The 144179-nt window shown below is 42.2% G+C and overlaps 2 protein-coding genes across 8 annotated transcripts; one reads left to right on the forward strand and one right to left on the reverse strand.

Annotated features, from left to right (window-relative positions):
* Nucleotides 1-6251: 6251 nt before the first annotated feature.
* LOC112214450 (lysine-specific demethylase 5A) lies at nt 6252-97896 on the reverse strand. 7 transcript variants are annotated; one of them, XR_002948114.2, is made up of 31 exons: nt 96464-97896; nt 95237-95314; nt 93687-93809; nt 93272-93442; nt 84404-84595; nt 80145-80223; nt 61325-61419; nt 60916-61074; nt 59213-59332; nt 57183-57341; nt 56728-56909; nt 53657-53819; nt 52792-52911; nt 51593-51787; nt 51119-51300; nt 45031-45155; nt 44754-44904; nt 44333-44453; nt 43953-44129; nt 43645-43823; nt 34785-34941; nt 26331-26510; nt 25457-26020; nt 19068-19226; nt 18633-18752; nt 17984-18128; nt 17517-17737; nt 15685-16140; nt 11604-11994; nt 9796-9951; nt 6252-6370 (listed from the first exon to the last, which is right to left on the reverse strand). XR_002948114.2 is itself a non-coding variant. In XM_042298176.1 (29 exons), exons 1-29 carry the CDS (start codon nt 96692-96694, stop codon nt 11662-11664), a joined length of 5322 nt encoding a protein of 1773 aa, XP_042154110.1. In that variant the 5' UTR covers nt 96695-97896; the 3' UTR covers nt 10587-11661. The 7 variants fall into 7 exon arrangements, 5 of the variants coding, with proteins under 5 accessions (XP_042154110.1, XP_024228965.1, XP_024228964.1 ...); XR_002948116.2 differs by lacking the exon at nt 9796-9951; XM_042298176.1 differs by lacking the exons at nt 6252-6370; nt 9796-9951 and having other exon boundaries at nt 10587-11994; nt 61325-61416; nt 84416-84595.
* A 15940-nt stretch (nt 97897-113836) lies between these two features.
* Nucleotides 113837-129747, forward strand: LOC112214452 (transcription intermediary factor 1-alpha). The gene is made up of 17 exons (XM_024373199.2): nt 113837-114629; nt 114782-114900; nt 117356-117503; nt 117683-117815; nt 119467-119583; nt 119712-119826; nt 119969-120115; nt 120292-120406; nt 120544-120986; nt 124605-124736; nt 124870-124996; nt 125126-125180; nt 125340-125472; nt 125598-125971; nt 126559-126766; nt 126951-127106; nt 127552-129747. The coding sequence occupies exons 1-17, from the start codon at nt 114341-114343 to the stop codon at nt 128176-128178; spliced, it is 3438 nt and encodes a 1145-aa protein (XP_024228967.1). The 5' UTR covers nt 113837-114340; the 3' UTR covers nt 128179-129747.
* The last annotated feature ends 14432 nt before the right edge of the window (nt 129748-144179 follow it).

Consider the following 144179-nt stretch of genomic DNA (forward strand, 5'->3'; position numbering starts at 1 on the left):
ATGTTTGTTTCTGTCGGCGTGATGTTTGAAGGAACCGGGTGGCTGTACCGACTCTGATAACTTATGCAGAGTGAGCCATGTTTCCGTGAAATAGTGAATGTTACAATCTCTGATGTCTCACTGGAAGGCAACCCGTGATCAAATTTTATCTACCTTGTTGTCAAGAGACTGGACATTGGCGAGTAGTATACTTGGGAGCAGTGAGCGATGTGTCCATCTACGGAGTCTGACCAGAAGACCGCTCCGTCTGCCGTCTTCTAAGGTGCCGTTGTTTTGGGTCGCCTACTGGGATCTGCTCCATTGACCTGGGTGTTGGTCCAAACAGAGGATCAGCTTTGGGAAAGTCGTATTCCTGATCGTAATGTTGGTAAGTTGACATTGCTCTTATATCCAATAGTTCCTCCCGGCTGTATGTAATAAGACTTAAGATTTCCTGGGGTAACAATGTAAGAAATAATACATTAAAAAAACAAAATACTGCACAGTTTCCTAATGCGAAGCGAGGGGACCATCTCTGTTGGCACAATCAGTGGGGCACATCTGCAGCAGGCTACTGTGTCATGAGCATGATCTACACGTTATTAAACTCTCACAATCTGGATTCTTTGAACTCTCTTAACAACCAATGGGAAGAGGATTTAGGTGAACAACTTTCAGACTTAACTTGGCAGCGTATGCTTCAGAGAATACCTTTTCATCTATGTGTCTAAGACACGCTGTAATTCAATTTAAAATAGTTAATCAGCTGCATTAGTCAAAGGCAAAATTATCCAAGATCAGACCAGAAACATATCCCACTTGTGACCGATGTAAGCAGGCTTCTGCTACTTTATTACATGTTTTGGACATGCCCGAAATTGACACATTTCTGGATATCCATTTTTTTAATACGTTTTCTAAGATACTGGAGAGACCTATAGAACCTTCTGCGTTTATTGCATTATTCAGAGGGGCACCACAGCAGGCAGAAGGTCTAAACCGTTCTATGGGCAACATGCTGGCATTTTACTACTCTTCTAGCTAGTAGTGTTATCCTATTTCAAAGTGTATTTGTCAGGTGCGCCGAATACAACAGGTGTAGACCTTACAGTGAAGTGCTTACTTACAGGCTCTAACCAATAGTGCAAAAAAGGTATTAGGTGAACAATAGGTAGGTAAAGAAATAACACAACACTAAAAAGACAGGCTATATAAGTAGCAAGGCTACATACAGACACCGGTTAGTCAGGCTGATTGAGGTAGTATGTACATGTAGATATGGTTAAAATGACTGTGCATATATGATGAACAGAGAGTAGCAGTAGCGTAAAAGAGGGTGTTCCCGGGGTGGTGGGTTGGACACAATGCAGATAGCCCTGGTTAGCAAATGTGCGGGAGCACTGGTTGGTCGGCCCAATTCAGATAGTATGTATAGTTAAAGTGACTATGCATATATGATAAACAGACTAGCAGCAGCGTAAAAAGAGGGGTTGGGGGGGGAGGCACACAATGCAAATAGTCCGGGTAGCCATTTGATTACCTGTTCAGGAGTCTTATGGCTTGGGGGTATAAACTGTTGAGAAGCCTTTTCGTCCTAGACTTGGCACTCCGTTACCGCTTGGCATGCGGTAGTAGAGAGAACAGTCTATGACTGGGGTGGCTGGGGTCTTTGACAATTTTTAGGGCCTTCTTCTGACACCGCCTGGTGTAGAGGTCCTGGATGGCAGGCAGCTTAGCCCCACTGATGTACTGGGTCGTACGCACTACCCTCTGTAGTGCCTTGCGGTCAGAGGCCGAGCAATTGCCGAGCAATTGCCGCACCAGTCAGTGATGCAACCACGATGCTCTTGATGTTGCAGCTGTAGGACCTTTTGAGGATCTCAGGACCCATGCAAAATCTTTATCGTTTCCTGAAGAGGAATAGGCTTTGCCGTGCCCTCTTCACGACTGTCTTGGTGTGTTTGGACCATTCTAGTTTTTTATTGATGTGGACACTAAGGAACTTGAAGCTCTCAACCTGCTCCACTACAACCCTGTCGATGAGAATGGGGGCATGCTCGGTCCTCCTTTTCATGTAGTCCACAATAGTCTCCTTAGTCTTGGTTACGTTGAGGGATAGGTTGTTATTCTGTGTGGAGTGCAAAAGAGATTGCATCATCTGTGGATCTGTTTGGGCAGTATGCAAATTGGAGTGGGTCTAGGGTTTCTCAGATAATGGTGTTGATGTGGGCCATTACCAATCTTTCAAAGCACTAAGTGGAAGGATCGATTTCCTCCTACTTTTAACCATTGGATAATAGGAAGTTATGCAACATCTCAAGCTAGAGAAAATACGCTACTCTGTTTGGAGATCTGGCAACCTTTACCTATCCTTTGTAGAAGACAGGAACACAGGTAATTTCACAACTCCATTAACCAACCAACATTAGAATGTATCATTATTTTTACTCAAAATGTTTGTTCTATAATATCTTTGATTACTTGAATATATATCAAGCCTGCTTTAAGTATGGTTTTGGGGTGGGGCTCTGTTAGAGCATGGGGGGTTGGGGTTGGTTTGATTTGTCGAGATCGGTGTGGATGAACTTGACTGGCCTGCACAGAGCCCTGACCTCAACCCCATCGAACACCTTTGGGATGAATTGGATCTCCAACTGCGAGCCAGGCCTAATTGCCCCAACATCAGTGCCCGACCTCACTGATGTGCTTGTGGCTGAATGGAAGCAAGTCCCTGGAGCAATGTTCTAACATCTAGTGGAAAGCGTTCCCAGAAGAGTGGAGGCTGTTATAGCAGCAAAGGGGGGACCAGGGGTACACATACTCATTGTTGTACTTCAGAGGGGTGTACTTGATGAGGGAGAACGCAAAGGTGGCCTAGAGAAAACAACAAGTATTTGAGTTAGAAGTGGGCCTTGACTGGGGCCAACTGTAACTGGTGTTTGGGATCTGTCTAGGGCCCAGGAAAAAAAATCCTTTACTGTATACAATATTTTAAATGGGTTTGTAGGTCACTCACCATGCATGTGGCTGGGGTAACATACAGCCAGCAGTATTTAATGTAAGGTCCTGGATGGTAGCCAATCATAGAAGCGGTCAACACCTGGAACAACATACAACAGAGAGACAGGCTAACCATGCTGGGTGTGATCAGAAAGAGCTATGGACATGAATGTCAACAATTGAGACTATGAAGCAGTCTCTGAACAGTACTATCAAAAGGTGAGGAATATACAGTGCATTCAGAAACTATTCAGACTAGAGGTCGACTGATTAATTAGCAGACAGATTAATTAAGGCAGATTTCAAGTTTTCATAACAATCGGTAACCTGCCTTTTTGGATGCCGATTATGGCCGTTTGCATTGCAATCCACAAGGAGACTGCATGGCAGGCTGACCACCTATTAAGCGAGTGCAGCATCAAAATGACCTTGTGGCTGCAGGGAGCCAAGCTAAGTTGCTAGCTAGCATTAAGCTTAACTTATAAAAAAAACAATCAATAAATCTTCACATAATCACTAGTTAACTAGCTTGTTCTGGGTTGTATATAATCAATGCGGTGCCTGTCAATTTATCATCGAATCACAGCCTACTTCAACTTGATGATTTGAAAAAAGCACAATCGTTGCAATAATGTACCTAACCATAAACATCAATGCCTTTAAAATCAATACACAAGTATATTTTCTTAAACCTGCATATGTAGTTAAAATAAATTAATGTTAGCAGGCAATATTAACTAGGGAAAATGTGTCACTTCTCCTGCATTTAGTGCAAACAGAGTCTGGGTATATGCAACAGTTTGGGCCACCTGGCTTGTTGTGAACTGAGTGAAGACCGTAATTAATTTGCCAGAATTTTACATAATTATGACATAACATTGAATGTTGTGCAATGTAACAGCAATATTTAGACTTAGGGTTGCCACCCGTTCGATAAAATACAGAACGGTATTTCACTGAAAGAATAAACGTTTTGTTTTCGAAATTATAGTTTCCGGATTTGACCATATTAATGACCAAAGGCTCGTATTTCTGTGTGTTTATTATATTATCATTAAGTATATGATTTGATATTTGATAGAGCAGTCTGACTGAGCGGTGGTAGGCAGCAGCAGGCTCGTAAGCATTTATTCAACAGCAGCTCTTAGGAATGCTGGGATGCACAGCGCTGTTTGACTTCAAGCCTATCAACTCCCAAGATGAGGCTGGCAATATTAAATCAAGATAATTCCTTCGACCTCATGGCTTGGTTTTTTCTCTGACTTGCACTGTCAACTGTGGGACCTTATATAGACAGGTGTGTATCATGTCCAATCAATTGAATTTACCACAGGTGGACTCCAATCAAGTTGTAGAACCATATCAAGGATGATCAATGGAAACAGGATCCACCTGAGCTCAATTGCGAGTCTCATAGCAAAGGGTCAAAATACTTTTAATTTATTTTTGTTTAACCTTTATTTAACTAGGCAAGTCAGTTAAGAACAAATACTTATTTACAAAGACGGGCTTGGTTAACTGCCTTGTTCAGGGGCAGAAAGACAGATTTTTACCTTGTCAGCTCGGGGATTCGATCTAGCAACCTTTCGGTTACTGGTCCAATGCCCTAACCACTAGAAATACCAACCGCCCCAATGTACTTATGTAAATAAGGTCTCTGTTTTAATTTTTATATTAATTAGCAAACATTTTTAAAAAGAATCATTATGGGGTATTGTTTGATTGATGAGGGGAAAAAAACATTTTATCAATTTTAGAATAAGGCTGTAACGTAACAAAATGTGGAAAGGGTCTGAATACTTTCCGAATGCACTGTATTCTGGAATAAACCAGTGACCTTTCTGTCTTTGGGGTTTGATATGGTGTAACAATCTTTCGAACGGTTCCATCAGATTTTTTTTGTTGTAGAATTGGATACTAACTTACCATAGACCCATGCGATGGAGACCGTCTCAAAGATGGCCATGAAGAGAAGACACATGCCACTGGCAGCATAGTAGTCCATCAGCTGGAACACATACACCCCACCCTAAAGAGAGAGACAAAAAAAACAAACAATGGAGATCAGTGTGGAAGAACTTGACTGGCCTGCACAGAGCCCTGACCTCAACCCCATCGAATACTTTCAGAATGAATTGGAATGCTGAGTGCGAGCTAGGCCTAATTGCCCAAAATCAGTGCCCGACCTCACAAATGCTCGTCGCTGAACGGAAGCAAGTCCCCGCAGCAATGTTCCAACATTAGTGGAAAGCCTCAGATGAGTGGAGGACCAACACCATATTAATGCCCATGATTTTGGAAAAAGATGTTCGATGAGCAGGTTTTGTGATATCCAAATTGGTAGTTACGATCTTGTCTCATCGCTGCAATTCCCCAACGGGCTCGGGATAGGCAAAGTTCGTTACATGCGTCCTCCAAAACATGACCCGCTAAGCCGCGCTGCTTCTTAACACCTGCTCACTTAACCCGGAAGCCAGCCGCAACAATGTGTCGGAGGAAACACCGCTCAACTGACGACCAATGTCAACTTGCAGGCGCCCGTCCCGCCACAAGGAGCAAGAGCTCGATGAGCCAATGAAAGCCCCCCGGCCAAACCCTCCCCTAAACCGGACGACGCTGGGACAATTGTGCGCCGCCCTATGGGACTTCCAGTCACGGCCAGGTGTGACAGCCTGGGATCAAACACCCAGACAGTTGTGACACCTCAACACTGCAATGCAGTGCCTTAGACAGCTGCGCCACTCGGGAATCCCCTGGTGTCCACATACTTTTGGTCATGTAGTGAACAACAATGTGTTATGCTGTCCTGAATCACAGTGACGAGGCTGTTAACAACTCTGAAGTGGTTTTTTTCCGCAGAATGAAAATGTCCTAGCTAATAAAACGGAGCACAGGTGGACAGAGCAGAAAATAGCATTCCAGATAGCAGGGAACTCTGGGATATCTACACTCTCACCTGGAGAACCTTCACCCAAGGACCTTCTTCCAAACTTCAAATTCCCTAGTTTGGAAAGACTTTGGGTAATATTGAGATTACTATTACAGATGATTTCTTTGAAATCAAGCTAGTCCCAAGCCTACTTCATTATGTTCTGATAATCACCTTATTGTAAAATACTGAAAGTAGACACTTTGTTTGCTATTCGTAGTATAAAATGTCATTTCAGTCTGTCATACCATTGCTACCTGATGCGAGTGTGTGAGTCAGTCAACAGAACTTCTAATATGTAACAGCAGGGGCCAGGGGTTAATATTGTTGTTGTGGTACCTACCTGAGGGTCTGCTAGTCTTGACAGGTCAGGATATAGGTAGATCTTGATCCGTTGGTCCGCTCCAGGTAAAGTGACTCCTCGAATCAGCAGAATTATCAGCATCAGGTAGGGGAAGGTAGCTGTGAAGTACAACACCTGTAGATTAGATGGATCACTTAACTTTTCAATATGATTCCAACAGATCAGGGTCATGTTCATTAACCTGTCTAGGACCCCGTTCCGCTAGCGGAACCCCTCGCCAACAGCCAATGAAATTGCAGAGCGGCAAATACAAATCAACAGAAATCTCATAAATCAAATTTCTCAAACATACAAGTATTAGGCACCATTTTAAAGATAAAATTCTCATTAATCCAGCCACAGTGTCTGATTTACAAAATCCTTTACAGCGAAAGGTCACCACCAACTCACAGAAAAACACATCTATTTTTCCAGCCAAAGAGAGATAAAAATAGAGATAAAATGAATAATTTTCACTTTGACTTTGATGATCTTCATCCGATGACACTCATAGGACTTCATGTTACACAATACATGCATGTTTTGTTCGGTGAAGTTCATATTTATATCCAAAAATCATATTTTACATTGGCGTGTTACGTTCAGTAGTTCCAAAACATGCAGTGATATCACAGAAATAACCTTCGTCTCTCCCGAGCCCGTACGGGAGTTGTAGCAATGAGACAAGATAGATTCTACAACAATTGGAAACCACGAAATTGGGGAGAAAAAGGGGTAAAATAAATAAATAAAATAAATAAAAATCAACTTCGTCCAAACAAGTCAAACAACATTTCTAATCAATCCTCAGGTACCCTAATATGTAAATAAACTATAAACTTTAAGACGGAATGTAGTATGTTCAATACCGTAGATATAAATGAAGTGCGCGCCCTCATCCATGCCACCACAAGACCAGTCAAAATGAGAGCCAGCTTGAAAAACTACAACTACTAACTCATTTTTCAAATAACAAGCCTGGAACCCTTTCTAAAGACTTGACATCTAGTGGAAACCATAGGAACTGCAATCTGGGAAGAATTCCTTTTGAATAGCATTTGAATGGACTTTGACCACAACAAAAAAAATAACATACGGATGGATTCTCCTCGGGCTTTCGCCTGCCATATCAGTTTGGTTATTATACTCAGACATTTTAACCGTTTTAGAAACTTCAGAGTGTTTTCTATCCAATGCTACCAATTATATGCATATCTTCTGGGCCTGAGTAACAGGCAGTTTACTTTGGGCACGTCCGTCATCCGAACTTCCAAATTATGCCTCCTAGCCTTAAGGAGACTTTTGGACCAAGACTCTGGCACCGCTTGACATGCAAAGCAGAGACAACAGTCTTTGGTGACTGGAGTCTTTCACAATTTTTTGGGCTTTCCTCTGACACCGCCTAGTATATAGGTCCTGGATGGCAGGAACAAAGTGGCCACCGTGTTGAGGATCAGCATGACAGATGTGTTGTTGCCAACCCTTACCACCTGGGGGCGGCCAATCAGGAAGTCCAGGATCCAGTTGCAGAGGGAGGTGTTTAAGTCCCAGGGTACTTAGTTCAGTGATGAGCTGAGGGCACTATGGTGTTGAACACTAAGCTGTAGTCAATGAACAGCATTCTCACATACAGTTGAAGTCGGAAGTTTACATACACCAAAGCCAAATACATTAAAATCAGTTTCACAATCCCTGATATTTAATCCAAGTAAAAATTCCCTGTTTTAGGTCAGTTAGGATCATCACTTTATTTTAAGAAGGTGAAATGTCAAAATAAGAGTAGAGAGAATGGTTTTTCAGCGTTAATTTCTTTCATCACATTCCCAGTGGGTCAGAAGTTTACATACTAATTGAGTGCATTTGGTAGCATTACCTTTAAATTGTTTAACTTGGGTCAAATGTTTCAGGTAGCCTTCCACAATAAGTTGGTGAATTTTGGTTCATTCCTCCTGACAAAGCTGGTGTAACTGAGTCAGGTTTGTAGGCCTCCTTGCTCGCACACGCATTTTCAGTTCTGCCCACACATTTTCTATAGGACTGAGGGCAGGGCTTGGTGATGGCCACTCCAATACCTTGACTTTGTTGTCCTTAAGCCATTTTTCCACAAATTTGGAAGTATGCTTGGGGTCATTGTCCATTTGGAAAACCCATTTGCGACCAAGCTTTAACTTCCTGACTGATGTCTTGAGATGTTACTTCAATATATCCACATAATTTTCCTACCTCATGATGCCATTTATTTTGTGAAGTGCACCAGTCTCTCCTGCAGCAAAGCACCCCCACAACATGATGCTGCCACCCCCGTGCTTCACGGTTGGGATGGTGTTCTTCAGCTTGTGTCGTGGAGGATCGTTTCAAAATATAACACTTACAAGAACTTGTGAATTCAATATAGGCTTTTAATACAAACATATCAGAAGCCTAGATGGTCCGCAGAACACACACCTTCCCAGAGCACTGGCTCTGTATTTATACACACACAGTATATGAGTCCATTCCATATGTTAATGGAGTTACTTCCCTCAGGTCATCGGCCACCATTATCTTTCAGTCCAGGCTTCCAGCTTGTTCATGCCTAATAACGCCTGTATCCGCTCTTGATTAGATTACAATGGTGGCAGTACCCTCTCGTGTCCTAAAATTAATATATGTCTATCTTACCCTAAGCACTTATGTCCTTTACCCTAAGCACTTATGTTTGTTCCTCTCTATCTAATCTTTATAATGGTGTCCTGCTCTTTCCATAATAGATAATGTATTTAAGTGTCACCTCCTCCTCTTTGCCCTAAGCCCTTATGCACAGTAAAGCATGGCCATTACCACTTGTCTGTTTAATCTTTGGTTTCCTGTCCGCTTTCTGTTTGTGGTCTAATGTACACCTATCTTTGCTCAATAGTGTCATATCTGTCTCTATATGTAACAATAACTACAACACTTGCAAGCGTCCCCCTTTTTCCACCAAACATAATGATGGTCATTATGGCCAAACAGTTCTATTTTTGTTTCAACAGACCAGAGGACAATTCTTCAGAAAGTACAATCTTTGTCCCCATGTACAGTTGCAAACCGTAGTCTGGCTGTTTTGGAGCAGTGGCTTCTTCCTTGCTGGGCGGCCTTTCAGGTTATGTCGATATAGGTATTTGACAGCAGCCCTTTTCTACTATACACAAACTAATTCAGAGCAGAACATTGAAGTTCCGTTAAAGTAACCATTTTCTAAAATATAAAAAATGGAACAGTACGTATGTACACATTCAGTAATGGATTCAATGTATTTTAAAGATTTGTCTGTTTTTGCATGTAGATTGGCTGTCTACTTTTGTCACTTAAATTTATTGTGATACTTCTGCCTCAAAGTAACCTTTAAATTTTTTTTTTTTTTATCCATGTTCTGTCACTGAACTAGCCGGAACTTGTCACTGCTAAATGAACTCTTATTTTAGAAGCAGAGACAATTAAAATGTCTGCGACCTACTCTGGTCCCATCCTTAGAACTCACCTCTGCTACAAGAAAGGAGGAGGTAAGGAAAGTGCCACATGTTACCCAGGCCGATGATGGATCCCATCACAGGCGGGATGAACTCTAGTTTGTTGCTGCATTGGCCCCTCTCTTGCATCTTCTCCTCTGACTGGAGCTGAGGGACAGGGACCAGGTCCTTCAACATGCTGCTGTTCTTCCCATTTGAGAGGGCCGCTTTAACTATTTCAAGCAATAAAAAACAGTTTGGCTATTTTCAAGACAAGTAGCTACATGTAGTGATCCAAATATGTTATGCATATACACATGTATTTATTTAAAATATAAAGTAACATGTCAGTAGCCTGGGTACCCGCCCGTCCGTTTGAGTTATTATTCCACTCCATGTCATGCCACGTTTGCCAAGGAGTGGAAAGTTAGCAAAACAGGTTCTAGATTTGTAAGTAAATACATGCCAGGTACATTGATACTGCACCATATTATCTTTTGCCTAATGACTCCTCAAAAAAAAAAGTTTGTGGCTCTCTCAAACTGCCATCTGAAGAACTTAATGTACTCAAAAACAGGCAGAGCTTTACACAATCAGGTTCAGGCCTACCTTAATGGTTTAATGACCACCAGAAGTTGACAGACAGGCCTGAAGTCATAGATCCCACATTCAAAACCCACGGCTCCTAAAACAGTCAGGCCTCCTGATGACTCACCCCAAACTCAAATCTATCTATCTGAGGTAGTTGGGGAGTTTAGACATCTGATGCCAGACATTACTATTGACATTAAATGACATATCAAATCATCTCAAACAGGAAATTGTATAAAATGGTATTGAAAATAAAACCAAAAATTCTGCTCCTTACTCATTTCACTAGGAATTGTTTATTAAAGGTGAGAAAACAAAAACAGCCACATTCAATCACTTAATTGCTTAAAACCTATTTACACATTATAAATACGTATCACTACATACAACCATTGTTCCTAATCCTACATGGAGCTGTTATTTGTTTGGAGAAAGGCAGAGAGGAGAGGATACTGAATGTGCATCCCAAATTTTCACATTTACATTTTTGTCATTTATCAGACGCTCTTGTCCAGATCGACATACAGGAGCAATTAGGGTTAAGTACCTTAATATCGATACATTTTTTACCTAGTCAGCCCGCAGGTTTCGAAACAGAGACTTTTTGGTTACTGGCCCAACACTTAAAAAGTTAGGCTACCTGCCGACTCAGTACAGGTATCAAGAATATGTGGAGGTGTAACACCCCATCCCAAATGGCACCTTATTCCCTTTATAGTGCACTACATTTTACCAGATCCCATGTAGTGCACTACATATAGAAGAGGGTGCCATTTGGGACACCTATTTACACCTCCACAGATTCATAATGACTGTACTGAAGTTTCTGACTGTAGTAGAACTGAGGCAGATTGGCACCAAATAATTTTCAGACGGGGGTAGAGGACGTTACAGACCTAAAACTCAAGAAACAGACAAAACGGCCCATGGTCATTCCAAGTCGTGCAGTAAAAACCGCTCTGTGCACACAGTGTTCTCTGGATTATAAGGCCTTCTTTAACAGTTCTGAATTCGAGAGAAACAAATCCTAATCAACAATTGGTTCCCATGAGAGGAGAGAGTAGAGGAGAGGGGAACGGGAAAATAGTTAATCTGGAGTTTATCTGTGATGCAGAAAATACATCTCTCTCCTCCTCAAAGGAGCTGATGGTCTCATTTCTTTGTAGTATTATTCTCATGGGAGTATCATCATCTAGTCTTGAGGATACCCCTTAATTTGAAGCTCCTCTACCATTAAGTCAAGAGGGAAATATGTCAGTCAGAACCAGACTCAAATGGTCTGATGCGAGCTTACCAGGTGAATGGGTTTGTGTGTGGTGGCTGTGCATGTGCGTCTCTGTCCTGGGTCTGCGCTAGCTGCTCTCCCGAGTATCCGGCTGCTGCTGTTGCTGGGGGAGGGAGGTAGAGGGGGGCATCATGATCTGGCTCAGCCCACTGTAGACTGGTGCTTCCAGCACCACTGGCTCCTCACAAACACGCTCCAACTTCACCACTGCTGTCACCCCTCCTCCTCCTATGCCCATGCTTCTGCCCAAACTTCCAACTACGCCCCGACTCAAGATAGACGACTTGCGGGTGCAGTCGATACAGATGTAGTCCTCGTTCTCGGCCATCTCGCAGGTCACACCCACACACACCTGGTGGAACCACTCGTCACAGCCGCCGTCGCACTGAACCCAGTCCACCTGACAGAGGGAAGAGAGACGTAAACATACAGGCGATCACACCTTCTGCTTAAATAAGGATATAATATCATCAGCTAGTGCTCAGAAAAGGTCACTGCCCTTCAGATTCACAAGAGTCATATTTGTAGATAGTTTGTGTTTTTAAAAGGAATATACCATTACGTACTTGAGGTATAATAAGCATGATATTTATGTTGCATTTTATTATGGTGCATTTAAGCCTAATCCAATCCAGCCCCCCTTCAAGTTCTGTTAAAACCTCTTACGTCGACCCGAGACGCAATCGTCCCATCTAGCCATCAGCAAATGCAAATGCGCTACGCCAAATGCTAATAGCACTCGTTAAAACTCAAACGTTCATTAAAACACACATGCAGGGTACTGAATTAAAGCTACACTCGTTGTGAATCTAGCCAACAAGTCAGATTATTAAAATGCTTTTCGGCAAAAGCATGAGAAGCTATTATCTGATAGCATGCAACACCCCGAAATACCTGAATGCGACGTAAACAAAAGAATTTGCGTAGCCGGCGCTACACAAATAGCAGAAATAAAATATAAAACTTTCATTACCTTTGACGAGCTTCTTTGTTGGAACTCCTATATGTCCCATAAACATAACTATTGGGTCTTTTTTTCGAATAAATCGGTCCATATATACCCAAAATATCCATCTATGGAAACTATGTGATTCAGAAAAAAACAGTTTCAAAACGCTACATCACTTTTTAAAATTAAAAAAGTTGACGATAAACTTCCACAAAACACTTCGAAATACTTTTGTAATCCAACTTTAGGTATCAGTAAACGTTAATAATCTATCAAATTGATCACGGGGCGATGTGTATTCAATAGCTCCACGATTTCAAATCATGTTCTGAAATCTCTCTTCCAAAACTTCCTGTCGGAGACCGGATGGAAAGTGGTCTCTCTACCTCGTTTGACCAAGAAACAACGAGAAGGCAATTGACAAGACTGGCGACATCGTGTGGAAGCTGTAGGACTTGCAATCTCGGCCCCATTTAATTTTGGTGCCCCTTAAACAATACATGTGGCGCATGGATATTTTTTCCAGTTTTCAGTGATCAGTTTTTCTTGCGCTTTTCGATGAAACAGACGCTCTGTTATAGTCACAGCCGTGATTTAACCAGTTTTAGAAACGTGAGAGTGTTTTCTATCCACACATACTAATCATATGCATATACTATATTCCTGGTATGAGTAGCAGGACGCCGAAATGTTGCGCGATTTTTAACAGAATGTTCGAAAAAGTAGGGGGTCGACTTAAAGAGGTTTTAAGATGGAGGATATCCCCATGCCTCTGTTGTGCTCTGAGAGCACATGGCTGGGAAGAACTGGGAGGGTGGTTAGGCTACTCATTGACTTAGTGTCTAATTTACAGTCACGTCCAACAGCACATACAGTGGGGACAGTATTTGATACACTGCCGATTTTGCAGGTTTTCCTACTTACAAAGCATGTAGAGGTCTGTAATTTGTATCATAGGTACACTTCAACTGTGAGAGACGGAATCTAAAAGAAAAATCCAGAAAATCACATTGTATGATTTTTAAGTAAATCATTTGCATTTTATTGCATGACAAAAGTATTTGATACATCAGAAAAGCAGAACTTAATATTTGGTACAGAAACCTTAGTTTGCAATTACAGAGATCATACGTTTCCTGTAGTTCTTGACCAGGTTTGCACACACTGAAGCAGGAATTTTGGCCCACTCCTCCATACAGACCTTCTCCAGATCCTTCAGGTTTCGGGGCTGTCGCTGGGCAATACGGACTTTCAGCTCCCTCCGAAGATTTTCTATTGGGTTCAGGTCTGGAGACTGGCTAGGCCACTCCAGGACCTTGAGATGCTTCTTACGGAGCCACTCCTTAGTTGCCCTGACTGTGTTTCGGGTCGTTGTCATGTTGGAAGACCCAGCCATGACCCATCTTCAATGCTTTTACTGAGGGAAGGAGGTTGTTGCACCCCTCAATACGGTACAGTCGTCCTGTTCCCTTTGCAGAAAAGCATCCTCAAAGAATGTTTCCACCTCCATGCTTCACGGTTGGGATGGTGATCTTGGGATTGTACTCATCCTTCTTTCTCCAAACACGGCAAGTAGAGTTTAGACCAAAAAGCTATATTTGTGTCTCATAAGACCACATGACCTTCTCCCATTCCTCCTCTGGATCATCCAGATGGTCATTGGCAAACTTCAGATGGGCCTGGACTTGCGCTGGCTTGAGCAGGGGGACCTTGCGTGCACTGCAGGATTTTAATCCATGACGGCGTAGTGTGTTACTAATGGGTTTCTTTGAGACTGTGGTCCCAGTTCTCTTCAGGTCATTGACCAGGTCCTGCCGTGTAGTTCTGGGCTGATCCCTCACCTTCCTCATGATCATTGATGCCCCACGAGGTGAGATCTTGCATGGAGCCCCAGACTGAGGGTGATTGAACTTCTTCCATTTTCTAATAATTGCGCCAACAGTTGCCTTCTCACCAAGCTGCTTGCCTATTGTCCTGTGGCCCATCCCAGCCTTATGCAGGTCTACAATTTTATCCCCGATGTCCATACACAGCTCTCTGGTCTTGGCCATTGTGGAGAGGTTGGAGTCTGTTTGATTGAGTGTGTGGACAGGTGTCTTTTATACAGGTAACGAGTTCAAACAGGTGCAGTTAATACAGGTAGTGAGTGGAGAACAGGAGGGCTTCTTAAAGAAAAACTAACAGGTCTGTTAGAGCCGTAATTCTTACTGGTTGGTAGGTGATCAAATACATGTCATGCAATAAAATGCAAATGAATTACTTAAAAATCATACAATGTGATTTTCTGGATACTTGTTTTAGATTCCGTCTCTCACAGTTAAAGTGTACCTATGATAAATATTACAGACCTCTACATGCTTTGTAAGTAGGAAAACCTGCAAAATCAGCAGTGTATCAAATACTTGTTCTCCCCACTGTAGCTTGTCATGTTAATACGTTGTGTAACTCTGTGTTCCAGTGCTGTTATCAGCTGTTAATATTCAATTGTTCCATGATCCAAAGATGTTTGCTTCACAGTGTTCAATATTAACTCTGCATAATAGTCAGCAAACAAAAATACAAAGTGAGACAATCAGTTTTTGCTCTGAAGAGCTAATATCCTTAAACCTCCTAAAATGAAAGTATCCAAACTTCCAGAAATTGAAATTTTGCCTACGCATCTCTAGTTGTACTTAGGTCAAAACCTGACTTATGTTTTTGATAGGGCCCGCCCTCTCAGGCCACACACTGAACCGATCTCAGGCTCTCACTGAGCTCTGTTGCACCGTTAACCAAGAAACCCTCACACCTATCAATCATCTATGGAAATCATCTGTCAGAATGATTGAATGAGTCGCTACATCCTCTCTCAAATGAGCCCCTCTCCCCTAATCCAAAAACGCTTTTTTTATTCAAGGTCTGATGACAACTACAGAAGATGCACTGCCCTCTGCTGGCAAATTAATGGTCTCAATCAGTCAGTCTGGAATACCAGGGCAGAAGTCAATCCCTTGATTGAGGTTGTACCCATAGACACAATATTCCTTACACCCCTCCAATAATTTTGAAATGTGCATCAAGTAGTGTATACTGGAGAGAGGGTTGATTTTGGACTAAATACACACACACTAACTGTGTACATGCTTCTCGTGTCGCTCTCACCTTGTCCTTGCAGGGTCTCACACAGTTCTTGGACGCACAGACAGCGTTCTCATCATTGGAGTCCTCAGCTCCAGACCAGTCATATTTCGACGGTATATCCAGGATCTTCTTCTCTTTCCTCTTCTCCATCCCCTCCCTGACAGCCTCAGACTTGACCACAGCTTTATCCTTCCTCTTCCTCTCCTTATCCTCTTTAGCCAGGCGCTTGGCCAGCTGTTTCAGTTCACGGTTCTTATCCGGGTTCAGCTTCAGCTTCTTCTTCTTGGGTTTCCCCAGCGGGTCTAAGAGGCTCAGTTTCGGATCCTTTGAGGACTTGGGGGACCGCATCATGTCTCCGACCCCGGAGACAGCTGCCATGAGAAGCTGGTGCTCTGCCTTCTCCAGCTTCCTCTTCCTCTTCTTCTCAGAGTCCTTCATCTTGATCTTCATCGGCTTCTCAAACTGAGAATCTTCATGCTGGGAAGGGAAGACAGTAAAGAGGGATGGACACAATTGCTCAATTAATAATCCCTACTGAAAGTGCTTTTATGTCCATTAAGTAGACTTAATAAGGATGCAGGAAACCAGCCTTCGTATCACCCATGTTCAGTTCAGATCATACATGTGTTTTCAGCCAGTGACTGCGTATTCTTTACTAGAGCTGCCCTCTTGGCCATGTCCAAATAAAATAACATGCAATGAACAAAAATATAAAATGCTACATGCAAACATTTCAGTTAATTCATATAAGGAAATCAGTCAATTGAAATAAATAAATGAGGCCTTAAATCTACGGATTTCACACGAACGGGAATACACATATGCATAGAGCTGTGATTCCGAAAACCAGTCAGTATCTGGTATGACCACCATTTGCCTCATGCTTGCAGCGTGACATCTCCTTCACATAGTGTTGATCAGGCTGTTGATTGTGTCCTGTGGAATGTTGTCCCACTCATCTTCAATGGCTGTGCAAAGTCGCTGGATATTGGCGGGAACTGGAACACGCAATCGTCAATCCAGAGCATTCCAAACATGCTCAACGGGAGACATGTCAGGTGAGTATGCAGGCCATGGAAGATCTGGGACGTTTTCAGCTCCTAGGATGTGGACAGATCCTTGCAACATGGGGCTGTGCTGAAACATGAGGTGATGGTGGTGGATTAATTGTACAACAATGGGCCTAAGGATCTCGTCAGTCTCTCTGTGCATTCAAATTGCCATTGATAAAATGCAAGTGTGTTCATTGTCCGTAGCTTATGCCTGCCCATACCATAACCCCATCGCCACTATAGGGCACTCTGTTCACAATATTGACATCAGCTAACCGCTCACCCACACGAAACCATATTGTCATCTGCCTGGTACAGTTGAAACCGGGATTCATCAGCGAAAAGCACACTTCTCCAGCATGCCAGTGGCATTCGAAGGTGAGCATTTGACCATTGAAGTTGGTTACGACGCCAAACTGCAGTCAAGTCAAGACCCTTGTGAGGATGACAAGCATGCAGATGAGCTTCCCTGAGACGGCTTCTGACATTTTGTGCAGAAATTCTTTGGTTGTGCGGTTGTGGTAAAGAAATTAACATTACATTCTCTGGCACAGCTCTGGTGGACAGTCCTGCAGACATCATGCCAATTGCGCGCTCCCTCAAAACATCTGTGGCATTGTGTTGTGTGACAAAACTGCACATTATACTGGCCTTTTATTATCCCCAGCACTAGGTGCACCTGTGTAATGATCATGCTTTTTCAATCAGCTTCTTGGTATGCCACACCTGTCACTTTACATGTTGCATTTATATTTTTGTTCAGTATAAAAATATGTGTATAAACCAATGCCTCTCTCCTACCTCCATGACCTGTAGGAACCTCTCCTCAGAGGGAGGGTGTGTGGCCTCCAGGATCCTCCAGATGTGCTGGGTCTCGTCCAGGGACACCTCTAGCAGGTCCCCCACCATCATCAGCTCCTCCAACTGGGCCTTGGCTGGGGGGGACAGCTCCAGCACAGGGGGCTCCAGGGAGCGAGGCACCAGGGGCGTCTTCCTGGGCTGCTTCCTGGGGGTACTCTGGTCTGGAGGTTAGAGGGGGAGAATGATTCATCAATCAACCAATGAAAACACACATTTACTCAATATCTACATGTATAGTTTAATGTAAGTAACTTGAAATTCTCATTTCTAAATAAGGTCCCAAAGCCAATACACACAAGGAAACAATACTCCAGAACATAAAATTAATGACACATTTATAAATTACTATTTTTAAGTATAACAGGGAGAGAGAGTTTGCGTATCCATAGATAGATGCCATGTCTTACTCTGAGGGCAGGACTTGGATGCAGAGGAGTAGGCATGTTCAGCACAGAAAGAGGGTGTGGTGGGCCAGATGTGACTGACTACTTCCTCTGACTTGACAGGGATCTCCTCATCACAAAACAGGTACGGCTTCACTTCACCTGGGTCCTGACACACACACACACACACACACACACACACACACGAGGCAGAGAGCTCGAGTGACAGCGAGAAAGTGGGGCAGGTGAGGACAATGCTAGAAAAGCAGGATTTGCTAAGTGCTGTGTCTTTGCATGAGATGTATTGAATAGCAATGTTTTACTGGCTTTGTTACCACTTCTGTTGAAACATTGCCTATAGAATAATAGCAGCTATACAGTAGTATTTGGTTTTATTTTAATTGATTCAACAGGTGTTTTCGATATTTAAAACTTGAATACTTGAGAAAACTCTCCATTGGCCATGTTAACTTCATGTTTGAAGTATCCCTATATTTCTGTTATTACAGGCTATCACTCTGTTATTAGTGCGCCTGCGCAGGAGTCACAGGGTTGATGAACCTGGCCTGAGTGAAATGGCGACCATGTAGTGTGCTAATATGGTTTAGTAAACGCTGTTAAACTGGAAACTTGTCGTGGTGTAATTTCAAGTTAACAAGCCACACCACAGTACCTTCATGTCGTAGCCATATGTTTCCCTGACGTCCTCGTCAGAGTCCGTCTCCTCGTCATCGTAGTCGACAGACTGGCGTGGCGACGCTGCCCTGCTGAACCCTGCCGTCTGGATGTGACCCTATGGAGAACAGACGTCACAGTCATTCTGTTACTTCTCATCAGTAGTAATAACACTACCTTGGAACCAATCTCTGTTTTTCGCTCTCGAATGCACTGAACAAATATGGAAGAGAAGGAGATGACCTGGAAAAAAAACACTTCAGTCTGTTCATCTTACTTACCTTATCCCTGAGCATCTTGTTTAGAGGAATGACTGGCCACGAGAGCCATATAGAGAGATAACGGCCAACTTTTACTCTGGACGCCATGTTAGCGCCTACAAACTCTATACATGGATGGCTCTTAGTAGCATATGGCAGCAGTAATCTCTTACCTGCAGGTCAGGGTTTGCGGCAGCCTTCTGCAGCTCGGCGTTGATGATCTTCTCGGTCTTCTCCCGGGCAGCCTGTTCTACCATCCTCTGACTGAGCACCGACAGCTTGGCCAGGGCCGAGGACAGCTCGTTTGTAGCCAGGGCCTGCCTGGCGCGGTCCTGCAAATTAATCGATTCCATTAATGAATAGAGAGGAGTTTAAATAAACAAGACTTTTGTTCGACTCAGAATATGTGGCTTTTCACCCTTGCACATACACTTCTTACTATGTTTTGCAAAATTTGATTTATCGAACCTAGCAACCATCAAATAATTGATTCCGAAAACATCCCTACCTGTAGTGGTGCAAAGTACTTAAGTAAAAATACTTTAAAGTACATTTTAGTTGTTTGGGTTATCTGCACTTTACTGTTTATATTTTGGACAACTTTTACTTCACTACATTCCTAAAGCAAATAATGTACTTTTTACTCCATATATTTTCCTGACACCCAAAAGTACTTGTTTCATGTTGAATGATTAGTAGGACAGGAAAATTGTACAATTCACACACTTATCAAGAGAACATCCCTTGTCATCCCTACTGCCTCTGATCTGGCAGTCTCACTAAACACAAATGCTTTTTTGTAAATGAGTTGGAGTGTGCCCCTGGCTATCGGTAAATAACAACAAAAACAAGAAAATGATGCCGTCTGGTTTGCTTAATATAAGGAAAGTGAAATAATTTATACTTTTGATACTTAAGTACACTACCCGTCAAAGGTTTTATAACACGTACTCATTCAAGGGTTATTATTTTATTTTTGCTATTTTCTACATTGTACAATAATAGTGAAGAAATCCAAACTATGAAATAGCACATATGGAATCATGTAGTACCTAAAAAAAAGTATTAAATAAATAAAAACATATTTTACATTTGAGATTCTTCAAATAGCCACACTTTGCCTTGATGACAGCTTTGCACACTTGGCATTCTCTAGACCAGCTTCAACTGGAATTATTTTCCAACAGTCTTGAAGGAGTTCCCACATATGCTGAGCACTTGCTGGCTGCTTTTCCTTCACTCTGTGGTCCAACTCATCCCAAACCATCTCAATTGGGTTGAAGTCGGGTGATTGTGGAGGCCAGGTCATCTGATGAGGCACTCCATCATGCTCCTTCTTGGTCAAATAGCCTTTAAACAGCCTGGAAGTGTGTTGGGTCATTGAAAAATAAAAGGGCAGTCCCACTAAGTGCAAACCAGATGGGATGGCATATCGCTGCAAAATGCTGTGGTAGCCATGCTGGTTAAGTGTGCCTTGAATTCTAAATAAATCACTGACAGTGTCACCAGGAAAGCACCCCCACACCATAACACCTCCTAAATGCTTCACATGGGAAATACACATTCAGAGAGATCATCCTTTCACCCAGATCGCGTCTCACACGGCAGTGTGTGAGATACGGCAGTTGGAACCAAAAATCTCCAATTTGGACTCCAGACCAATTCGACCACGAAGGCCTGATTCACAGTCTCCTCGGAACAGTTGATGTGTCTGTTACTTGAACTCTGAAGCTGCAATTTCTGAGGCTGGTAACTCTAATGAACTTGTCCTCTGCAGCATAGGTCTTCCATTCCTGTGGCGTTCCTCATGAGAGCCAGTTTCATCATAGTGCTTGATGGTTTTTGAAACTGCACTTGAAGAAACTTCTTGTCTTCAAGTAATGGACTGTCATTTCTCTTTGCTTATTTGAGCTGTTCTTGCCATAGGGACTTTTTCTTTTACCAAATAGGGTCATCTTCTGTATACCCCCCCCTACCTTGCCACAACACAACTGATTGGCTCAAACGCATTAAGGAAAGAAATTCCTTTTAAGAAGTCACACCTGTTAATTGAAATGCATTCCAGGTGACTACCTCATGAAGCTGGTTGAGAGAATGCCAAGAGTGTGCAAAGCGGTCATCAAGGCTAAGGGAGGCTACTTTGAAGAATCTCAAATATATTTTGATTTGTTTAACCTCTTGGGAAGGGGGAGGTATTTTCACCTCCGGATGAAAAGCGTGCCCAAATTAAACTGCCTGCTACTCAGGCCCATAAGCTAGGATATGCATATAATTAGTAGCTTTGGATAGAAAACACTCTAAAGTTACCAAAACTGTTAAAATAATGTCTGTGAGTGTAACAGAACTGATATGGCAGGCGAAAACCTGAGGAAAATCCACCCAGGAAGTACTATTATTTTGAAAGGCTGTTTTTCCATTGAAAGCCTATCCACCATACAAAGACTTAGGACCCAGTTCATGATCTCTGTGGCTTCCTCTACTTGTGGCCAGTCTTTCGGCATTGTTTCAGGCTTTTACTCTGAAAAATTGAGGGAGATACAACACCTTCAATGAGTGAACATTGGAAATTTCCAGACATGAGCCAAGCGCATGATCGGGAGCCACCTTTGTTTACCTTTTCTATTGACGAAGCTTTTGACCAGTTGAAATATTCGATTATTTATGACAAAAACAACCTGAGAATTGATTTTAAACATCGTTTGACATGTTTCTGCTAACTTTTATTGTACTTAAAAATAAAAAAAGTGTCTGGACTTGTGCCCGCGCCTTGTGCATTTGAATTACTGGACTAAACGCGTGAACAAAAAGGAGGTTTTGGGTCATAAAGAGGGACATTTTCGAACAAAACAAACATTTATTGTCTAACATGGAGACCTGGGAGTGCCACCAGATGAAGATCAAAGGTAAGTGATTAACTTTAACGCTATTTCTGACACCTCTCCTTGGTTGGAAAATGGCTGTATGGTTTTCTATGGCTAGGCGCTGACCTAACATAATCGCAAAGTGTGCTTTCACCGTAAAGCCTTTTTGAAATCTGACAGCGGTTGCATTAAGGAGAAGTATATCTTTAATTGTATGTTTAACACTTGCATCTTTTATCAATGTTTATGATGAGTATTTCTGTAATTTGATGTGGTTCTCTGCACTTTCACCAGATGTTTGAGACAATGCATTTCTAAACATAACGCACCAATTTCAAATGAGGTCTTTGGACATAAAGATGAACAACATCGAACAAAACACAAATTTATTGTGTAACATGAAGTCCTGTGAGTGCCATCTGATGAAGATCAAAGGTTAGTGATTAATTTAATCGCTATTTCTGACTTTTGTGAGCCCTCTCCTTGGCTGGAAAATGGCTGTATGGTTTTCTGTGACTGACCTAACATAATCGTTTGGTGTGCTTTCGCCGTAAAGCCTATTTGAAATCGGACACTGTGGCTGGATTTACAAGAAGTTTATCTTTAAAATGGTGTAGAATACTTGTATGTTTGAGGAATTTGAATTATGGCATTTCTGTTGTTTTGAATTTGGCGCCCTGCAATTTCACTGGCTGTTGTCGAGGTGGGATGCTAGCTTGTACCAGACAGGTTGACACTTCTTTGGTTACTACATTTATTTATTTATTTTACCTTTATTTAACTTGGCAAGGGACTTAACCTCTCTGCGCATGGAACCTGCTAGCTGGCTGAAATTCCACAACATACGGTGATCGCTACATAAATAGTCATATTAAACATTCATGAAAATACAAGTGCCTCACATGTATCGAAAGCCTGGAATCTTGCTAATCCAACTGCGTTGTCAGATTTTAAAAAACGATTTACTGCGAAAGAATGCGATGCGATTATCTGAGCATAGAGCCCCATAAAAAATAAAATAAAATTAACCAGCACAGGGGTAACAATCACAAACTGCATTAAAATAAATCATTTACCTTTGACGATCTTCGTCTGTTTGCAATTCCAATGCTCATCGTTACACAATGAATTATCTTTTGTTTGATAAAATAGGCTATAAAAACTTAACACAAAACATTTTGTGAACCGCTTGTGTAGTGAATTCCGTCTCATTCCATTTTCGACGACACATTCCAGGTAAATCACCCACACAGAACGTGACTTTTCCAGTCATGTTTGGTTTCACTGCAATCAACTGGTTTGTTTGTAACACAATCAAACCTGATGGGCCTTTTCGCCGGACGTATTGACTGAAAGAAACCGATTTGAAGACAACAACTAATGACATCATTGTGCACCAATGATTTGCCCGCTGTTTCGTTGATTGACTGTCTTTTAACCCAATGACCACTGATCGTCTTGAAATCTAGCTGAGTAGATAGCCAATGAGCTGGGCTAAACGGCAATATGCCATGTTTATGTGTTGCAAGACCAACCCATGTAGTAAGCTCCAGCTTAAAGAGAGTCATGCGCTATTGAATTTTCATCCCGGAAGAAGCTACATATATTACGCACTGCATTGTTTGGTGAATGCGTAGATTCAGCTGTTTATCTATCAATCATTATGGTGACTAAGTCAGGGAAAGCTAAATCTAAGTCTAGATATACAGATGTACACACAACTTTAGAATAAATTGATTGGGAAGGTGAGACAGAGATTGTTGTAGGACGCTTCATTTAGCGATTGTGGAGGAATATTTTTTGAACGGGAGAGGACATCGTTTTGGACTGGTAAGTTCTTATCATGCTAATGCCCTTGTTTTAAATTAATAATATAAAATATTATTTGTGATTTTTTATTTATTTTAGAAGCAGTATATAAACATTTAATGTCATGAAATGTGAGATGGGTGTGTCTGCCGCCCCACCCCAACCCACATGAAATAGCCTATTTGAGGCTGTTGAGGAGAGGGCAGGACCACAACAATGGCCAAAGTGAAATGGAGACAGTAGATACAGCTGGTCTGTTGTAATATAAAAGAGACAGTAGATCTAGCAGGTAACAATAATATATTCAACCTTCAACTCTCTCGCTCTCTATATATATATATATATATATATATATATATGTTTATTTTACCTGTTGATACAGGGCTCATATGTGAAACTATTCTAACTGAACATTTTCTTTCACAGTGACACTAACTCCGAATGGGAGTCTTATCCGTTGTCCTGTGTGAATTTAAGTATGCTCTCTCTAATTCTCTCTTTCTCTCTCGGAGGACCTGAACCCTAGGACCATGTGTCAGGACTACCTGGCATGATGACTCCTTGCTGTCCCCAGTCCACCTGGCCTTGCCGCTGTTCCAGTTTCAACTGTTCTGCCTGCAGCTATGGAACCCTAAACTGTTCATTTTTACTCGAGGTGCTGTCCTGTTGCACCCTCTACAACCACTGTGATCTCCACCCGGCACAGCCAGAAGAGGACTGGCCACCCCTCATAGCCTGGTTCCTCTCTAGGTTTCTTCCTAGGGAGTTTTTCCTAGCCACCGTGTTTCTACACCTGCATTGCTTGCTGTTTGGGGTTTTAGGCTGGCGCAATATAAATGGATTTGATTTGATAGAGGACTGAGGGTCATCCAAATATTGAAAGTGTGTAAATAGTTACCTATGTTATTTTGTAAATGTATATATTAAAATGTTTCCATTTTTTTTAATGGGGGTGTTAGAATACCATTTTGGCATTTTGTATATAGTTATTTGTTTCAAAATGTATACCTTCACTAATTTGGCCACTTGGGTACATTTGGGCTATTTGTGTGGGACACCTGGGTGACTTCATGATAAATGTCATGTAGCACACTCATTTTGGAAGTTATAATTCTGAAACTTTGCACAAGTACTGTTGCCCTCTTATATTTTTCACTGAAATTGTCCCCATCATCCTATCTGAATGTTTGTTTTATCTTGTTCATTTTAAAGATGATACAAAAATAAAAAAACACGTGTTTTTTCCATTGTTTTATCTAAACCAGATCTATTGTGTGTTATTCTCCTACATTCAATTCAAAGTTACACAAACTTCAGAGTGTTTTCTTTCAAATAGTACCAAGGTTATGCATATCCTTGGTTCTGTGCCTGAGCTACAGGCTGTTAGATGTGGGTATGTCTTCAGGCGGAAATTGCACAAAGTAGGGGGGAGCTGCAAGAGGTTTTAAGAACAAATTCTTATTTTCAATGACGGCCTCGGAACAGTGGGTTAACAGCCTATTCAGGGGCAGAACGACAGATTTGTACCTTGTCAGCTAACCTTCCAGTTACTAGTCCAACACTAACCAATAGGCTACCCTGCCACTACATGATTACATATGTGTTATTTCATAGTTTTGATGTCTTCACTATTATTCTACAATGCAGAAACTAGTAAAAATAAAGAAAATGCTTGAATGAGCAGGTGTTCTAAAACTTTTGACAAGTAGTGTATATTTTAGCAATTCAAATATACTTTTGATACTTAAGTAAATGTCAAATTAAATACTTTCAGCCTTTTAATCAAGTAGTATTTTACTGGGTGACTCACTTTTACTTGAGTCATTATCTATTAAGGCATCTTTACTTTTACTCAAGTATAACAACTGAGTACTTTTTCCACAACTGCCTACCTGCCAGCCCATGGCCCTCTCCGTCAGGCACTGTAGGGCCTCCCCTTCAGGCAGACGCACCGGCAGCTTCTGGAGGGACACCAGGAGAGACAGGATGGTCTCCAGACGCGGGCGACGTGACCGCTGGCATAAAGGGCACAGGAATTTGGCCTCCTTGCTGTTGCCTTGGCACCCGGCCGAGCCCATGAGCCTCTTCTGCGAGCCCGCTTTCGGTAATGGCACGCAGGCTCCGTGGAACCAGTCCTTGCATAGTTCACACTGCAACATAAACCCGCTGGCAGTTTTACGACACAGACAGAACTTGACCTCCTCGATGCGGTCAGACATGGCCATCTTAGCCAGGTTGGCAGCTCGGAGGGAGTGGATGGCCTCAACTTCTTTCTGCTCCTTGGATTTGAATGCCGCTACGACGATGGCCGGGTCACAGGCATCTTCATAACTCTCGTCAAGGCCGCTGAGACCCTCCAGGTCCAGACCCCTCTCCTTCTCAAGGAGCTCCTTGACTCGTCTGCGTTTGCTCTTGCTGTTGCCGTAGATACCAATATCCACACGCGGACTAAGGACCTAAGGAGAGACAACACACAGAGAATAGAGAGTAGCACACATGCTATCTAACTACTAGTCCTATAATATTGGTCCTATTCTACCTACAGGATAGACAGATGGAATTCACAACAATCTGCATATGGTGGTCCGCCAACTTCTGCACCATTCTACATAGCTTAAGCAAATATATCATATTGCACTCGGGGGTCAGCATAGTCTGAAAGGGCTGCTTGGTTAGAAAAATCTTTCAAACCACCATCACAGCGACATACTCATCCATGATTTCCCAATGCCTAGGTACAACCCAACCCAGGGTATTATTTCTTACCTGTAGCAGGGTGTAGGTTGAGTTCTTCTTGAGGAAGGTGCGTGCAGTCCTCTCCCTCCAGGCACGGGCTGAGGCCACCTGGGATTCGACCTGAGGCAGAGGGTCCAGCCGGACGGGGATGGAGCGACCCCTCGCCAGCAGGCTCTCCAGCTGCTCCAGGTATGCATAGTTACTGCCACACTGAAGGCAGTGAGACATATGGGGGAAACAGACAAGGAAATGAATCATTATCATCAATTTAAAAAATAAAAAAAAGTAATGCATCGCACAGTATGACCCTTCCCATTCACATGTATCATTCATGTTCTGAAAACAAGATAAATGACAAACCTATCTAGTAACAATAACCATGTTCCCAACCAACTATTTAAATGCAAGTCAATTTCCGGTTGGATGAAAAATTAAAAACATTAATTAATTTATTAAAAACGACAGGCCTGATGGAAACAGTATCATTGCCTGTAAACTTTCCAAATGTCGACAGAACATAAATACACTAGACGGGATAATTGTTTTGTCGGTAAAATAGATAAATGGGACAAATTCAGTGGAAATGCTGTCACAGTAAATAATATGGTTCTGTGGTCCTCCCACTATGACTTGGAAAAGTATGCACACTGCAAAGTTAATTTATTTAATCTGTAGAATAATAATGAACTTTCAGAGGGTGGTGAAAGTGCACAGTGATGAGCTTGATGCTTCTTTCCAATAAATATTGAGGGTCTTAATTTTATGCTGGTGGCATGATCTGAGCTTGGCTGTCAATAAATAAAAATGATCTCGCTCTTATCCATAACCTCATCATAAAGCCTACCCTCTGCTCTGTATCTGCGAGCTGTTGACAAGAGAGCATGTGCCAAAAAACAGATGGGGCACATTTGCTGTTTCTCTCAGACTTTATGGCAAAACCATTGACAGCGTTAAAAATTGGGATGGAATTAGGTACAGTTGAAGTCGGAAGTTTACATACAGTTAGGTTGGATTCATTAAAACTCGTTTTTCAACCACTCCACAAATTTCTTGTTAAAACCTCGTGACTAGGGGGCAGTATTTTCATTTTTGGAAAAATAACATTCCCAAAGTAAACAGGATATTTTGTCAGGACAAGATGCTAGAATATGCATATAATTGACAGTTTAGGATAGAAAACTCTAAAGTTTCCAAAACTGTCAAAATATTGTCTGTGAGCATAACAGAACTGATATTGCAGGCGAAAGCCTGAGAAAAATCCAATCCGGAAGTGCCTCATGTTTTGAAAGCGCTGCGTTCCAATGCGTCGCTATTGAGCAGTGAATGGGCTATCAACCAGATTACTTTTTTGACATATTCCCCAAGGTGTCTACAGCACTGTGACAGTTTTACACCTATATGTTGAAGAATACCTGTAATCGGCTACATTGTGTAAGTGGTCACCTGATGGCTCTCAGAGTGATTCTCGCGTAAAATACAGGAGGTAGCCATTTTTCCAATCGGTCCTACTGAAAAACCAATTGTCCCGGTGGATATATTATCGAATAGATATTTGAAAAACACCTTGAGGGTTGATTATAAACAACGTTTGCCATGTTTCTGTTGATATTATGGAGCTAATTTGGAATATTTTTCGGCGTTGTCGTGACCGCAATTTCCGGTCGATTTCTCAGCCCAAACGTGAAGAACAAACGGAGCTATTTCGCCTACAAAAATCATTTTTCTGGAAAAAGGGAACATGTGCTATCTAACTGGGAGTCTCCTGAGTGAAAACATCCGAAGCTCATCAAAGGTAAACAATTTAATTTGATTGCTTTTCTGATTTCCGTGACCAAGTTACCTGCTGCTAGCTGGATAAAATGCTATGCTAGGCTATCGATAAACTTACAAATGCTTGTCTAGCTTTGGCTGTAAAGCATATTTTGAAAATCTGAGATGACAGGGTGATTAACAAAAGGCTTAGCTGTGTCTCAATATTTTTCACTTGTGATTTTCATGAATAGGAACATTTTCTAGTAATATTTATGTCCGTTGCGTTATGCTAATTAGTGTCAGTCGATGATTACGCTCCCGGATCCGGGATGGGGTGTCACTAGAGGTTAACAAACTATAGTTTTGGCAAGTCGGTTAGGACATCTACTTTGTGCATGACAAGTAATTCTTCCAACAATTGTTTACAGACAGATTATTTCACTGTATCACAATTCCAGTGGGTCAGAAGTTAACATTCACTAAGATGACTGTGCCTTTAAACAGCTTGGAACATTTCAGAAAATTATGTCATGGCTTTTGAAGCTTCTGATAGGCTAATTGACATCATTTGAGTCAATTGGAGGTGTACCTGTGGATGTATTTCAAGGCCTCCCTTCAAACTCAGTTTTTGCTTGACACCATGGGAAAATCTAAATAAATCAGCCAAGACCTCAGAAATATAATTGAATCCTACAGACGAAGAACCATATGTGACATTTAAAAAAAAGAGAGATATACATGAAAAATCATTATTGGACACCCTTTTTCTATAGTGAACCGGTTTCACAAGCTTTCCACACGCTAATTAACAATCATTTTGAATTTAAAAATAGGCTCTCGTGGAATAACCATTTATGTGCACCACTCAGAATGGATGGACAAGCGCACAACCTTTCTGTTGCTGATGAAAATCGCAGAAATGTGGGAAAGAAACGTAAAACAAAACTAAAAGAATGGAAAGATAGGCAAAGGAAGATCTTACGGGATGCGGGAAAACCCTATACAAATCGTAAGGGTCAAGAAAAAAACGGGGAAAAGCTGTCCACAAGAGGTATGTGGAAGAACCGTGTATGAAACAATCAAGCTAGCTAGCTATAGAGTACAGTAACTAACATGTATGTTCTGGGTTGTCTAATTTGTAACTATAGAGAAAACATATTAGCTAAAGTTCGTTGGCTACTAACTCATACATTATCTTTACAAATGTTATTGCTAGATTATAGAAGAAACATAGCTAGCTACTTTTTCTCCATCCACCGGATGATTCGACATGGCTACAGTAGCTAGCTAGTTACACTGTATCCTGCAGGGAAGAGCGTGTTCCACGACATGCAGAAAGGATTGTGGAAAGTTGACTGATGAGCGCAAGCTGCATCTGTTCAACAGTTTCTACACGGTCCCATAAGAGAAACAACAAGCGTTGATTCTCTCCGGCTTAGAACAGGTTAGAAATAAGACAAAACGCCTATTATTACAATAGCTATATTGAACACTTGCATAGTTTAACTTTGACAGTAATGATACGTACATTAACGTTAACTCTAAAAGTGCAGTGTTACACAATGGTGCAATACAAACTCATTCTGTGTATATATTGGGAGTGTGTGAAAGATGGAGGTCCTGATCAAGCAATATCTTGAATGTGCTACAGTATATTAAATTCTGAATTCATCATTGTCAATTTTTATTGCAGCATGAGGTGAAACGGAGACGTAAACCTGAGGAGAACAAACGACGGAAACAAACCTTCAAATACCATGTACAGCAAGCAAGCCAGAGATTGAATTTGTGCAAGGTAACTTTCATGTCTATGTTCCAGCTAACCAACAGCCGTCTTCAGGCAAGTGAAAATATAAATGAATGTCTATATAAATAATCTAATATCAAGCATTACTAGCAGGCCAACACTCTGGTTAAACCGGATGTCCTCAGATAACTCTGGGCCCAGTGTCCTCGGTCAAGTTTAGAGCCTACATGCAATAACATGATTATCCGAAGGACACACAGCTGCCATCACGCAAATATACTCCCCTGTAAACTACAAAGAACATCCTGCAACACTAACGAGCTTAGAGTGCCAAACTATCTCACTGACATTGACCCTTGCATGCACTCCTGCAAAGACAGGAAACACCTGAGCCTAAAGCAGACATTGCCAGTCCCTATATCCACGCTTCCTTGACACACAAACATCTCATGAGCACTGTACACTTTCACTCCACCCCCCCTACTGGTCGGGTGCCAAGAGCAGAGGACTCTGCTGTGCACCAATGGGGCCCCTGCTCTGGCTAGAGCAGGCCCGCCTCCAACTCTTCAGGACCAGTCAGAAGACCAACACGACGAGACTCCACCTACATTATTCTGTGTATACATTCTGCTGTAAACTCTGGCTGAGCAGCCTAATTATTCTGACTCCTCACAGAGTCATATTGCTTAGGTCCGTGCACGATGTAGAACAAAGATATCTTTGACTAAATAAACTGCCTTTTTGCTACACCTGATTCCACTCTGTCCAGCGTCCATGATTTGGTCTCGCCCTCCTGTATTTGAACATCAACAATTACAAACATATTGTATTCTCTGTACTTGTTTTTAATAACCTGCTAATTGAAATGTAATTGTTTTGGTCAGGTTATTCAGGAAAAGTTAGCTGAGGCAGGTGAGGTTGCAGGGTCTCCAAATCAGGCTACTGAGGCTAGGTCTCCTTTAGAAGATGGAAGAGGGAAGGCATAGCAATAGGTAATGCGCTATGGATTCCAGCCTGGATTATTTCACTATATCAGTACTCTAAACAATCTTCTAAACATTAACATAGAGTATCGAATTGATGAATAGCGAATTCTGAAACAAAAATATACAAATGTTTATTACTTTTAAACAAAATGATGGTAACTAAGCTGTCCAACTACCACCTGAGCATTGAGGACTGAGTGCCAATTACCTTCCCGGACAGCACTGGCCTAATTCTCGCCGCCCTACAGGACCCACCGGCTACAAACGGCAATGGCGTGACCGGGATTTGTACCCCGGTTATAGCGACACAGTTGCAGGTCCCTAGACCATTGAGAGAATACAAGTTTAACAACATCTTGTTGTCCCCTTACAGGCCACATCGGATACATGCTACAGTGAAAGAGGGCATCAAGGAGCACATTCTATCTTTCCCAAGAACCCAGAACCACTACTCTCGGATGAAGGGGGATGTACACAGAGAATACCCCAGCCCTGATCTGAATTTGTTGCTGATGATATTTGAAGCACAACCAGCAAAACCATTCAAGGTGATGAGAATGCAATGTGAAGACTTCAGGCACCTCCCTGATTCTGTCCTCAAGCGACCAGCTGGACTACAGATCACCTCAGTGAGGTGGTTAAAAGTCACAGGTATTGCACAGAGAATAGTTTACTAACATCCCATCAACATGCAACATGTTGTTCTAACAATAAAATATCCTAATGCTTGACTGTTTATTGATGTCAGGAACTTAAAATGTTTCTGTTCTAATTTCAGTTGAGGATCCTTGGAATCTGTACGCCAGACAGAGCCACAGTCTATTTGAGGGATTGAAATCGTGGCTGATCTCCAAACCAAAACAAGGAGCTACACCTCAACCTCCCTATTTTGCAAGCCACTACCCTAGAGCATATGAGAGTCCTCTGCCCATAAAAAAAAACAAGTACCAAGATCTGATGACCATGCTGAACTACTTGCCAGCTGCATCACGCTCTTTTTATAAATCACTGCAGAGTGAATAATTTGTTGTTAAACCAAGCTACATAATTAACCGTTTTTTTCTGTGAGTTTATGATCCCCTGAACCTGTATAGTGTGTTGAATCTGAATACATTTCAGAAGACATGTCACCCCTATTGTAGGAAATTAAATGTATAGTAGGTGTTTACTATGTGAATCAATTTGTGTATGATTTGAACCAGCACAATATATTGAATTAATTTAATTTTAAGATGTTGTTCCTAGTGTAGAAAATGTTATGTACAATGTGTTCTGTTGAGAATTATTGTGAGATCATTTGAACCTTTTTTAATCTGAATTAATTAAACAAATAAGTCATCACATACAGTATGTGAGTATTCATTTGATCTTGATTCCCTTTTTTTATTCAATACAATATACAGTACGTCTGTCACCACATTTAGCATAAACTCTAAAGCAGTTAATACTTATTTACTGCTGTCACCTCAGTACAGAAGGACATTTCTTGCCTTTAGCATGGGTTTAACGCAATTCAAAACATAATTGCTGATCTTAGTGTTAAACGCAAAGAGAATGGTTTTCTGAACGTTTTGTAATATTGACCTTAGGGACCTGCATATTGGTACATCACATTGATCCATATTTGATATTTACAAGTTGTGCTTGTTTTGATTGAATTAATTTAATTGTATTCTATGGTATGTTCACATTGAGGGCTTCATTTTAAATGAGACTAAGATTTCATGACTCAACTTTTAAGAAAAGTCAGTGCTAAAGTTTATAGAGCACCTTTAAATGAACCTCTATACAAATGAATTAACTACATATTGCATTTAAGTTATTTACATGAAGGGCATCTGTACTTGAAAGTACTTAAAACATCATATCAGGTGTTAAAAAAGGACATCTTACAAGAGTCGTGCAAAATGTCACACATACTGTTCTTCCACAAACTGAAATCATCACTGGAGATATACTGTTCTTCCACATTCTAAAAATTAAAACGGCAATAAAAAAGTATTTTTTGAAATAACAAAAAAATATCAATTCTTGTTGGAAGATATGGGTATGGTGAATTATTTGTCAACCATAAAACACCTAATGTGGTACACACAATTAATAATATAAAAATAACTGATTATCTTAAAATGGAAAAACTGTCACATATATGGTTCTTCATCTGTAGGATTCAATTGTAGACCTGCACAAGTCTGGTTCATTCTTGGTAGCAAATTCCAAACACCTGAAGGTACCACGTTCATCTGTACAAACAATAGTACACAGTACACAGTATAAACCCCATGGTACCATGCAGCGTTCATACCGCTCAGGAAGGAGACGCGTTCTGTCTCCTAGAGATGAACGTACTATGGTGCGAAAAGCTCAAATCAATCCCAGAACAGCAGCAAAGGACCTTGTGAAGATGCTGGAGGAAACAGGTACAAAGGTATCTATATCCACAGTAAAATGAGTCCTACATCGACATAACCTGAAAGGTCACTCAGCAAGGAAAAAGCCACTGCTCCAAAAACGCCATAAAAAAAGCCATACTACGGTTTGCCACTGCACATGGGGACGAAGACCATACTTTTTGGAGAATTATCCTCTGGTCTGATGAAACAAAAATAGAACTGTTTGGCCATAATGACCATCATTATGTTTGGAGGAAAAAGGGGGAGGCTTGCAAGCCAAAGAACACCATCCCAACCGTGAATCATGGGGTGTCAGCATCATGTTGTGGGGGTGCTTTGCTGCAGGAGGGACTGGTGCACTTCACAAAATAGATGGCATCATGAGGTAGGAAAATTATGTGGATTTCGTGAAGCTACATCTCAAGACATCAGTCAGGAAGCTTGATCGCAAATGGGTCTTCCAAATGGACAATGACCCCAAGCTTACTTCCAAAGTTGTGGCAAAATGGCTTAAGGACAACCAAGTCAAGGTGTTGGAGTGGACATCACAAAGCCCTGACCTCAATCCTATTGAAAATGTGTGGGCAGAACTGAAAAGGCGTGTATGAGCAAGGAGGCCTACAAACCTGACTCAGTTACCCCAGCTCGGTCAGGAGAAAAGGGCCAAAATTCACCCAGCTTATTGTGGGAAACTTCTGACCCACTGGGAATGTGATGAAAGAAATGAAAGCTGAAATAAATCATTCTCTACTCTTATTCTGACATTTCACATTCTTAAAATAAAAAGTGGTGATCCTAACTGACTTAAGACAGGGAATTTTTACTAGGATTAAATGTTAGGAATTGTGAAAAACTGAGTTTAAATGTATTTGGCTAAGGTGTGTGTAAACTTCTGACTTCAACTGTGAATGAAAAGTTGTGCTTTTTATTTGCACTACGTCATTAAGCACAGCTTTTGACTCCCAAGAAGCCAGTTTGCTAGAAACAGACCTTTGCTGGTAAAATGTGCATATATTTTGGTGTTCCAATATCAGAATATTAGTCGTCGTCCCCCAATTCCGTGATATCCAATTGGTAGTTACAGTCTTGTCTCATCGCTGCAACTCCTGTACGGACTTCGTACAGCTGGCGACCGAAGTCAGTCGCTAGAGTGCGATGGGACAAGGAAATCCCGGCCGGGCAAACTCTCCCCTAAACCCGACAATACTGGGCCAATTGTGTGCCGCCTCATGGTTCTCCCTGTCACGGGCAGCCGGCTTCGGTTGCTCGCACACCCCCATCGCTTCAGAGTATATTACTCGCACACCACCCACCACTTCAGAGTATATTACTCGCTAATGTCCAGTCCCTAGTTAACAAGGATCAAACCCGGGGCTGTAGTGAGGCCTCAAGAACTGCAACTGCAGTGCCACTAGGGATGCCCCCGCTGGAAAATCTTTCGATAAATTGATGGAAACATAGCTAATGTAATCTTCTAACAAATGATCAGGCCATTCCGTTGCGTATAAACAGAGCCGAGCGCATCAAAGACAAATATTGAGAGATGCCGTCTATCCTGTAGCTACATCTATATACATCACAAATTGAATCTATACTTAGTAATTACCGTGCGACGCGACACTACCTGAATGGCATCCACCTTGGCACTCCACTCCTTGGCCTTGTGCAGAGCCTCTCGGAGGGCCAGGACGTTGGGCAGGTAGGCTGGTATGTTCCTGGCCTCTATCATGATGCTCTCCAGGGTTAGCATGCTGTGCCGAGGCCTGGGGGAGGAAAGCGACAAGAAATAATGGATTTAGAGAAATTCATCATCTGACAGTTACAGGCATCCTTTGATGCAATATGCTAAACAGGAATTGGATTTGCCCAACATTTTTGCGAAGGTGTACCCTACTGAACACGACCCAAGCATATGACACCAAAGCTAAAGGCATATGCTGTAAACGAGAGAGGGCATGTATTATATGTATTGATATGTATTATTTCTTACATTGTTAGCCCAGAAAGTGTTGTGTGTTATTATATACAGCCGGGAAGAACTATTGGATACCAGAGAGACGTCAACTTACCGGCACTACGACTAGGAATACGACTTTCCCAAATCAGTGCCTTTGTCTGCATCTCCCAAGGCATTTGAACTGATTCAAGAGGCCGACCCAAAACAACACAGACAAAGGAGAGGGTGCCGGAGCGGTCTTCTTGTGAGGCTTCGGTTGCTCGCACACCCCCATCGCTTCAGTGTATATTACTCGCACACCACCCACCGCTTCAGAGTATATTACTCGCTAATGTCCAGTCCCTAGTTAACAAAGTCGACGAAATTAGGGCAAGAGTTACTTTCCAAAGAGATATCTGGGATTTTAACACTGTTTCACAGAGACATGGCCAGCTGGAGACATGCCGTCGGAGTCCGTACAGCCAACGGGATTTTCAGTGCATCGCGCCGTCAGGAACAAACATCTCTCTGGTAAGAAGGCGGGGGTGTATAGTTCATGATTAACGAGTCATGGTGTAATTGTAACAACTTACAGGAATTCAAGTCCTTTTGTTCACCTAACCTCAAAATCCTCAAATGCCGACCGTATTATCTCCCAAGAGAAATCCTCGGTTATCGTAACAGCCGTGTACATCCCCCCACAAGCGGATACCAAGACGGCCAAAAAGGAACTTCACTGGACTTTATCCAAACTGGAAAACATATATTCTGAGGCTGCATTTATTGTTGCTGGGGATTTTAACAAAGCTGAGAACAAGGTTACCTAAATTCTATCAGCATATCGATTGCAGTACACAAGTGAGTAACATACTCGATCACCGCTATACTAACTTCCGTAATACATACAAGGCCCTCCCCCTCCATCCTTTTGGCAAATCTGACCATGAGTCCATTGGGAAGCACCCGTGCTTAGGTCTATTCAACGCTGGTCTGACCAATCGGATTCCACGCTTCAAGATTGCTTTAATCACATGGACTGGGATATGTTCTGGGTAGCCTCAGATAACAACATTGACGTATACGCTGTCTCGGTGAGCGAGTTTATAAGGAAGTGTATAAGAGATGTTATACCCACTGTGACTATTAAAACCTTCCCGAACCAGAAACCGTGGATTGATGGCAGCATTCGCGCAACAATGAAGACACGTACCGCATTTAATCATGGCAAGGCGACTGGAAAATGGCTGAATACAAACAGTGTAGTTAGTCCCTGCGTAAGGCAATAAAACAAGCAAAGAGTCCGTATAGAGACGAAGTGGAGTTGCAATTCATTGCCTAAAACACGAGATGTATGTGGCAGGGTTTACAATCACGGATACAAAAAAAACAAGCCCCGTCGTGGACATCGACGTCTTGCTCCCAGACAAATTAAAACGACTTCGTTGCACGCTTTGAAGACAATACAGTGCCACCGACACAGCCCGCTACCAAAGACTGTGGGCACTCCTACGTGAGTAAAACATGAAAATGTGTTAACTCTTGCAAGGCAGCCGGCCCAGACCACATCCCTAGCCGCATCCTCAGAGCATGCGCAGACCAGTCTGTTGTCCCCACATGCTTCAAGATGGGAACAGGAACAATGGTGGCCAAGAAAGCTAAGTGAACTAAATGACTATCACCCCGTAGCACTCACTTCTTTCATCATGATCACTTCCACCCTACCTTTCACACCACTACAATTTGCTTAAAGCCCCAATAAGTCCACAGACGATGCAATCGCCATCACACTGAACACTGCCCTATCCCATCTGGACAAGAGGAATACCTATGTGAGAATGCTGTTCATTGACTACAGCTCAGCACTCAACACCACAGTACCCTCCAAACTCATCATTAAGCTCGAGAGCCTGGGTCTCGACCCCGCCCTGTGCAACTGGATCCTGGACTTCCTAATAGTCCGCCCCCAGGTGGTGAAGGTAGGAAACAACATATCCACTCCGCTGATCCTCAACACTGGGGCACCACAAGGGTGTGTTCCCAGCCCTCTCCTGTACTCCCTGTTCACCCACGACTGCGTAGCGAAGCACGCCTCCAACTGAATCATCAGGTTTGCAGACGACACTACAGTGGTAGACCTGATTACAAACAGCGACGAGACAGCCTACAGGGAGGTGGTGAGGGCACTTGGAGGGCGGTGTGAGGAAAATAACCTCTCACTCAATGTCAGCAAAACAAAAAGAGATGATCGTGGACTTCAGGAAATCGCGGAGGGAGCATCCCCCATATCCACATCGACAGTAGTGGAGAAGGAGGAAAGTTATGTTCCTCGGCGTACACATCACAGAGAAACTGAAATGGTCCACGCACACAGTCAGTGTGGTGAAGAAGGTGCAACAGCGCCTCTTCAACCTCAAGAGGCTGACATTTTTTGGGCTTGTCACCCAAAACCGTGACAAACTTTTACAGATGCACAATCGAGAGCTTCCTATCGGGCTGTATCACAGCCTGGTACGGCAACTGCACCACCCACAATAGCAGTGCTCTCCAGAGGGTAGTGCGAGTCTGCACAACACATCTCCTGGGACAAACTACCTGCCCTCCCGGACACCTACAACACATGTCAACGGAAGGTAAAAAAGATTATCAAGGACAATAACCACCCGAGCCACTACCTGTTCACCCCACTTCCATCCAGACGGCAAGGTCAGTACAGGTGCATCAAAGCTGGGACAGAGCAATAGAAGCTGTTTTTCAATCTCAAGGCCATCAGATTGTTAAACAGCCAGGCCTAGCACAGAGACAGCTGCCAACCTACAGACTTAATATCATTGGCCACTTTAATAATGCCATTTTAAGAATGTAGATATTACATCTCACATTACTCATCTCATATGTACACTACTGTCCAAAAGTTTGGGGTGACTTAGAAATGTCCTTGTTTTTGAAAGAAAAGCAAATTTTTTTGCCCATTAAAATATCAAATTGATCAGAAACACAGTGTAGACATTGTTAATGTTGTAAATGACTATTGTAGCTGGAAACAGATTTTATGGAATATCTACATAGGATTACAGAGGCCCATTATCAGAAAAAAATCACTCCTGTGTTCCAATGGCACGTTGTGTTAGCTAACTCAAGTTTATCATTTTAAAAGACTAATTGATCATTAGAAAACCTTTTTGCAATTATGTTAGCACAGCTGAAAACTGTTGTCTTGATTAAAGAAGAAATAAAACTGGCCTTCTTTAGACTAGTTGAGTATCTGGAGCATCAGCGTTTGGGGCTTCGATTACAGGTTCAAAATGCCCAGAAACATGGAACTTTCTACTGAAACTCAGTCTATTCTTGTTCTGAGAAACGAAGGCTAGTCCATGCGAGAAATTGCCAAGAAACTGAAGATCTAGTACAACGCTGTGTACTTCTTCCTTCACAGAACAGCGCAAACTGGCCCTAACCAGAATAGAAAGAGTGGGAGGCCCGGTGCATAACTGAGCAAGAGGACAAGTACATTAGTGTCTCTCGTTTGAGAAACAGACGGCTCACAAGTCCTCAACTGGCAGCTTGATAAAATAGTTCCCGCAAAACACCAGTCTCAATGTCAACAGTAAAGACACGACTCCAGGATGCTGGCCTTCTAGGCAGAGTTGCAAAGAAAAAGCCATATCTCAGACTGGCCAATAAAAAGAAAAGATTAAGATGGGCAAAATAACACCAGACACTGGACAGAGGAAGATAGGAAAAAAGTGTCATGCACAAATCTAAGTTGAGGTGTTGGGATCACAAAGTAGAACATTTGTGAGACGCAGAAAACAATGAAGATGCTAGAGGAGTGCAAGACGCCATCTGTCAAGCATGGTGGAGGCAATGTGACGTCTGGGGGTGCTTTGGTGGTGGTAAAGTGGGAAATTTGTACAGGGTAAAAGGGATCTTGAAGAAGGCAATCACTACATTTTGCAACGCCATGCCATACCCTGTGGATGGCGCTTAATTGGAGCCAATTTCCTCCTACAACAGGACAACCGCTCCAAACTACACAATAACTATTTAGGGAAGAAGCAGTCACAGTCAGCTGCTATTCTGTCTATTATGGAGTGGCCAGAACAGTCACCGGATCTCAACCCTGTTGAGGGAGCAGCTTGATCGTAAGAAGTGCCCATCAAGCTAATCGAATTTGTGGGTGGTGCTTCAGGAAGCAAGGAGTGAAATCTCTTCAGATTACTTCAACAAATTTGACAACTAGAATGCCAAAGGTCTGCAAGGCTGAAATTGCTGCAAACGGAGGATTCTTTGATGAAAGCAAAGTTTGAAGGAGACTAATATCAATTAAAAATCATTATTTATAACCTTGCCAACATCTTGACTATATTTCCATTCATTTCATATATGTTTTCATGGAAAAACAAGGGCATTTCTAAGTGAACCCAAACTTTTGAATGGTAGTGTAAATCAGAGGTCGACCGATTAATCGGAATGGCCGATTAATAAATATATATATATAATAGTATATATATACACACGCACCTTTATTTAACTAGGCAAGTCAGTTAAGAACACATTGTTATTTCAAATGACGGCCTAGGAATGGTGGGTTAACTGCCTCTTTCAGGGGCAGAACAACAGATTTTCACCTTGTCAGCTCGGGGGATTTATTTAATCTTTATTTAACCAGGAAGGGCTCATTGAGATTAAAATCTCTTTTTCAAGAGCGCCCTGGCCAAGATAGGCAGCACCAAGTCATTACAAAATTACAGACAGGCAACATGAAAAACTACAAGTAATCTTGTAAAACCCATTGAATTCACAAGAGTATATCACAGCAAATCAAAAACATTGACAGGTCAGGGAATCAGCCTCGAAATCCTTCATCAGTGATTTCATCAGTGATTTAAAAACACCAATCGGGACAAGTTCTTCCAGTTTAAAAGTATTTTGTAAGGTGTTCCAAGACGATGGCGCAGAGTACATAAAAGCCCTTTTACCAAATTCAGTTTGGACATTTGGAACAGTTAGCAGGATAAAGTCCAGCGTACGAAGAGAGTACCCACCACATTTCTGAACAATAAAAATGCACAAATAAAAAAGGTAGTAAACCCCAATGGCTTTGTAAATAAAAGTATACCAGTGACTGAGCCTTCGAGTGACTAGAGAAGGCCAGCCAACCCTGGTATTCAAAGTGCAGTGGTGCGTAAGAGTTTTGCAGTTTAAAATAAATCTCAAAGTGCCATGGTAAAGAGTGTCAATTGATCTCAAACACTGAGCGGAAGCATTAATATATAAAATATCCCCATAGTCTAGTAAAGCCATAAATGTAGCTGATACTAGCCTCCTTATAGCTTCAAAAGAAAAACAGGCCTTATTCCAAAAATAAAATCCCAATTTCAGCTTCATTTTTTTGTAAGTTGTTGAATATGCAATTTAAAAGAGAGGCCGTCATCAATTAAAATTCCAAGATATTTATATGAGGTTACAACCTCAATCTCCTTGCCCTGACAGGTAGTAATAGGTGAAAGGTTCAGAGGTCTATTTCTTGCATTAGAAAACACCATTCGTTTAGTTCCCAGTATTGAGGATAAGCTTCAATTGACACAAGCGTGTCCTGCGTTGCATATAATCTGACTGAGCATACAAGCATACAAGTATCTAAGTATCTGACAGCGGTGGTAGGCAGAAGCAGGCGCGTAAACATTCATTCAAACAGCACTTTAGTGCGTTTTTCCAGCAGCTCTTTGTTGTGCGTCAAGCCTTGCGCTGTTTATGACTACAAACCTATCAACTCCCGAGATGAGGCTGGTGTAACCGAAGTGAAATGGCTAGCTAATTAGCGCACGCTAATAGCGTTTCAAACGTCACTCGCTCTGAGACTTCTAGTAGTTGTTCCCCTTGCTCTGCATGGGTAACGCTGCTTCGATGGTAGCTGTTGTCGTTGTGTTGCTGGTTCGAGCCCAGAGAGGAGTGAGGAGAGGGACGGAAGCTATACTGTTACACTGGCAATACTAAAGTGCCTATAAGAACATCCAATAGTCAAAGGTTAATGAAATACAAATGGTATAGAGGGAAATAGTCCTATAATAACTACAACCTAAAACTTTTTAACTGGGAATATTGAAGACTCATGTTAAAAGGAACCACCAGCTTTCATATGTTCTCATGTTCTGAGCAAGGAACTGAAACGTTAGCTTTCTTACATAGCACATATTGCACTTTTACGTTCTTCTCCAACACTTTGTTTTTGCATTATTTAAACCAAATTGAACATGTTTCATCATCTACTTGAGGATAAATTGATTTTATTGATGTATTATATTAAGTTAAAATAAGTGTTAATTCAGTATTGTTGTAATTGTCATTATTACAACAACAAAAAATACATATACATTAAAAAAAACAAAAAAAATCAAAAAGAAAATTGGGCGATTAATCAGTATTGGCTTTTTTGGTCCTCCAATAAATCGGTATCGGCGTTGAAAAATCATAATTGGTCGAACCTCTAGTGTATATACTGTATCCTTCACTATCATATCTTAGCCGCTCTGTCACTGCTTATCCATATATTTTATACATATATACACACACACACACATTATATATACAGTGCCTTGCGAAAGTATTCGGCCCCCTAGAACTTTGCGACCTTTTGCCACATTTCAGGCTTCAAACATAAAGATATAAAACTGTATTTTTTTTGTGAAGAATCAACAACAAGTGGGACACAATCATGAAGTGGAATGACATTTATTGGATATTTCAAACTTTTTTAACAAATCAAAAACTGAAAAATTGGACGTGCAAAATTATTCAGCCCCCTTAAGTTAATACTTTGTAGCGCCACCTTTTGCTGCGATTACAGCTGTAAGTCGCTTGGGGTATGTCTATCAGTTTTGCACATCGAGAGACTGAAATTTTTTCCCATTCCTCCTTGCAAAACAGCTCGAGCTCAGTGAGGTTGGATGGAGAGCATTTGTGAACAGCAGTTTTCAGTTCTTTCCACAGATTCTCGATTGGATTCAGGTCTGGACTTTGACTTGGCCATTCTAACACCTGGATATGTTTATTTTTTAACCATTCCATTGTAGATTTTGCTTCATGTTTTGGATCATTGTCTTGTTGGAAGACAAATCTCCCTCCCAGTCTCAGGTCTTTTGCAGACTCCATCAGGTTTTCTTCCAGAATGGTCCTGTATTTGGCTCCATCCATCTTCCCATCAATTTTAACCATCTTTCTTGTCCCTGCTGAAGAAAAGCAGGCCCAAACCATGATGCTGCCACCACCATGTTTGACAGTGGGGATGGTGTGTTCAGGGTGATGGCCTGTGTTGCTTTTACGCCAAATATAACGTTTTGCATTGTTGCCAAAAAGTTCAATTTTGGTTTCATCTGACCAGAGCACCTTCTTCCACATGTTTGGCGTGTCTCCCAGGTGGCTTGTGGCAAACTTTAAACAACACTTTTTATGGATATCTTTAAGAAATGGCTTTCTTCTTGCCAGTCTTCCATAAAGGCCAGATTTGTGCAATATACGACTGATTTTTGTCCTATGGACAGAGTCTCCCACCTCAGCTGTAGATCTCTGCAGTTCATCCAGAGTGATCATGGGTCTCTTGGCTGCATCTCTGATCAGTCTTCTCCTTGTATGAGCTGAAAGTTAAGAGGGACGGCCAGGTCTTGGTAGATTTGCAGTGGTCTGATACTCCTTCCATTTCAATATTATCGCTTGCACAGTGCTCCTTGGGATGTTTAAAGCTTGGGAAATCTTTTTGTATCCAAATCCGGCTTTAAACTTCTTCACAACAGTATCTCGGACCTGCCTGGTGTGTTCCTTGTTCTTCATGATGCTCTCTGCGCTTTTAACGGACCTCTGAGACTATCACAGTGCAGGTGCATTTATACGGAGACTTGATTACACACAGGTGGATTGTATTTATCATCATTAGTCATTTAGGTCAACATTGGATCATTCAGAGATCCTCACTGAACTTCTGGAGAGAGTTTGCTGCACTGAAAGTAAAAGGGGCTGAATAATTTTGCACGCCCAATTTTTCAGTTTTTGATTTGTTAAAAAAGTTTGAAATATCCAATAAATGTCATTCCACTTCATGATTGTGTCCCACTAGTTGTTGATTCTTCACAAAAAAATACAGTTTTATATCTTTATGTTTGAAGCCTGAAATGTGGCAAAAGGTCGCAAAGTTCTAGGGGGCCGAATACTTTTGCAAGGCACTGTATACACACACACACACACACACACACACACACACATATATACTCTCATCCCATTCCTTTACTAGATTGATTTGATTTGATTGTGTGTATTAGGTTTTGTTGTGGAATTGTTAGATACTGCTGCACTGTCGGCTTTAGAAGCATAAGCATTTCCCTACAATTGTAATAACATCTGCTAACCATGTGTATGTGCCCAATAAAATTTGATTTGAGGTGACTTTAGAAAAGCATTGTCATATTCTCATTTACCTGGCCTTTAGGCAGATGAGAGAACTGTTCCATAGGTGTGTAATGTGTATCTTCATCATTACCTGGCCTGTAGGCATGCGCAGGCCTTGTCCTCCCATCTCTCTGACACAGTGAGTATCTCCTGCAACTCAGCCATGGCCTTCTCCACAGCATGGTGTGGTGCCAGCCCCACCCCAGAGTCTATCAGCCGCTTCATCAGCTCCAGGGTCACCCGGTGGGGCTCTGCCAGCGTCACACGCACCTAATGATAACAAAATGTTTCAATTAAATATTTTTCCTCTCCCATACAACATACATTTTAGACTGCTGAAGAAAGCACAAAGTGAGGTAAAACACTATGCTAATGTACAATAATATCATCAGTCATCACCTCATCCAGCCAGCGGGCCTGCTGCAGCTCCTGTTTGAGCCTGGGCAGCTCAGGTAGTTCCACATCCAGACCTCCACCCAGGTCTAGCAGGGCCTGCAGCTTGGAGGAGTCAGGCAGCTCGTCAGCCAGGGCTACCTGGGCTCTCTCATGGAAGTCCTCCACGTTCTCTAGTAACTCCTGTGGAGGGAGGGAGACAGGGATGAAGGGCTGAGGGATATGGTGTTAAATACTAACAATCAAGGACTACTAATCAACTAATAGTGGTTTGGGGACAGGTCAACTTCAGTGATATAATACAAATAGAGTAGGATGTCAAGAGGAGGAGAATTACTGTACATTTCTTAAGAAGGGCCAGTGACTGTATTAGGTGTGGGACTTACTTTGACCTGTCGAGCCTGTCCAATGACACAGGGCAGTTTGAACAGCTGCTCTACAAAGACTTTCAGCTCCTCCACTGTCAGCTTGTTACGAGTCCTGCTGCACTCTGGATGCTGCCTGGTACTGGAATACAGAGACATATACTTTGAGTTGAATTATTACTCACAGTTAGAGGTATACATGTTAAATGGTGCTTTAGGTTATGTCCCGATTTGCTATCCTTCTCCCAAAGTGTGCACTAGCACACTCTCCCTCACAGATTATATGGTGTAAAAACAATAAAGGGGAATGCTGGCACCAAACCAATGCTTTTAATTCTATGGTGTGGAGTGTGCAAGTGCACAATTCAGGAGAAGGGTAGAGAATAGGGATATAAACTTTAGTGTGACATAACAGCAGTGTGTGTATCTGTACTCTACTGACCTGTGTCTCTGCTTGCGGCTGAGCAGTACCTGGGCCACAGAAGAGCAGGTTTCGGCCTCCTTCACCATCTCTCTGAGCCGACGGAACAGACTGTTCTCTGGATACTTCCTGTCCTCAGCATCCTCCAGAAGCACCTTCAACTCTATCAGGTCTGACAAAGGGAGATTGACAGAGACACAGACAGGGAAGAAAGACATGAGGCATGGGGTATCATAGTACAATTGTTATAATATTTTGCAGAGTATTTCCACCTTTACAGTACAGATTGTCCTCCTACCTTTCTTGTTCTTGTGGTCAGCAGCCAAGGCATCAGTGACCCGCTTGGCCCAGGTGTTATAGGACTGGGCTCTGGACTTCACCCCATACAACATGGAGGGAAACTCCTCCAGATCATACCGGTAGCTGGAATACAAAGAGACAGAAGAGCGTCAGAATCTATTTAATATTGATTGCTATACGTGGTCAAATTGACCCATATTAAAACCTCTTAGGGATAGGCGGGACGCAAATGTCTCAAATGGCCAATTGCCAGAGGAAATGCAGAGCGAGAGATTCAAATAAAATGCTATAAAATTCAAACCTTCATTAAATCACACATGTAAGATACTCAATTAAAGCTACACTCGTTGTGAATCCAGCCAACATGTCAGATTTTAAAAATGCTTTTCGGCGAAAGCATAAGAAGCTATTATCTGATAGCCTGCACCAGCAGTGAACAAAGGAGCTAGCATATTTCAACCCTGCAGGCGCTACACAAAACGCTGAAATAAAATATAAAACATGCATTACCTTTGACGAGTTTCTTTTGTTGGCACTCCAATATGTCCCATAAACATCACAATTGGTCCTTTTGTTCGATTAATTCCGTCCATATATATATCCAAAATGTCCATTTATAAAGCACGTTTGATACAGAAAAAAACAGCTTACAAAAACACAACGTCACTACAAAATATTTCAAAAGATGCCTAGAAACTTAGCCAAAATATTTCAAACTACTTTTGTAATACAACGTTAGGTATTTTTAAACGTTAATAATCGATCAAATTGTAGATGGGGCAATCTGTATTCAATACAGGAAACAAACCAGCGCTGTTTTTCACGTCTTGCGCAACTCACAAAAGTGCCCCCAGGTCCAAGTTGGCCTACTTCTTCATTGCACAAAGGAATAACCTCAACCAAATTCCAAAGACTGGTGACATCCAGTGGAAGCGGTAGGAACTGAAAATAGGTTCCTATGAAATATCCCATGGCAAAGACATTTCAGGGAACAGAGAGGGGGAAAAAAAATAAAAAAATCTGAACAGTTAGTCCTCGGGGTTTTGCCTGCTACATAAATTCGGTTATACTCACAGACATGATTCAAACAGTTAGAAACTTCAGTGTTTTCTATCCAAATCTATGAATGATATGCATATCTTATATTCTTGTCATGAGTAGCAAGAAGTTGAAATTGGGCACGCTATTTATCCAAAAGTGAAAATTCTGCCCCCTAGCTTCAAGAGGTTACCTATTGAATCATTAAAAAGCAACTTTCAATGGAGATTTGATTTATTTTGGGTCAGTGGAACTACATCCAAGTCATCACTGATGCATTGACAGGTAAATCAACAATCATTAATCAGTGGGCTCTTATGGGGGCTTCTGAGCAGTACAGAGTTCCTAACACCTCTACTTCATTCATCCATCCATCCATCCATTTATCCATTCCTTCTCAGCAGAGACACTTGTACCTCCCTAAATTAATTTATTCACTCACCCACCCCTCTCCTCAGTAGAGCTGCCCTCCCACCCCAACAACCACACCCCTCCTTAGTTGAGCTGGGACGATAAGAACATTTTTATCGACACTGACCATAACAATGATGATGATGCCGGAGGGGAGGGCTGCCGTCATATCGGCTCTAAACCAACCATGATATTTTGTTCGTTTTTTCGCGTTGTTCGTAACTTGTTTTGTACATAATGTTGCTGTTACAGTCTCTAATGACCAAAACGCTTCTGGACATCAGAACTGGAATTACTCAACTCAAATTGAACGAGGAGTTCTTCTTCAATGAGTCGGATGCGAGGGATATACGACACCCGACCAGGCCCAGGTCCCCGTGATTCTGTGGAAAAGGAAACTGAGCTTTTGCGGAAAGAGATCAGGGTGCCTTGTGGGGATCAGGCGATGAGTGACTAATCTGCCTTTTCCTTCCATTCTGCTAGCTAACGTTCAATCGTTGGAAAATAAATGGGACGGACTGAAAGCAGGTATATCATACCACCGGGACACTAAAAACTGTAATATGTTAGGTTTCACAGAATCGTGGCTGAACGACAACAATAAAAAAATACAGATGGTGGGTTATACACTTTTAGCAGGAAAGAACAGCTGCCTCTGGTAAGACACGGGGTGGGGGCCTAAGCATATTTGTAAACAATAGCTGGTGCACGATATTTAAGAAAGTCTCAAGGTTTTACTCACCTGAGAGAGTATCTCATGATAAGCTGTAGACCACACTATCTACCTAGAGAGTTTATCTGTATTGTTCATAGCGGTCTACATACCACAGACCAATGCTGGCACTAAAACCTCACTCAATGAGCTGTATACCGTCATAAGCAAACAGGAAAACGCGAGGCGGCGCACCTAGTGGTCGGTGCAACCAGAGGGAAATAAAATTAGACCACCTTTACTCCACACACAGAGACGCGTCCAAAGCTCTCTCTCGCAAAGGTCTCTCCTCCTGATTCCTGCTTACAAGCAAAAATTTAAGCAGGAAGCACCAGTGACTCGGTCTATAAAAAAAGTGGTCAGATTAAACAGATGCTAAACTACAGGACTGTTTTGCTAGCACATACTGCAATATGTTCCGGGATTCTTCCAATGGCATTGATGAGTACAGCACATCAGTCACTTATCAATAAGTGCACAGTGACTGTATGTACACACAGTGGGGCAAAAAAAGTATTTAGTTGCCACCAATTGTGCAAGTTCTCCCACTTAAAAAGATGAGGCCTGTAATTTTTTATCATAGGTACACTTCAACTATGACAGACAAAATGAGGGAAAGAAAATCCAGAAAATCACAATGTAGGATTTTTTATGAATTTATTTGCAAATTATGGTGGAAAATAAGTATTTGGTCAATAAAAAAGGTTTCTCAATACTTTGTTATATACCCTTTGTTGGCAATGACAGAGGTCAAACGTTTTCTGTAAGTATTCACAAGGTTTTCACACACTGTTGCTGGTATTTTGGCCCATTCCTCCATGCAGATCTCCTCTAGAGCAGTGATGTTATGGGGCTGTTGCTGGGCAACAGCCCCAAAGCATGATGTTTCCACCCCCATGCTTCACAGTAGGTATGGTGTTCTTCGGATGCAACTCAGCATTCTTTGTCCTCCAAACACGACAAGTTGAGTTTTTACCAAAAAGTTATATTTTGGTTTCATCTGACCATATGACATTCTCACAATCTTCTTCTGGATCATCCAAATGCTCTCTAGCAAACTTCAGACGGGCCTGGACATGTACTGGCTTAAGCAGGGGGACACGTCTGGCACTGCAGGATTTGAGTCCCTGGTGGCGTAGTGTGTTACTGATGGTAGGCTTTGTTACTTTGGTCCCATCTCCCTGCAGGTCATTCACTAGGTCCCCCCGTGTGGTTCTGGGATTTTTGCTCACCGTTCTTGTGATCATTTTGACCCCACGGGGTGAGATCTTGCGTGGAGCCCCATATCGAGGGAGATTATCAGTGGTCTTATAGGTCTTCCATTTCCTAATAATTGCTCCCACAGTTGATTTCTTCAAACCAAGCTGCTTACCTATTGCAGATTCAGTCTTCCCAGTCTGGTGCAGGTCTACAATTTTGTTTCTGGTGTCCTTTGACAAGCTCTTTGGTCTTGGCCATAGTGGAGTTTGGAGTGTGACTGTTTGAGGTTGTGGACAGGTGTCTTTTATACTGATAACAAGTTCAAACAGGTGCCATTAATACAGGTAACGAGTGGAGGACAGAGGAGCCTCTTAAAGAAGAAGTTAAAGGCCAGTGAGAGCCAGAAATCTTGCTTGTTTGTAGGTGACCAAATACTTATTTTCCACCATAATTTGCAAATAAATTCATAAAAAATCCTACAATGTGATTTTCTGGATTTTTTTTCTCATTTTGTCTGTCATATGATAAAAAATTACAGGCCTCTCATCTTTTTAAGTGGGAGAACTTGCATAATTTGTGGCTGACTAAATACTTTTTTGCCCCACTGTACCCCAAACAGAAGCCATGGATTACAGGCAACATTCGCACTGAGCTAAAAGGGTAGAGCTGCCGCTTTCAAGGAGCGGGACTCTAACCCGGAAGCTTATAAGAAGTTCCACTATGCCCTCCAACGAACCATCAAACAGGCAAAGCAACAATACAGGACTAAGATCGAATTGTACTACACCGGCGCCGACGCTCGACGGATGTGGCAGGGCTTGAAAAGTATTATACTACAAAAGGGAAGCACAGCCGAGAGCTGCCCAGTGACATGAGCCTAACAGATTAGCTAAATAACTTCTATGCTCGCTTCGAGGCAAGTAACACTGAAACATGCATGAGAGCATCAGCTGTCCCGGACGACTGTGTGATCACGCTCTCCTGCAGCCGATGTGAGTAAGAACTTTAAAACAGGTCAACATTCACAAGGCCGCTGGGCCAGACGGACTACCAGGACGTGTACTCCGAGCATGCACTGACCATCTGGCAAGTGTCTTCACTGACATTTTCAACCTGTCACTGACTGAGTCTGTAATACCAACATGTTTCAAGCAGACCACCATAGTCCCTGTGCCCAAGAACACGAAGGTAACCTGCCTAAATGACTACCGATCCATAGCACTCACATCTGTAGCCATGAAATGCTTTGAAATGCTGGTCATGGCTCACATCAACACCATTATCCCAGAAACCCTAGACCCACTCCAATTTGCATTACTGCACCAACCGATCCACAGATGACACAATTTCTAATGCAATCCACACTGCCCTTCCCCACTTGGACAAAAGGAACACCTATGCGAGAATGCTATTCGTTGACAACAGCTCAGCGTTCAACACCATAGTACCATCAAAGCTCATCACTAAGCTAAGGACCCTGGGACTAAACACATCCCTCTGCAACTGGATCCTGGACTTCCTGACGGGCCGCCCCCCCATGTGGTAAGGGTAGGTAACAACACATCCGCCACGCTGACCCTCAACATGGGTGCCCCTCAGCGGTGCGTGCTCAGCCCCCTCCTGTACTCACGATTCTCTCTCATGACTGCAGAGCCAGGCATGACTCCAACAACGTCATCATTAAGTTTGCTGATGACAAAAGTGGTAGGCCTGATCACCGACAACGACGAGACAGCCTGTAGGGAGAAGGTCAGAGACCTGACCGTGTGGTGCAAGGATAACAACCTCTCCCTCAACGTGATCAAGACAAAGGAGATTATAGGAAATAGAGGACCGAGCATGCCCCCATTCTCAACTGGGCTGAAGTGGAGCAGGTTGAAAGCTTCAAGTTCCTTGGCTTCCACATCACCAACAAACTAACATGGTCCAAGCACACCATGACAGTCGTGAAGATGGCACGACAAAACCTATTCCCCCTCAGGAGACTGAAAAGATTTAGCATGGGTCCTCAGATTCTCATAAGGTTTTACAGCTAAACCATTGAGAGCATCCTGACTGGTTGCATCACTACCTGGTATGGCAACTGCTCGGCCTCCGTATGCACTACAGAGGGTAGTGCATACGGCCCAGTACATCACCGGGGCCAAGCTTCCTGCCATCCAGGTCCTCTGTACACGGCAGTGTCAGAGGAAGGCCCCAAAAATTGTCAAAGACTCCAGCCACCCGTGTCATAGACTGTTCTGTCTGCTACCGCACGGCAAGCTGTACCAGAGCGCCAAATCTAGGTCCAAGAGGCTTCTAAACAGCTTCTACCCCATAAGACTCCTGAACAGCTAATCAAATGGCTACCCAGACTAATTATTTGTTATTCTTAACTCTTACTTTCTTTGTTGTTGGTATTTTCTTAAAACTGCATTGTTGGTTAAGGGCTTGTAAATAAGTCCCACACCTGTTGTATTCGCTCATGTGACATATACAATTTTGATCAAATTTGATTTGACAAATCACTTAGCGATCATTACGATCAGTAGCCTATTTTAGATAAATGTGAAGTTTGAAATGAAATGTTTGTTAACATGGGTGATTGTTAATAGGACAATTGATGGCTACAACCATTAAGCTAGTAGTAGTTTAAAGGATAATAAATTAAAAACTAGTGCACATTGTTATGAAGTTATTGCTCCAGATGGACTTTTGTCCATATCACACAGCTGTAGTAACTAACCGTAGACACTTGATTCCCAGGGGACAGTCACATAGCTCCTTGGCATGGTGCAGACAGACGAGATGCTCTGGGCTGCAGGGACACGTCAGAGCTGACAGGAAACAGGTGGTCTTACACTTCTGACACTGCCGTTCGTCATCAGGGACCAGCTCAAACACCTCCTGCTCCAAGGACAGCACACCCTGCAGACAGAGGGAAAATAGCAACCAGAAAACAATCCACTTCAACTAGACTGGAAGGACGAATGTGAAATTACAGAATTGTTTCACTTTTGGGGTGATAGGAAATCATTTGAAACATATCTTTGGGATTGTGCGATGTCAACATATTGTTAGATAGTGTATCAGCATAATGTATTCCCAAGTAAACCCCGCTTGCATTACTTCACCCTCTCTGTCCTGGCCCTCCCGTCAAGTTCTCCTAAAGTGACAAAAAGTTGTTTATATAGAAATCACCCTGGGCCCTGTCCCTCACCATCTCCTGCAAGGCCTGTCTGAGCCGTGTCTCTTCCTCCATCATCTCTCCCATCTCTCTGAAGACTGCAGCAGCCAGCTCCACATCCAGGCTCTCGGGGTCGGCAGCCATCTTGCACAGCAGCTCTTCGTGGGAGAAGACACAGTAGCGGTGGAGCCGCCGGTAGTGGGCCACACACTGACGACCCATCGGGAGCTTGAAGGGGATGGACACAGAGACAGTCTAATCGATTCCTTGCATCTTTTCTCCTCAAAACATCAAGGAGAAGCAAAGGAAGCAATGGAACTGGAATATCTAAGATGATTGATTCACCAAGACAACAATGCAGACAGTAAGAAGGGTATAAAATATTTTACGAAATGATTTTAAGCTCCCAGCTAGGCTTGGAAATAGCCACGGGATGGTTTTCCAATACCGTCAATAGCGTTGAAACTACTTATTTGATGTTTTTTTTTTATTAATTTGTATATCGGTTGCTACTCAAGTAAATACCTGCAGTCAACTTGTGCAATATGTTTGGAGATAAAGATTGCAATCTTCCATTTCACCAGTAACATAAGCTTCATAATGAAAAATTAACGGTAGTACCCAGTCACGTTGTTTTTGTTTACAAGCACAGAACTACCGAGACCACAGCCTTGTGAGTCACTCACAGTTGTGCAGCATGTGCCAGGTGATCTAGTTACAGTATGGAATTCACAACTAAATGTTTGCTAGCAAGATATCTTATAACTAAGTAACTGCCTAAAATGTGGTAAATGCTCTGAAGTTCTGCATTTGGTTTGCTAATTTAGTAGTTAGTTAGCTAAGTGGTTAGCTTCTTCCAAAATCAAGCATTCAGATAATCCCCTTCTGGATCCAAAGCCTTGCTGTCTAATATTTATTTTGTGCGTGCAGCATTTGAGTTACTTGTATAGTTTAGGTCAGTGACCATAAAATATTCGCAATGCGCTTGTTAGCATTTAGTTAGCATTCACTATGGGATTTTACATGTTCTTGTTAGCATTGTTAACCTTTAGATTACAGATTATCAATTGGGTTTGAAAACAGTGAATATTACCGAATATTCCGTTATGGCACAAAATCGGTATGAAGGTATGATAATCTTGATATACCGCCCAAACCTACTCCAAATTTCAAAATTCCAATTCTGGTAATATGTGTTTACACACAAACACTTGCTAAAACTTTAAACTCACCCAGTCTGCGGTACAGAAGTTGACAGCTTCAGCAAAGTTGTATCCCTGGTTGAAGCCACTGTGGTAGGCTCTGGGAAAGGTCACCACAAACTCCCCCGCACACTGGTTGGTGCGGAAAACCTAAGTGGCACAAACACACACCAGTAAAAGACACGATGCAGAATTGGTCTTGTAAAAACAGCTGTGGAAAAAGTACCCAATTGTCATACTTGAGTAAAAGTAAAGATGCCTTACTAGAAAATGACTCAAGTAAAAGTCACCCAGTAAAATACTACTTGAGTAAAAGTCTAAAAGTAAAAATTATTTAAAATTGCTTATATTATACAAACCATATGGCAGTTTTCCCTTTTTTTTCAATTTATGGATAGCCAGGGGCACACTCAAACACTGACATCATTTACAAATGAAGCATGTGTATAGTGAGTCCGTCAGATCAGAGGCAATAGGGTAGACCAGGGATGTTTTCTTGATAAATTCGTGAATTGGACAATTTTCCTGTCCTGATAAGCATTCCAAATGTAACGAGAACTTTTGGGTGTCAGGCAAAATGTATGGCGAATGTAGTTAAGTAAAAGTTGTCCAAAATATAAAACAGTAAAGTTCAGTATAGATACCCAAAAAAACTACTCAAGCAGTACTATAAAGTATTTTTACTTAAGTACTTCACACCACTGCGTAAAAGAGGCCAGGGGCCGTATGTATCAAGCGTCTCAGAGGCGGAGTTCTGATCGAGGGTCAGATCTCGACCCTTGAGATCTATAAACTTATTCATTGTGATCCAACAGGCAAAACTGTTCCTAGATCAGCACTCCTCCTATGAAACAGTTGATACATACAGCTACTGATGGAAACACACACTACATACGGGCACTCCGTGCTCCATGAGGACGTTGGGATTCATGATGGTGACAAGTTGGTGCAACAGGTCAGGCTGAGAGTCAAACAGCTCTGGGGCCAGCTTCTTCATCACTGACTCCAGCTGCTCTGCCGCGTGGGCCGGGACACCATACCAAGTCTTAGGCTCCCCCCTGGAGAGACAGGCAGAGAGAGAGAAGATGGTTAACCAATCAGACAAATGAAGATAGGGAGAACAATTGTATCTACGAACCATTGCAATGTAATGGGAATTTTAATGTTGGTGCTTTTCTTATAACTAATTTCTGTGTTCTATTACAATCTTCGGCAAAATCATTCGCAAGGAGATTCCTGCAAAAATATTATTTGAAGATTAAATAGAGGGCTGTTATAAGCCAATGTTTGTGTTCATTCAAGTGACTGTACAAATCCTCACTTATCAGTAGCTGCAATTTGGCAGTACACCCAGATGTTGTTTTGAGAACGAACAAAAGTTCTGTTTCAAGGTTTTAGAGAGGAGAGGAGAAGCCTCGTGAGGTGTTGGTCTGTCATGTTATGAAACAGTATTGGTCAGTCACATGAATGAAACAAAACAGTAATGATTAATTAATTATGCTAAATCATGCAAATATAACTTGTCTGTGTAAAGCCATATATAAGACAACTGCTGGGAATGGCCCAGGGAGAGCTCCTGATTGACATGTGTACTATGGTGTATTGAGTTGGAACCTCTCCAGCGCGCTGACAATAAACAAAGATTCATTTAAGATTTACTTTCCCTGTGTAAGAATTTTTCCACAACAGCAACATTGTATACGGTTTACATTGTTTTGTGAATCTGTCTGTCTCTTCCCACTGAGGACTTAAAAAACATGTTATTTGTGTCCTTTGAACAAAAAAAATATAGTAAATCAAATCAAATCAAATTTTATTTGTCACATACACATGGTTAGCAGATGTTAATGCGAGTGTAGCGAAATGCTTGTGCTTCTAGTTCCGACAATGCAGTAATAACGAACAAGTAATCTAACTAACAATTCCAAAAAAAAAAAAACTACTGTCATACACAGTGTAAGGGGATAAAGAATATGTACATAAGGATATATGAATGAGTGATGGTACAGAGCAGCATAGGCAAGATACAGTAGATGATATCGAGTACAGTATATACATATGAGATGAGTATGTAAACCAAGTGGCATAGTTAAAGTGGCTAGTGATACATGTATTACATAAGGATGCAGTCGATGATATAGAGTACAGTATCTACATATGCATATGAGATGAATAATGTAGGGTAAGTAACATTATATAAGGTAGCATTGTTTAAAGTGGCTAGTGATATATTTACATCATTTCCCATCAATTCCCATGATTAAAGTGGCTGGAGTAGAGTCAGTGTCATTGACAGTGTGTTGGCAGTAGCCACTCAATGTTAGTGGTGGCTGTTTAACAGTCTGATGGCCTTGAGATAGAAGCTGTTTTTCAGTCTCTCGGTCCCAGCTTTGATGCACCTGTACTGACCTCGCCTTCTGGATGACAGCGGGGTGAACAGGCAGTGGCTCGGGTGGTTGATGTCCTTGATGATCTTTATGGCCTTCCTGTAGCATCGGGTGGTGTAGGTGTCCTGGAGGGCAGGTAGTTTGCCCCCGGTGATGCGTTGTGCAGACCTCACTACCCTCTGGAGAGCCTTACGGTTGAGGGCGGTGCAGTTGCCATACCAGGCGGTGATACAGCCCGCCAGGATGCTCTCGATTGTGCATCTGTAGAAGTTTGTGAGTGCTTTTGGTGACAAGCCAAATTTCTTCAGCCTCCTGAGGTTGAAGAGGCGCTGCTGCGCCTTCCTCACGATGCTGTCTGTGTGAGTGGACCAATTCAGTTTGTCTGTGATGTGTATGCCGAGGAACTTAAAACTTGCTACCCTCTCCACTACTGTTCCATCGATGTGGATGGGGGGTGTTCCCTCTGCTGTTTCCTGAAGTCCACAATCATCTCCTTAGATTTGTTGACGTTGAGTGTGAGGTTATTTTCCTGACACCACACTCCGAGGGCCCTCACCTCCTCCCTGTAGGCCGTCTCGTCGTTGTTGGTAATCAAGCCTACCACTGTTGTGTCGTCCGCAAACTTGATGATTGAGTTGGAGGCGTGCGTGGCCACGCAGTCGTGGGTGAACAGGGAGTACAGGAGAGGGCTCAGAACGCACCCTTGTGGGGCCCCAGTGTTGAGGATCAGCGGGGAGGAGATGTTGTTGCCTACCCTCACCACCTGGGGCGGCCCGTCAGGAAGTCCAGTACCCAGTTGCACAGGGCGGGGTCGAGACCCAGGGTCTCGAGCTTGATGACGAGCTTGGAGGGTACTATGGTGTTGAATGCCGAGCTGTAGTCGATGAACAGCATTCTCACATAGGTATTCCTCTTGTCCAGATGGGTTAGGGCAGTGTGCAGTGTGGTTGAGATTGCATCGTCTGTGGACCTATTTGGGCGGTAAGCAAATTGGAGTGGGTCAAGGGTGTCAGGTAGGGTGGAGGTGATATGGTCCTTGACTAGTCTCTCAAAGCACTTCATGATGACGGATGTGAGTGCTACGGGCGGTAGTCGTTTAGCTCAGTTACCTTAGCTTTCTTGGGAACAGGAACAATGGTGGCCCTCTTGAAGCATGTGGGAACAGCAGACTGGTATAGGGATTGGTTGAATATGTCCGTAAACACACCGGCCAGCTGGTCTGCGCATGCTCTGAGGGCGCGGCTGGGGATGCCGTCTGGGCCTGCAGCCTTGCGAGGGTTAACACGTTTAAATGTCTTACTCACTTCGGCTGCAGTGAAGGAGAGACCGCATGTTTTCGTTGCAGGCCGTGTCAGTGGCACTGTATTGTCCTCAAAGCGGGCAAAAAAGTTATTTAGTCTGCCTGGGAGCAAGACATCCTGGTCCGTGACTGGGCTGGGTTTCTTCCTGTAGTCCGTGATTGACTGTAGACCCTGCCACATGCCTCTTGTGTCTGAGCCGTTGAATTGAGATTCTAGTATTACTAAATACTTGGGTAAGCGGCTGATTTAGGACAAGAAATTCATGTTTGTTACTTTACCAGTGCAGGAAGTTGATGGAGTAGCTCCAGTGGTCCTCGATGTGCCAGCAGAAGGAGGAGAAGCACATGCCCACATAGAGCCAGGGCACCTTCATGCCAGAGATATCCACATTTATGTGGGTAAGGACCGACTGCTCCAGGACTGGCATGTTATTCAGGTTCCAGCCTGAATTGGCATACTCCTACAGAAGAACAAGACAGAGGTGATCAAAGTTACTTATTGATCGTAAATCACAAAAGCAAGCCGTTAAGGGCGTGGATTTCATACTGGGGCACTTTCTCAATTAATCTTTCCACGATTCCTTGTGTCCTGTCCTCTCTCTATTCCATAAAAGGCATTAGAGGAGAAGGTCCGAATGTAGGAACAGATCTTCACCTCCAATGCGTTTTGAAAAGGTGGCGAAAGACTAACGAGAAAGAGTCGAGGTCATTTGTCCCAGTTGGTGCATAGTTACCTCTTCGTCTCCCAGTAGCCGTCTCTTGCCATCCCTAACGGGGAAGCCGCTGCCCACCTCCTTAGAGCTGATGTCAGCTCCGTACTCCACAATGACATCCTCCTCGATGGAGCTCACCAGACGCCAGAACTCCTTCTCCACTAGCTCTGTAGGCACCATCTGGGGGTGCAGAGAAAGGAGAACACACACATGCATTGTTTAGATGTGATTGCGCATTAGTGGGAGAGAAAGGTTAGGTGATCAACTTCAAACAGCATGAAGGACGAAAAAAAAAATATATATATATATATATATATATATATATATATAAATCACCCCAAAAAAAGTGTGTTGAATACATCAGACTTGATTTTGAGATGGACCTAGCCAGAACATACAGTGGGGCAAAAAAAGTATTTAGTCAGCCACCAATTGTGCAAGTTCTCCCACTTAAAAAGATGAGGCCTGTAATTTCATCATAGGTACACTTCAACTATGACAGACAAAATAAGAAAAAAAATCCAGAAAATCACATTGTAGGATATTTATGAATTTATTTGCAAATTATGGTGGAAAATAAGTATTTGGTCACCTACAAACAAGCAAGATTTCTGGCTCTCACAGACCTGTAACTTCTTTAAGAGGCTCCTCTGTCCTCCACTCGTTACCTGTATTAATGGCACCTGTTTGAACTTGTTATCAATATAAAAGACACCTGTCCACAACCAGTCACACTCCAAACCCCACTATGGCCAAGACCAAAGAGCTGTCAAAGGACACCAGAAACAAAATTGTAGACCTGCACCAGGCTGGGAAGACTGAATCTGCAATAGGTAAGCAGCTTGGTTTGAAGAAATCAACTGTGGGAGCAATTATTAGGAAATGGAAGACATAAGACCACTGATAATCTCCCTCGATCTGGGGCTCCACGCAAGATCTCACCCCGTGGGGTCAAAATGATCACAAGAACGGTGAGCAAAAATCCCAGAACCACACGGGGGGACCTAGTGAATGACTTGCAGAGAGCTGGGACCAAAGTAACAAAGCCTACCATCAGTAACACACTACGCCGCCAGGGACTCAAATCCTGCAGTGCCAGATGTGTCCCCCTGCTTAAGCCAGTACATGTCCAGGCCCATCTGAAGTTTGCTAGAGAGCATTTGGATGATCCAGAAGAAGATTGGGAGAATGTCATATGGTCAGATGAAACCAAAATAGAACTTTTTGGTAAAAACTCAACTCGTCGTGTTTGGAGGACAAAGAATGCTGAGTTGCATCCAAAGAACACCATACCTACTGTGAAGCATGGGGGTGGAAACATCATGCTTTGGGGCTGTTTTTCTGCAAAGGGACCAGGACGACTGATCCGTGTAAAGGAAAGAATGAATGGGGCCATGTATCGTGAGATTTTGACTGAAAACCTCCTTCCATCAGCAAGGGCATTGAAGATGAAACGTGGCTGAGGCTTTCAGCATGACAATGATCCCAAACACACCGCCCGGGCAACGAAGGAGTGGCTTCGTAAGAAGCATTTCAAGGTCCTGGAGTGGCCTAGCCAGTCTCCAGGTCTCAACCCCATAGAAAATCTTTGGAGGGAGTTGAAAGTCCGTGTTGCCCAGCAACAGCCCCAAAACATCACTGCTCTAGAGGAGATCTGCATGGAGGAATGGGCCAAAATACCAGCAACAGTGTGTGAAAACCTTGAAGACAGAAAACGTTTGACCTCTGCCAACAAAGGGTATATAACAAAGTATTGAGATAAGTATTGGGTCAATAACAAAAGTTTATTTTCCACCATAATTTGCAAATACATTCATTAAAAAAATCTTACAATGTGATTTTCTGGATTTTTTTTTCTCTCATGTCTTTCATAGTTGAAATGTACCTATGATGAAAAGTACAGGCCTCTCTCATCTTTTTAAGTGGGAGAACTTGCACAATTGGTGGCTGACTAAATCATTTTTTTGCCCCACTCTATGTATTCCAAAATAAAAAGTTTTCTTTAGATTTTTGCCTATTACTCAAGGTGACCGTTTGATTTTGATACGTACGTGCACAGGCATGTTGAAGTAGTCTGACTTGAAGTGGTCAGCCATCTCTCCAAAGCTCTGGAGGGTGTACTCCCTCACGGCTTGCTCAAAGCCAAACGCCTCCCGCGGCTTACTGCACTCCTGTAGGGTGAAAATCAAAAAATATTTTATATTTGAGATTCTTCAAAGCAGACACCACTTGCCTTGACAATTTTACACTGTTGGCATTCTCTCAACCAGCTTCACCTGGAATGCTTTTCCAGTCTTGAAGGAGTTCCCACATATGCTCTTAATGGCTGAATTTCCTTCACTCTGCGGTCCAACTCAATTGGGTTGAGGTTGGGTGATTGCGGAGGCCAGGTCATCTGATGCAGCACTCCATCACAGCACTCCGCCCTTACACAGCCTGGAGGTGTTTGGTCATCGGCCTGTTGAAAACAAATGATAGTCCCACTAAGCGCAAAGCAGATGGGATGGAATATTGCTGCAGAATGATGTGGTAGCCATGCTGGTTAAATGGGGAACCACACATGCGGAGATCATCCGCTCACCTACTCTGCGTCTGAAAGACATGGCGGTTGGAACCACAATTCTCAAATTTGGACAAGGATAGATTTCCACCGGTCGATTGTCCATTGCTCGTATTTTTTGTTCCAAGCAAGTCTCTTCTTCTTATTATTGGTGTCCTTTAGTAGTAGTTTCTTTGTAGCAATTTGACCCTGAAGGCCTGATTCACGCAGCCCCCTCAGAAAAGTTGATGTTGAGATGTCTGTTACTTGAACTCTGAAGCATTTATTCGGGCTGAATTTTCTGAGGCTGGTACCTCTAATGAACTTGTCCTCTGCAGCAGAGTTAAGTCTGGGTCTTCCTTTCCTGTGGCGGTCCTCGTGAGAGCCAATTTCATCATAGTGCTTGGTTTTTGCGACTGCACTTGAAGTTCTTGACATTTTCCGTATTGACTGACCTCCATGTCTTAAAGTAATGATGGACTGTCCTTTCTCTTTGCTTATTAGAGATGTTCTTGCCATAATATGGACTTGGTCTTTTACCAAATAGGGCTGTCTTCTGTATACCCCCCGACCTTGTCACAATTTCTGATTGGCTCAAATGCATTGAGGAAAGAAATCCCACAAATTAACCAGGCACACCTGTTAATTGAAATGCATTCCAGGTGACTACCTCAAGAAGCTTGGGTGAGAGAATGCCAAGAGTGTACAAAGCTGTCATCAAGGTAAAGGGTGGCTATTTGAAGAAGCTCAAATATATGCTGATTTGTTTAACACTTTTTTGGTTACTACATGATTCCATATGTGTTTTTTCATAGTTCTGATGTCTTCAGTATTATTCTACAATGTAGAAATTGTAAAAATAAAGAAAAACCCTTGAATGAGTAGGCGTGTCAAAACTTGACCGGTTCTGTATATCATCACAGCTTAACAAACACTACAACCTATTCATACGGAGCCAAAATTATAACACGTGGTAGGCAGGTGTGAACTGTATGTATTTATGCACTATATGTGGTGATGTTGTGCTATTTGAGATACATTTTCCAAAAGCGATACAATAAATAAATTATTATAATTCACAACTTCTGCAAAAATCTTCCATTGATATAGAATACATGCATGACGAGCATGAAAATTCAAGTTAACTGTCGTGGGTTTCTTAAGTGAGAAATCAGCTTTGGTTTGGGTAGTGGCAGGGTCACCAGAGTTCCATACCTCAGCAACACATTTGGGGCATCGCCAGTCCCCTTTAGGGACATCCTGTAGGGGCGGAATCAGACAGAAGGTGTGGTAGCTGTCATCACAGCCGTCACACAGCAGGAGGCGGTCCTCCTCGTCACCCCGCCCACACATCAGGCACATGTACAGGTCAATCTGGGGTAACAGGAAATACAGAATAATAATAAATCAAATGATTACATTCAAAAAGTGGTCCATGAAACAAAAAATATATTTTGAGCTGTTGTCCACTAGTGATTCATTTGTTTCTAAGCACTCTAGTGAGTTAGAACAGGACAACAGACAGTGAAGAAAAGTTTAAATCAACTCATACTTACAAAAAAATCTAGATTTATTATAGAATATTAGACCGACACAAATGAGGAAGTTAACTGGTGATACTCACAAAGTTGACCTCCAGGGTTTCTTTGCGTGGTCGCATCTTAATGGCGAAGGCCTGGGCCTTCAGGTGACGCTGCTTCTTATTGAACCCATCGTCTTCTCATGTAACATAAGAGAACAGAATTGCTCCAATACTGAGCTGAGGGAATTGACGTTCCACAACTTGCATTTACCCCAAAAATACACAAAGAACATTGCACACTAATTATGCTCCAAAACATTTAATGGGTATAGCAACCAACATTTCGGCAAAGTGCCTTCTTCAGGGTTAAATGGCAAATGCTTGAACCAGGTTATGTAGACAAACAGTGCAATTAGTTCAGCTAATGAACCCAGTGAGGAGAGTATCATTGTAATTAAGATAATGAGGGACAAAAAATTGGAACTGTTAAAAAAACTAAGATTATACAGCATGTCAAGATGTAAATAATTGCCCCATGTATTCAACATCTTATGCCAACACGATCAGATATAATTTAAAATCTTGGGTCGACCAAGAGTGGTCTTTTCTTTCAAACTTATTAAACTGTGTACTTTTACGTGTATAGACACACCCTGTGTTTGAATGAAATCCACATATGCACTGAACCTCTCTGGTGCTTTAAGTACTGTTGAAATAATTAAGATACAAACAACTCAAAAGGGAACCCGATGTCCACGCTGTGTTAAAAATCACTCTCTCCCTCTCCCAGCAGGCACTACAGCACAGCAAGTGTTCATAGTGCTGTCCGCGCTGAAGCTGCAACATAAGTACAGTCAATTTTCTTTTTTCTTACTTGTCTCTGAGAAGTTCTGTTACCGAAATTGTTTAGGAAAACCATTCCTTCCCTATTCCATCAACCCTTTCTCTCTTTTACGTGAAATGTGTGCAATGCATCAACATGACCAATAGGGCCTGACCTACAGACTACCATAACCACATCAATAAACTGGTTATAACAAATGCCCAGCATTATAACAGCAAAATGGATGTGGAGGACATGAAAAAGAAACTTGGGAACAGGGGAATGCCAAACAGGTGCCGTTAGATTACAATATAATTGTTCTGCCCGTTTGGAACAATGTAAACATTAAATAAATGAAGTAATACCAGAGTCTGCTTTAAAACCTTTATTACAGCATAGCAAATATTAAAAACAGACGAATTTGTGAAATGGCTTTACCCAACATTTTGCGTTGTGTGAGGCTTGGTGCTCACATAAATCAGAGAAGGATATTAAACAAACATTCAACAAAAGCAGGATCTGTCTTACTTCTGTTGGTAGATATCTATATATATCTATATATATCCTAACTGTTAAACATGCCTTAATTTATATATATATAATATATATATATATATAAATTAAGGCATGTTTAACAGTTAGGCTATTGAGTATAGGCCCAATTAAGTTGGGGTTTCCTCTCTTAAGTCAATTAAGGCACGGGTTGTTTACTCATCGCCTCACTCCGCCGCTGTCTCTGCCGCATAGTTCTCAACACCAATATGCTGTTTAACTTGCTATTATGCACATAGCAACATACAGGGAATGGCGCCATTTCAACGCTGCACTGAAGATTGTTTCAGAACTGTTCGGTGACCACTATCCATTATGGGAAAAAATATTACTTTATGATAAATGTCTCTGTTAGTGTTGCACCATTATTCTTACATAATATAACCATTTACAATTTCAGTACCACGTCTTAGAGTGATGGACCGTGAAATCCAAGGCCTCCGCAATGGATTAGTCCACTGAGACATATGAATCAGACAGGTGTTTGGTGCACCATAAAAAATATATATAAATTTGTGACTCCTCGACAAAAGAAATCTCAGTTAAACAAGTCTATTGGCCAAACAATTGACTAAAAATACACTAGAGACAGTGCCTTCGGAAAGTATTCAGACGCCTTGACTTTATCACATTACAGCCTTTTCTAAAATGTATTAAATAAAAATAAAATAAAAACTAAATCGATGCACACACAATACCCCATAATAAAAAAGCTAAAAACAGGTTTTGGAATGACTAGATTTATAAAAAAATATATTTATTAAAAACGTATTTATATAAGTATTCAGACCCTTTGCTATGAGACTAGAAATTGAGCTCAGGTGCATCCTGTTTCCACTGATCATCCTTGAGATGTTTCTACAGCTTGACTGGAGTACACCTGTGGTAAATTAATTTGATTGAACGTGATTTGGAAAGGCACACACCTGTCTATTATAAGGTCCCACAGTTGACAGTGCATGTCAGAGAAAAAACCAAGCCATGAGGTCGAAAGAATTGCCCGTAGAGCTCTGAGACATGATTGTGTCAAGGCACAGATCTGGGGAAGGGTACCAAAACATTTCTGCGGCATTGAAGGTCCCCAAGAACACAGTGGCCTCCATCATTCTTAAATGGAAGAAGTTTGGAACCACCAAGACTCCTCCTAGAGCTGGCCACACTGAGCAATCAGGGGAGAAGGGCCTTGGTCAAGAACCCAATGGTCAATGACAGAGCTCCAGAGTTCTTCTGTGGAGATGGGAGAACCTTCCAGAAGGACAACCATCTCTGCAGCACTACACCAATCAGGCCTTTATGGTAGAGTGGCCAGACAGAAGCCACCTGACAGCCTGCTTGGAGTTTGCCAAAAGGCACCTAAAGACTCTCAGATCACGAGAAACAAGATTCTCTTGTCTAATGAAAACAATATTGAAGTCCTTGGCCTGAATGCCAAGCATCACGTCTGGAGGAAACCTGGATCCATCCCTACGGTGAAGCATGGTGGCAGCATCATGCTGTGGGGATGTTTTCAGTGGCAGGGGCTGGGTAACTAGTCAGGATCAAGGAAAAGTACAGAGTTTCTTTAAAACCTGCTCCAAAGAGCTCAAGACCTCAGACTGGGGCGAAGGATCACCTTCCAACAGGACAACTACACTAAGCACACAGCCAAGACACTGCAGGAGTGGCTTTAGGACAAGTCTCTGAATGTCCTTAACCTGTCTAGGACTGGGGTTCAGCTAGCGGAGTGCAGGGTGCCAAATTCAAAACAACAAAAATCTCATAATGAAAATTCCTCACGCATACAAGTATTTTACACCATTTTAAAGATAGAATTCTCGTTAATCCAGCCACAGTGTCTGATTTCAAAAAGAATTTACAGTGAAAGCACTAAACTATTATGTTTGGTCACCACCAAGCCACAGAAAAACACAGCCATTATTCCAGCCAAAGAGAGGAGTCACAAAAAGCAGAAATAGAAAAAATTAATCACTAACCTTTGATGATCTTCATCAGATGACACTCATAGGACTTCATGTTACACAATACATGTATTTGATAAAGTTCATATTTATATCCAAAAATCTCAGTTTACATTGGCGCGTTAAGTTCAGTAGTTCTAAAACATGCAGTGATTGTGCAGAGAGCCACATCCATTTACAGAAATACTCATAATAAACATTGATAAAGATACGACTATTATACATGGAACTTTAGATAAACTTTTCCTTAATAATGCAACCGCTGTGTCAGATTTCAAAAAAACTTTACGGAGAAAGCAAACCATGCAATAATCTGAGTACAGCCTTTAGATAACAAAGCAGCCAAAAATATACCTGCCATATTGGGTAGTCAACATTAGTCAGAAATAGCATTTTAAATAGTCACTTGCCTTTGATGATCTTCAGAATGCACTTCCAGGAATCCCAGTTCCACCATAAATGTTTGATATGTTCGATAATGTCCATCAGTTACATCCAAATATCTTCTTTTGTTAGGGCGTTTGGTAAACAAATTCAAAAGCGCGTTCAGGTCGCACCGAACGTTGGACGAAAAGTTTTAAAAGTTCCGTTACAGCCCGTAGAAACATGCCAACCTAAGTATGGAATCAATCTTTAGGATGTTAACATAAAACGTCATTAATGTTCCAACCGGACAATTCCGTTGTCTGTACAAATGAAGTGGAACGTAGCTACCTTTCACGTGATCGCGCCAGACCGAGGCTGTGGCACCAGACCACTCACTCAAAGAGCCCTTATGAGCCCAGTCCTTTAGAGTAGAATCCTCAAAGCAGGTTCTAAATACTGTTGACATCTAGTGGAAGCCTTGGGAAGTGAAACATAACTAATATCACCCTGTATCTTCAATGGGGGCTGAGTTGAAAAACTACAAACCTCAGATTTCCCACTTCCTGGTTGGATTTTTCTCAGGTTTTTGCCTGCCATATGAGTTCTGTCATACACACAGACGTCATTCAAACAGTTTTAGAAACTTCAGAGTGTTTTCTATCCAAATGTACTAATTATATGCATATTCCAGGTTTTACAGCTGAGTAGCAGGCAGCTTAATTTGGGCACATTTTTCATCCAAGCTACCCATTACTGCCCCCTACCCGAAAGAAGTTAAATGGCCAAGGGAGAGCCCGGACTTGAACCGGATCAAACATCTCTGGAGAGACGTGAAAATAGCTGTGCAGCAACTCTCCCCATCCAACCTGACAGAACTTAAGAGGATCTGCAGAGAAGAATGGGAGAAACTCCCCAAATCCAGATGTGCAAAGCTTGTAACATCATTCTCAAGAAGCCTCAAGGCTGTAATCACTGCCTAAGGAAGTGATTACAACCAAGTACTGAGTAAACGGTCTAAATACTTATATAAAATGTTTATTTTCAGTTTTTAAGCAACAATTTCTAAACCTGGTTTGGTTTTGTCATTATAGGATAGTGTGTGTAGATTGATGAGGGGGGAAAAACAAATTAATCAATGTTAGAATAAGGCTGTAACGTAACAAAAATGTGGAAAAAGTCGAGGGGTCCGTACACTTTCCGAAGGCATGCAAGGATGTACGCACGCACGTATGTATGCACGCACGAACGCATGCATTTATGTATGTATGAACGTACATAAACTCAGCAAAAAAATAAACGTCACTTTTTCAGGGCCCTGTCTATCAAACATAATTCATAAAAATCCAAATAACTTCATAGATCTTCAATGTGAAGGGTTTAACAATCACTAGTTAACTACACATGGTTGATGATATGACTAGTTTATCTAGCTTGTCCTGCGTTGCATATAATCGATGCGGTGCCTGTTAATTTATCATTGAATCATAGCCTACTTCGCCAAACGGGTGATTTAACAAGCGCATTCGCGTAAAAAGCACCGTCGTTGCACCAATGGTGTACCAAACCATAAACGCCTTTCTTAATATCAATACAAAAGTACATATTTTTAAACCTGCATATTTAGTTAATATTGCCGGTTAGCATGCATTTCTTTTAACTAGGGAAATTGTGTCACTTCTCTTGCGTTCATTGCACGCAGAGTCTGGCTATATGCAACAGTTTGGGCCGCCTGGCTTGTTGTGAACTAATTTGCCAGAATTTTACTTAATTATGACATAACATTGAAGGTTGTGCAATGTAACAGGAATATTTAGACTTATGGATGCCACCCGTTAGATAAAATACGGAACGGTTCCGTATTTCACTGAAAGAATAAACATTATCTTTTCGAAATTATAGTTTCCGGATTTGACCATATTAATGACCTAAGGCTCGTATTTCTGTGTGTTATTATGTTATAATTAACTTCTCTAGAGTAGGGGGCAGCATTAGGAATTTTGGATGAAAAGCATTCCCAAATTAAACAGCCTGCTACTCGGGCTCAGAAGAGATTATATATATATATATATATATATAGTGCCTTGCGAAAGTATTTGGCCCCCTTGAACTTTGCGACCTTTTGCCACATTTCAGGCTTCAAACATAAAGATATAAAACTGTATTTTTTTTGGTGAAGAATCAACAACAAGTGGGACACAATCATGAAGTGGAACGACATTTATTGGATATTTCAAACTTTTTTAACAAATCAAAAACTGAAAAATTGGGCGTGCAAAATTATTCAGCCCCTTTACTTTCAGTGCAGCAAACTCTCTCCAGAAGTTCAGTGAGGATCTCTGAATGATCCAATGTTGACCTAAATGACTAATGATGATAAATACAATCCACCTGTGTGTAATCAAGTCTCCGTATAAATGCACCTGCACTGTGATAGTCTCAGAGGTCCGTTAAAAGCGCAGAGAGCATCATGAAGAACAAGGAACACACCAGGCAGGTCCGAGATACTGTTGTGAAGAAGTTTAAAGCCGGATTTGGATACGAAAAGATTTCCCAAGCTTTAAACATCCCAAGGAGCACTGTGCAAGCGATAATATTGAAATGGAAGGAGTATCAGACCACTGCAAATCTACCAAGACCTGGCCGTCCCTCTAAACTTTCAGCTCATACAAGGAGAAGACTGATCAGAGATGCAGCCAAGAGGCCCATGATCACTCTGGATGAACTGCAGAGATCTACAGCTGAGGTGGGAGACTCTGTCCATAGGACAACAATCAGTCGTATATTGCACAAATCTGGCCTTTATGGAAGAGTGGCAAGAAGAAAGCCATTTCTTAAAGATATCCATAAAGTGTCGTTTAAAGTTTGCCACAAGCCACCTGGGAGACACACCAAACATGTGGAAGAAGGTGCTCAGGTCAGATGAAACCAAAATTGAACTTTTGGCAACAATGCAAAACGTTATGTTTGGCGTAAAAGCAACACAGCTCATCACCCTGACCACACCATCCCCACTGTCAAACATGGTGGTGGCAGCATCATGGTTTGGGCCTGCTTTTCTTCAGCAGGGACAGGGAAGATGGTTAAAATTGATGGGAAGATGGATGGAGCCAAATACAGGACCATTCTGGAAGAAAACCTGATGGAGTCTGCAAAAGACCTGAGACTGGGACAGAGATTTGTCTTCCAACAAGACAATGATCCAAAACATAAAGCAAAATCTACAATGGAATGGTTCAAAAATAAACATATCCAGGTGTTAGAATGGCCAAGTCAAAGTCCAGACCTGAATCCAATCGAGAATCTGTGGAAAGAACTGAAAACTGCTGTTCACAAATGCTCTCCATCCAACCTCACTGAGCTCGAGCTGTTTTGCAAGGAGGAATGGGAAAAAATGTCAGTCTCTCGATGTGCAAAACTGATAGAGACATACCCCAAGCGACTTACAGCTGTAATCGCAGTAAAAGGTGGCGCTACAAAGTATTAACTTAAGGGGGCTGAATAATTTTGCACGCTCAATTTTTCAGTTTTTGATTTGTTAAAAAAGTTTGAAATACCCAATAAATGTCGTTCCACTTCATGATTGTGTCCCACTTGTTGTTGATTCTTCACCAAAAAAAATACAGTTTTATATCTTTATGTTTGAAGCCTGAAATGTGGCAAAAGGTCGCAAAGTTCAAGGGGGCCAAATACTTTCGCAAGGCACTGTATATATCACTGGTAGATTTGGATAGAACACACTCTAAAGTTTCCAAACCTGTTAAAATAATGTCTGTAAGTAGTATAACAGAACTGATTTGGCAGGCGAAAACCTGAGAAAATCAATTCAGGAAGTATTTTGTTTATTTGTTCTCTACTCAATGCCATTACAGTATCCGTTGACTTAGGACTCAAAGTGCAGTCCCTATGCCTTCCACTAGATGTTAACAATCTTTAGAAAATGTTTCAGGCTTGTATTCTTATGAGGGAGTAAGACCAGTCTGAATGAGTGGACCCTGACATGTCACAGAGCTTTTTCATGCGCAATCCCGAGAGAGTGCATTTCTTGTTTACCTTTTATATTGACAACAAAAGGTAAGGGATTAATTTTATCTCCATTTCTGAGTTTTGTAACGCTTCTGCTTGGCTGGTTACTGTTTGTCAACTGGGCTATGTTCTCAAATAATCTTAAGGTATGCTGTCGCCGTAAAGCATGTTTTAAATCTGACACCGTGGTTGGATTTACAAGAAGTTCATCTTTAACCCTATGTAAAATCTGTTTTGTTTTCAGAATTTTTATGAGTATTTCTGTATTTGAATTTGGCGCTCTGCAAACTCACTGGATGTTGGCCAGATTACCCTAGAGAGGTTAAGTATGATTTGATATTTGATAGAACAGTCTGATTGAGCAGTGGTAGGCAGCAGCAGGCTCGTAAGCATTCATTCAAACCGCATTGAGCTGTTTATGACTTCAAGCCTATCAACTCCTGAGCTAGTTAGAGGGGTGTGCGCTAATAGCGTTTCAAACGGAGACGTCACTTGATCTGAGACCTTGAAGTAGTTGTTCCCCTTGTACTGCAAGGGCCGCGGCTTTTGTGGAGCAATGTGTAACGATGCTTCGAGGGTAGCTGTTGTCCGTGAGTTCACGTTTCGAGCCCAGGTAGGGGCAAGGAGAGGGACGGAAGCTATCCTGTTACACTGGCAATACTAAAGTGCCTATAAGAACATCCAATAGTCAAAGGTATATGAAATACAAATGGTAGAGAGAGAAATAGTCCTATAATAACTACAACCTAAAACTTCTTACCTGGGAATTTTGAAGACTCATGTTAAAAAGGAACCACCAGCTTTCGTATGTTCTCATGTTCTGAGCGAGGAACTTTCTTAGCTTTCTTACATGGCACATATTGCACTTTTACGTTCTACTCCAACACTTTGTTTTTTCATTATTTAAACCAAATTGAACATGATGATTTATTGGAGGCTAAATTGATTTTATTGATGTATTATATTAACTAAAAGAGTTCATTCAGTATTATTGTAATTGTCATTAATACAAATAATAATAATTATTATATATATATATATATATTTTTTTTTTTTTAAATCGGCCGATTTAGTCGGTATCGGCTTTTTTGGTCCTCCAATAATCGGTATTGGCGTTGAAAAATCATAATCGGTCGACCTCTAGCATGTACAGTTGAATTCAGAAGTTTACATACACCTGCCATCCTGTATGTGTGTTGTTCAGATTTACCGATCCTGTGCAGGTGTTGCACATGGTCTGCCACTGCGAGGACGATCAGCTGTCCGTCCTGTATCCCTGTAGCGCTGTCTTAAGAAGGGCTATATAAATACATTTGATCTTAGGTGTCTCACAGTACGTGCATTGCAATCTATAGCCCTGGCCACATCTACAGTCCTCATGCCACCTTGCAGCATGCCTAAGGCACGTTCACGCAGATGAGTCAGTAGAAAGGTCTCTTAGTGTCCTAAGTCTCCATAACTGTGACCTGAATTGCATACAGTCTGTCAGCTGTTAGTGTCTTAACGACCGTTCCAAAGGTGCATGTTCGTTAATTGTTTATGGTTCATTGAACAAGCATGAGAAACAGTGTTTAACACCCCCGGCCGTCCTACAATCTAAGCTAGATGCCCTCAATCTCACACAAATTATCACTGGACCTACCAGGTAGAACCCAAAATCCGTAACCACGGGCACCCTCTTAGATATCATCCTGACCAACCTGCCCTCTAAATACACCTCTGCTGTCTTCAACCAGGACCAAAGCCATCACTGTCTCCTTGCCTGCGTCTGTAATGGGTCTGCGGTCAAATGACCACCCCTCATCACTGTCAAACGCTCCCTAAAACACTTCAGTGAGCAGGCCTTTCTAATCGACCTGGCCCGGGTAACCTGGAAGGATATCGACCTTATTCCGTCAGTAGAGGATGCCTCTATTCTTTAAAATTGCTTTCCTCACAATCTTACATAAGCATGCCCCGTTAAATTTAGAACGAGGAACAGATAAAGCCCCTGGTTCACTCCAGACCTGACTGCCCTTGACCTGCACAAAAACATCCTGTGGCGTACTGCATTAGCATCAAATAGCCCCCCATGATATGCAACTTTTCAGGATCATTAGGAACCAATATACACAGGCAGGAAAGCCAAGGCTAGCTTTTTCAAACAGAAATTGACATTCTGTAGCACAAACTCCAAAAAGTCCTGGGACACTGTAGTCCAAGGAGAATAAGAGCACCTCCTCCCAGCTGCCCACTGCACTGAGGCTAGGAAACACTGTCATCACTGATAAATCCACAATAATTGAGAATTTCAAGAAGCATTTTTCTACAGCTGGCCATGCTTTCCACCTGGCTACCCCCTAACCCGGTCCACAGCTCTGCACCCCACACAGCAACTTTCCCAAGCCTCCCCCATTTCTCCCACACCTAAATCCAGATAGCTGATGTTCTGAACAAGCTGCAAAATCTGGATACCTACAAATCAGCTGGGCTAGACAATCTGGATTCACTCCATCTAAAATTATCCGCCGCAATAGTTGCAACCCCTATTACTAGCCTGTTCAACCTCTCGTATCGTCTGAGTTGCCCAAAGATTGTAAAGCTGCCGTGGTCATACCCCTCTTCAAAAGGGGGAGACACTCTAGACCCAAACTGTTACAGACCTATATCTATCCTACCCTGCCTATCTAAGGTCTTCGAAAGCCAAGTTAACAAATAGCTCACCGACCATTTCGAATCCCACCGTACCTTCTCCGCTATGCAATCTGGTTTCTGAGCTGGTCATGGGTGCACCTCAGCCACGCTCAAGGTCCTAAACGATATAACCGTCATCGATAAGACAATACTGTGCAGCAGTCTTCATCGACCTGGCCAAGGCTTTCGACTCTGTCAATCACCACATTCTTATCGACAGCCTTGGTTTCTCAAATTACTGCCTCGCCTTGTTCACCAACTATTTCTCAGACAGAGTTCAGTGTGTCATATTGGAGGGTCTGTTGACCTCTGGCAGTCTCTATGGGGGTGCCACAGGGTTCAATTCTCAGGACGACTCTTTTCTCTGTATACGTCAATGTCGTCACTCTTGCTGCTGGTTATTCTTTAATCCACCGCTACGCAGACAACACCATTCTGTATACCTCTGTCCCGTCTTTGGACACTGTGTTAACTAACCTCCAGACGAGCTCCAATGCCATGCAACTCTCCTTCCGTGGCCTCCAACTGCTCTTAAATGCAAGAAAAACTAAATGCATGCTCTTCAACCAATCGCTGCCAAGACCTGCCCGCTCGACTAGCATCACTACTCTGGGCGGTTTTGACTTAGAATATGTGGACAACTACAAATACCTAGGTGTCTGGTTAGACTGCAAGCTCTCCTTCCAGACTCACATTAACTTCGTATGGCTGCAATCCCGTTAACGGGAGCGATTTGACAACAGCCAGTCAAAGTGTAGGACGCCATTTTCAAAACATTAAAAATCTCATAATTAACATTCCTCAAACATACATGTATCTCATACCATTTTAAAGCTATTCTCATTGTTAATCTCACCACAGTGTCCGATTTCAAATATGCTTTACAGCAAAAGCACCACAAACGATTATGTTAGGTCACCACATAGCCACAGAAAAACACAGCCATTTTTTTCCCAGACAAAGAGGAGTTTCAAAAAGCAGAAAGAGATAAAAAATTAATCATTAACCTTTGATGATCTTCATCAGATGACACTAATAGGACTTCATGTTACACAATACATGTATGTTTTGTTTGATAAAGTTCATTTTATCAAAATATGAGTTTACATTGGCGCGTTACATTCACTAGTTCCAAAAACAACCAGTGATTTTGCATAGCCACATCATTCAACAGAAATACTCATCATAATTGGAGATGATAATACAAGTTATACACATGGAATTATAGATATACCTCTCCTTAATGCAACCGTTGTGTCTGATTTCAAAAAAACTTTACAGAATAAGCCAGCCATGCAATAATCTGAGACGGCGCTCAGAAATATGTCACAATAGCCGCCATCTTGACGTCAACATAAACAAGAAATGACATGATAAATATTCCCTTACCTTTGATGATCTATATCAGAAAGCAGTCCAGGAATCCCAGGTCCACAATAAATGTTTGTTTTGTTCGATAATGTCCAAATACCTTATTTTGTTAGCGTGTTTGGTATACATATCCAAACGCTCATTTTGGTCAGCGTTATATCCGACAAAAACTTCAAAAAGTTATATTACAGGTCGAAGAAACATTTCAAACTAAGTACAGAATCAATCATTAGGATTTTTTAACATATAGCTTCAATAAAGTTCCAACCGGAGTTCTCCTTCTTACCATGAGGAATAAGCATGATCAGAAAATGGCTGACTGCCAGTCACCTGATAGATTCAGCTCTCATTCACTCCCACAACACCATAGAAGTCTCATTATAATTTCTATTGATGGTTGACATCTAGAGGAACCCCTACGCAGTGCAACATTAAGATCTCAAGGGGATTTCATTGGGGACTCTGGTGTATACATACAAAGCTCATTTTGCCTGCCATATGAGTTCTGTTATACTCACAGACATCATTCAAACGGTTTTAGAAACTTCAGAGTGTTTTCTATCCGATACTAATAATAATATGCATATATTAGCAACAGAAACTGAGGAGCAGGCCGTTTACAATAGGCACCTTATTTATCCAAGCTACTCAATACTGCCCCCCAGCCATAAGAAGTTAAACATCTCCAATCCAAAATTAAATCCAGAATCGGCTTCCTATTTCGCAACAAAGCATCCTTCACTCATGCTGCCAAACAAACCCTCGTAAAACTGACTATCCTACCGATCCTTGACTTTTGCAATGTCATTTACAAAATAGCCTCCAACACTCTACTCAGCAAACTGGATGCAGTCTTTCACGATGCCATCCGTTTTTTCACCAAAGCCCCATATAGTACCCACCACTGCGACCTGTATGCTCTCGTTGGCTGGCACTCGCTTCATATTCGTCGCCAAACCCCCTGGCTCCAAGTCATCTATAAATCTTTGCTTGGTAAAGACCCGCCTTATCTCAGCTCACTGATCACCACAGCAGCACCAACCCGTAGCACGCCTTCCAGCAGGTTTATTGCACTGGTCACGCCCAAAGCCAATTCCTACTTTGGCCACCTTTCCATCCAGTTCTCTGCTGCCAATGACTGGAACAAATTGCAAAACTCAGTGAAGCTGGAGTCTTATACTTACCTCACTAAATTCAAGCATGAGATGTCAGAGCAGCTTACAGATCATTGCACATGTACATAGCCCATTCAGCTACCTCATCCCCATATGGTTATTTATTTGTCTTGCTCCTTTGCACCCCAGTATCTCTACTTGCACATTCATCTTCTGCACATCTATCACTCCGGTGTTTAATTGCTAAATTGTAATTACTTTGCCTCTATGGGCTATTTATTGCCTTACCTCCCTAATCTTCCCTCATTTCCACACACTGTATATAGACTTTGTTTATTGACTGTACGTTTGTTTATTCCATGTGTAACTGTTGTTGTTTGTGTCTAACTGCTTTGTTTAATCTTGGTCAGGTCGCAGTTGTAAATGAGAACTTGTTCTCAACTTGCCTACCTAGTTAAATAAAGGTTAAATATATCTATTTTTGTATTAAATAAATCTTATGCAGCACGCCATCACTCTCCTTGGTCAAATAGCCCTTACACAGCCTGGAGGTGTGTTTGGTCATTGTCCTGTTGAAAACAAATGATAGTGGGACTAAGCGCAAACCAGATGGGGTGGTGTATCGCTGCAGAATGCTGTGGTAGCCATGCTGGATAAGTGTGCCTTGAATTCTAAATAAATCACAAACCGTGTCACCAGCAAAGCACCCCCACACCTGGTCCTCTATGCTTCACAGTGGGAAACACACATGCAGAGCTCATCTGTTCACCTACTCTGGTCTCACAAAGACACGGCGGTTTGAACCAAAAATCTCCAATTTGGACTCAGACCAAAGGACAGATTTCCACCGGTCTAATGTCCATTGCCTGTGTTTCTTGGCACAAGCAAGTCTCCTCTTCTTATTGGTGTCCTTTAGTAGTGCTTTCATTGCAGCAATTCAACTATGAAGGCCTGATTCACACAGTCTCCTATGAACAGTTGATGTTGAGATGTGTCTGTTACTTTTTCTCTGTGAAGCATATATTTGGGCTGAATTTTCTGAGGCTGGTAAATGAACTTGTCCTCTGAACTTGTCCTCTGCAGCAGAGGTAACTCAGGGTCTTCCTTTCATGTGGCGGTCCTCATGAGAGCCACTTTCACCATAACGCCAGATGGTTTTTGTGACTGCTCTTTAATAAACTTTCAAAGTTCTTGAAATTTTCTGGATTGACTGACCTTCATTGTCTTAAAGCATTTCCCTTTGTTTTTTGAGCTGTTCTTGCCACAATTTCTGATTGGCTCAAACGCACTAAGAATTGAAAAGAAATCCCACAAATTAAAAAAGGCACACCAGTTAATTTAAATGCATTCCAGGTGAATACCTCATGAAGCTGGTTGAGAGAATGCCAAGAGTGTGCAAAGCTGTCATCAAGGCAAAGGGTGGCTATTTGAAGAATCTCAAATATATGTTGATTTGTTTAACACTTTTTTGGTTACTACATGATTCCATATGTGTTATTTTAAAGTTTTGATATCTTCACTACTATTCTACAATGTAGAAAAAAGTAAAAACCAAGAAAAACCCTGGAATAAGTAGGTGTCAAAACTTTTGAGCACACAGCCATGCAATCTCCATAGACAAATATTGGTAGTAGAATGGCCATACTGAAGTGTTCAGTGACTTTCAACATGGCAGAGTCATAGGATGACACCTCTCCAACAAGTCAATCAAATTGCTGCCCAGCTAAGCTTCCCAGGTCAAATATAAAAGTGCTGGTATTGTGAAGTGGAAACGTCAAAGAGAAACAACGGCTCAGCCGCCAAGTGGTAGGCCCAACAAGCTCACAGAAAGGGACAAAAAAAAAAATTGTCCTCGGTTGCAAAACTCAAGAGTTTCAAACTGCCTCTGGTAGCAACGTCAGCAAAGTAACTGTGTCGGGAGCTACACGAAATGGGCTTCCATGGCCGAGCAGCAGCAAGATAGATTTTTGCAGTTTTAAAAAGTTCATTTTCTGCAATTCTACACATTTTGCCATGGAGCTGAAAGGAAATGTTGCCGTTTTAAAGCTCATTTGGGGTCCCTGGCTGGGCCACTCAAGAATATTCAGAGACTTGTCCTGAAGCCACTCCTGCTGGCTGTGTGCTTAGGATAATTGTCCTGTTGGAAAGTGAACCGTCGCAGGTTGTCAAGAAACTCTGCACTTTGCTCCGTTCAGCTTTCCTTCAATCCAGACTGGTCGACTAGTTCCTGCCGCTGAAATACATCCCATAAGCATGACGCTGCCACCACCATGCTTCAGTGTAGGAATGGTATCAAATCAAACTTTGACACATGCAGCGATTTCAACAAGTGTAGACTCTACTATGAAATGCTTAGTTACAAGCCCTTAACTTTTATTTTTGATGTGTGTAGTTTTCAACTGCCTGACTATACAGTATGTGTTGGGTTAGGAGCCAGATTGCAGTTCCTATGGCTTCCACTAGATGTCAACAGTCGTTAGACATTGTTTCAGGCTTGTATTCTGAAAAACGAGGAAGAATGAGACCATATTGTAAGTGGCTTGCAGAATGAAGCAGAGCTCCCTTGCGCTCGTGACCGATTGCGCGCCGTTCGTTGTTTTTCCCTTTCTATGGAAGACGCTATATTGTCCGGTTGAAATATTATCAATTATTTAGACAGACGACCTGAGGATTAATTATAAACAGCGTTTGACATGTTTCGAAGAATTTTACCGGTACTATTAGGATATATTCATCTGCATGTTGTGACCGCCATTGAGCCAGTGGATTACTGAACAAAAGTTTTTGGGACATAAAGACGAACTTTATCGAACAAAACAAACATTTGTGTAACAGGAACTGTTGTGACTGCAACCAGAAGAAGCTCAAAGGTAAGTGATTAATTGTATTGCTATTTCTGACTTCCGTGACTCCTCTACCTTGGCTTGAAAATGTTTGTATGCTTCTGTAAGCAGGGTGCTGTCCTCAGATAATCGAAATGGAATGCTTTCACCGTGAAGCCTTTTAAAAATCTGACACAGCGGCTAGATTAACAAGAAGTTCATCTTTAAGCCGATGTATAACACTTATCTTTTATGAATGTTTATAATGAGTATTTCTGTATTTTGAATTTGGCGTTCTGCAATTTCACCGGATGTTGGCCAGGTGGGTCGCTAGCGGAACGCCTGCGCCAGAGGTTAAAACTTCTTCAGGCTAGGGGCCTTTTCTCTCAATTTCCACCTGACTGATGTGCGTGCCAAAAGTAAACTGCCTGTTGCTCAGGCCCTGAAGCCAGGATATGCATATAATGTGTACCATTGGAAAGACACTTTGAAGTTTGTAGAAATGTTAAAATAATGTAGGAGACTATAACACAATAGATACGGTATGAGAAATCCAAAGAAAAACCAACCTGATTTGAGAGTCTATGCTCTTACAATGGAAAGTATAGGGAAATAATGACATCTAGCTCCCAGTTTGCAATTCTTATGGCATCCACTGGGTGTCAGCACTCAATGTTCAAGGTTTCAGGCTTGTTTCTTCCAAAATAAGTAAAATAATAATAATACGTTTTACTACAGGGACACAGTCTTGGAAATTTGTGTATGCGCGTGCGATGAAGACGCACCTGCTAATAGCGGTAGATTTTTGGATTCCTTTCTCTGCATGTTGAACGAGTGGATTACTCAAATCGATGGCGCCAACTAAACAGACTTACTGGGATATAAAGAAGGATTTTATGTAACAAAACAACACTACATGTTATAGCTGGGACCCTTTTGGATGACAAATCAGAGGAAGATTTTCAAAAAGTAAGTGAATATTTAATTGTTATTTGTGAATTTATGAAAAAAATATTGGGGCGCCGTCCTCAAACAATCGCATGGCATGTTTTCGCTGTAAAGGCTACTGTAAATCGGACAGTGCAGTTAGATTAACAAGAATTTATAAGTACATTTACAGTGCCTTGCGAAAGTATTCGGCCCCCTTGAACTTTGCGACCTTTTGCCACATTTCAGGCTTCAAACATAAACATATAAAACTGTATTTTTTGGTGAAGAATCAACAACAAGTGGGACACAATCATGAAGTGGAACGACATTTATTGGATATTTCAAACTTTTTTAACAAATCAAAAACTGAAAAATTGGGCGTGCAAAATTATTCAGCCCCCTTAAGTTAATACTTTGTAGCGCCACCTTTTGCTGCGATTACAGCTGTAAGTCGCTTGGGGTATGTCTCTATCAGTTTTGCACATCGAGAGCCTGACATTTTTTCCCATTCCTCCTTGCAAAACAGCTCAAGCTCAGTGAGGTTGGATGGAGAGCATTTGTGAACAGCAGTTTTCAGTTCTTTCCACAGATTCTCGATTGGATTCAGGTCTGGACTTTGACTTGGCCATTCTAACACCTGGATATGTTTATTTTTGAACCAATCCGTTGTAGATTTTGCTTTATGTTTTGGATCATTGTCTTGTTGGAAGACACATCTCCGTCCCAGTCTCAGGTCTTTTGAAGACTCCATCAGGTTTTCCAGAATGGTCCTGTATTTGGCTCCATCCATCTTCCCATCAATTTTAACCATCTTCCCTGTCCCTGCTGAAGAAAAGCAGGCCCAAACCATGATGCTGCCACCACCATGTTTGACAGTGGGGATGGTGTGTTCAGGGTGATGAGCTGTGTTGCTTTTACGCCAAACATAACGTTTTGCATTGTTCCCAAAAATTTCAATTTTGGTTTCATCTGACCAGAGCACCTTCTTCCACATGTTTGGTGTGTCTCCCAGGTGGCTTGTGGCAAACTTTAAACGACACTTTTTATGGATATCTTTAAGAAATGGCTTTCTTCTTGCCACTCTTCCATAAAGGCCAGATTTGTGCAATATACGACTGATTGTTGTCCTATGGACAGAGTCTCCCACCTCAGCTGTAGATCTCTGCAGTTCATCCAGAGTGATCATGGGCCTCTTGGCTGCATCTCTGATCAGTCTTCTTCTTGTATGAGCTGAAAGTTAAGAGGGACGGCCAGGTCTTGGTAGATTTGCAGTGGTCTGATACTCCTTCCATTTCAATATTATCGCTTGCACAGTGCTCCTTGGGATGTTTAAAGCTTGGGAAATCTTTTTGTATCCAAATCCGGCTTTAAACTTCTTCACAACAGTATCTCGGACCTGCCTGGTGTGTTCCTTGTTCTTCATGATGCTCTCTGCGCTTTTAACGGACCTCTGAGACTATCACAGTGCAGGTGCATTTATACGGAGACTTGATTACACACAGGTGGATTGTATTTATCATCATTAGTCATTTAGGTCAACATTGGATCATTCAGAGATCCTCACTGAACTTCTGGAGAGAGTTTGCTGCACTGAAAGTAAAGGGGCTGAATAATTTTGCACGCCCAATTTTTCAGTTTTTGATTTGTTAAAAAGGTTTGAAATATCCAATAAATGTCGTTCCACTTCATGATTGTGTCCCACTTGTTGTTGATTCTTCACAAAAAAATACAGTTTTATATGTTTATGTTTGAAGCCTGAAATGTGGCAAAAGGTCGCAAAGTTCAAGGGGGCCGAATACTTTCGCAAGGCACTAAATGTTTCAAATCCATGTTATTTAATTTAATTGCGCGCCCTCCAGTTTCACTGGAAGTTGTCCCGCTAACGGGGCTCCTTGTTCTCATAACTATGGGTAAATAAGCAAACTTTTCAAAAAACCTATCTTCGCTTTGTCATTATTGGGAATTGTTTGTAGATTGATGACGCTGGAACATAACAAAAAACGTGGAAAAAGTGAAGGGTCTGAATACATTCTAAATGCATTGTATAGGGCATTTATCTTTCCGACATAATTTATATCTGGTCGAAGTTGTTTAAAAACACAGAGCGTTTTAACATGCGAAAATGTATATAAAAAAATATATAAAAAATATAGCTTGGACTTAGGCATCCCGATAAACTACTTAGGCGGCCTGCCCTAAAGTTTCTATCATCGAAAAATCCCTGAACACACTTGTCGTTGCAACATCTGCTCTGGATAAGTGAAGTCAAATACTAGCTAAATTCCTTACCAGCCGGTACAATCTCTAAACCAACCATCTTGGGACCACTGCCAAAGATCTGCATGGTCTTGGGCTCTTTGTTTTCCCGCTAGGAGAGGAGACAAAAACATAATACAACATCAGGGAACATTCCTGGGATGAGTCCGAAATGTTACCCTTTCCCTATATAGTGCACTACTTTTGACCAGAGCATTATGCAGGCCCCAAAGTAGTGTACTATTTCGGGAATAGGGTCTATTTCAGATGCAGAGTCCTGGAGAGATGTCCAGGAAACAGTTAGATCCTGTTGGAATGACAAACACCAACCACTGACCCCATGAATAGTTAGTTCTACTGACTGCAGCTGGGGAATCTTGGAAATGATGAAGGGGCAGAAGCTGGGTCGCTGTTCAAATAAAAAAGGTAGCCAACAACAGTAATGTGATATTGGGCCTGGATAATCATTGAATCCATGGTGATACCTTTGTAGGCTTTATGTTTGTTGCTGTGTATTGCATGTCATTTGGATGTCTTTATGCCAAAATACACAAAACAATTGCTATACAGTAAGTTCTCTGGACTAGCAGGCTTCTGGCAGATAAAAAAAAAAATGTAAAAGCCGGTAAATTTGCCGGCGCCAATTGTCCGGGAGAATTTAAAAAATGCTTGCCGGTCTATAGGTTAATTGGCATACTGTTGTGGAATAAAAATTGGCACGTGTACAGTATATTCGTTATGCATCTTATCCATCACATGCGTACAGATTACGGAATGGCTGATTTATTAGGGCCGATTTCAATTTTTCATAACAAAATCGGTAATCGGCATTTGATCATGGCCGATTAAATAGCACTCCAAGAGGAGACTGCATGGCAGGCTGATTACCTGTTATGCGATTGCAGCAAGGAGCCACGGTGAAGTGCTAGCAACCATTAAAAGTATCTTATAAAAAACAATCATAGTTAACTACACATAGTTGATGATATGACTAGTTTATCTAGCTTGTCCTGCGTTGCATATAATCGATGCGGTGCATGTTAATTTATCATCGAATCATGGCCTACTAGTGATTTAACAAGCGCATTCGCGAAAAAAGCACTGTCGTTGCACCAATGTGTACCTAATCATCAACACCTTTCTTAAAATCAATACAAGTATATATTTTTAAACCTGCATATTTAGTTAATATTGCCTGTTAAAAATGCATTTATTTTAACTAGGGAAGTTGTCATTTCTCTTGTTCTGTGCAACAGAGTCAGGGGATATGCAGCAGTTTGGGCCGCCTGGCTCGTTGCGAACTGTGTGAAGACTATTTCTTCCTAACAAAGACGGCCAACTTCGCCAAACGAGGGAAGATTTAACAAAAGCGCATTTGCGAAAAAAAGCACGAGTGTACCTAACCATAAATATCAATACCTTTCTTAAAATCAATACACAGATTTATTTTTTAAACCTGCATATTTAGCTAAAAGAAATCCAGGTTAGCAGGCAATATTAACCAGGTGAAATTGTGTCACTTCTCTTGCGTTCATTGCACGCATAGTCTGGCTATATGCAACAGTTTGGGCCGCTTGGCTCATTACGAACTAATTTGCCAGAATTTTACATAATGATGACATGACATTGAAGGTTGTGCAACGTAACAGGAATATTTAGACTTATGGATGCCACCCATTAGGTAAAATACAGAACGGTTCTGTATTTTACTGAAAGAATAAACATTTTGTTTTTGAAATGATAGTTTCAATATTTGACCATATTAATGGCTCGTATTTCTGCGTGTTATTATATTATAATTAAGTCTATTATTTGATAGAGCAGTCTGACTGAGCGGTGGTAGGCAGCAGCAGGCACATAAGCATTCATTCAAACAGCACTTTACTGCGTTTAACAGCAACATTGCACAGTTTATGACTTCAAGCCTATCAACTCCCGAGATTAGACTGGCAATACTAAAGTACCTATAAGAACATCCAATAGTCAAATGTACATGAAATACAAAAAAAATGGTAGAGAGAGAAATAGCCCTATAATAACTACAACCTAAAACTTCTTACCTGGGAATATTGAAGACTCATGTTTAAAAGGAACCACGAGCTACCATATGTTCTGAGCAACATACTTAAACGTTAGCTTTTTTACGTGGCACATATTGCACTTTTACTTTGTTATTGCATTATTTAAATTAAATTGAACATATTTCATTATTTATTTGAGACTAAATTGATTTTATTGATGTATTATATTAAGTTAAAATAAAAAGTGTTCATTGTTCATTCAGTATTGTTATAATTGTCATTATTACAAATATATATATATATATAGTCTGATCAATCGGTCTTGGCTTTTTTGGTCCTCCAATAATCGGCATCCGCATTGAAAAATCATGATCGGTCGACCTATAGTAGAGCATTTGAGCGGAAAAATCTGTCAAGAGAGTACGAGAGCTGCTGCTACAGCATCTCAAACAGCAAATGCATATGCAATGGAAGGCAGGTTTCATCAGCGTGTCACACACAACTTTGCAATAAGCTGGGGGCAGTATACATTTTGAAAAAATATACTTAATTGTTTGAAACCTGTGAAGGTTTTAATACGAGGCATGTCTTACCTTGCTTCAAAGTAGCCTAGCCAAAAAATCAGACCATATCCATGAAGGCAATTATTTTATATCAACTTTCTTTCATTGTCCAGTAACCAAAGGCACAATAGGAGTCACATTAGCATCCCAAGCTCGTTGTTGCATATTAGATCTCCCCTCTTTCTAATGGATATTTTCATCTCTGTCACATCAAACCACTCACATGTGCCTTTTTGACAGCGGTGTTTTCTTGCCAATTGCATTAACTATTGAACGAACAGTCTTGCGGAGTCATCTGCGAGAAATAGTTTATCAACATTTTCTGACCTGTTGCATCAGACTAATTGCTTTTTAAAGTTCCCTATGTAGCCTAGACCAACTGGTTCTATCATCCCACAACTGTCCGAAAGTCAGATTGGAATCGGCTATTTCTTTCTCGACAAGCTGAGTAATAGCATAGGTAAACTTTTCTATGCGGAATAGCATATTGCTGCTATCCCCCATAGGAGAAAATTTTACCTATTCTATTGGTCATCTTGTCGAGAAAGAAATAGGCTAGGAATTTTGCTATTCGTTACCCGTCTTGTTGGCAGAGGAAAGGTGGATAGTTATTCTAACATCTTCAAAGAGCACATCAGAATTCGGCAAGAAGGATTGCACATCGTTGCATCCTAGACTTTCATGTTCAATTAATATGAAGTACAACAAATCCAAACAAAGTATACAGATTTGACGTAATTCTTGCAGAAAAATGTAATATGAATGTAAATGTCTCCTTCACGATTTGCCCAAATGTACCTGGGTGAACTGACACTAAATGTCATGTAGTTTGCTCATATTTCAAGTTACCCGTCTGAAACTTTGCACATACACTGCTGCCATCCTGTGGACACCATCGGATTTACAACCAGAGTGATGGCTAGACGTGGGACCTTTGTTGCATTTCAAAGATGGTAGGGGAGGAAAAAAAAGTAGTTTTTTTCTTTGTATTTTCTTCTACCAGATCTATTCTCTTACATTCAATTCACATTTCCACAAACTTCAGTGTTTCCTTTCAAATGAACCAAGAATATGCATATCCTTGCTTCAGGGCCCAAGCTACAGGCAGGTAGATTTGGGTGTGTCATTCTAGGCGAAAATTTAAAGAAAAAAAAAAAGGCCACCATCCTCCCTAAGACGTTTTAAAATGCTGCTGGTCAAATGTCCGGCGTCACATTTTCCAAACCGAAACCCTGGCATATCCATACATTAGATCAATATTGGGTACAGTATCTCAGTTAGCAGCATATAAAACTACAACCCCCAACCTAACTTTCTATAGCACTTGTGATAAGAAATAGGCTGTTCTGAATTACATAAGAGGAAAAGATAATACCATTACAGTAACCATGTGACCCCATGACACAGGGTGACAAGCAGATTTGCCAAGAAGAGAGGTATCTGTTGATGTGTGTACTGTCTGTCCATAACAAGGCTAAGGCTCTGTCTATTGAGAATGTAGCTAATGCATCCAGAGCCAGCAAACAGGCTGCAAAGGCCCTCTTGCTAATGAGAACCTATCTCCATCAATTGCATTTCCAGTGCATTAAGTCCACAAACAAGTTAGGCAAAAAACAGAGTAAAAATGCAGATCATGTTTTGTAAATCACCATGTGAAATCAAAATAAAACTGATCAAATAAAATATAAAAAAAGTCTCCAGTGATCACCTCATCACCGACCTCGTACTTCAGGCGGCGGGAGCGTCGCTCAGGGAGCAGGCAGTCCTTGTTCTGAGTCCCGTCACTCAGGCTGTCCCTCTCTCGGTCCTCTTCATCCTCCTCCTCTTCCTCTTCCTCTTCCCCCATGCCCTCGTCCTGCACCTCTTCGTCATCTCCCTCCTCGTACAGATGGTGGATACCCTGAGGGGGAGAGAGAGGGTAGGGTAGTTAAAAATCAGCAAGAGGAGGGAGAAGGCCTACTTACTCAAGGTCGGCCGATTAATCGGAATGGCCGATTAATTGGGGCCGATTTCAAATTTTCATAACAATCGGAAGTCGGTATTTTTGGGCGACAATTGTTTTTTGTTTATACCTTTATTTAATAAGGCAAGTCAGTTGAGGATGGCTTTCACTTCAGCAGTAATAAATTCATTAGCTTCTTTGAGGAAAAGATCATGATTATTAGAAAGCAAATTACAGACTCCTCTTTAAATCTGCGTATTCCTTCAAAGCTCAGTTGTCCTGATTCTACACATAGGATCAAGAGAGACACTCAAGTGTTTTAGTACTATATCTCTTGATACAATGATGAAAATAATCATGGACTCTAAACCTTCAGGCTGCATTCTGGACCCCATTCCAAATAAACTACTGAAAGAGCTGCTTCCTGTGCTTGGCCCTCCTATGTTGAACATAATAAACAGCTCTCTATCCACCGGATGTGTACCAAACTCACTAAAAGTGGCAGTAATAAAGCCTCTCTTGAAAAAGCCAAACCTTGACCCAGAAAATATAAAAAGCTATCGGCCTATATCGAATCTTCCATTCCTCTCAAATTTTAGAAAAGGCTGTTGCGCAGCAACTCACTGCCTTCCTGAAGAGAAACAATGTACAACAATGTAATGGTCATTTTTGAACATCTTGGCCATGTTCTGTTATAATCTCCACCCGGCACAGCCAGAAGACGACTGGCCACCCCTCATAGCCTGGTTCCTCTTGGTTTCTTCCTAGGTTTTTGCCTCTCTAGGGAGTTTTTCCTAGCCACCGTGCTTCTACACCTGCATTGCTTGCGGTTTGGGGTTTTAGGCTGTGTTTCTGTACAGCACTTTGAGATATCGGCTGATGTACGAAGGGCTATATAAATAAATTTGATTTGAGAACCCATTCTTACTTTCAATGACGGCCTAGGAATGGTGGGTTAAACTGCCTTGTTCAGGGGCAGAACGACAGATTTTCACCTTGTCAGCTCGGGGTATGCAATCTTGAAACCTTACAGTTAACTCGACCAACGCTATAACCACCTGCCTCTCGTTGCACTCCACAAGGAGCCTGCCTGTTACGCGAATGCAGTAGAAGCCAAGGTAAGTTGCTAGCTAGCATTAAACTTCTTATGAAAAATAAATCAATCAATCATAATTACTAGTTAAACTAGTAATATCATCAACCATGTGTAGTTATCTAGCTTGTCCTGCGTTGCATATAATCGATGCAACGCTGGAAAAAAGCACAATCGTTGGACGACTGTTCCTAACCATAAACATCAATGCCTTTCTTAAAACCAATACACAGAAGTACATATTTTTAAACCTGCATATTTAGCTAAAAGAAATCCAGGTTAGCAGGCACTATTAACCAGGTGAAATTGTGTCACTTCTCTTGCGTTCATTGCACGCAGAGTCAGGGTATATGCAAAAGTTTGGGAAACCTGGCTCATTGCGAACTAATTTGCCAGAATTTTATGTAATTATGACATAACATTGAAGGTTGTACAATGTAACAAGAATATTTAGACTTAGGGATGCCACACGTTAGATAAAATACCAGAACGGTTCCATATTTCACTGAAATAAACCTTTTGTTTTTTCGAAATGATAGTTTCCTGATTCGACCATATTAAACCTGTTAAAGATAGGGCTGATTTACTGCCCCCTTTGGAGGAATTGCGTGCCCATAGTAAACAGAAACAAAATCTGTCAAAAATTGCTAATATATGCATATAAAAATTATTATTGAATAGAAAACTCTAAAGCTTCTAAAACCGTTTAAATTATGTCTCTATGTAAAGCAGAACTCTCAGGGCACTAATTCTCCCAAACTCTCTCTTGTCATCATAAAAGTTGGCCCAACTTTGACGTCATCGCCCCCACCCTTCCCAAGCACCTACAGTCCTGGGAACAGTTTCGATGTCTTCAGCGCGATGTCTGCTTTCAATGGGGCTTCTCATTGTGAGAATCGCGCGCTCACAAGAGTTTTGGCGGGCCGAAACCTTTCGGTCACGCGAAAAAACAGGTTACTCTCATGCGCGCTCTGCTCCGGTGATGTCTTTCTTCCAAGATTGATTAAACGATGCGTGTGTTTCTGATCGTCCTCAGGATTGCTGTGAACCTATATAACATGCTAACGCTTGGTTCTGAACATAGTTTGACAAGTTTAGTCGACATATAATATGTAATTTCAACGTTTTGGTGCGCATCCACTCGACCTTTTGGCTGCATTTCAACCGAAATATGTCGTGTTTGATAACCGAAAAACAGCTTTAGTTTTGAAGTCTGTGATTTTGGTAAGTATAAACCCTTCCACGTCTTCTGATGGAAGAACAGCAAAGGTAAGGGAATATTTATGTGGTAAATTTGGGTTTCTGTGGACTCCGAGATAGAGGAGCCATAATGCTAATTTCTGAGCGCCGACTCATATTATAGCCTAGTGAACGAAATCTGTAACGTTAAAAATAAAATGTAACACAGCGATTGCATTTAGAAGAAGTGTATCTTTCTATATATATGTAGAACATGCATATTTAGTCAAAGTTTATGATGTGTATTCCTTGTTAGCTGACGGCATCTGCCGGAGCTATCGTCATTTCTCCGGATATTTGAGTAGCATTTTTTGAACAATGCGTCATTGTAAACAGAGATTTATGGATATATATAGCATATTATTGAAAAAAACATAAATGTACTGTGTAACATGTTATATTACTGTCATCTGATGAAGATTTCAAAAGGTTAGTGAAATTATTTTTCTTTTAATCCTGCGTTTGGTGATTGCATATTTTGTTCAATTTGGCTATGGAAATTAGCTGTGTCTTCGGTGTGTCTTCGGTGGTGGTTTGACATAAATAGGTGCTATGTTTTCGCCGTAAAACATTTTAGAAATCTGACTTGCTGGGTAGATAAACAAGTTGTTTATCTTTCATTTGAGCTATTGGACTTGTTAATGTGTGGAGGTTAAATATTTTTAAGAATATTTTTTGCGTTCCATGCGCCACATTCCAGCTGACGGTGGGAGGGCAAGTTCCCAATTGGGACTCAAGATCCTCAACAGGTTGCTCGTATTTGTGTGTTATGTTATAATTAAGCCTAGGATTTGATATTTGATAGAGCAGTCTGACTGAGCGATGGTAGGCTCGTAAGCAACGAGCCAAATTGAACATGTTTCATTACTTGGCTAAATTGATTTTTGATGTATTATAAAGTTAAAATAAGTGTTCATTCAGTATTGTTGTAATTGTCATTATTACAAATAAATCAATAAAAATCTGCCGATTAATCGGTATCGGCTTTTTTTTGGGTCCTCCAATAAAATCGGTATCGGCGTTGAAAAATCATAATCGGTCCATAACCTCTACTACTTACCCAGTTCAAAACAATGTGGGTGTAAGGTAGGTGTTACTGTGGCAGATGTAAGGTGCTGGTTGATAGATTTTTGGAGAATGGTTGAATAGAGCAGGGAGTAGTAACATTTCAAATCAAATTGTATTTGTCACATGCGCCGAATGGGGTATATAGGTCCTGGCTGGCAGGATGCTTGGCCCCAGTGATATACTGGGCCGTTCGCACCACCCTCTGTAGTGCCTTGTGGTCAGAGGCCAAGCAGTTGCCATACCAGGCAGTGATGCAACCCGTCAGGATGCTCTCGATGATGCAGCTGTAGTACCTTTTGAGGATGTGAAGACCCATGCCAAATCTTTTCAGTCTCCCGAGGGGGAATAGGTTTTGTCGTGCCCTCTTCACGACTGACATGGTGTTGGACCATGTTAGTTTGTTGGCGATGTGGAAGGTAAGGAATTTAAAGCTGCTCGGTCCTCCTTTTCCTGTAGTCCACAATCATGTCCTTTATCATGTTGAGGGAGAGGTTGCTGTCCTGGCACCATAAGGTGTCGTCGTTTGTTGGTGATCAGTCCTACCACTGTTGTGTCATCGGCAAACTTAATGGTGTTGGCCATGCAGTCCTGGCCATGCAGTCATGAGTGAACAGGGAGTACAGGAGGGGACTGAGCACAAACCCCTGAGGCCCCCCCCCACCCCCCGTGTTGAGGATCAGCGTGACGGATGCGTTGTTTCCAACCCTTACCACCTGGGGGCAGCCCTCCAGGAAGTCCAGTTATAGAGGGAGGTGTTTAGTCCAAGGGTCCTAAGCTTAGTGATGAGCTTTGAGGGCACTGTGGTGTTACACGCTGAGATGTCAATGAATAGCATTCTCACATAGGTGTTCCTTTTGTCCAGGTGTGAAAGGGCAGTGTGTAGTGCAATAGAGTTGCATCATCTGTGCATCTATTTGGGCGTTATGCAAATTGGGGTGGGTCTAGGGTTTCAGGAATAATGGTGTTGTGCGCCATGACCAGCCTTTCAAAGCACTTCATGGTTACAGATGTGAGTGCTGCAGGTTGGTAGTTATTTAGGCAGGATACCTTAGTGTTCTTGGGCACAGGGACTATGGTGGTCTGCTTGAAACATGTTGGTATTACATACTCAGTCAGTGACAGGTTGAAAATGTCAGTGAAGACAATTGCCAGGTAGGTACAAGGTACACGTCCTGGTAATCCATCTGGCCCAGTGGCCTTGTGAATGTTTACCTGTTTAAAGGTCTTACATCAGCTCCTGAGAGCGTGATCACAGTCGTCCGGAACAGCTGATGCATACATGTTTCAGTGTAACTGGCCTCAAAGCGAGCAGGTAAGTCATTTAACTCGTCTGGTAGGTTCATGTCACTGGGCATCTCTTGGCTGTGCTGCCCTTTGTAGTCTAATAGTTTGCAAGCCCTGCCACATCCGACGAGTGTCGGAGCCGGTGTAGTACGATTCGATCTTAGTCCTGTATTGACGCTTTGCCTGTTTGACTGTTCGGAGGGCATAGCAGGATTTCTTCTAAGCTTCCGGGTTAGAGTCCCACTCCTTGAAAGCGGCAGCTCAGTGCAGATGTTGCCTGTAATCCATGGCTTCTGGTTGGGGTACGTACAGTCACTGTGGGGACGACGTCCTCAATGCACTTATTGATAAAGCCAGTGACTGATGTGGTGTACTCCTCAATTCCATCGGAAGAATCCTGGAACATATTCCAGTATGTGCTAGCAAAACAGTCCTGTAGCTTAGCATTTGCTTCCTCTGACCTTTATTGACCGAGTCACTCGTACTTCCTGCTTTAGTTTTTGCTTGTAAGCAGGAGGATAGAATTATGGTATTTTGACATCCGGATGAAAAGCGTGCCCGAAGTAAACTGCCTGTTACTCAGGCCCAGAAGATAGGATATGCATATAATTTGTAGATTTGGATAGAAAACACTAACGTCAAACTTATGTCGTGAGTATAACAGAACTGATATGGCAGGCGAAACCCCGAGGACTAACCATCCCCCCAAAAAATGTTAGGCTTAGTACTTTTTTCAATGGCTATTACTTTAATTATAAGGCCAAGTCCTCCCAGATTGCAGTTCCTAGGGCTTCCACTAGATGTCAGTCTTTAGAAAGAGTTTCAAGGCTGGTTTTTGGAAAAATGACCCAGAAATGGTAGTTTTTCTAGGTGGCTCCATTTTGGCTGTAGTGTTTCCAAGCTTGTGGAAGAAAGCGCATTCTTGGTATTTTTCTCTGGTAAAGACAACAACGATTCTCCGTCTTAAATGTTATAGTTTATTTGCGTATTAGGATACCTAAGGTTTGCTTATAAATGTTGTTTGACTTGTTTGGAAAAGTTTATTAGTAACGTTTGGGATTCAAATAAATTACTGTAAAAATCTAACTTTCATGAAATCACACTTCCAAGATACCAAATTAAAGCTACTCTTGTTGTGAATGCAGCCAACATGTCAGATTTCAAAAAGGCTTTTCAGCGAACGCAAATGATGCTATTATCTGAGGATAGCACCATATTAAACAAAGAGAAACCATATTTCAACCCTGCAGCCGCGACACAAAATACAGAAATAAAAATATAATTCATGCCTTACCTTTGCGAGCTTATTTTGTTGGCACTCCAATATGTCCCATAAACATAACAAATGGTCCTTTTGTTCAATTAATTCCATCGATATATAGTCCAAAACGTCAATTTATTTGGCGCGTTTGATCCAGAAAAACACTGGTTCCAACTTCCGCAACGTGACTACAAAATATCTCAAAAGTTACCTGTAATCTTTGACAAAACATTTCAAACTACATTTGTAATACAACTTTAGGTATTTTTTTACGCAAATAATCGATACAATTAAAGACGGGATGATCTGTGTTCAATACAGGAGGAAAACAAACTGTAGCTAGCTTTCTGGTCAAGCGCCTCTATCTCACAGTACACTACAAGTTACCCCCGTTCTGGATGGCCGTACTTCATTACACAAAGGAAAAACCTCAACCAATTTCTAAAGACTGTTGACATCCAGTGGAAGCGGTAGGAACTGCAAGAAGGTCCCTTAGAAATCTGGATTCCCAATGAAACCCCATTGAAAAGGAGTGACCTCAAAAAAAAAATCTGAATGGTTTGTCCTCTGGGTTTCGCTTGCTAAATAAGTTATGTTATACTCACAGACATGATTCAAACAGTTTTAGAAACATCAGAGTGTTCTCTATCCAAATCCAAAATGCATATCTTATCTTCTGGGGATGAGTAGCAGGTAGTTGAATTTGGGCATGCTTTTCATCAAATTCAGAATGCTGCCCCCTATCCTAGAGAAGTTAAACAAACTTTCTATGGGGCCCGAAGATTGCTAATGAGTTAATTGTTACATGATTCATTTAAACACGTAATAATTCAACATAGTTACTTGGTTTTATAAAATAACAGTCATCACATTAAAGATAGTCACATCATGACACCATACTGGGCGGCAACGTTCTTATCCCTTGTTTAGTGGCTAACCAACTCGGCTAACTTACAGTCACGTCAAAAACAACAGTATCTGCATTTGCATAAGCTGTTTTCTAGTGACATTTATTTGGATACATCCATAACAATGAGCTAATGAGGCGCGATTCTGCCAGGCAAAAAAAATTGCTTTCCCATCAGGACACTTGAGGAGCTAGCCAAAAACATAGCTAACACAATCACTTCAAACACTGAAGCTGTTGTTAGCAGTTGGTGTTATTCTTCAATAACAGACCCCAAAGCAAATCAGGGGGAGAAAAATATATTTATTCAAAGAGAACAAATCATAGTTGTTATGCTGGAAAGTAGATGGTTGATGTTCATTCTTCCCTGTCCTCAGTGTTTTCTCCACTGAACAAAGAGACAGGAGTAGTTTATAACCCAAACCTAGCCTGTGGTTGACCAATTATAAATCCTTGCAGTAAAATTGGGCCAATAGTCAAATATCTCATTTCAGGCTCAATGTATAGACAATTCGGACGAATGAGAACTTGCCACATGTAGCTTTGAGTCCTGTTCTGAAATTTCTCCCACAACTACAATAGGTCTATGGGTAATGTGTTAAACATAGTCATCATTTCATCCTCTGCGTTGTGTATTTATCTTTGAATATTCTTACACTGTAAAGACTGCAAACTAGCGGCACTTTGTTTTACCTATTGACATTTCTTTGTATATATCCACTAAATTTATGCCAGCCGATTCAAGATGTAGACTGACAGAGAAATGCTGCCTGCCTGTCCGTCTCGTCCTGACTCCTAACCGTTCATTACTATGGACAGCTGGAGATCGAATTTGAATATTGAAACAATCAGACAGTGGATTGCGCAGTCAGACGGAACAGAGTAAATAGGCATTTTAATATCATAGATTTAGCCGGTGGTAACTTGTGGAATAGACACCGGCTAGAGTGAGCATTTAACCAATCAGCATTAGACCCACCCGTTGTATAATTCCCTATAACGCATGGTATATCTGCACAGTAGCATTCAATGGCTATAGTTAATTCTTACATATTCTGTGTTTGAGCTGCTTTTGAAAGCAAAATTCTAACTAAAAACATATTTTCATAATAGCAAGCTAGGACAGATGGCTTGGTTAGCTAAACTAGCAAGTATGTTTGGTTACCAAGGCAACTACTGTAGCTATCTAGTAAACTTGCTAGCTATTAAAACAGTGAAGGCGTTAAATTATAACCATGGAATGAAAGGGATAATCAACTTGAGGCTCTATGCTTTCTCTGGAAAATAATGCAACTCGGTGGAAGGTTAGTTCCATTCCACTAGCACGTTGTGGAACACACCTTCCACATAGTTCATTATTTTCCATAGAACGCATAGCCCCTCGTTAATTATCCCTTACATGTTGTGATACAGAACCAGAAGAGGCTGGTGAGAGGAGCTATAGGAGGATGGGCTTATTGTAATGGCTGGATCGATTATGTCCTAGCCATTACAATGAGCCCATCCTCCTATAGCTCTTCCCACCAGCCTCCACTGTACAGAACACTGTTACAAATGTGAATGTAGCATGGCAAAGCACAAAAGGAAATAACTACATGACAGGGTATTGACATGAGTTGTAAGAATGTAGAAGTGTGAATACATAGCACAAACCTATGCTGATCCACACCTAACATTTGCCAATAGAGGGCTGATGCAATGTACTACCACTATCACAAAAACATTTCTCACACTCCAGAGCCTACATGTTCTTGTGTGCATGTGTCGACCAATAGCACTTACAGTGAGCGTGGCTCCAGACTGGAAGAGCTCATAGGGGTAGAGGATCCTCTCGAAGTGGGACCGCAGCAGAGAGCCCATACCCTTCCCTGGGGGGAAACCCATCCTGCTGCCCACCTTGGACCATCTCTTCTCCTTACACACGGTATCAAAGCCTCCCTCGGAGGAGACAATCTGAAATACAATGTGTTTTAGTAAGATGGTTATAGTTGACTCACACACAAAAAGCATATTTTCAGAATAGTAAGGAGACATTCAAATGTACACCAGCACTTAGCACCTCTGCTGTCCTAAAACAAAATCCAAAACAACTCTACTTACTCCTAAGATATAAATAAATCACAGCATACTTACAAACACACCACATGTTTCTAAAAACAGTATACTGTTCAGGTGAATGGTCCGACTCCGGTCTTACCTTGCTGAGCTGGTACAGATCGAGGATCTTCCTCTCCACATGAGGGAAGCGCAGCCTGGACCCCTGCAGTTCCCAGAACTTGGCAATCTGATCCAGGAAGTTGAGCTTGACCCGAGTGAGGGCCTGAAAGCAATGGGAGAGGTGAGTTAACGGTACAAAGTAGAGGTCGCCCGATTAATTGGAATGGCCGATTAATTGGGGCCGATTAATTGGGGCCGATTTCATAACAATTGGAAATCGGTATTTTTGGGCGCCGATTTTTTTTTTTTACACCTTTATTTAATCTTTATTTAACTAGGCAAGTCAGTTAAGAACACATTCTTATTTTCAATGATGGCCTAGGAACGGTGTGTTAACTGCCTTGTTCAGGGGCAGAACGACAGATTTTCACCTTGTCAGCTCGGGGGGATCCAATCTTGCAGCCTTACAGTTAACTAGTCCAACGCAATAACGACCTGCCTCTCTCTCGTTGCACTCCACAAGGAGATTGCCTGTTACGCAAATGCAGTAAGCCAAGGTAAGTTGCTAGCTAGCATTAAACTTATCTTATAAAAAACAATCAATCATAATCACTAGTTAACTACACATGGTTGATGATATTACTAGATATTATCTAGCATGTCCTGTGTTGCATATAATCTGACTGAGCATATAAGCATACAAGTATCTAAGTATCTGACTGAGCGGTGGTAGGCAGAAGCAGGCGCGTAAACATTCATTCAAACAGCACTTTTGTGCGTTTTGCCAGCAGCTCTTCGTTGTGCGTCAAGCATTGCGCTGTTTATGAATTCAAACCTATCAACTCCCAAGATGAGGCTGGAGTGACCGAAGTGAAATGGCTGGCTAGTTAGCTCGCGCTAATAGCATTTCAAACTTCACTCGCTCTGAGCCAAGGGGTGGTTGTTTCCCTTGCTCTGCATGGGACGCTTCGATGTGGTGGCTGTTGTCGTTGTGTTGCTGGTTCGAGCCCAGGGAGGAGCGAGGAGAGGGACGGAAGCTATACGGTTACACTGGCAATACTAAAGTGCCTATAAGAACATCCAATAGTCAAAGGTTAATGAAATACAAATGCAATATGTAGGCTAAGCTACAACTTTTCTGACCCTAAAAACCCTTCCTAAAGTAGACCTAGGCCTACCACCCATTCAAGCCAGTGCTGTTAACTCAGTCATTGTATTCAAGAGTGCTGCCCCAAAAATGTGACGGCAGCTGCAGTCAATGCACATAAGGTCTGCACTGTCAAGCCACACCAACGTACAGGTTACCTCACAAAAAAAAGGTAACCTATTCAGACTACCATAACATATAATAACATACATACAAAATAACATACATCAGTGAATGACTGACAAACTCATTTGAATAACTAGCTTATTTGACTACTTACTTAGGCAATAACTATATTTAACTAGGCAAGTCAGTTAAGAACAAATTCTTATGTACAATGACGGCCTATTTAGGCCTATACCTTATAACGACTACATACATGCTACCTAACTGCATTTCCAATATAGCCTTCACAGTGTTGTAACTAGGTGCAGTATACTTACCTCCAATTCATTGAGTCTCTGGACTCTGGGAGTAAAGCGGAAGTTGCGCACGTCGCAGGCAAAAGGAGGTGTCCAGTCCTAAAAGACAAAAGAGAACAATGGAAAACCAAATGAACAACTTTGGTTCAGATTTTCATATGACTAAGTAATGTGGAAGTAAAAGCAACAACAAAAATAGAAAATACTTTTCAAAATAAACATTACATAATACTATTCAAATCCCCTTTTCACATAAATAATATAGGGATGTGTGGATACAGATTTGGAAGGCTTCAGCCCAGGAAATTGGATGTAAAAAATAAAAATGAAAATCTAAAATGTTAAAATCCACCCAACAATACCAGAATACTGGATATGACACAAATAATAATTTAAGTCCCTGTAGTCTAATTGCTTTAAAATGGGCACAGACTTATCCCCAAATGACAAATAATACTGGAGCAGTGCAGTAAAAGAAAACCTCCCAGAAGCAACTGTCAAGTTTAAGTGTGGGTGCAAAATTGACCAAATTAAGAGGGTTAGCCTAATCACCCAAATGTTCTGTGTGGGAAATGGGAATAAAAGAGAATAAGGCCAATATTAGACATATATTTGATTTGCACAAGGCCAAACAATAAAACATGAAAAGTTGGGCATTTGGGTACTAATTTAACTTCCTGCCACTGTAGGCCTATCCCAAACCATGAAAATAAATAAATATATATATAAAACGCTTCACAGCTGCATACATGGATATTGCTCATATTGTAGTCATATGATGTAGCAAAGACTTGGAAATCTAGGCCATCAAATGAAAAGCAACTAGGAATTGGTATATCAAATTGTTAATAGTTTAAAAAAATATCTAGACATCTAATTCGTGGGACGTTACTTGATATCCCGAATGTAACAGTTGCGATCTGTCCAGAAGACACACACAAAAAAACACAGAGAGTCAGACGGGAGTCTGGAATTGAGGCCGCTATTTTAAATGACGACTTTACTTTAACTGTTTGGCTAAATATAAACATCCAAAATCATTGTTCAAATAAACTGAGAAACAGACAAGAAATTTTACCTCCACACATGAAAAATTAAACGAGAAATGTCGTTACTCGACAAAAAATGTGCGTGGGCTAGGCCGAAAATACCATAAATAGATGACAACAAGGGCACAAACCAATGCAGGCGTAAATCTTAAAATGGAAGCAATGTGTTATATTCCAAAACCATAAACAGTGAGGTTACCTCTGGCGGTCGAATTTTGCAGATGCCAGTTCTCTCTGCAATAGGTCGAATCTTGTTTATAAATCCTAGTGGATCCGAAAAATCTTCCCAACTCGGCTCAAAAACTGGGCACTCGGGAGGGGGTACGAATTCAGCAAAATCAGACATGATGAAATCACAAATTATATTTTCTTTAAAAAGCCAATAGTACTTGTGTTTAAAATCTATTGTGTTGACATCTGTGAGTGACATCAGTCCATGATTAGGTTATCTTTCAATTAGCACACATATTGTTGCTTCGGGAACTTCTCCTTCATGTTCACGATTGTTAAAGTCTCAAGAAAAATAATTTCAATGAAGACAATTTCTTGATATGCCAACAGCTGGGCGACATGACAATATTGTTGAGTTGACGTCTCAAAGACAAAACTGTAAAAGATCAAAAATACATTTCCAGTCCTATTCCAATTTTAGGAAATTGCTGGGCCAAGCCGGGCGGCGTCCAACCCACCACTCCAGTACATCAACGTTAACTGAAAGCCTGAGAACTACCTGGGGCGCAGGACATCAGTCAAAAGCGCCATCACTCCCCTTTAAAATGTGGACATATGATCCCGCAACAAAATAAAAACGGCCCCAAAAAAATATAATGTATAACTATTCTAAGCTCCATATTAACCCAATAAACATTTCCCATCATGTGCGATTTCACTTTTGAATATCCATTGGTTGTGACATCTTCATGTGCCAGGAAAAGGCATTATTTCATCCAGATTTCGCAATTTTATCAATGTAAAGTTGCGCCTTAGTGGTCGTCCAATCCAAATATGACGTTCTTCAGTAGTTTCAGGCTAAATGAGTGCAACCCTCTTCATCCGAAGAGTAGTTCGTGACCATCAACATCGAAACCTGAGCAGTTAGCTTAGCAATTAGCGCACATTGTTGATCAAACCACGTCCACTGCGACGTCCATTCAATTGAAGGAGAACGTTAGCTAGCTCGTCGCTATACAACAGGCGGTGGGGTTCCGTGGAGGTGAAGGGTCGACATTCCCGATGCAGCAACAGACGTTAATTGCTCCACAATAAACCGGACGACGAGCTAATTTAAACCATTTTCATGCACACGGTTCTTTTGCTTCGTGTCACCCGAGTACTTTTGTAGTTGCTGTTGTCATTAAAAACGACGATACTTCCTAGCTAGCTAAGTTAGTCTAGCCACACTGTGCTGTGACTGCTTGCTAGTTGCTGGCGAATAACTTCGTATGGTGTCTTTTAGTGTGCTCGCACAGTTCTGGAATATACATTTCAGGATAAACATTTCGTATAAAATTGTTCTGTAGATGCATATGTTGCTCGACGCTATTAACTTTCAAATATTGTGTTTGTATATATATAAATATTGATATCTCCCAGCTTTCTTTTACTAGCAACGACCATATCACTACCGTGTAACAATAATATACCAATACTCCACTTCCGCCTCCACATCCGCTTCAAGAAAACTAGAACCATGGTTTTACTTACTATTTCCCTCTATACAAAATCATATGGCTCCAGATATGTACATCAGCATTTATGGTAAATTAGTTGTAGATTTGTAAGGAACTACTACGTTCATAACCAAGTGGGGGGAAAACCCATCGTCTCCAGTGGTGCTTTCATGACAACTGGGATTCGGGAAAAAACGAGGTCAATCGTGACTTCAGTGATATTCAAATCGGAGAAGTGTAGGATTCCAGAGTTTTCCGACTTGTAATTCCGTGTAGGATGCCTGTTCAAAACAATGTATCCTGCTCGAAACATTTTTCCGGAATTGCCAGTTGTTTTGAACACACTGACGTCGGAGATTTCCGAGTTCCCAAGTTGTATGCAACGCGGCATGAACTCCGAATTCTCCCCATGATGAACTCTGATATCACCTCAGGAAATTATCTCCATAATATAATTTTTGTCTGTGAAGTGTAACAATTAAACATTATTTATAAAAGGAATCTATTATGTTTAACACTATATTTGGTTTACAAGCATGATTGATAGCTGTACTTTTAGTTTACGGTTGATCAGCTTGTTGGCCATTTGTCAATCACGTTTCAACGAGTTCAAAGCATGTGTATGCATCTGAATTGTATTTACGACTTCACAACTCGTAATTACCACCTTGCCATTTGGTTATGCTGCGTTCCTGTGCTCGTCGGAGATTCCTATTTGATTTTGAAAATACGACTTTGTTTTATTCATGTGCTTTTTGGTCTGAACAATTCTTCAAACAACGTTGCTGATAAATATTAGCTAGTTTGCTTAACATTGAAAATATGGTCAAACTATCTACATTACCCATAGACCTATTGTAGCTGTCAAAAACGAATTTGTTAATTTGGTTGAAAAGTTATGGTAAAATGTCACAACTCGCACATTGTCCTGGTTGTTTCACACTTGTGGGCAAATTCCGACTTGTATGCAGATATAAAACAATTGAGGGTTAGCTAAACAAATATATATATATATTTGATGTAGGTTCGTTCAAGTGAAACTTCCCAGTCGGAACAAACTTCCGATAACTCCGAAAGCACATATACAGCATTAGTGTGTAATGATAATAAAAACGGTAACCCCATACAAATACAGTGCATACACGTAAAACACACCCTTATCCCCTCAGCCCTCAAATGATGTGGACACTTCTGATGACGTCTGACGAGTATTCACTTGCAAGGCGTGGGAGGAATTAATTATTTTTATATGGACCGCACTTGCCCGGAAATTCGTTACTCGTTAATCCCGGGATGATTGTATTTTCAGCCAGCGGCAGTTTGTGGGTGCTTTATATGCGTTTACAGTCAATTATGATTGCATGTCTACTTATATTAACTATATCATTATTAATATACGACTACTGTATGTTAGCTATCAAATTAATTAGCTAACTAATGTTAGCCTGCCTAGCTGGAACTCCTGAATAAGGAAAATATTTTATTTCTACAATTTCCAAAAGCTAACCAAACAAAAACATTTACTAGACGTGTTTGTGCCGTCATGTGCATTAGTTGCACAAGTTCTAACCTTTTTATATTAGTTTTTACTTACACTTGTATGTTGACAGCTCCATTTTTTGTTTTTAAGTTTTGGCTGACTTTTCTTAGTGGATGTAAAATTGTCGTGATTTGAATTATGGGGAGTTTCAGGCCCTGAGTGAACATATTGTACACTCGCAAACTCGACTAAAAACGAGGACTGAGGGGTTTATGTTCCAAACTTACTTTCTTGGCTAATAATTTGGACTGCCCTAAATCAGGGATTCCCCCAAGGGCATAAAACGAGGGTGTGTCTTTTAGGTGTTTGGACCGTAACTAACAATACTGCAGGTGTTTCACCAGATTAGAACGCCCCAGAAGTGTCCATATGCAAATGCATATTAATATTATCCATCCACCCCCCTGATAGTTTTCAATTCAGTTGCATTATACAATATCAAAATAGAAACTGTTAACAACAAAACAAGAAAAAACACAAAATATATTATTATAATTCAAATCAAATACAATTTTATTGGTCACATACACTGTATGTATGCAAATGTTATTGCAGGTTTAGCAAAATGCTTGGGTTTCTAACTCTGACAGTGCAGTAATATCTAACAAGTAATGTCTAACAATTTCACAACATACAGAACCAGTCAAAAGTTTGGGCACACTTACTCATTCAAAGGTTTTTCTTTATTTTGACTATTTTCTACATTGTAGAATAATAGTGAAGACATCACAACTATGAAATAACACATGGAATCATTAAGCAACCAAAAAAAGTGTTAATCAAATCAAAATGTATTTGAGATTCTTCAAATAGCCACCCTTTGCCTTGATGACAGCTTTGAACACTTGATTTTCTCTCAACCAGCTAAATGAGGTAGTCACCTGGAATGCATTTCAATTAACAGGTGTGCCTTGTTAAAAGTTTGTTTGTGGAATTTTTTTCTTTCTTAATGCGTTTGAGCCAATCCGTTGTGCTGTGACAAGGTAGAGGGTGGTATACAGAAGATATAACAAGTCCATATTATGACAAGAACAGCTCAAATAAGCAAAGAGAAATGACAGTCCGTCATTACTTTAATACATGAAGGTCAATCAATCCAGAACATTTCAAGAACTTTGTGCAGTCGCAAAAACCATCAAGCGCTATGATGAAACTGGCTCTCATGAGGACCGCCACAGGAATGGAAGAACCAGAGTTACCTCTGCTGCAGAAGATAAGTTAATTGGAGTTACCAGCCTCAGAAATTGCAGCCCAAATAAATTCTTCACAGGGTTCAAGTAACAGACACATTTCAACATCAACTGTTCAGAGGAGACAGGCCTTCATGGTCAAATTTCTGCAAAGAAACCACTACTAAGGACACCAATAAGAAGAAGAGAGTTGCTTGGGCAAAGAAACAAGAGCAATGGACATGAGACCAGTGAAAATCTATCCTTTGGTCTGATGAGTCCAAAATTGAGATTTTTGGTTCAAATCGCTGTCTTTGTGAGACGCAGAGTGGGTGAGTGGATGATCTCCACATGTGTAATACCCACTGTGAAGCATGGAGAACCAGGTGTTATGGTGTGGGGTTGCTTTGCTGGTGTCACTGTCATGATTTATTTGTAATTCCAGGCACACTTAACCAGCATAGCTACCACAGCATTCTGCAGCAAGAAGCCTTCCCATCTGGTTTGCGCTTAGTGGGACTATCATTTGTTTTTCAACAGGACAATGACCCAACACACCCCCAGGCTGTGTAAGGGTTATTTTACCAAGATGGAGAGTGATGGAGTGATGCATCAGATGACCTGGCCTCCAGAAGGCCAGCATCCCGGAGTCGCCTCTTCACTGTTGACGTTGAGACTGGTGTGGGTACTATTTAATGAAGCTGCCAGTTGAGGACTTGTGAGGCATCTGTTTCTCAAACTAGACACTCTAATGTACCTGTCCTCTTGCTCAGTTGTGCACCAGGGCCTCCTACTGCTCTTTCTATTCTGGTTAGAGCCAGTTTGCGCTGTTCTGTGAAGGGAGTAGTACACAGCGTTGTACGAGATCTTACATTTTTGGGGCAATTTCTCGCATGGAATACCTATCATTTCTCAGAACAAAAATAAACTGAGTTTCAGAAGAAATATATTTGGAACACAGGAGTGATGGTTGCTGATAATGGGCCTCTGTACGCCTATGGATATATTCCATAAAAAATCTGCCGTTTCCAGCTACAATAGTCATTTACAACATTAACAATGTCTACAGTACACTGTATTTCTGATCAATTGTATGTTATTTTAAACCTCTTATGGCTGCGATCCCCGTACAGGGATCAACATCCGGGGAAATTTCAGAGTGACTAACTAAAAAAATACAACATTAAACATTCTTGAAAATGCAAGTGTCTTACATCCTTCAAAATATTAGAATCTTGGTAATCAAACTACATTTTCCGATTTAAAATAGCTATTACAGAGAACAAATGCAATGCTTTTGTTTGAGAAGAGCGATCAACAACAACAAACATTTTCCGCCATGACAGTTTTGACACATTCACACCTGAAGGTAAAATTATGACTTGCATTCTGATATCTTGCTCTTATTTCTCTTCCTGAGGGTCCCAGTGATCAAATGAAGTGCCGTTTTCTTTGATAAAATCCATTTTTATAGCCTAAAACGAAACATTTTGTAAACCGGTTGTGTCGTGAATTCCATCTCTATCAACTTTTGACGGAGCATTCGACGTAATTACACACACTAAACAATCGTTTATCTAGTCATAGTTGGTTTCATTTCAATCCTCTGGATGTTTGCAACACAGCCAATCTTGATTGGGGTTTTTTTGCGGTGAGTACTGGCCGAAGTGCACTGATTTGAAGACAATGAGCAAAGACCTCATTGCGCACCAATAATATTGGCGAAGATTCATTGATTGACTGTATTTCTGCCCAAAGACCACTGATCTTCTTGAAATCTAGCTGGGTAGATAGCCAATGAGCTGAGGTAAACGCCAGTATGTGATGGTTATGGGTTGGACCACCATCCCTTGTTTGTAAACGCACGCGTAACGAACTTCATTCTCGCCATTGACCATCAGACTAGTTGCAGTCACGCTTCAAATCAAATCAAATCAAATTTTATTTGTCACATACACGTGGTTAGCAGATGTTAATGCGAGTGTAGCGAAATGCTTGTGCTTCTAGTTCCGACAATGCAGTAATAACGAGCAAGTAATCTAACTAACAATTCCAAAAAAAACTACTGTCATACACAGTGTAAGGGGATAAAGAATATGTACATAAGGATATATGAATGAGTGATGGTACAGAGCAGCATAGGCAAGATACAGTAGATGATATCGAGTACAGTATATACATATGAGATAAGTATGTAAACCAAGTGGCATAGTTAAAGTGGCTAGTGATACATGTATTACATAAGGATGCAGTCGATGATATAGAGTACAGTATCAACGTATGCATATGAGATGAACAATGTAGGGTAAGTAACATTCTATAAGGTAGCATTGTTTAAAGTGGCTAGTGATATATTTACATCATTTCCCATCGATTCCCATGATTAAAGTGGCTGGAGTAGAGTCAGTGTCATTGACAGTGTGTTGGCAGTAGCCACTCAATGTTAGTGGTGGCTGTTTAACAGTCTGATGGCCTTGAGATAGAAGCTGTTTTTCAGTCTCTCGGTCCCAGCTTTGATGCACCTGTACTGACCTCGCCTTCTGGATGGCAGCGGGGTGAACAGGCAGTGGCTCGGGTGGTTGATGTCCTTGATGATCTTTATGGCCTTCCTGTAGCATCGGGTGGTGTAGGTGTCCTGGAGGGCAGGTAGTTTGCCCCCGGTGATGCGTTGTGCAGACCTCACTACCCTCTGGAGAGCCTTACGGTTGAGGGCGGTGCAGTTGCCATACCAGGCGGTGATACAGCCCGCCAGGATGCTCTCGATTGTGCATCTGTAGAAGTTTGTGAGTGCTTTTGGTGACAAGCCGAATTTCTTCAGCCTCCTGAGGTTGAAGAGGCGCTGCTGCGCCTTCCTCACGATGCTGTCTGTGTGAGTGGACCAATTCAGTTTGTCTGTGATGTGTATGCCGAGGAACTTAAAACTTGCTACCCTCTCCACTACTGTTCCATCGATGTGGATGGGGGGTGTTCCCTCTGCTGTTTCCTGAAGTCCACAATCATCTCCTTAGTTTTGTTGACGTTGAGTGTGAGGTTATTTTCCTGACACCACACTCCGAGGGCCCTCACCTCCTCCCTGTAGGCCGTCTCGTCGTTGTTGGTAATCAAGCCTACCACTGTTGTGTCGTCCGCAAACTTGATGATTGAGTTGGAGGCGTGCATGGCCACGCAGTCGTGGGTGAACAGGGAGTACAGGAGAGGGCTCAGAACGCACCCTTGTGGGGCCCCAGTGTTGAGGATCAGCGGGGGAGGAGATGTTGTTGCCTACCCTCACCACCTGGGGGCGGCCCGTCAGGAAGTCCAGTACCCAGTTGCACAGGGCGGGGTCGAGACCCAGGGTCTCGAGCTTGATGACGAGCTTGGAGGGTACTATGGTGTTGAATGCCGAGCTGTAGTCGATAAACAGCATTCTCACATAGGTATTCCTCTTGTCCAGATGGGTTAGGGCAGTGTGCAGTGTGGTTGAGATTGCATCGTCTGTGGACCTATTTGGGCGGTAAGCAAATTGGAGTGGGTCAAGGGTGTCAGGTAGGGTGGAGGTGATATGGTCCTTGACTAGTCTCTCAAAGCACTTCATGATGACGGATGTGAGTGCTACGGGGCGGTAGTCGTTTAGCTCAGTTACCTTAGCTTTCTTGGGAACAGGAACAATGGTGGCCCTCTTGAAGCATGTGGGAACAGCAGACTGGTATAGGGATTGATTGAATATGTCCGTAAACACACCGGCCAGCTGGTCTGCGCATGCTCTGAGGGCGCGGCTGGGGATGCCATCTGGGCCTGCAGCCTTGCGAGGGTTAACACGTTTAAATGTCTTACTCACTTCGGCTGCAGTGAAGGAGAGACCGCATGTTTCCGTTGCAGGCCGTGTCAGTGGCACTGTATTGTCCTCAAAGCGGGCAAAAAAGTTATTTAGTCTGCCTGGGAGCAAGACATCCTGGTCCGTGACTGGGCTGGGTTTCTTCCTGTAGTCCGTGATTGACTGTAGACCCTGCCACATACCTCTTGTGTCTGAGCCGTTGAATTGAGATTCTACTTTGTCTCTGTACTGGCGCTTAGCTTGTTTGATAGCCTTGCGGAGGGAATAGCTGCACTGTTTGTATTCAGCCATGTTACCAGACACCTTGCCCTGATTAAAAGCAGTGGTTCGTGCCTTCAGTTTCACACGAATGCTGCCATCAATCCACGGTTTCTGGTTAGGGAATGTTTTAATCGTTGCTATGGGAACGACATCTTCAACGCACGTTCTAATGAACTCGCACACCGTATCAGCGTATTCGTCAATGTTGTTGTCTGACGCAATACGAAACATCTCCCAGTCCACGTGATGGAAGCAGTCTTGGAGTGTGGAGTCAGCTTGGTCGGACCAGCGTTGGACAGACCTCAGCGTGGGAGCTTCTTGTTTTAGTTTCTGTCTGTAGGCAGGGATCAACAAAATGGAGTCGTGGTCAGCTTTTCCGAAAGGGGGCGGGGCAGGGCCTTATATGCGTCGCGGAAGTTAGAGTAACAATGATCCAGGGTCTTTCCACCCCTGGTTGCGCAATCGATATGCTGATAAAATTTAGGGAGTCTTGTTTTCAGATTAGCCTTGTTAAAATCCCCAGCTACAATGAATGCAGCCTCCGGATAAATCGTTTCCAGTTTGCAGAGAGTTAAATAAAGTTCGTTCAGAGCCATCGATGTGTCTGCTTGGGGGGGATATATACGGCTGTGATTATAATCGAAGAGAATTCTCTTGGTAGATAATGCGGTCTACATTTGATTGTGAGGAATTCTAAATCAGGTGAACAGAAGGATTTGAGTTCCTGTATGTTTCTTTCATCACACCATGTCACGTTGGCCATAAGACATACGCCCCCGCCCCTCTTCTTACCAGAAAGATGTTTGTTTCTGTCGGCGCGATGCGTGGAGAAACCCGCTGGCTGCACCGCTTCGGATTGCGTCTCTCCAGTTAGCCATGTTTCCGTGAAGCAGAGAACGTTACAGTCTCTGATGTCCCTCTGGATGCTACCCTTGCTCGGATTTCATCAACCTTGTTGTCAAGAGACTGGACATTGGCAAGAAGAATGCTAGGGAGTGGTGCACGATGTGCCCGTCTCCGGAGTCTGACCAGAAGACCGCTTCGTTTCCCTCTTTTTCTGAGTCGCTTTTTTTTTTTTGGTCGCTGCATGTGATCCACTCGGTTACACTGGTTGTAAGGCAGAACACAGGATCCGCGTCGCGAAAAACATATTCTTGGTCGTACTGATGGTGAGTTGACGCTGATCTTATATTCAGTAGTTCTTGTCGGCTGTATGTAAAGAAACCTAAGATGACCTGGGGTACTAGTGTAAGAAATAACACGTAAAAAAACAAAAAACTGCATAGTTTCCTAGGAACGCGAAGCGAGGCGGCCATCTCTGTCGGCGCCGGAAGTTAGACCAGTTAGACCAGGGCCCATCCCAGCCAGTGAGGTTGGCTTGTTACGCACTGCAGTGTTTTGGAAAGTAGTATTTTGGAAAGTGTTTTTTCAACAATTTCATTGAAGACATCAAGGCTTATAAATCAGGAAAAGCGAAGTCCAAGTCTAAGTATACAGATTTGCACCAGATTCGAGAAGAGATTGACCGGGAAAGTGAAACAGATTTTTTGATTGAGGAATCTTTGAGTGAACACAGTTATGATTCAAACATTAAGGAGCTGTTTCTGCAAAGACAGGACGTACTTCTGGACTGGTAAGTGCTAATGCCGTTTTATGAAATATAAATACAATTTTTTTTAAATTGCAAAAATATATGTATATTTCTTTTGCAATTTGCAATGAAATGTGTATAGTACACATTGGCTATAGTGTGCGTGTGTGTATGTATTTGTACGACCCATAACCTGTGTGTGTGTGTGTTTGTGTGTGTGTGTTGTTTGTCTCCTTCCAGTTCTCTGCTGCAAATGACTGGAACGGACTACAAAAATCTCTGAAACTGGAAACACTTATCTCCCTCACTAGCTTTAAGCACCAACTGTCAGAGCAGCTCACAGCTTACTGCACCTGTACATAGCCCACCTATAATTTAGCCCAAACAACTACCTCTTTCCCTACTGTATTTAATTAATTAATTAATTTTGCTCCTTTGCACCCCATTATTTTTATTTCTACTTTGCACATTCTTCCACTGCAAATCTACCATTCCAGTGTTTTACTTGCTATATTGTATTTACTTTGCCACCATGGCCTTTTTTTGCCTTTACCTCCCTTAACTCACCTCATTTGCTCGCATCGTATATAGACTTGTTTATACTGTATTATTGACTGTATGTTTGTTTTTACTCCATGTGTAACTTTGTGTCGTTGTATGTGTCGAACTGCTTTGCTTTATCTTGGCCAGGTCGCAATTGTAAATGAGAACTTGTTCTCAACTTGCCTACCTGGTTAAATAAAGGTGAAATAAATTAAATAAAAATAAATAAAAAATATATAGGAGACCCAGTCACAACCTATCATCAATGCTCTTACTGAGGGAAGGAGGTTGTTGGCCAAGATCTTGCGATACATGGCCCCATCCATCCTCCCCTCAATATGGTGCAGTCGTCCTGTCCCCTTTGCAGAAAAGCATCCCCAAAGAATGATGTTTCCACCTCCATGCTTCACGGTTGGGATGGTGTCATTGGGGTTGTACTCATCCTTCTTCTTCCTCCAAACACGGCGAGTGGAGTTTAGACCAAAAAGCTCTATTTTTGTCTCATCGGACCACATGACCTTCTCCCATTCCTCCTCTGGATCATCCAGATGGTCATTGGCAAACTTCAGACGGGGCTGGACATGCGCTGGCTTGAGCAGGGAGACCTTGCGTGCGCTGCAGGATTTTAATCCATGACGGCGTAGTGTGTTACTAATGGTTTTCTTTGAGGCTGTGGTCCCAGCTCTCTTTAGGTCATTTACCAGGTCCTGCCATGTAGTTTTAGCCTGATCCCTCACCTTCCTCATGATCATTGATGCCCCACGAGGTGAGATCTTGCATGGAGCCCCAGACCGAGGGTGATTGACCGTCATCTTGAACTTCTTTCATTTTCTAATAATTACGCCAACAGTTGTTGCCTTCTTACCAAGCTGCTTGCCTATTGTCCTGTAGCCCATCCCAGCCTTGTGCAGGTCTACAATCTTAACCCTGATGTCCTTACACAGCTCTCTGGTCTTGGCCAGATTGGAGTCTGTTTGATGGACAGGTGTCTTTTATACAGGTAACGAGTTCAAACATGTGCAGTTAATACAGGTAATGAGTGGAGAACAGGAGGGATTCTTAAAGAAAAACAAACTCTGTGAGAGCCAGAATTCTTACTGGTTGGTAGGTGATCAAATACTTATGTCATGCAATAAAATGGAAATGAATTACTTAAAAATCATACAATGTGATTTTCTAGATTTTTGTTTTAGTTTCCGTCTCTCTCTAGAATGTCCAGTTTCGATTGACGCAACAGTCAGCATTTGAGCTGGCCACACAGGTTTTTCATAGAAACATTTTGCACAAACACAGTCCTTACAAAGTTATGTCGTGAATGTGACCAGTTCATTTTTGGATGCAATGTTCAGACATTCACTGAAGTAGCTACAGCATAACACAATCATCCAAACTGTAAAATGTAGGCTATATTTGTCCTTGCGCTAACTGTTGAAAGATAACACAAGCGGTCATATTTAGACTCTCGGCTGACAGAAACTACAATATTAATTAGTTAATAGCAATTACTATTTATAATTCATAACATCACGGGTGAGCTCACCATTGATCTAAATAATTTAGTAAAACACTTTCTATAAATCGAAAGTAATCTGATGATGGGTAGTTTATGCACACCGCCATGTTTGTTTTTGGGGTCAACCAAAGATAATAAGAGGAGACGAAGAGTTTGGTATTTTTACAGTATGCATGTTGAAGGTGGTGTGTCGTCTACCATCGTTCACATCCCATCATTCACTTCCGAAAGTCGAATCAAAAAATGAGTGAACCCTCCCACACCTCATTTTGTGATAACATCTTTGGTATGACAGACATGAAACCCAGAATTGCGTGAAACCCATAATGCGTTGTATGTCAACAAACATGGCTCCACACATAGCTGGAATTAGCTTAGCTCATCATAATTAGTACAACCTTCAAAATAATGTATTTTACACACACGAAGAGAATCAGAATGCATGATTTGTCACCAGTACTTGTAAACATGTAAATAAATAAATAATTACCACACAAAACATTTTCTGTGGCGCGTGCCTGCATATAAGTGGCGCGTGCCTGCAGTCAATCATGTAACCTCTGACTCCCACTCTGAGCCATTCAGTGTTGTTGTCTATGTATGTAGCTAGTGGGCTAAGCTGTAGCATTAGCAATGTCTTTCAGAAGGAGACAACTCACAAATGCAGAAATTCTGGAGATTTTTATCAATTCTGACAATGAGTCTGAGTATGGTCAGATTCTGACAGTGACAGTGAGGAGCTGCCCCTCAACCTTGTAGCCAAGGAAAACCCAGAATCTGAGGACCCCTTGTCCACTGACGAAGTCCCAGGTTCCTTTGAAGATGCTTGTGGTGATGGAGGCAGACCGACAGTGGATGAAGTACGGGAGGTCTGTGGTAGCTGGAAGGCCGCCAGCCATTTCACCCCTCCTGTCCCTGCTGTTTGCTTTGATGAGTCCCAGTCTGGAGTGCAACGCCCCTTGCCATTTCCATCTGAGGCAGAGTGCTTCAAGTTGTTTCTGACAGAGGAGCTGGTGGGAGACATAGTAGAGGAGACCAATCGCTATGCCTTGGAGCTACAGGAGAAGAGAGAGCCAGGAGTGAGGGGGAAACTCGCTAAATGGGTGACAACCACAATTCTTTTACATCACCGTATAGTTTACCAATAAAATGGTCTGATGGTGATAAGGACATACTTGGTATACATATCCCAAAATAAATAAATGAACTCACTACAATACATTTTAATAGAAAGTTAGCAAAAATCTTGGAAGGATGGAAAGGAAAATACCTTTCTACTTGAGGAATAATCACCCTGATTTACCCAGTTTACCTATTTGTTTATGGTCTTGCGTACACCTAGCAACCTGTTTTTTAAATTATATGAGCAAAAAATTATCAATTTTATTTGGAACGGCAAGCCAGACAAAATTAAACGGGCCTATTTATTTAATGAATATGAATTCGGAGGACAGATATGATTCAATATTAAAGCATTAGACCTCTCACTAAAGGCATCAGTCATACAGAAGCTATACTTAAATCCAAACTGGTTCTTCAGCAGATTAGTAAAAATGTCTCACCCCATGTTCAAGAATGGCCTTTTTCCCTTTATTCAAATTTCAACCTCTCACTTTCGGATATTTGAAAATGAAATGGTCTCCAAAATATAGCTATTTTTAAAACAAGCCATAGAAATCGGATTGCAATTTCAGTTTAATCCACCAGAAAAGACAGAACATGTGGTTAAACTCAAACATACTAATTGCTGGCCAAACCTTGGCCAAACCTTTTCTGTAAGTCTTCACAAGGTTCTCACACACTGTTGCTGGTGTTTTGGCCCATTCCTCCATGCAAGATCTCCTCTAGAGCAGTGATGTTTTGGGGCTGTTGCTGGGCAACACGGACTTTCAACTCCCTCCAAAGATTTTCTATGGGGTTGAGATCTGGAGACTGGCTAGGCCACTCCAGGTCCTTGAAATGCTTCTTACGAAGCAACTCCTTCGTTGCCCGGGCAGTGTGTTTGGGGTCATTGTCATGCTGAAAGACCCAGCCACGTTTCATCTTCAATGCCCTTGCTGATGGAAGGAGGTTTTCACTCAAAATCTCATGGTACATGGCCCCATTCATTCTTTCCTTTACGCGGATCAGTTGTCCTGGTCTCTTTGCAGAAAAACAGCCCTAAAGCATGATGTTTCCACCCCCATGCTTCACAGTAGGTATGGTATTCTTTGGATGCAACTCAGCATTCTTTGTCCTCCAAACACGACGAGTTGAGTTTTTACCAAAAAGTTATATTTTGGTTTCATCTGACCATATGACATTCTCACAATCTTCTTCTGGATCATCCAAATGCTTTCTAGCAAACTTCAGACGGGCCTGGACATGTACTGGCTTAAGCAGGGGGACACGTCTGGCACTGCAGGATTTGAGTCCCTGGCGGCGTAGTGTGTTACTGATGGTAGGCTTTGTTACTTTGGTCCCAGCTCTCTGCAGGTCATTCACTAGGTCCCCCCATGTGGTTCTGGGATTTTTGCTCACCGGTTTTGTGATCATTTTGACCCCACGGGGTGAGATCTTGCGTGGAGCCCCAGATCGAGGGAGATTATCAGTGGTCTTGTATGTCTTCCATTTCCTAATAATTGCTCCCACAGTTTATTTCTTCAAACCAAGCTGCTTACCTATTGCATATTCAGTCTTCCCAGCCTGGTGCAGGTCTACAATTTTGTTTCTGGTGTCCTTTGACAGCTCTTTGGTCTTGGCCATAGTGGAGTTTGGAGTGTGACTGTTTGAGGTTGTGGACAGGTGTCTTTTATACAGATAACAAGTTCGAACAGGTGCCATTAATACAGGTAACGAGTGGAGGACAGAGGAGCCTCTTAAAGAAGAAGTTACAGGTCTGTGAGAGCCAGAAATCTTGCTTGTTTGTAGGTGACCAAATACTTATTTTCCACCATAATTTGCAAATAAATTCATTAAAAATCCAACAATGTGATTTTCTGGATTTTTTTTTTCTCATTTTGTTTGTCATAGTTGAAGTGTACCTATGATGAAAATTACAGGCCTCTCTTATCTTTTGAAGTGGGAGAACTTGCACAATTGGTGGCTGACTAAATACTTTTTTGCCCCACTGTACTTTGTTGAGGTCATGCCTTAATAATATTTAGATATGTTTTCTTCCATTCCAAATATGTTCATTTTGTTTTAATATTATTACTAAGTTCATGGTGTGTTGCTTACCGACAGACTTGGCTATATTTATCTACTCCTATGTTGGCTGGCTAGCTAGTTTACATAATAGCAACTGTAGCTTGATATAATTTAGCTAGCTAATTCCTCTCGCCTTGAAAAACAGTAGTACAAATGCTCTAAGCTCTCGCAGCCAGTCACTAACAGCAATAATACTCTGTTATATATTAGCTAGATATTGTCATTTTGACTTAAATGCCTTCATTTGCGGCTAGATATTCTTTACCCTTCAGCCATCAGATTTTCCACCAATGCTCCTTATAGGACACATCACTGCACTCTATACTCCTCTGCAAACTGGTCATCTGTCACGTTCTGACCTTAGTTCCTTTGTTATGTCTTTGTTTTAGTATGGTCAGGGTGTGAGTTGGGTGGGTTGTCTATGTTCATTTTTCTATCATTTGGGATTTCTGTGTTCGGCCTAGTATGGTTCTCAATCAGAGGCAGCTGTCAATCGTTGTCCCTGATTGAGAATCATACTTAGGTAGCCTGGTTTCACTTTTGAGTTGTGGGTGTTTGTCTTCCGTGTCAGTGCTTGTTGCCACACGGGACTGGTTAGTTTATTCACGTTTATTGTTTAGTTCCAGTGTTCTGTTGTGTTTTGATTAAACGTTATGGACACTTACCACGCTGCGCATTGGTCCTCCGATCCTTCTCGCTACTCCTCCTCAGAAGAGGAGGACGAGATCCGTTACATCATCTCTGTATACCCGTCGCAAGATAGCCCTCATCCTCCACATACAACACCCGTTCTGCCAGTCACATTCTGTTATAGGTCCCCAAAGTGCACACATCCCTGGGTCGCTCATCTTTTCAGTTCGCTGCAGCTAGAGAGTGGAACGAGCTGCAACAAAAACTCAAACTGGACAGTGTTATCTCAATCTCTTCATTCAAAGACTCAATAATGGACACTCTTACTGACAGTTGTGGCTGCTTTGTGTGATGTATTGTTGTCTCTACCTTCTTGCCCTTTGTGCTGTTGTCTGTGCCCAATAATGTTTGTATCCTGGGCTGCTGCCATGTTGTGTTGCTACCATGTTGTTTTCATGTTGTGATGCTACCAAATAAGGAGGCTTGATTTTAGGACAGCAGCATGTTTGAAAATGAACTTGGCCAACCCAGCTATTCTTGATTTTAAAAAACTACTGGTGTCATTGTGAGGCAACGCACAGCCTGGGATCGAACCCTGGTCTGTAGTGATGCCTCAAGCACTGCAATGCACTCAGGAGGCTCAGGAACCAGACTTTACCCTTCACTGCAAAGTGAGCAGGATGGATTTTACTACCCTTTATGGCCTTGGCATTGACCTTTGGGTGAATGCTAAAGCTTTTACAAAACTGTATTTCTACAAGCTGAAGATGTCTTGTACACTTTGTGAATTTAAAATACAATGGTGAATGCATTTTTAATATATTTTTTTACCAAGTGTGGCGCAGTGTATATCAGTAACTGACACGGATCAGGGGTTGTTTTGCAGGTCTAGTTGGCTTACCTTCCATGTGGCACAGAGGTCTGTCTCATGGTATAAGTACTTCCCATTCCAGCCTTGGGGTAGAATGTGTCTCCTGGCTTCACGAAACTATGCGTTTTAGGTAGAAATGTAGAGTGATAGAATTGTATTCATTATTCAGTTAGGACATGGGTCATTGCTGTACCTTGAAGGCAGTGTCCAATTCAACAATGTATAGGCCCACATAGTCAAGCTGTAAGGTCTTCAGTGTTCTCTCTAAAGCAGGTCTGACCAGCTCCAGAGGATGGAAGGTATTCCACAGCTACATATTTTGAATAACATTTGAATAAATACATTATTGACATGGGCTCAATGATTACAAAATAAGACAGTCAATGACCTTGCCCACTACTAAAATATATTTGATCAAATACTTAATGGTTTCATTAGACCAAAACAGACATTTGAGTATATGCCTTTCAAACTTTCTTAAAATATTCACCTTTCTACAGTAGAAGATAGAAGATCTGTTTTATATTACAACATATGGAAGTCCAGGTACAGAAGTCCAGAGAGGACATTTGAGAGGAGATCAACTCCTCCCCAGGCTACTGGGTTTTGCTGGCAGGGACTTTGGGAGCGATTCAAAGAATTCAAATAAATTAACTATGTTTGGTTTTTTACTTGGTACATTTATGTGCTTGTGTTGATTGCCTTGAACAATTAAAAACGCCTTTCGAAGTTCACAAGCTATTTTGGCCTGAAATGGTCACTGTACCATAAAATATCGGAGTGCATGCTGGGCACTCCGTGTGTGTTTTTTTGGGGGGGAAAGAATGTTGCTTGTACAGATGGTAGCTAGCAATTTCCATTGATAGAAGTTTGTATTGCACGTTTATTGTACAAAATTACTATTCGGTGTCCTCTACTATTGTTCAGTTTCATTGACACTAGGCAGCTATTTAATAACTAAATTACGTCATCCTTCGTGGTAGCAACTGTGTCATCTAGCTAACGTTAGCCATCTAGCTTCCCAACCGCAGAGTTTAACACTTTCAATTTGTGATTTTATACTAATGTTGGCCAAACCTGCCATTACTGTGTTTATTTTCGGGAGGTAGTATTATGTAGGAACCATGAACTTTGCTCAAGCAAGGCATATGCCCAACTGATTTCGACTGTAACAGACTGCAGAGAGACTAGCTAACATTAGCTAGTATCCGCTAGCTAGCTAACAGTGACTGGTTTCCAAGCACTCAAGTCCATCTTGAATAGGCACAAAGCAAAAACCGAGACAATGGATGAGAGCCCAGAAGCTGCTGTGGACAACGATGACCTTGTTATTATAGTGGAAAACGAGGCAGAGAGCTTGCCAGCTGAAGAGGAGAGGGCGAAACAGCTAGGAGGTAGCATCGGTCTCATGGACACTTGCCCTGTCTGTAAGTTGAATTTCCACAATCGAGAGCCGAAACTTCTGCCATGCCTCCACTCTTTCTGCAAGAAGTGTCTTCCACCCCCTTCAAGGAACTTAGTCAACAGTGAACAACGTCGCGACCCGCAACTTCAAGCCGACAACTCGAAACCACGTGAGATCCGTCAGTTTGTTTATCGGGAAGTTGATAACTACTGAAGTGCAGGATGATCATTGCAACTTTTCATTAAAATGCAGATGTCTTTTGTAACTTGATATTAGAAGATGCCTGACTCATTCCTGTGTATGTTATTCCCCTGGCTCCAGTCAATGTGATCCGCTGCCCAGTTTGTCGACAAGAGTGCTGGGAGGTGGAGGTGCTGGATAACTTCTTTGTGAAGGACTCTGTGGAGGTTCCCAGCAGCACAGTGGAGAAGACCAGTCAGGTGCGTTAATATTGGTTACCAGTAAAAGGGTGACAAATGGTACACTCGAGTGGGGAAAACATTTTTCAGATGGTGAATCCTTGTCTGTTAAGGTCAGGTAGTAAGTGCTTACTGACCGAGACCAAGGACACTTACCGTGCCTTCAGAAAGTATTCATACCCCTTTACTTATTCCACATTTTGTTGTGTTACCGCCTATTTTTTCTCACCCATCTACACACAATACCCCATAATGACAAAGTGAAAACATGTTTTTAGAAGTTGTTACAAATGTATTCAAAATTAAATACAAAACTCTAATTTTTCATTTATTTCACCTTCATTTAACCAGGTAGGCCAGTTGAGAACAAGTTCTCATTTACAAATACAACCTGGCCAAGATAAAGCAAAGCAGTGCGACAAAAACAACAGTTTCACATAAACAAACATACAGTCAATCACACAATAGAAAACTCTATGTACAGTGTGTGCAAATGTAGAAGAGTAGGGAAGTAAGGCCATAAATAGGCCATGAAGGCAAAATAATTACAATTTAGCATTAACACTGGAATGGCAGATGTGCAGATGATGATGTGCAAGTAGAGAACAGAAATATTGGGGTGCAAAATAGCAAGATGGTAAGTAACAATATGGGGATGAGGTAGTTGGGTGTGCTATTTACAAATTGGCTGTGTACAGGTACAGTGATCAGTAAGCTGCTCTGACAGCTGAAGCTTAAATTTAGAGAGAGATAAGACTCCAGCTTCAGATTTTTTTTTGCAATTCATTCCAGTCATTGGCAGCAGAGAACTGGAAGGAAAGGCGGCCAAAATAAGTGTTGGCTTTGGGGATGACAAGTGAAATATACCTGCTGGAGTGCGTGCTATGGGTGGGTGCTGCTATGGTGACCAGTGAGCTGAGATAAGGTGGGGCTTTACCAAGCAAAGACTTATAGATGACCTGGAGCCGTGGGTTTGGTGCCGAATATGTAGTGAGGGCCAGCCAACGAGAGCATACAGGTTGCAGTGGTGGGTAGTATATGGATGGGGCTTTTGTGACAACATAAGTATTCACACCCCTGAGTCAATACTTTGTAGAAACAGCAATTACACCCGTGAGTCTTTCTGGGTAACTCTCTAAGAGCTTTCCACACCTGGATTGTGCAACATTTGTCAATTATCCTTTTCAAAATTCTTCAAGCTCTGTCAAATTGGTTGTTGATCAATGCTAGACAACCATTTTCAAGTCTTGCCATAGATTTTCAAGCATATTTAAGTAATAACTTGAACTCGGCACTCAATGTCTTATTGATAAGAAACTCCAGTAGGACAAATCGACAGTGTTTTAGGTTATTGCCCTGCTGAAATGTAAATTCATCTCCCAGTGTCTGGTGGAAAGCAGACTGAACCAGGTTTCCCTCTAGGATTTTGCCTGTGCTTAGCTTGGTTTATTTTTTTATCCTGGAAAAACTTCCCAGTCCTTAACAAGCATACCCATAACATGGTGAAACCACCACTATGCATGACCATATGGAGAGTAGTACTTAGTAATGTGTTGTATTGGATTTGCCCCAAATAAAACACTTTGTATTCAGGACAAAATGTTAATTGCTTTGCCACATATTTTGCAGTATTACTTTAGTGCCTTGTTGCAAACAGAAGGCAGGTTTTGCAATATTTTTGTTCTCTATAGGCTTCCTTTTCACTCTTGTCTATTAGGTTAGTATTGTGGCGGAACTACAATGTTGGTCCATCGTCAGAGTTCTCCTATCACAGCAATTAAACTCAAACTGTTTTTTTAGTCACCTTCGGCCTCATGGTGAAATCCCTGAGTGGTTTCCTTCCTCTCCGGCGACTGAGTTAGGAAAAACACCTGTGCCTTTGTAGTGATGGGGTGTATTGACAGGCAAAAGTGTAAATAATAACTTTGCCATGCTCAAAGGGATATTCAATGTCAGCTTTTTTATTTTTACCCATCTACTTATAGAGGTGCCCTTTGCAAGGCATTGGAAATCCTTCCTGTTTTTTTGTGGTTTAATCTGTGTTTGAAATTCACTGCTCAACTGAGGGACCTTACAGATAATTGTGGGGTACACAGGAATTCATTCAAAAATCATGTTAAACACAGAGTCCATGCAACGTATGTTAAGTACATTTTTACTTCTGAACTTATTTAGGCTTGCCATAACAAGAGATTTAATACTTATTGACTCAAGATATTTAACCTAATATAATACCACATAATACCACTTTGACATTATGGTGTATTGTGTGTAAGTCAGTGACAACAAATCTCTATTTAATCCATTTTAAATTCAGACTGTAACACAACAACATGTGGAAAAAGTTGAGTGTGAATACTTTCTGAAGGCACTGTATACCATGTCACCACTGAAACGTTGCCTTGCATAGGACTAAAATCATGGATTCAAGCAAAAGCCAGTTCTTGCTCATTTGTTCTCCCTTCCTTATTTCCAGGTGTGTATGAGTTGTGATGACAACACCGAGGCCACGGGGTTCTGTGTGGAGTGTGTGGAGTTCCTGTGTGTGACGTGTATTGAGGCCCACCAGAGGGTCAAGTTCACCAGGGATCATACCATACGGCAGAAGGAGGAGATGTCCCCAGGTAGCCTACTCTATGAAAATATGTGGCTTTCTGAATTGTATACTGTAAGAAAATATAATGTCCAAGGTCAAGGAAGGTGGTAGGTACAACAAAATCTATGAAACCAAATCACAAATGTGTAGACAGGTAAATGCATAGTGATTTATTTTGTTATATGCTAAATTCTTGTCTTATTCCAGAGGCTGTGGGTGCGTCCTCACAGAAGCCAGTGTTCTGTGACATCCACAAGCAGGAGCCCCTCAAACTGTTCTGTGAGACCTGTGACCGTCTCACATGCAGGGACTGTCAGCTGCTCAAGCACAAAGACCACAAGTATGACCACATTATTTATTCACCTTTTGTTTCCAGGTTAGTGTCAGAGAATCTCTTTTGTCGTGCTTAGCTACCTTAAAGGGATACTTTGGGATTTTGACGATGAGGCCCCTTATCTACTTACCCAGAGTCAGATGAACTAGTGGATACAATTCTTATGTCTGTGTCCAGTATGAAGGAAGGAAGTTAGTTTCGCAAGCCAATGCTAACTAGTGTAAGCGCATTGACTGGAAGTCTAGGGGCTTCTGCTAGCATGCTGTATCTGCTAGCATTAACTGGAAGTCGCTCTGGATAAGAGCATCTGCTAAACGACTTCAATGTAACGAGACCTAGCTATCGGAGGCCTGGGTTGAAACCTTCAATAGATATTATGCTCAAACTGGTTCTATATTTTGAAGTATTGTTTTTGTACCTGTGCTTCATGTGTTGGTATTAATCCTCTGTGGGAATTTTCAGGTGAACAAAAAGGAGGGCAGTCGTTGATAATATCAATAAAAATCCATCTGGTTTATTACAAGAATTCAGGGAGAACACCTCTAATTATTAATTAATCACATAGCACCGAAGGTTCTGTAAACACAGCCCAAGAGGCTTGTAGGAAGTCACATCAACTGCTACAGAATCTGTCTCTCAGATAGATACATTACATTATCAGTGTGCCCTAGGCTCAGTCAAACTTTAACCATAACATTCAACACGGGCAGACATTTGATACTAGCAGTTAAACAGGTCAAAGGTCGGAACATCAACTTATACTTAACAAAAATATAATGTAACATGTAAAGTGTTGGTCCCAAGTTTCATGATCTGAAATAAAAGATACCATACATTTTCCATATGCACAAAAAGCTTATTTCTCTCAAATTTGGTGCACAAATTTGTTTATATCCCTGTTAGTGAACATTTCTCCTTTGTCAAGACAATCCATCCACCTGACAGGTGTGGCATATCAAGAAGCTGATTAAACAGCATGATCATTACACCGGTGCATCCTGTCCTAGGGACAATAAAAGACAACTCTAAAATGTGCAGTTTTGTCACACAACAGAATGCCACAGATGTCGCATGCAATTGGCATGCTGACTGCAGGAATGTCTACCAGAGTTGTTGCCAGAGAATTGAATGTTCATTTCTCTACCATAAGACGCCTCCAATGTTGTTTTAGAGAATTTGGCAGTATGTCAAACCGGCCTCACAACCACAGACCACGTGTAACCACGCCAGCCCAGGACCTCCGCATCCGGCTTCTTCACCTGAAACTGAGGAGTATTTCTGCCTGTAATAAAGCCCTTTGTACAGATGGTAGCTAGCAATTTCCCTTTGGCTCTGCCCCCTGCCCAGTCATATGAAATCCATAGATTAGGGCCTAATTTATTTTAATTGGCTGATTTCCTTATATGAGCTTTAACTCAGTAAATTTGTTACAACAGATAATTATAGACTAACAGGTGCAACATGACTTAATTAGATATGGTACTTAAACATATGTGGTTAACTCCTGTTTCCTTTCCCCAAGGGAACGCATCTGTGTGTCTCCCAGCACATACTGTCATGTTTTTTACACATCAATCCATATCACCAGTAAATCAAATACAGAAAAATAATTACTCAAGTAATTTCCCATTACACTCTGCATATCTTGTCTCTCCAGTTACCAGTTCCTTGAAGACGCCTACAGAAACCACAGGCAACACCTGGAAAACATGACGCATCAGCTACAGGAGAAAAGGAAAGCCATAGAAGAAGTGTCCAATTGCATCAACAATGGGTAATTTATTACATACACTAAACATGCGAACTAAAATCATATGTTATGTACATAGACATGTTCAATAGCATGACTGACTACAGGCAAACTCATAATTTCCTGCTTTTCTACTATCTTTATTCTTTCAGACTCCAGCAAGTCGATGAAAACCGTAAGTCTGTCACCAATGAGATAAAGAAGTCAATTTGCAACTTGATCATGGAGATCAACAGAAAGGGAAAAATCTTGGTCAATCAACTTGAGGTATGCTTGTTAAACAGGACATGAGCAATCACGTCATTCCAACACATAATAAAATAATGTACACTTCTGCTGACATGGAGCTAATCACACTTTGTGAGCATATTTGTAAGTAGCTTTGTGCTAATCATGGTGGTTGTGTCAGACACTGACGAAGGACCATGAGGTCGGACTAAAGAAACAACAAGAAGATGTCAGCCACCTGACCAGACATCTAGATCACGTCATCAACTTCACCAAGTGGGCCACAGCCAGTCACAGTGGCACAGCTCTCCTGTACTGCAAGAGACTGGTAGGAACCATGACTTTCACTAGGGAGATGGATTTATTTTCGCCTACCTTTTAATCCCAATGTTGACCTAAATTGTTCAGACAGTTGTGTAGAAATTCACATTGAAAACTGAATTTGTGATTTTCAAAAGCATTAGACTACTTCAATTTGAGTGATTCAGAAACCTTTTCTTTCAGATTCTTTGCCAAATCCATTACCTAATGAGGGCCAACTGTAACGCATCCATCGTCCCGCAGAGCTCAGTCCGCTTCCAGTGTCGCTCCGGTTTCTGGGCCTCAAATGTCGATCTTGGTAAGAACGCTAAAACTTCAGTTCTGACGGATACTGTAGGCATAATTCAAAATTATCCCCATGATGTTAAATACAGACATTGTTGAATTTTTGTTGAATTGTTGATTTAAAAAAAATGTTTCTGTGTATTTCCTAAGGGTCTTTGGCAGTAGAGAGAATCCCTGGTCGGCAGCCCAGTTCCATGCAGCAGGGCTTCCCTCCTGGCCACCCCAGCCAGCCTGGCCCTGGCCCCAGAGGAGAGGGCCCTCCCGTGGCTTTCCCTCCAGGCTCCTCCGCCCACCAGCGTGGGAGCACCCTGGCTCAGCTCCAGCTGCAGGTAGAGAAGCTTGCCCAGCACCCCAACAGGGCTGGACAGCCCCCTCCCAACCACTGGTCCTGGTACCAGCAGGGTCTGAAGCTCCCGGGGCCAGGGGGCCCCCCTCCACAGAGGCCCCACCAGGGGGGTTCTCCGTCGCAAGGTCCCCCCAACATGGTCCAGATCCAGCAGCCGGGCCGGAGTTATGGACCCCCCGGGCCCCAAACCCATCCCAACCCCAGGAGCCCCACCTCTATGCTGCAAAACGCAGGATTCCCTCCTCAGGTATTTGTGTTTTTAAGTTGTAGATTTGCTCTTTGTTGTTATCAGACAGTGTACAATGAGACTGAGCCACTGAGAACATGCTATTTCAGTTGTGATAAAATGGAGACAAGCTGATGCAAAGGCACCAGTTATGATTATTTTTTTTATTTCACCTTTATTTAACCAGGTAGGCTAGTTGAGAACAAGTTTTCATTTACAACTGCGACCTGGCCAAGATAAAGCATAGCAGTGTGAACAGACAACACAGAGTTACACATGGAGTAAACAATTAACAGGTCAATAACACAGTAGAAAAAAAAGAGTCTATATACATTGTATGCAAAAGGCATGAGGAGGTAGGTGAATAATTACAATTTTGCAGCATAACACTGGAGTGATAAATGATCAGATGGTCATGTACAGGTAGAGATACTGGTGTGCAAAAGAGCAGAAAAGTAAATAAATATAAACAGTATGGGGATGAGGTAGGTAAATTGGGTGGGCTATATACCGATGGACTATGTACAGCTGCAGCGATCGGTTAGCTGCTCAGATAGCAGATGTTTGAAGTTGGTGAGGGAGAAAAAAAGTCTCCAACTTCAGCGATTTTTGCAATTCGTTCCAGTCACAGGCAGCCGAGAACTGGAACGAAAGGCGGCCAAATGAGGTGTTGGCTTTAGGGATGATCAGTGAGATACACCTGCTGGAGCGCGTGCTATGGGTGGGTGTTGCCATCGTGACCAGTGAACTGAGATAAGGTGGAGCTTTACCTAGCATGGACTTGTAGATGACCTGGAGCCAGTGGGTCTGGCGACAAATATGTAGCGAGGGCCAGCCGACTAGAGCATACAGGTCGCAGTGGTGGGGGTGGTATAAGGTGCTTTTGTAACAAAACGGATGGCACTGTGATAAACTGCATCCTGTTTGCTGAGTAGAGTATTGGAAGCTATTTTGTAGATGACATCGTCGAGGATCGGTAGGATAGTCAGTTTTACTAGGGTAAGTTTGGCGGCGTGAGTGAAGGAGGCTTTGTTGCGGAATAGAAAGCCGACTCTAGATTTGATTTTAGATTGGAGATGTTTGATATGAGTCTGGATGGAGAGTTTGCAGTCTAGCCAGACACCTAGGTACTTATAGATGTCCACATATTCTAGGTCGGAACCATCCAGGGTGGTGATGCTAGTCAGGCGTGCGGGTGCAGGCAGCAAACGGTTGAAAAGCATGCATTTGGTTTTACTAGCGTTTAAGAGCAGTTGGAGGCCACGGAAGGAGTGTTGTATGGCGTTGAAGCTCATTTGGAGGTTAGATAGCACAGTGTCCAAGGAAGGGCCGGAAGTATACAGAATGGTGTCGTCTGCGTAGAGGTGGATCAGGGAATCGCCCGCAGCAAGAGCAACATCATTGATATATACAGAGAAAAGAGTTGGCCTGAGAATTGAACCCTGTGGCACCCCCATAGAGACTGCCAGAGGACCGGACAACATGCCCTCCGATTTGACACACTGAACTCTGTCTGCAAAGTAGTTGGAGAACCAGGCAAGGCAGTCATTAGAAAAACCGAGGCTACTCAGTCTGCCGATAAGAATATGGTGATTGACAGAGTCGAAAGCCTTGGCCAGGTCGATGAAGATGGCTGCACAGTACTGTCTTTTATCGATGGCGGTTATGATATCGTTTAGTACCTTGAGCGTGGCTGAGGTGCACCCGTGGACTGGCTCAGAAACCAGATTGCACAGCGGAGAAGGTACGGTGGAATTCGAGATGGTCAGTGACTTGTTTATTGACTTGGCTTTTGAACACCTTAGATAGGCAGGGCAGGATGGATATAGGTCTGTAACAGTTTGTGTCCAGGGTGTCTCCCCCTTTGAAGAGGGGGATGACTGCGGCAGCTTTCCAATCCTTGGGGATCTCAGACGATATGAAAGAGCGGTTGAACAGGCTGGTAATAGGTATTGCGGCGGATAGTTTCAGAAATAGAGGGTCCAGATTGTCAAGCCCAGCTGATTTGTACGGGTCCAGGTTTTGCAGCTCTTTCAGAACATCTGCTATCTGGATTTGGGTAAAGGAGAACCTGGAGAGGCTTGGGTGAGTAGCTGTGGGGGGGGGGTGGAGCTGTTGGCCGAGGTTGGAGTAGCCAGGAGGAAGGCATGGCCAGCCGTTGAGAAATGCTTGTTGAAGTTTTCGATAATCATAGATTTATCGGTGGTGACCGTGTTACCTAGCCTCAGTGCAGTGGGCAGCTGGGAGGAGGTGCTCTTGTTCTCCATGGACTTTACAGTGTGCCAGAACTTTTTGGAGTTGGAGCTACAGGATGCAAATTTCTGCCTGAAGAAGCTGGCCTTGGCTTTTCTGACTGACTGCGTGAATTGGTTCCTGACTTCCCTGAACAGTTGCATATCGCGGGGACTATTCGATGCTATTGCAGTCCGCCACAGGATGTTTTTGTGCTGGTCGAGGGTAGTCCGGTCTGGAGTGAACCAAGGGCTATATCTGTTCTTAGTTCTGCATTTCTTTGAACGGAGCATGCTTATCTAAAATGGTGAGGAAGTTACTTTTAAAGAATGACCAGGCATCCTCAACTGACGGGATGTGGTCAATATCCTTCCAGGATACCCGTTCGATTAGAAAGGCCTGCTCGCAGAAGTGTTTTAGGGAGCGTTTGACAGTGATAAGGGGTGGTCGTTTGACTGCGGATCCGTAGCGGATACAGGCAGTGATCGCTGAGATCCTGGTTGAAGACAGCGGCGGTATATTTGGAGGGCCAGTTGGTCATGTTGACGTCTATGAGGGTGCCCTTGGTTACAGATTTAGGGTTGTACCTGGTGGGTTCCTTGATGATTTGTGTGAGATTGAGGGCATCTAGCTTAGATTGTAGGACTGCCGGGGTGTTAAGCATATCCCCGTTTAGGTCACCTAACAGAACAAACTCTGAAGCTAGATGGGGGGCGATCAATTCACAAATGGTGTCCAGGGCACAACTGGGAGCTGAGGGGGGTCGGTAGCAGGCGGCAACAGTGAGAGACTTATTTCTGGAGAGAGTAATTTTTAAAATTAGTAGTTCGAACTGTTTGGGTATGGACCTGGAAAGTATGACATTACTTTGCAGGCTATCTCTGCAGTAGACCACAACTCCTCCCCTTTGGCAGTTCTATCTTGATGGAAAATGTTGTATTTGGGTATGGAAATCTCCAAATTTTTGGTGGCCTTCCTGAGCCAGGATTCAGACACGGCAAGGACATCAGGGTTAGCAGAGTGTGCTAGTGAGTAAAACAAACTTAGGGAGGAGGCTTCTGATGTTGACATGTATGAAACCAAGGCTTTTTCAATCACAGAAGTCAACGAATGAGGGTGCCTGGGGACATGCAGGGCCTGGGTTTACCTCCACATCACCCGCGGAACAGAGGAGGAGTAGTATGAGGGTGCGGCTAAAGGCTATCAAAACTGGTCGCCTAGAGCGTTGGGGACAAAGAATAAAAGGAGCAGATTTCTGGGCATGGTAGAATATATTCAGGGCATTAATTTTTACTGAGTTGTGTTATTGTCTGTAGTAATCCTTGGTTAGCATTTTTTTGTCATAATTTGCCTACAAATTGCAAGACTTGTGAAAAATTCTTGCCTCTGACTTTTGTGCCATTCTAGTCTCTGAGGGATCTCATCCACAACTCCAGCTTTCCTCCCAAACCAATGGATGTGCTACAGGGTACCTCTCGCTACTCTCATGCACCCCCTCCCAACACAGGACCCATCAGCACTCAAGCCTCTATACACCAGGTACATGCGGTTTCCTGTAAACTGAAGCTGAAACTCATTATTTAATATATTTACATGTATTTTATGTCTCTATGGTTGTGTATTTGCCACACACACACACAAACGAGAAATAGAATACTCTGGTTGTTTTCAGCGTAACATGATGGAAGCCGCACAACTGAGGAGGAGTGACCCCAGTGGAGCTTCATCATCATTATCCATGACCAACCCCAGAGCTAGTTATGCTCCGAGCCTAGCTACTGCCTTCCCAGACAGACATGGTAGGCATCTCACCCTCACACTTCCCTCATTTGTTACATGTAAAACAAGCATAAAATATAATTAAATTAGCTATTCATGCCCAACCATAATTTATTCTCAATAAAACCCCTTTCTCTTTCTCTCCTCAGCACAAGGAAGACAGAATTCCCCCATGTCCAAATCTTCCTCTGAAGCCAACATAGGGTAGGTGAACCACACTCCCACACCACAGGGTGCTGTCCTCTTTACACCCCACACCCAGGTCACAGTATGTACCTTTTGGTGGATGTGTTCCTGGCTGTAATAGCTGTACCATTAGGTTGATGTGTTCCTGGTTGTAATATCTGTGGTTCGGTGTTGAAGGTCTGCTTCCTGGAAGCGCACAGAGCCTAATGCGGCGGCTCCCCCCTCCTCAGCTAAGCGGAGGCGAAGGTCATCCCCCGGACCAATCATCGTCATCAAGGACGAACCAGAGGACGATGACGAAGTCAGCTTTGTATGTATGACTACATTTACACACACTCTGTGTGTCTATCTCTGTTTGCCTTTGAAAGAGGTATATTGTATACAATCATGTATGAAAGATGATAGAATCTCCCTAGTCTCTCTTCCATCCTCCAGGTGCAGTCTAGTGTTGGAGCCTCAGCCAGCCTGCCAGACAGCAGTACAGGCATCCAGCCCAAGCCCCAGCCCCAGCAGCAATCTCTCCCAGCACCCATGGTGGAGCCCCAGCCGGAGCCCCAGCCGGAGCCCCAGCCGGAGCCCCAGCCGGAGCCCCAGCCAGAGACCCAGCCAGAGACCCAGCCAGAGACCCAGGTAGAGCTAGAGGCAGACCCCCAACCAGACCCAGAAAAGGCCCCAGGTGTCCCTGAAGACGACCCCAATGAAGACTGGTGCGCTGTGTGTCAGAATGGGGGAGAACTGCTCTGCTGTGACCGATGTCCCAAAGTCTTCCATCTGAACTGTCATATACCTACACTTAGAGAGTCTCCCAGGTAATTAACACCTACTTTTAAACTTCTATGTGCTACTCACAGCTGCACCGTCCTGCCTGCTCTGCCTGTTAAATGTAATACACCTGGGCCTCCCAAGTGGCGCAGTGGTCTAAGGTACTGCATTGCAGTGCTGGCTGTGCCACGAGAGATCCTGGTTTGAGTCCAGGTTCTGTCACAGCCGGCCGCGACCAGGAGACCCATGGGGCGGCTCACAATTGGCCCGGGGTCGTCCGGTTTAGGGGAGGGTTTGGATTGCAGGGATGTTCTTGTCCCATCGCGCACTAGCGGCTCCTGTGGCGGGCCGGGCGCAATGCCCGCTGGGTTGTGTTTCGGAGGAAGCACGGCTCTCGACCTTCGCCTCTTCGAGTCCGTACGGGAGTTGCAGCGATGGAACAAGACTTACTACCAATTGGATACCATGAAATTTGGTAGAAAAAGGGCAAAATAAATAAATATATAATTAAAAATGTAATACAGCTGTCTCTGAAGGGTGATTTATTTAGCAGTACTTTGTAATATAAACTGGGGTTATTGCAATATTGAGAGATTGCAATATTGTGAATTCACTAACCCCCCTATGTTTCCAGTGGTGAGTGGTTCTGTTCGTTCTGTCGTGACCTGACCAGTCCTGAGATGGAGTATAACCCAGATAGCCAGGGAGAATTGCCAGCCATGAAGGAGGAGCCAGGATCAGAGGGATTCCTTCCAGTTGATAAAAGGAAATGTGAGAGACTGTTGCTCTGCATCTACTGCAACGAGTTCAGTACAGATTTCCAGGAGCCTGCCTCACCGTCGGTAAGACTGCAATTACCAACTGCCCCATAGAAAGTTTTTGCTCTGTAGTTTTAATTAAATCGATACGACTTTGTCTATTGAATCAGAAAATTGTCTTAACTCTCAATCCCCAAACACCATGCCATTAATTTTGGTTAATTTATCACAGTTAAGTAATGATGGTTCCTCCATCTGATATGTTCAGTCAATCCCAGAGTATAAGGAGCTGATTGAGACTCCAATGGACCTGTCCATAGTGAAGAGCAGGCTGGAATCTAAGGAGAGCCCGTGCTACTGCAGTGCTGAGGAGTTTGTCAAGGATGTCCGGCTCATATTCAGGAACTGTGCAAAGTATTACCAGGTACGGCAAGACTACACAACACACAATATGACGAACTTGGAATGGATTATTGTGTTTGCGTACCACACTAGAATTATTATTATTATTATTTTTTTGCATTGGACAACTGAATATGCCCTGGTTTCCCAGACCCAAGTTAAGCCTATTTAGAATGGACTAAAAGTATGCTCAATGTCTAGTTGAAGAGTTAATTTAGGTCTGGGGAAACCAGCCCAAAATGTGTTAACAGAATTCAGACAAAGACACAACACTTCTGTTTTGTTTAATTAGAGATATACATAGCATACAGTAATGTGCATGTTTTCCTATTTTATTCCCTATGACAGTGCTTTCGCTTCTGCTTTCGCTTCTGCTTTGCTTGGTCTTTGAGCTCGGGTAACTGTAAAGCACTTTGTGACTACTACTGATGTAAAAAGACTTCATAAAAGATTTGTTTCATTGACAGGCAGACACTGAGGTGGGAGGTGCAGGACTGAGCCTGGAGGAGTACTTTGAGGAGCAGCTGAAGTTCCTCTACCAAGACAGGAGCTTCCCTGGGGGCAGAGAGGAGGGCATGATACCCCCTGTGGAGGACGAGATGGAAGAAGGGATGGAAGACGATGGGATGGCTCCTAATGAAGGGGATATGCCCCCTGTTGAGGACGACCTAACACCTGTTGAAGAAGGGATGCCTTCTATGGAGAAAGAAGGAACGGAAGAGGTGATGGATCCTGTGGAAGGAGAGATGGAGGAAGAAGGGATACCTCCTTTAGAAGAGAGCATGGAAGAGGAAGAGACTTCAGTGAAAGAAGACTCACTACCTTGTGATGCTACTGAACCAGTAGATCCATCAATAAGGGGTGCATCATCTCCCAACCTTTCCAGCAAGGAGGCTCCCCAACCCCTCTCAGATACTCCAGACAACCCTCCCTGCGAGGAGGCCCCCCAACCCCTCTCGGATACCCCAGACAACCCTCCTGACTCCCAGGGCACCAGCACTGCTGACTCCCAGGACACCAGCCCTGCTGCATGCTTAGCCACAGAAAATGAGGGGATGACTGAAGAAGTGAGAGACAAAGCAGAAGAGGAATGATTCTTGTTCTTCCACTGTAAATTGGACGGACAAAGCTTTTTGAATTATCTATAGGATCTGTTGTCTGAAAATACAGGGAGACCTCTTTGCTGCATCATACACTTTCTGATATGATTTGCAATAATAATAAATAAAACAGAGAAACCCAGGATGTGTAATGGGGTACAGAGATGGACAATGAATGCACAAATGTTTGTCTTGTTACAAAGCAATGTAGCTACATGTATGAACTAATAATGCACAGACTGTTCTGTCTGCTGAGATTGAGAAGTTAGTCATGGTGTAACTGATTAACTTTCTACAATAACAATCATAAAACACAAATAATGTCCATTATTGATAAGTTGTCTGCAATTTTCCATGTTGGCTTTTGTAAAGATGAATGCCATATAATACTGTATATTTATAATAATGTAAGTTTATTTATCCAACTCTAAAGGAAAAATAGCTGCGAAGACCGAACTACATGAAAACCATAGCCCTACATCATATCTTAACTCTGGTCAATTGTTTTTAACAGACATTTTTATGTGTAGTTATGTTTGTGTTATAATTTAGTTAAATTATAGGCTACTCTTGTTCAGAATTTTTGTGAAGGAGGTATTCTGAAAGGTAGACTCGGCGATATAACAGATGCAAAAAGTAAACTGCATCGAGGGTCAATTTCAGCGACAACAAAGAGTGTGAGGCTCAACTTCTCTGCTGTTTTGATGCCCTGGCTACCTTGAAGCCAACTGTGCACATGAGCAGATACTGTGTGAGGGCGAAGCCTAGCATCTACTCATCTCAATATCTGATGTGCTGCTGGTGGCAATGTCATTTTGCAAAGTCTACCTTTAAGACTGTTCACTAGATTACAGGGATGCAAAATGTAAATATTTTTCTTAGATTGAACGTGCAGTGTTCTCGAATGGTGCTGCTTGCTTTTTGGCATGTAAAGAGAACCAAACTTCCCCTCACTTTTCCTTGTTGCATGTTTTCTTGTTGCCTGGCTACCCTGACTTGGTCTGCCAAACACTACGCCACACCCACGGACGTTAATTTCTTCTCCACTATCAATCTGGATCTAAGTACCTCCCCAACCCGTCACCGAATGCGAACACATTCGGGGCCGTCTGATTGGTCCCGAGACCGATGGGTTGGGCCAGAGCCAGAACACACGTGGGTAAAGTGTCCAGTTAGAAAATGTGTAATTGACTTTAATACTCTGATTGGTTAGAGATGATCCAATCAATGAAGACTTTGTTTTGTACAACACGCCTCATCCCCACCACAAGACTTCAATAGATGCTGTAAAGAGGTCACTGGAAAGCAGACTGGGGGGGATAGAAGAAGGATGCCAGGTTTGTGCCCATTCAACAAATTTGATCTAACAAAGTGGATATTCGTCAAATCCGTCGTGATTGATGTATTGTAACAGGCCCACTGTGGTTACTAAAGTCTGATTTGGCTGTTTTCGCTGCATAACGTTTAGAAGTAGTCCCTTTTCAGGTTTTGACGTGACTGCTAAATGCTAACTCCTGTTGGTATAAGCTGGTAGCATACAATAAAACTTTAATTAAACACTGAGTCTCAAATAGCCGCTTGTCCGTTTTAATAGCCGGGTAATGGCCCACATTTCAGCAAATAAATGTCCCTTTCAAATAAATGCAGGGTCTACATGAATTGTTAATAGAGGTTACCAGGAATTTCCAAAAACAGTCAACTTCCGGAGTACAGACCCCCAGAAATCAGCCGATCGCCTTCTAGTGGCGAAAGTAAGAACCGCCGGAAATGCACAGTCAGAGGAGAATTGATGCCTTTGTAAATAAAACGTTTTTAAAATATATTTTTACTAAGACAAAAGTAAATACTAAGACAAAAGTAAATGATAACACAGTGTAGGAAATGAGAAAATGTATTAAAATGATGGAAGTGAATTCTGGAATTTAACAAATATTCAAATGAGCAAAAGCTGTGTGCATTAACGAAATGAATGCCTGGCTCAAATTGAAGCTTGGCTCAAATAGACGCCTGTTGTGTTCAGTGATTTAAGCAAATAAACACTGGGCTATTGTGGTACAGTAGCTAGCAGAGAAATCAATGGTGTTAGTTGAAGTCGTTTTTAACTCTAATAGAGTTGATTGGTGACAATGACATGAACATGTACTGGGGTTGACATCCATACAAGCATTATACTCAGATTTTTACCTCAACATAGTGTGAAATACACATATATACTCAGATTTTACCTACACATATAAACAATGTTCATGTCATTGCATCTTTCCCCATGTGTTTCCATGGCATTTCCATTGTTTTAATTGTGTTCTATTGATCTCTTTACCACATCTATAATGGTAGCCTCAGACTAAAGTATGTAGCAAACAACAGAGCAACGGAAGAATTTACTGTGAGTCGTCAGGCTAGTTTTCTTGTTTAACCTCCTTGATAAGTGTCTTTGAAGTAGAGATAGGAGACCATTCAGTTCCTATCAAGTCACTGTTGTAAGGCAGCCAGACTTCTTGTTTAAACCAGAGCATCATGCAACCTTGTATACTCAAATATCTCTATCAGTGAAATGGTAGCATCAGAGCACGAATTTAGAGGGGGCAGGTGGGTCTCAGGCCCCCTATGAGACATGAGCCCCCCTGAATGTAACAACGTCAAACTTTGGGGGGTCTCTAAATAATGCTATTTTAACCATTCTCCTATTTGTTTAAAATGCAATCTGTACTTCTACAGTGGTATATATACAAATAAAAGCTTATTCCAAATTAAATGAATAACACTACCTCTGTGTCATGGTTTAAAAAAACATCCCCATGTGGCTGCACTTTTCATCTTGGGACAGTCCCATATCACTACCCTTTTTCCGGTGACAAAAAAAAGTTCCTTATGTCAGCAAAACGTATGAATTAATTCAGGCTACAAAAGTGTAGGTCCAATTACAATCATTGAATGTCATTACACTTTTGGGTGTTTTGTAACAAGATGTATCTTTCAATTGATCAAATAGCACAAGTGCACAATGCACTGTTTGGATGCTGGAATTATTTTGGTGAGGATGAACATGCTCAGGTGGCCTATGTTTGAAAGTGATTTGTTTGGCAATAAGATGAAAACCGTTAAATGACATGTCTTTAGCCTGCTATAGTAAGATATAGTATAGTAATATTTTAGGCCTATAAAACATGTCATGCACATAGTAGGTCCTTTGAAAAAATAATTTGCATTGGGTAGCACCAAGACATGCTGAAAACGTAGTAAAAGAATATATAATCAAAATCTTGAGTACATTACGTCAGTTGATATCTGTGTACTGATCTCTATAGCCACTAATTGTATATCATAGATATCGTGGAATGCGTTAATTTGAGTTTTTAATGGACACCACATTGGCTAATAAACCAACATTGAGATAGATGACGCCCTACAATCCCCCATACCCCAAAGCAAGATTATTCTCACTGTTTTGCTACACCACTGCAATACATGAGATTCTCAGAAACTGTCTGACCTCCCTATACGCCGACTCACTCTCTCCTTTTGTCCCCTTCATGACGGAAGCGCTCAGCGGTCCAGAATAGAGAATGGTTTTCAAAGACTCAAGTAATCTTAAATATATTTTCAAGTTGTTTTAATCAGAAAATATATTCCAATTGCAATGGGAACGTGGGTATTAGGAGAGAGCGAGGTACATTGTCAAACTGTTCATAACTCCAACACTAGAGGCGCTATCTCAAAAATCAAATAGCTACTTTAGGTGACTACATGTTCTATGGTCAACTTTCTGTTCACATGTGGTCAAGGACACTAATCTGAGGTGAGCACAATTTTCTTATTTTTCCCCTTCAAAAGTAAAACATCTAAAATTGACATTTTATGCAATGAAACTTTATTAGGTATGAATGTTCAAAATTATAATTTTGCACTGAGTAGAGGAGACAATAATATGTATTTTGATACTTTAGCTGCAGTCCTATGTCGAACTAACCTTGAGATTTAGCCAACATTAGCACACACACACAGTTTGGGGCAAGTTGTCTCAATGACCTTGGGGCAAGTCTTCACGTGACAACTTTCCCCAGTATACATAGACACATAGCACATGCTCAAAAAACGGGTGTTTAGCCCCCTCAAGCCAATGTCTCCATGCTTTCAAGGCCTTGACGACAGCCATCAGCTCCCGGTCCCCCACATCATAGTTTCGCTCTGCCGGGCTGAGCTTCTTTGAGAAGAAGGCACAGGGGCGGAGCTTTGGTGGCGTACCCAAGCGCTGAGAGAGCACCGCTCCTATCCCAGCCTTGGACGTGTCCACCTCCACTATGGACGCCAAAGAGGGATCCGGATGGGCCAACACGGGAGCTGAGGTAAACAGAGCCCAAAGGTGACTAAAAGCCCTGTCCGCCTCAGCTGACCACTGCAAGCGTACCGAGCCCCTCTTCAGCAGTGAGGTAATGGGAGCCGCTGCACCTCCTTTACCGTGGTGGGAGTCGGCCAATTACGCACGGCTGCAATGCGGTTACTCTCCATCTCCACCCCTGAGGTGGAAATGCAATACCCTAGAAAGGAGACGGACTGTTGGAAGAACAGGCATTTCTCAGCCTTGACGTACAGGTCATGCTCCAACAGGCGACCAAGCACTCTGCGCACTAGGGACACATGCTCAGCGCATGTAGCGGAGTATATCAAAATGTCATCTATATACACCACTAACTCTGCCCGTGCAGGTCCCTGAAAATCTTGTCTACAAAGGCTTGGAAGACTGATGGCGCATTAATCAACCCGTACTGCATGACGAGGTACTAATAGTGCCCAGACGTGGTACTGAAAGCCGTCTTCCACTCGTCTCCCTCTCGGATACGCATCAGATTGTAACCGCGAGATCTAGTTTAGTGAAGAAGCACGACCCGTGCATTGACTCTATCGCTGTGGCTATGAGCGGTAGCGGGTAGCTATACCTCACAGTGATCTTATTCAGACCCTGATAGTCAATACACGGCGTAGACCTCCCTCCTTCTTCTTCACAAAAAGAAACTCGAGGAGGCGGGTGAAGGGGAGGACCGAAGGTACCCCTGACGCAGGGATTCGGACCACGGGAAGCGCAGGAGAGTCAATAAGGAAGAGACTAATTCTATCCGTATCACACCCCGGAGGCACCATGCCCAACGGTGCGGTGACCTCCCTAATTAACCCTGACCCTAATGGTCGACTATCTAGTGCGTGAACGGGGAAGGGCACATCCACGGGAACAATAGGGATCCCTAAACTATAGGCTAAAGCACTATCAATGCATTTCCCAGCTGCGCCTGAATCAACGAGCGCCTTGTGCTGGGAATGTGGGGAAAATTCAGGGAACGTAACAGACACAAACATAGGTACAACAGAGGGCTCTGGGTGAGAATGGTGTCGGCTCACCTGGGGTGACGCCAGAGAGCCCTGCCTGCTGCCTCGATTCCCAGAGGAACCAACCCGGCACCAACTGGCAGTGTGACCTCTGCGGCCACAGATGGTGCAGCAACCTCCGGTCTCCCTGCGCACCGCCCCTCCCAGCTCCATGGGTATTGGAGAGGTGGTGGGGGAGGATGGAACAACCAGACCCCGATCTGAACGACCGGGAGTAGCCAGCAGGTTGTCCAGCCGGATGGACAGGTCCACCAGCTGGTCAAATGTGAGGGTGGTGTCTCTGCCGGCCAGCTCCCGACAAACGTCATTGTGCAGACTGCAACGATAATGGTCGATCAGGGCCCTGTTGTTCCATCCCGCGCCGGCAGCCAGGGTCCATCCCACGCCGGCAGCCAAACTCCAGGGCGAACTCCTGGGTGCTCCTCATCTCCTGCCTCAGATGGTGAAGGCGCTCACCCGCCGCTCTACCCTTGGGCGGGTGGTCGAAGACTGCCCGGAAACGGCGGGTGAACTCCTTAAACTGGTCCAACGCCACATCTCCCTCTCTCCACACGGCGTTGGCCCACTCCAGGGCACTACCGGTGAGGCACGAGACGAGGGCGGACACCCTCTCACAGTCCGATAGAGCCGGGTGGACGGTGGCCAGATAAATGTTTAATTGTAACAAAACCCCCTGGCAGTACGCAGCCCTCCCGTCGTACTCCTGGGGCAAGGAGAGACGGATCCCACTGGGTTCAGGCGGGAAAGGGGCGCTCAAGAGAGACCCCGGTTGTGCTGGTGGAGGCGCTGGAAGAACTCCCTGTCTTTCCCAGCGGTCCATTGTCTGGACAATGCGATCCATGGCAACGCCAAGATGGTGAAGCATAATAGCATTCTCCTGGACACGCTCCTCCACCTCCTCCACCTCAATGGCCTTCTCCTGCTGACTCCATAGTTGTGGTCGGAGATTCTGTAATGGGTGTGTGTTGGTGGCAGGGAAGTCAGGCACAGGAGAACGAACTTGGTACAAACTGAGTCGTTTAATAAGTGCTGACCAAACTCCAAAAAACTAAATATATAAAAATAACAAAGTGGGTACAAAACCCGTCGCACTCCAACACATAATCATTACAGATCACATACAATAAAACAATCTCCGACAAGGACATGAGGGGAAACAGAGGGTTAAATACACCACCTGTAATTGATGGGATTGGAACCAGGTGTGAAGGAAGACAAGACAAAACCAATGGAAAATGAAAAATGGATAAGCGATGGCTAGAACGCCACCCGAACAGGGAGAGGGACCGACTTCGGCGTAAGTCGTGACACCCTTGTCCAGCAATGCCATTGATGACAGCGGACTAGAACACATCCGGGCATATTCAAAAGCTGGCCCCTGAAAACCAGCTTGCAAAGGAAGAAAACAACACAAAAAAGCAATTCTAACTGACACACCAGTGAAGCAGGCACTAGAAATGGAAAAGGATAAGACACAATCTAGCAAAAGGCTGTTTCCGAAGAAAAGGAAGCAAGGAGGGGAGTCAAAGTCTAGATATGCAAAGAACAAGAAGGCAGCTAAAAAAATAAAAATCGTAGAAGAGTCATCATCAGATGAAGAGGAGTGCTTCTGCCTCGTCTGTGTGGAGCCATTTTCAAACAGCCTTCCAAAAGAGACTTGGGTGAAGTGTGTGAGATCGTGACACCCTTGTCCAGCAATGTGGTGAGCGTACAGTTATAGGCCCTGACGTGACGTATTATTGTTAATGTGATGACATGCTATTTATCGAATAATTAACTATGTTTATAATTACGTGACTAAATTAATCCTGTAACCATTAACTCAGTAACCTGGGGCACCACGGGAAAAGTTTGTTTAATGAGTTACCATTTCCCGAATTCACTCAAAGTATATCAGAATATCAATTTCATAGCAGTCACTAATTAATTAATTCCTCATTAGTCTCATTCTGAACATTGCATAATTCGTAAATCTGCACAAATGCGGGTCTCACTAAATCATTCTGTACCACACAAATTGAGTTGATTATTTATTTACTAACAAGCTAAATGATAACATAAGATACAAATACACAAACAGTCTAGGTTATTGGTTGGAACTTAATACAATGGCAACAGGTCCCTAGCAGACTAACACAATATGACACTGTCACACCCTGATCTGTTTCACCTGTCCTTGTAATTGTCTCCACCCCCTCCAGGTGTCGCTTATTCTCCCCAGTGTATTTATCCCTGTGTTTCCTGTCCTCTGTGCCAGTTCATCGTGAATGTTAGTCAAGTCAACCAGCGTGTTTTTCCACATACTCCTTTTGCTATTCTCTTTTTGATAGTCTTCCCGGTTTTGACCCCTGCCTGACTATGGACTACGTTCCCGCCTGCCTGATCATCCTGCCTGCCCTGACCTTGATTCTGCCTGCCCTTTGGTACTTTTTGGACTGAACTGGTATTGTCCCTTTTGCCTGTCCACGACTATTCTCTTGCCTTACCCTATTGGATGAATAAATATTGTAAGACTCCAACCATCTGCCGTCTGCATCTGGGTCTCGCCTTGTGTCATGATAGACACGTGTTACACAAGCTAGAGATTTAAAGAAAGAGAGCGAGAGAAAAGCACACTTGGATACATTTGAAGATTATGCTTAGTTTAGAGCTAACACCTTGCCCCAAACTGCCGCTCTTATGGGTCAGAATTATAATGCATGTATTTACGTGTTGAAGGTCTCCATTGGGTATGTCTTTATGGACCGAGTTCCGCTTAGTGGGAAAGGTTTGGCTGACGCCTTGTTCTTTCGTCTTCAGGTGCAAGTCTCTTTTGTTATCGGGTGTAGTAAAGTCTCTGATTGTCCACACGATGTCACAACGTCCTTTCTCTTGGTTGTCTGTTTCCTTGCACTCATTCTGTGAGAGGTCTTCTTAGGAGGTGAATCAGCCGTGTTGACGCTCCCAGCTTGGGTAGGACGGCTATGTAGACAACCGATGACTTGAAGAGAATAACCGGTTTGTCCTTCTTGAATACACCTTCTTAGATACAGTACTCAATCGTAGCATTGATTGTTAAAGAGGTTCCTTTGTCCTCTTCCTCGTGTTGCGTTTCAGGGTCACGACTAGTCGTAAACCTCGGCTGCAGCGCGTGGTAAACTTAGTCGGATATGTAAATTCTTAACTCACATGTTTTATACCCCAGGGTAGGAATGGCATTCCCGTCTTTATGACATGCTCTCTGGGTTCCCTGTGACGTAGCTAGTTACAAGGCAAGGTATTATAAATGGCTATGATCTCATTTAGACAACTAAAATCAGTGATATCGTGGATATTTTCTAAACAACATGAAGTATGTAAACACATACACATTATGAAAACTCTTCAAATTACAATGTTTTTGTTATAACGTCTTCATTTAACTTTTAAAAACATAACAAAATCGACATTCATATTCCATCTATCATTTTTACCAACATTTTGGCTGATGAAATACACTGCTCAAAAAAATAAAGGGAACACTTAAACAACACAATGTAACTCCAAGTCAATCACACTTCTGTGAAATCAAACTGTCCACTTAGGAAGCAACACTGATTGACAATAAATTTCACATGCTGTTGTGCAACTGGAATAGACAACAGGTGGAAATTATAGGCAATTAGCAAGACACACCCAATAAAGGAGTGGTTCTACAGGTGGTGACCACAGACCACTTCTTAGTTCCTATGCTTCCTGGCTGATGTTTTGGTCACTTTTGAATGCTGGCGGTGCTTTCACTCTAGTGGTAGTATGAGACGGAGTCTACAACCCACACAAGTGGCTCAGGTAGTGCAGCTCATCCAGGATGGAACATCAATGCGAGCTGTGTCAAGAAGGTTTCCTGTGTCTGTCAGCGTAGTGTCCAGAGCATGGAGGCGCTACCAGGAGACAGGCCAGTACATCAGGAGACGTGGAGGAGGCCGTAGGAGGGCAACAACCCAGCAGCAGGACCGCTACCTCCGCCTTTGTGCAAGGAGGAGCAGGAGGAGCACTGCCAGAGCCCTGCAAAATGACCTCCAGCAGGCCACAAATGTGCATGTGTCTGCTCAAACGGTCAGAAACAGACTCCATGGGGGTGGTATGAGGGCCCGACGTCCACAGGTGGGGGTTGTGCTTACAGCCCAACACCGTGCAGGACGTTTGGCATTTGCCAGAGAACACCAAGATTGGCAAATTTGCCACTGGCGCCCTGTGCTCTTCACAGATGAAAGCAGGTTCACACTGAGCACATGTGACAGATGTGACAGAGTCTGGAGACTCCGTGGAGAACGTTCTGCTGCCTGAAACATCCTCCAGCATGACCGGTTTGGCGGTGGGTCAGTCATGGTGTGGGGTGGCATTTCTTTGGGGGGCTGCACAGCCCTCCATGTGCTCGCCAGAGCCTGACTGCCATTAGGTACCGAGATGAGATCCTCAGACCCCTTGTGAGACTATATGCTGGTGCGGTTGGCCCTTGGTTCCTCCTAATGAAAGACAATGCTAGACCTCATGTGGCTGGAATGTGTCAGCAGTTCCTGCAAGAGGAAGGCATTGATGCTATGGACAGGCCCGCCCGTTCCCCAGACCTGAATCCAATTGAGCACATCTGGGACATCATGTCTCACTCCCATCCACCAACGCCACGTTGCACCATAGACTGTCCTGGATGCTTTAGTCCAGGTCTGGGAGGAGATCCCTCAGGAGATGATCCGCCACCTCATCAGGAGCATGCCCAGGCGTTGCAGGGAGGTCATACAGGCACGTGGAGGCCACACACACTACAGAGCCTCATTTTGACTTGTTTTAAGGACATTACATCAAAGTTGGATCAGCCTGTAGTGTGGTTTTCCACTTTAATTTTGAGTGTGACTCCAAATCCAGACCTCCATGGGTTGATAAATTTGATTTCCATTGATCATTTTTGTGTGATTTTGTTGTCAGCACATTCAACTATGTAAAGAAAAAAGTATTTAATAAGAAAATTTCATTTATTCAGATCTAGGATGTGTTATTTTAGTGTTCCCTTTATTTTTTTGAGCAGTGTATAATGTCTCAAAGTCCATTTATTGCATGTTACAGTTCTGAGGTAGATTCTCCATATCGCCCAAACAGACATTCCAGTCTCAAACACTAAAGGACAAAGGATTTGTCTACTGCCTTAAGATTTACAATGGGCGTGGGGTGTCATAAATCCCCCTATACCTCTCCCCCTCTGCGGTAGCGAGAGATATCTCTGTAGAACCGTGATCCACTGTAACCTGATCCCCACAGGCCAGTCATGACAGCCTTAAATATTAGGCTTACGCACTAATGCCAGATTGACTAACATAATGAAAGAATATCCTCAATGTAGACTATAGATATATATTGCACAAGAATGATACATTTATAGATTTTTTTAAGGTATTGTTTTCTCATTATTCAACCCACATGCCACTCACCCACCCTTCATCCACACAATATTTCATGACCCTTTTTTTTTTTTTTTTAAATCTTTATTTAACTAGGCAAGTCAGTTAAGAACAAATTCTTATTTTCAATGACAGCCTAGGAACAGTGGGTTAACTGCCTGTTCAGGTGCAGAACGACAGATTTGTACCTTGTCAGCTCAGGGGTTTGAACTTGCAACCTTCCGGTTACTAGTCCAATGCTCTAACCACTAGGCTACCCTGCATATATAACCACGGGGACTGTAGGTTATGAGTCAACCCGCACATCACTAATGCACATGTACCAGGTCATCCTGTCACGTTTTTGCAAGGTGTTATGCCTCAACCAAATGCTACTTATCCCAGTACATCGCAGTCAATTTGAAAAGAAGAGTGTGAACAAATTTAAGCTTGTGTCAATACATTGCATTCAATGGCAATCGATGAGTGTCAAAGGGTTTAGGGAGAGATGGTTCCAGTTTGGAGTCGGCGGGCCAGACACTGGTCTCTATACAATGAAAACTGTTGACACAGCAGATACTGTCTGCTATGTATAATAGGTATCTTTCATACACATTTTAACCTTGTGACCCATTCTATATGGGTCATTCAACATACACAACGTTTTTCGTCATGTATGTTGAAAGGGGTGTATCTTGGCTATAAAATACTTTTGTAATTTTGTCTCTGGGCTCTCAACGAATAATTTGATTGTGAATTGTCAACCAGCCATGACCAGCCATCATTATCGTAGAGCACTCAATCATTCACTTTTTTGTGTGCGTTGTATTGACCTGCTTCCTTATTAATAAGTGATTAAAGATTTAGTTTATGTATACCTCTGACTTGTGTGATAAGTTTAATATCAAATGAGGAGAGACAAAGAAATTAACCACAACAAGCGCTGCTAGGTTTTTCACGCTCAAGTTTCCTGTGTATCAAGAATTTAAGAAAACCACCCAAAGGACATCCAGCCAACTTGACACAAATGTGGGAAGCATTGGAGTCAACATGGGCCAGCATCCCTGTGGAACGCTTTCGACACTTTGTAAAGTCCATGTCCAGACGAATTGTGGCTGTTCTGAGGTCAAAAGGGTGGGGGGTGCAACTCAATATTAGGAAGGTGTTCCTAATCTTTGGTATACTCTGTGTATATTGGAAAAACACCAAGAGACAACAAAATACAATTTACACACTATTCATACTGTGCCTTCGGAAAGTATTCAGACTAGAGGTCGACCGATTATGATTTTTCAACGCTGATACGATACCGATTATTGGAGGACCAAAAAAAGCTGATAACGATTAAATCAGCCGATTTTATATATACTATATATATTTGTAATAATGACAATTACAACAATACTGAATGAACACTTTTATTTTAACTTAATACATAAATAAAATCTATTTAGTCTCAAATAAATAATGAAACGTGTTCAATTTGGTTTAAATAATGCAAAAACACAGTGTTGGAGAGGAAAGTAAATGTGCAATATGTGCCATGTAAAAAAGCTAACATTTACGTTCCTTGCTCAGAACATGAGAACATATGAAAGCTGGTGGTTCCTTTCTTCAATATTCCCAGTTAAGAAGTTTTAGGTTGTAGAGTTATTACAGGAATTATAGGAGTATTTCTCTCTATACCATTTGCATTTCATATAGCTTTGACTATTGGATGTTCTTATAGGCACTATAGTATTGCCAGCCTAATCTCGGGAGTTGATAGGCTTGAAGTCAGAAACAGCGCAATGCTTGAAGCACAGCGAAGAGCTGCTGGCAAACGCAGGAAAGTGCTGTTTGAATGAATTCGTACGAGCCTGCTGCTGCCTACCACCGCTCAATCAGACTGCTCTAGTAAATATGAAATCATAGACTTAATTATAATATAAAGAAAGAAATACGAGCCTTAGGTCATTAATATGGTCTCGGTAAATGTAGGTCTATGGTGGCCTGAATTGGTTCACAATCAGAGACAGCTGTTTATCGTTGTCTCTGATTGGGGGGTCCTATTTAGGTTGCCATTCTCCATTTTGGTTTGGTGGGTTATTGTCTTTGTGTAGTTGCCTGTCAGCACGCGTGTCTAATAGCTTCACGGACGTTTTGTTATTTTGTTAGTTTGTTTCGTGTTCTTTGTAAATAAAGAAGAATGTATTCTTATCACGCCTTGGTCTCCTCGTTATGACGAACGTGACATTTCCATATGTTATCGAACAGGTGGCATCCCTAAGTCTAACTATTGCAGTTACATTGCACAACCTTCAATGTTGTCATAATTACGTAAAATTCTGGCAAATTAATTACAGTCTTTGTTAGTAAGAAATGGTCTTCACACAGTTTGCAACAAGCCAGGCGGCCCAAACTGCTGCATATACCCTGACTCTGCTTGCACAGAACGCAATAGAAGTGACATGATTTCCATAGTTAAAATAAATTAATGTTAGCAGGCAATATTAACTAAACATGCAAATTTTAAAAAATATACTTGTGTATTGATTTTAAGAAAGGCATGGATGTTTATGGTTAGGTACACATTGGTGCAAAGACAGTGCTTTTTTCGCGAATGCGCTTGATAAATCATCCCCCGTTTGTCGAAGTAGGCTGTGATTTGATGATAAATTAACATGCACCGCATTATGCAAAGCAGGACACGCTAGATAAACTAGTAATATCATCAACCATGTGTAGTTAACTAGTGATTATGTGAAGATTGATTGTTTTTTATAAGATTAGTTGAATGCTAGCTAGCAACTTACCTTGGCTTCTTGCTGCACTCACGTAACAAGTGGTCAGGCTGCCATGCAGTCTCCTCATGGAGTGCAATGTAATCGTCCATAATCGTCGTCCAAAAATGCTTACCTTGGCTTACTGCATTTGCGTAACAGGCAATCTCCTTGTGGAGTGCAACGAGAGAGAGGCAGGTCGTTATTGCGTTGGACTAGTTAACTGTAAGGCTGCAAGATTGGATCCCCCCGAGCTGACAAGGTGAAAATCTGTCGTTCTGCCCCTGAACAAGGCAGTTAACACACCGTTCCTAGGCCGTCATTGAAAATAAGAATGTGTTCTTAACTGACTTGCCTAGTTAAATAAAGATTAAATAAAGGTGTAAAAAAATAAGTCGGCGCCCAAAAATACCGATTTCCAATTGCTATTAAATCGGCCCTAATTAATCGGCCAACCTCTAATTCAGACCCCTTGACCTTTTCCACATATTGTTAGGTTACAGCCTTATTGTGAAATTGATAAAATTGTTCCCCCCCATCAATCTACACACAATGGCAAAGCAAATACAGGTTAGAAATGTTTGCTAATTTATATTTTTTTAAACAGAAATATGACATATACATAAGTATTCAGACCCTTTACTCAGTACTTTTGAAGCACCTTTGGCTGTGATTGCAGCCTTGAGTCTTCTTGGATATGACGTTACAAGCTTGGCATACCTGTATTTGGGGAGTTTTTCCCATTCTTCTCTGCAGATCCTCTCAAGCTCTGTCAGATTGGATGGGGAGCGTTGCTGCACAGCTATTTTTAGGTCTTTCCAGAGATGTTCGATCGGGTTCAAGTCTGGGCTCTGGCTGGGCCACTCAAGGACATTCAGAGACTTGTCCCGAAAGCCACTCCTGCGTTGTCTTGGGTGTGTACTTAGGGTCGTTGTTCAACAGAAGATGAACCGTCACCCCAGTCTGAGGTCCTGAGCGCTCTGGAGTATGTTTTCCTCAAGGATCTCTCTGTACTTTGCTCCGTTCATCTTTGCCTCGATCCTGACTGGTCTCTCAGTCCCTGCCGCTGAAAAACATCCCCACAGCATGATGCTGCCACCACCATGCTTCACCGTAGGGATGGTGCCAGGTTTTCTCCAGACGTAACGTTCCGTCTGGCCACTACCACAAAGGTCTGATTGGTGGAGTGCTGCAGAGATGGTTGTCCTTCTGGAAAGTTCTCCCATCTCAACAGATGAACTCTGAAGCTCTGTCCGAGTGACCATTGGGTTCTTGGTCACCTCCCTGACCAAGGCCCTTTAACCCAATTACTGCTCAGTTTGGACAGGCGGTGTCGTGGAAATATTTGGTCAATCATATTTCACAAATTCCAGAGCCTGTGAGTTCAAATATACTTTTATTACAGCATAACAAAAGCCGAGCTGGTTCATGAATACAATTGCCTTTCCAGGCTTGGCACACATGTTTTATACATTATTCCTCTTTACATCACACTCATAGTAACTCCTCTTAATGACTCATCACCTCTGGCATTTAGCCACCATTATCTTATTGCCTTGCACTAAGTTTAGTTTAATATTAGGACATGGAACCCGTAGAGCCACAGAAATAGACAGACCTGTTCTCGACTAAGACAGGTGCATACATGTAGGACCCTAGCCACAGTCCTTGGTACTTTACAAAAATATCCAGACATGTCATCCTGCTAACTCCTCTGAAAGGGACACCCATGTTCTGGAAAACCCCAAGAGGTGTAACCATAGCAACAGTACATAGTAGGCCATAACACAGTTACAGGAATATCCAGTCGTGTCCAAACCCAGACAGGTGCATGTCTAATGACCCAGAGCACATATAGAGTGCACTAGTTTACTGGCTCCTTCTGAATTAAATAATTGCCACATATGTACTGGAAAATTACCAATATATCCCTCCTCTGGGGCTAAAAAGCCCCACACTGACAGTGTGTCCCCTCACAGAGCCTGAAAGAAGTTCAAGATTCCTCACCAGCCTATTTATCTTTCAACATACAGTATAAAAGCCTATGCATGCATATCTCAGCCTTGACCGAGAGTTTCAGTTATGTAAAATAAAATAAAAACAATAAAAATCAAAATTACTAAACCAAACCTCATCAACCTTTATGTCGTTCTGAATATGACACCTAAACACATGGCCCTCCCTCACAGACACCTCTCTAACAACTATTAGGTCAATAATGAAAAAACCTGTTAGAGGATTAAGGGCATGGTCTGTGGATTCTCGTAACCAGAAAACCCTATGTCACTTACATGTCTACGAGGTCATATAAACAGAAGGTCTAACTTCATTTATAGTATCATACATATTCACTAAACACGCTCTTTATCACAACACAGTGGGCAATCACCCCTATGATACAATGCAGTCAAAGGTTCAATATGATGATAATGTCCATCTCCTTCTCTTCAGTCTTTTGAGC

The sequence above is a fragment of the Oncorhynchus tshawytscha genome, linkage group LG15 (assembly GCF_018296145.1).
Source record: "Oncorhynchus tshawytscha isolate Ot180627B linkage group LG15, Otsh_v2.0, whole genome shotgun sequence".
Lineage (NCBI taxonomy): Eukaryota > Metazoa > Chordata > Actinopteri > Salmoniformes > Salmonidae > Oncorhynchus > Oncorhynchus tshawytscha.

Excerpts from the sequence above, each read along its gene's own strand:
- LOC112214450 (XM_024373195.2), bottom strand. The coding sequence starts at position 96,694 with ATGTCACTCACAGATGTCAACACAATAGATTTTAAACACAAGTACTAT. Across the intron at positions 34,942-43,644 it reads TGCGCATGCCTACAGGCCAG|GCCTCGGCACAGCATGCTAA; the intron begins GTAATGATGAAG and ends TTCCTCCCCCAG. Across the intron at positions 19,227-25,456 it reads AGAGGGCCATGGGCTGGCAG|GACCGCGCCAGGCAGGCCCT; the intron begins GTAGGCAGTTGT and ends ATTAATTTGCAG.
- LOC112214452 (XM_024373199.2), top strand. The coding sequence starts at position 114,341 with ATGGATGAGAGCCCAGAAGCTGCTGTGGACAACGATGACCTTGTTATT. Across the intron at positions 120,407-120,543 it reads GGCCTCAAATGTCGATCTTG|GGTCTTTGGCAGTAGAGAGA; the intron begins GTAAGAACGCTA and ends GTATTTCCTAAG. Across the intron at positions 125,181-125,339 it reads TCCTCTGAAGCCAACATAGG|GTCTGCTTCCTGGAAGCGCA; the intron begins GTAGGTGAACCA and ends TCGGTGTTGAAG.